Source organism: Indicator indicator, chromosome 37 (genome assembly GCF_027791375.1).
Source record: "Indicator indicator isolate 239-I01 chromosome 37, UM_Iind_1.1, whole genome shotgun sequence".
In the NCBI taxonomy this organism is placed as follows: domain Eukaryota; kingdom Metazoa; phylum Chordata; class Aves; order Piciformes; family Indicatoridae; genus Indicator; species Indicator indicator.
Window position 1 is genome coordinate 2,898,566 of NC_072046.1, and position 133,754 is coordinate 3,032,319.

General features: G+C 60.4%; 7 protein-coding genes across 7 annotated transcripts; 3 read left to right on the forward strand and 4 right to left on the reverse strand.

Moving 5' to 3' along the window:
• Nucleotides 1-10,144: 10,144 nt before the first annotated feature.
• SMARCD2 (SWI/SNF related, matrix associated, actin dependent regulator of chromatin, subfamily d, member 2) lies at nucleotides 10,145-24,312 on the forward strand. The gene is made up of 12 exons (XM_054396558.1): nucleotides 10,145-10,329; nucleotides 13,969-14,011; nucleotides 15,131-15,253; nucleotides 15,864-15,983; nucleotides 16,141-16,236; nucleotides 18,718-18,819; nucleotides 19,579-19,740; nucleotides 22,225-22,322; nucleotides 23,107-23,242; nucleotides 23,583-23,705; nucleotides 23,794-23,895; nucleotides 24,092-24,312. The coding sequence occupies exons 1-12, from the start codon at nucleotides 10,154-10,156 to the stop codon at nucleotides 24,143-24,145; spliced, it is 1,335 nt and encodes a 444-aa protein (XP_054252533.1). The 5' UTR covers nucleotides 10,145-10,153; the 3' UTR covers nucleotides 24,146-24,312.
• A 1,302-nt stretch (nucleotides 24,313-25,614) lies between these two features.
• Nucleotides 25,615-31,163, reverse strand: PSMC5 (proteasome 26S subunit, ATPase 5). The gene is made up of 12 exons (XM_054396568.1): nucleotides 31,090-31,163; nucleotides 30,528-30,599; nucleotides 29,448-29,517; nucleotides 29,160-29,257; nucleotides 28,309-28,365; nucleotides 27,975-28,205; nucleotides 27,774-27,900; nucleotides 27,408-27,598; nucleotides 26,964-27,062; nucleotides 26,733-26,843; nucleotides 26,573-26,659; nucleotides 25,615-25,718 (listed from the first exon to the last, which is right to left on the reverse strand). Exons 1-12 carry the CDS (start codon nucleotides 31,126-31,128, stop codon nucleotides 25,665-25,667), a joined length of 1,236 nt encoding a protein of 411 aa, XP_054252543.1. The 5' UTR covers nucleotides 31,129-31,163; the 3' UTR covers nucleotides 25,615-25,664.
• A 729-nt stretch (nucleotides 31,164-31,892) lies between these two features.
• Nucleotides 31,893-43,682, forward strand: FTSJ3 (FtsJ RNA 2'-O-methyltransferase 3). Its single transcript, XM_054396520.1, has 21 exons — nucleotides 31,893-31,959; nucleotides 32,076-32,181; nucleotides 32,384-32,430; nucleotides 32,714-32,793; nucleotides 33,634-33,733; nucleotides 34,478-34,672; nucleotides 35,171-35,286; nucleotides 37,228-37,332; nucleotides 37,445-37,545; nucleotides 37,627-37,707; nucleotides 37,802-37,963; nucleotides 38,283-38,418; nucleotides 38,509-38,717; nucleotides 38,819-38,939; nucleotides 39,574-39,667; nucleotides 40,376-40,523; nucleotides 40,616-40,692; nucleotides 40,814-40,916; nucleotides 41,996-42,179; nucleotides 42,274-42,368; nucleotides 43,490-43,682. The coding sequence occupies exons 1-21, from the start codon at nucleotides 31,893-31,895 to the stop codon at nucleotides 43,680-43,682; spliced, it is 2,520 nt and encodes an 839-aa protein (XP_054252495.1).
• Nucleotides 43,683-45,495: 1,813 nt separating this feature from the next.
• LOC128978480 (alpha-2-macroglobulin-like protein 1) lies at nucleotides 45,496-63,353 on the reverse strand. The gene is made up of 36 exons (XM_054396422.1): nucleotides 63,280-63,353; nucleotides 62,682-62,871; nucleotides 62,039-62,201; nucleotides 61,662-61,714; nucleotides 60,789-60,809; nucleotides 57,065-57,218; nucleotides 56,833-56,917; nucleotides 56,618-56,741; nucleotides 56,415-56,529; nucleotides 54,967-55,076; nucleotides 54,672-54,836; nucleotides 53,698-53,925; nucleotides 53,326-53,383; nucleotides 53,100-53,242; nucleotides 52,741-52,890; nucleotides 52,488-52,565; nucleotides 52,356-52,388; nucleotides 51,950-52,040; nucleotides 51,581-51,728; nucleotides 51,167-51,392; nucleotides 50,963-51,089; nucleotides 50,568-50,689; nucleotides 50,330-50,381; nucleotides 49,804-49,878; nucleotides 49,470-49,646; nucleotides 49,209-49,290; nucleotides 48,469-48,625; nucleotides 48,237-48,311; nucleotides 47,908-48,064; nucleotides 47,563-47,780; nucleotides 47,123-47,338; nucleotides 46,919-47,043; nucleotides 46,734-46,824; nucleotides 46,503-46,571; nucleotides 46,297-46,399; nucleotides 45,496-45,548 (listed from the first exon to the last, which is right to left on the reverse strand). Exons 1-36 carry the CDS (start codon nucleotides 63,351-63,353, stop codon nucleotides 45,496-45,498), a joined length of 4,308 nt encoding a protein of 1,435 aa, XP_054252397.1.
• Nucleotides 63,354-81,025: 17,672 nt separating this feature from the next.
• AGPAT1 (1-acylglycerol-3-phosphate O-acyltransferase 1) lies at nucleotides 81,026-86,948 on the reverse strand. Its single transcript, XM_054396423.1, has 6 exons — nucleotides 86,767-86,948; nucleotides 83,943-84,076; nucleotides 82,430-82,605; nucleotides 82,201-82,296; nucleotides 81,418-81,490; nucleotides 81,026-81,243 (listed from the first exon to the last, which is right to left on the reverse strand). Exons 1-6 carry the CDS (start codon nucleotides 86,946-86,948, stop codon nucleotides 81,026-81,028), a joined length of 879 nt encoding a protein of 292 aa, XP_054252398.1.
• Nucleotides 86,949-91,476: 4,528 nt separating this feature from the next.
• On the reverse strand, nucleotides 91,477-98,869 carry PRR29 (proline rich 29). Its single transcript, XM_054396424.1, has 6 exons — nucleotides 98,792-98,869; nucleotides 97,745-97,862; nucleotides 93,875-94,008; nucleotides 92,253-92,428; nucleotides 91,660-91,730; nucleotides 91,477-91,508 (listed from the first exon to the last, which is right to left on the reverse strand). The coding sequence occupies exons 1-6, from the start codon at nucleotides 98,867-98,869 to the stop codon at nucleotides 91,477-91,479; spliced, it is 609 nt and encodes a 202-aa protein (XP_054252399.1).
• An 8,310-nt stretch (nucleotides 98,870-107,179) lies between these two features.
• Nucleotides 107,180-123,190, forward strand: LOC128978583 (vasoactive intestinal polypeptide receptor 1-like). The gene is made up of 13 exons (XM_054396526.1): nucleotides 107,180-107,251; nucleotides 111,760-111,883; nucleotides 115,689-115,796; nucleotides 116,875-116,984; nucleotides 117,242-117,339; nucleotides 117,987-118,119; nucleotides 119,217-119,370; nucleotides 119,886-119,946; nucleotides 120,201-120,267; nucleotides 120,361-120,452; nucleotides 120,679-120,808; nucleotides 122,318-122,359; nucleotides 123,098-123,190. The coding sequence occupies exons 1-13, from the start codon at nucleotides 107,180-107,182 to the stop codon at nucleotides 123,188-123,190; spliced, it is 1,284 nt and encodes a 427-aa protein (XP_054252501.1).
• Nucleotides 123,191-133,754: the final 10,564 nt, after the last annotated feature.

Genomic DNA, 133,754 nt, shown 5'->3' on the forward strand with positions numbered 1-133,754 from the left:
CTCTCAGTCACACTCACACTCAGTCACACTCACACTCAATCACACTCACACTCTCAGTCACACAGTCACACACTCTCAGTCACACACTCAGTCACACTCACAGTCACGCTCACACTCAGTCACACACTCAGTCACACTCACACTCAGTCACACTCTCAGTCACACACTCAGTCACACTCTCAGTCACACTCACACTCAGTCACACTCTCAGTCACACTCACTCTCAGTCACACTCACACTCAATCACACTCACACTCAGTCACACTCACACTCAGTCACACAGTCACACTCTCAGTCACACTCACACTCAGTCACACTCACAGTCATGCTCACACTCAGTCACACACTCAGTCACACTCACACTCAATCACACTCACAGTCACACTCACAGTCACACTCACACTCAGTCACACTCTCAGTCACACTCACACTCAATCACACTCAGTCACACTCACACTCTCAGTCACACAGTCACACACAGTCACACTCACACTCAGTCACACTCTCAGTCACACTCACACTCAGTCACACTCTCAGTCACACTCACACTTAGTCACACTCACACTCAATCACACTCACACTCAGTCACACTCACACTCTCAGTCACACAGTCACACACTCTCAGTCACACACTCAGTCACACTCACACTCAATCACACTCACACTCAGTCACACTCACAGTCACACTCACACTCAGTCCCACTCTCAGTCACACTCACACTCAATCACACTCAGTCACACTCACACTCTCAGTCACACAGTCACACACAGTCACACTCACACTCAGTCACACTCACAGTCACGCTCACACTCAGTCACACACTCAGTCACACACACTCAATCACACTCACACTCAGTCACACTCTCAGTCACACTCACACTCAATCACACTCAGTCACACTCACACTCTCAGTTACACAGTCACACACAGTCACACTCACACTCAGTCACACTCACAGTCACGCTCACACTCAGTCACACACTCAGTCACACACACTCAATCACACTCACACTCAGTCACACTCTCAGTCACACTCACACTCAATCACACTCAGTCACACTCACACTCTCAGTTACACAGTCACACACAGTCACACTCACACTCAGTCACACTCACAGTCACGCTCACACTCAGTCACACACTCAGTCACACACACTCAATCACACTCACACTCAGTCACACTCTCAGTCACACTCACACTCAATCACACTCAGTCACACTCACACTCTCAGTCACAGAGTCACACACAGTCACACTCACACTCAGTCACACTCTCAGTCACACTCAGTCACACTCACACTCACACTCATCGATGCTCCCTCAGCCTCCAGCAGGCGGCGCCGTTCGGGGGGTGCGGAGCTGCCGCGCTGGGCGGGGCTCTGCGGTGGGCGGTATCACGGCGGCGGCGGGCGGAGCCTCGCCTGTGGGCGGGGCTGTCCCGGGGGCGTGCCCAGTCCCGCGCGCGCTGCCCCCGTCTCCGCCGCCGCCGCTTCCGCGTAAACAGCGCGGCCGGAGCCCCTCCGCCATGGCCGGCCGCGGAGCCTTCCCGCTCAGCCCGCTGCCCCCTTCCGCCGCCCCGCCGCCCCCGGGGCCCGGCCCCGCCATGATGCGGGGCCCCAGTCCGGCTCCGGCAGCCGCTGCCGCCCCGGGCTACCGCCCCATGAGCCCCGCCGTGGCGCAGTACCAGGTGAGGCGGCCGCGGGGTGTGGGGTGGGGATCGCTGCGAGGTGAGGAGGGGGTCGGTGAGGCCTCCTCAGAGCCCGGCCCGGAGTCGCCCCGCTGGGAGACGGGGGAGTGCCGGGCTGGCCGCTGGGGCCTCCGCTGCGCCTCGGGGCCGGGCCAGCCGCTGCCGGGCCTACCGGAACCGGCCCCTGGCCCCGGGAGCCCGGCCTCCGCCGACACCCCCGCTGCAGTCCCGGCTAATGCGATTTTACGGCCCTTTGGAGTTAGGATCCCTCCCCGCGCTCCCTTTTCCCGTGCTCTCCCTTCTCCCCACATCCTTCCCCCACCTCCCCCCCCCCCCAAAAAAAAAGAAAAAAAAAAAAAAAACCAAAACGGTAAAAGTTAGAGCAGCATCACCGAGCACGACTTGGCGACGGTCCCGGCAGGAGCCGGCGTCCCTGAGCGCCGTTATCCGCTGGGGACCGGGGTGCAGGCAGCGAGAGCGACCGCTGGCAGAGGCCGAGCGCTGGGAGCCTGCTCTGCAGCCATTTGCCGTAGCACGGAGCTGCCTTCTCTTGGAGGTGCCCCTTTGGGGTGCAGGGTTTGTGACTTCGTGAAGAAGCCGGGGAGGTGTTCGAGGGGTGGGCCAGGAGAGCAGAGTCTTGCTGATGTCGAGGGTGAAGTGGATCTGCCTTCCAAAAGCAGCAGCAAGCACTCCTTTTCCAGCCTTAACCTCTCTCTTAAGTGTGTTCCAACTTCCACCTAAGTTTCCATCTCCCCTTCACGCTTGCAGCTGGTGGGATTGCTCCTGGGTGCAAGGAGGTTGCTTTGGCTGTTAGATTTTGGGTGTAAGGCAGAGTTGTCCAGACAGGCTTGAAATGGAGGAGCCTGGTTGTGCAACATGTTCCCTGCTGCTCCTCTCCTCCGGAGCTGCTGCCTTGTTTGCATCAATTAAAACGGGGAAGGGACTTCTGACAAGGGCTTGTGGTGACAGGACATGGGGCAGTGGCTTTGAGCTGGAAGAGGGGAGATGGAGACTGGAGATTGGGAAGAAATTCTACAGAGTGAGGGTGGGGAGAGACTGGAACAGGTTGCCCAGGGAGGCTGTGGCTGTCCTCCTCCCTGGAGGTGTTCAAGACCAGGCTGGATGAGACCTTGAGCAAGCTGGGCTGGGGGGAGGTGTCCCTGCCCATGGCAGGGGGTTGGAACTGGATGAGCTTTAAGGCTTTCCAACCCCTTTCCAACCCAAACCATTCTGTCAGTCCACGAAATCTATGAAACCCATCAATCCGAGGGAATTCCCAGCTTGGAAGCTTTGTTGTGGTCAAGATGGGGGAAGAATTTCCCCCTTCTGCAGCCTTTCAGACAACCAAAAAGCTGGGTGCTGAAAGCTGAGATGGCCCAGAGGGGCTGCTCTGAGCTCCAGTCGGTGGCAGCTCGCCTTGCCTGGGGCTGAGCAGCCACCCCCACCCCCCACCCCTGATCGTTTGCCCCTGACCTTGCAGGTTGCAAAATCCAGCTGGGAAGCTGGAGCCTGCTGGGAGCAGTGGGAGCCCCTGGCTGCTGTGGGTAAACAGGCTGACATGTGCTTGGTGTGGTGTGTGTCCCCCTCTTTGGTGGCCCTGCTGGTGGCAGGTGTTGGGAGGGTGATGGTCACCTCCGTGCCTGGCCCTGGGAAGGCAGAGCAGGAGCTGGCTGGGTCAGAGGGGGGCCAGGGGAGCCCCTAGGGCTTGGTGTCTGGCTGGGAGCTGCATCTGGCTGGCATCTGCTGCCTGCACCTGGGAGGGGAGAGGGGTCTGCTCCAGAGGGGCTGCCCTTTGTTTGGCAATCCCCAGCCTGGGGGAGGCAGCCCCTCCCCTCCCACTTGCTCCCCTGGCTGTATCCCAAGGGATGCTCTGCTCTGCCCTGGCTTAATGAGCTTCACTGGGAGCTAGGAGACACAGCAGGCCCCTTCCACCCCAGAGAGTGCTTAGGGGCTCCTCGGTCACAGGATTATTAAACATATGCTGGCCTTTGGACACCCTGCTGGGGAGTCACTGCTGGCTCAGGCAGGGAGTCTGGAGTGCTGTGTCCAGTTCTGGGCTTCCCAGTTCAAGAAGGACTGGTGGAGAGGGTACAGAAAAAGGAGGCAAAGGTGCTAAGGGGCTTGGGACATCTCTGTGATGAGGAAAGACTGAGAGAATTTGGGCTTCTTAGCCTGAAGAGAAGCCTGAGGGGGGATCTCATCACCCACTCTCAAGGGTGGGTGTCAGGAGGATGGGGCCAGGCTTTGTTCAGTGCTGGCCAGGGGCAGGACAAAGGTTAAGGAGCACAAACTGGAACATAAGTTCCATCTAAACATGAGGAGGAACTTTCTCTAATTTAAGGGTGATGGAGTCCTGGAGCAGGCTGCCCAGAAGGGTGGTGGAGTCTTTATTTCTGGAGACATTCCAAACCCACCTGGATGTGTTCCTGAGTGACCTCCTCTAGGTGAACCTCCATGTTCAGAGGTGCCTCCCAACCCCTGTGGTTCTGTGAATCCAACAGGATGCCTCCCTTTGGGGGCTCCTTTTGGGAGCTGATGTTTCCAGAGCAGCCACAGGGGCTGGAGCAGGAAGGAGAAGGTTTATTTCCAGGACCTGCTGGGCTGCTTGGTGGTGGATCTGCAGGCACAGCTCCCATCCCAGTGCCTGTGCTGGTGGCAGCAGGGATGCCAAGGCTGAGCCCCAGCCCCCAGGCTGTGCTGGCAGATGTAAATTCAGCAAGAAGGAGGCTTTCTTCTTTTTATCCAGGTGCTAGTTTGGGACTTGAGAGGGTTTTTTTTCCCAGGTGCTGGGGTTGATGCTGTGGCAGGGATCAGGCCTGGCTCTGCCTGCTGGGGATGGGAGTGAGCAAAGTGGTGCTTCAGCCTCAAAGTAACCCCCTGGTGATGCCCCACTGGTGCATGGAGGTAGCAAAAAGCAGTATTTATTAGGTGCCCTATGAAAAGGGTTCCTCTGACACTGGCTGGTGAGAGGGAGCTTGGTTTCTGCAGGGTAGGATGGGCTCCTAACCCTGAGGATCAGCCACAGCTGGGGCAGGAAGCAGAGTTATGCTTCATGGAGAAAACCCTGGGAGGGAGGAGCTGGAGAAGGCTGTGTTGCTGAGCTGGGGCCAGGTGAAAGATGAGGTGGCCTGGATGTGTTGGAGAGGAGGGTGGAGTGTGGCACCCAGTCTCCTTGGGAGCAGAGCAGGGCAGTGCTCCTGCTTCTTAGGAGTGGCTTGGAGGGGGCCTGGGGCTGTCAGCCAGGGCTGGAGCAGTACCAGGAGGCTGCACAGAAAGCTGTAATGCTGCTTGGGCTGGGTCACTCCTCCCTTCCCAAGGGAGATGGTTTCCAAGGCAGGTTTCATCACAGCCTGAGCCTTGAGTTAATTTCAGTGGTGATACAAAGCAGATGAGCACTGGCCCCTTGGAGCAGCAGGCAGGGAGGCAGCAGCAGAGCCCACAGCACTCTTTGTTTCTCCTGGGGAAGTGTGGCAGTGAATTCTGGGTGGACACCACCTCCAGAACTTGCTGTTGAAGGTCCTCACTCCATCTTCCTCCACAGGAGCTCTTGGAGCCAATAGCTCTGTGGCAGCTCTGTGCCAGGCACCTACCTCCGAGTGCTTCTGCTTGGGGTTTCTCTTCCCAGTGGGAACCCAACACCTTTGTTCCTTGTTCCTGCTTGTGGTCATGCCTGTGGTGGTTTGAATGGCTGTGACCTTTCCTTTCTCTGCCCTGTAACATCTGCAGCAGGGAGGCCACAGATGGGCAGGTTTGCCTGGGCCCAGCCTGGTGCTTGGCATGTCCTGAGCCTGCTGGGTGCCTCTGCCTGCTGCTTTGTCCTTCTCCCTTTGATTTCCCACTTCCTCATCCACAGCCCCTAGCTGAGAAGCCATCTGACCCCTGGAGCTCCTCCTCTCTCTAAACATGGTGGAACTTCCAAGCCTGGCCAGCTGTGCTGAGGTGGTCTGGGGGCTCACAGGCAGCGAGGCACTGCCTGAGGAAGCTCGCAGCAGGCAGTGGCTGCTCACTAACAGCAACCTCTCCGATGGAGATCTCCACCAGCACAAGCCCAGGCTCTTCCTGGCACCCTCCCAAGAGGGATTTGCTCACAGATAAGAACAAAGAAAGAGGAGGGGGAAGCACGTTTTGGGGTGTGCTGGGGGGAGGCTCAGTTAGTCCTGCTCCAGGTGGAGCTGTGGGTTGAGCAGTGGCTTTGGCAGCCAAGCTCTCCTCGAGACCAGCCTGGCATGGAGCTCCAGTCCTGTTTGAACAGAGCTTGCTGCACTCAAGCTTGGAAGAGATCATCCTGCTGGGAAGCCCTGCTGTCGGGACACATGGGGAGGAACTGGCAGGAAGAGCTCTCCTTGCCTGGCCCCAGTCCAGGGCTCTGCTCCCAAGGCCCTGGGCGAGGACAGGAGTGAGCTCCTGCTGCCTGGCCCTTGGGGTGCACAGAGCTGGGCTGCGCCTTGCTGGACAGAGCAAAACAGGACATGGGCTGGGAAGAGCCTTTCCCCCACGTCAGGGAGGTGCAGGGAAGAGCTGCAGCCCGGGGAGGCAGATGAGGAGAGGCTCTGGAGCTGTCTTCTGAAGCACTGCTGTTCTTCAAGCTCGCTCTTCGGCCCCGCTGTGATTTATCACTCCCCTTCTTTCTGCTACCAGCCTCCCATTCCTGGCCTGCTCTTCCTCAAGGAGCCTTTGGCAGGCAGGCAGGCAGGCAGGGAGGTTCCTGTGATGGATTCAGCTGAAGCTGCCTCTCAGCAGAGCTCTCCCCAGATGCCAGTGGCCTGCTCACTGACCTGGGGTGAACCCCCAAACCGCAGCCCCCTCGCTCCTCCGGCCCTGGCAGCCAACAGGAACAAGCTGTTTGCTGTCCCCTGTCCAAACAGCTCTGCTCCCTTGCTGTGGGGAAGGCTGGACCAGCGCCAGCCTCTTCCTCAGAGCTGAGCTTGCAAGGCTTGCCCTTTGTCCACCCCATGGCAGGGGCGGTGGGGCAGGGAAAGGGGAGGCTGAGGCAGTACCCAAGCAGGGAGTGAGGCAGCAGCACTGCCCTGGGTGAATTGGGGTGGACAGACAAAGGGGTGTTGGAGAGGAAGGAGCGGAGGAAGGTCGCTGTGGTTGGAGCTGGTCTAATAAAATTTCCTGCGTTTAAGCCCTCTTGCATCCTGCTAATTTCCAGGGCTCCCAAAAGGGGCTGGAAGCAGGATTCACCCTGCCAGGGCTGCTCCCTGGCTGTGCCATGCTTGTGTGAGTTGAGTCTCGAGGGCTTTGGGGAGCTGGGGAGGTGCTGGCCCTCGGGACAGGGAGGCAGTTGCTGGTTGAACACGAGGCAGAGCCTGGCCCTCCTTTGCTGAGAGGCTTCTCCATTAGCAATCTGCAAATCTCAAGGGTGGACTGAAGAGGGGGGGAAAGGGGGGAACCAAAACATCCATGTGGAGGAATCTGCCTTCCCTTTTTGGCCTGTCCAAGTGATCAAACACGGGGCCCTGATGGGCTGGAACTCGCTCCCCCAGCAGCTTAGCTGTGGCTGATGGTTCTCAGATGTTTGTGGAGGAGCCTTTAAGCATGACAGATCTGTTCATGCTTGCACTGAACCTCTCCCTGCTGGCAGAGCTGTCTCCTCTCTTTTGCAACCAAGCCTTCTCTCGTGCTCTGAAGGGCAGAGGGACATGAGAGAGACCTTGCACAAGGTGCTGTGCCTGGTGGGGAGCTGTCAAAGGCTCTCAGCCACGTTCAGCCAGCCTCCAAATCTCTGATTTCAAGGAGAGATCAGAAATGTGACCCATAGAGAGGCAGAGGGAGGTCATGGTGGTGGTGAGAGCAGCCCTGGCTGAAGGACAGGAGCTGGTCATGGCCCTGTTGTCTCTCAGCCCAAGCAAGCTGTGGGGGGTTGGTCTCTTCTCCCCAGGATCAGGTGATGGGAGGGGAGGATATGGCCTGAAATGGTGCCAGGGGAGGGTTAGGTTGGAGATTAGGAAAAAATTCTTTGCTGCAAGAGTGGTCAGGGATTGGAAGAGACTGCCCAGGGAGGTGGTGGAGTCCCCATCCCTGGAGGTGCTCAAGGTGGCCATGGCACCTGAGCCATGGTGTGGTGGCCGTGGTGGGGTTGGGCTGCTGGTTGGACTGGATGAGCTCAGAGAGCTTTTCCAACCCAACTGATTCTATGATCAGCACATGCAGGGAAGGGTTTGTGTTGTCCCACACTGTCCTGTGTGGAACCTCCCTCACCTCCAGACCAGTCCCTGTCTCACCAACCTTTATTTCCTCTGTGGGCCTGAGAAGCACCCAGGGACAGGGACCTCCCCGAAAGCCACCTGCCTGCCTTCCCCCTGCCCCTTGGTGCCTCTAGGGATCTGCAGGTGACTGCTTGCAGCCTCAGAGCTATTTCTGGGGCTCCCAGGTTTCTGATGCAAGCTTTCACAGCTGCTTCTGGTTCTCCAGCAGCCCTTGCAGGGTCCCGAGCAGCCAGGTCTGGGGCCGCGCCGCGCTGGCAAACAGTTTGTAGGCGTGCAGGGAGGGTGTGGGTCTTGGTGCTGCCTCTCCTCCCAGCCTGCCATGGAGGAGTTCTTGATAAACCTGCAGGAACTGGGCTCCTGCCTTGTGCTTTTTGGCAGGAGCAGAGGTGCTGCTGGCCACGCCAGGCTCTTGGCGACGGCGGCGCAGTCCCTGCTCGGCACCAGGAGCTGCGCAGATGTTCAACCTGATCAAAAGGAGAGAAACATCTGGGGGTGGTTAGGAGGAAGAAAGAGGCTCCTGCTTTGTGGCAAGGGCCCGTTTAGTGAGGCCAGGCTCTGGATGTGCTGCTTCAAAGGGAGGCTGAGCAGAGGTGGGGCTGGGGCTGGGCTGTGTCAGGGCTCAGCTGGCTCTCGGCGTGCCTGGCTCTGGACTTCCAAGCCCCTGCGGTGCACCTGGCACAGCACTTGGGTTGCTTTGGGGTTCCCCCACACTCCTGTGGCCCTGGGCTCTGGAGTGAGAGGGCCTCAAGCTCTAGGGTTTGTGTTTAGCAGCTTTGCTCGGGGAGGGGGGGCGAGGGTGTTTTGGCTCCAGCTGCCACCAAACCAAGCTCCTGCTGTGGCTCTGAGCCTGCACACGAAAGCTGGAGGACGAGCAAGCTGCAGCTGTGGGCTTGTGCTCATAGCCTTCCTGCACCCAGGCTTTAGGACAGCAGGAACTGGCCTGAAATTGTGCCAGGGGAGGCTTAGGTTGGAGGTTAGGAACAATTCCTTTGCTGCAGGAGTGGTCAGGGATTGGCACAGGCTGCCCAGGGAGGTGGTGGAGTGCCCATCCCTGGAGGTGTGCAAGAAATGTGTGGGACTGGGTTTAGTGGCCGTGGTGGTGCTGGGTTGCTGGTTGGACTGGGTGATCTGAGAGGGCTTTTCCAGCCCAAACAACTCCATGGTCCTATCACTGTGCTGCACCTAATGCCCCTGTGCAGGTGAGCTCATGGTGTGGCCTGGCTGGTACCCCAAGCAGCCTTCCTTAGCTCTCCTCTGTTCCAAGCACAGCCTCATGCCCTGGCAGGGCAGTGGGAGGGGAGCTGTGGGGGATGTTCTGGCACGTTGGGGAGCCTGAGGCAGAGGAGAAATGTTGCTCTGCTGGCTTAGTGGCTCTCCCAGCCTCACAGCTTGGCAGCAAGGAGCTGTTTGGAAGGATCCTGGGAGGCTGCTGGCTCAGGACTCCAGTGAAGCAGGCTGGAGCAGGCAGGGGTGGGCTGGGGGTGTTGTGGGGTGCTGGGGGTTGGGGAGTGCTGGGGGTTGCTGGGGGTTGTGAGGTGCTGTGGGTTGTGGGGTGCTGGGGGGTGCTGGGGGTGGTTGCTGAGGGCCCCAGGAGGGTGTGGGGGGTGTAGCCAGGGTGGTCTCCCGTGACCAGCAGCGTGGGTGCTGTCTTGCCAAGCTGCTCTGCTGCAGGGGGTGTGGAGGGGCTGTGAGGGCTGCCCTGGGGCAAGACCCCTTGCCAGAGTGGTTGGCTCTCGGGTTGTGTGGCTCACAGATGGGTCCCTGGAGGGGGGAGGATGGCAGCTGGGGGCTGGCAGGGGTGAGCTGCTCCCACCCTGTGTGCCCAGGAGCTCAGCTCCCTTCCTGCTGCCAGAGCCTCGTGACAGCTCCGATCCCCTCCCGGGCATGGCCTGTGCCAGCTCTGCTCTGCCAGAGAGGAGCTCACAGCACAGCCCCTGGTGTCCTGCAGGCAGTGACCTTCCTGACAGCACCTCGTGATGCTCCAGCTCCCATGTCTGCTGCTGCATGCTGCTGGCTCAGGGCCATGTGTGGCTCAGCTCCCTGCTGCCTGGCAGGAGCGTGGTCGGTGCCTGCTGCTCGCCCCAGCCCTTGCTGCTCTCCCTGTCCTTCCCTGCTGCCTGCCCTGTGCCTTGCCCACACCTCAGAGCAGGGTCCAGCCTTGGAAATCTCCTCTGGGAAGAGGCAGGAGGTCGGATGGCATCTGCAGGGCAGTGCTGAACTCTCTCCTCTCCTCTTCCTCACCAGCGCCCTGGGATGTCGCCCGGCGGCCGGATGCCCATGGCTGGGATGCAGGTGGGACCACCAGGAGCACCTCCCTATGGAGCAGCCTCCCCCATGAGACCTGGGCTGCCACAGGCCATGATGGACCCCTTCAGGAAGCGCCTGCTGACCCCCCAGGCACAGCCACCCATGGCTGCCCAGAGGAGAGGGTAAGGAGCCAGCACCCTGCTGCTGCCAGCCGGGCTGGAGGCCACTGTTTGCCCCACTGGGTGCCATCTGCACTTCAGCACAGCTCCCCACTCCCTGCCCTGCTGCAGAGGGGCCAGCTGCCAGCAGCAGGGCTGGAGCCAGCGTGGTTTGTCTGCAGACTGGCACCGCTGGCAGTGGGAAACCTGCCAGAGCTTGTGATGATGAGGAGGGCAGGGATGGAGGCAGGCAGCACTGGGCTCAGCTTCTGTGCAGCCAGCAGCTGCTAAGCCTCACTGCAGGTGTTGGGGCTTGCCCCAGTGTGAGGCCCCAGTGTGGTGTGGGCTGGAAGGGACCTCTGGAGCCATCCAGTCCAACCCCCTGCTCAAGCAGGGCACCCACAGCAGCTTGCCCAGGAGCACAGTGGCCAGAGGGGGTTGGAAGCTCTCCACACAAGGAGACTCCACAACCTCTCTGGGCAGCCTGCTCCAGGCCTCCAGCACCCTCACACCAAAGAAGTTTCTCCTCCTGTTTAGATGGAACCTCCTGGGGTCCAGTTTGTGCCTCTTGCCCCTTGCCCTGTCCCTGGGCAGCACTGAGCAGAGTCTGGCCCCAGCCTCTTGCCCCCCAGCCTTTAGCTCTTGCTGAGCATTGCTCAGCTCCCCTCTGGGGCTGCTCTTCTGCAGGCTCTCAGCCCCAGGGCTCTCAGCCTTTGCTCCTCACAGAGCTGCTCCAGGCCCCTCAGCAGCTTTGTAGCCTCCCCTGGACTCTCTCCAGCAGTTCTTCCTCTTGAACTGGACCCAGGACTCCAGGTGTGGCCTCAGCTAGGGCAGAGGGGGAGGAGAATCTCCCTTGACCTGCTGGCCACATTCTGACTGCTCCCCAGGGTATCTTGGGGGTCTTTCCCCTTCTCCCAGGGCTCTGTGCTGGCTCTGGCAGGCACAGACATGGCTGGGACAGAGGTGGCAGATTGTGGAGTTGAGCCCCAGAGCTGTGGTCTTGCTCAGACTGTTTGTTGGGGCTGCTGTCATCAAGGGTCTGCCAGCAGCTCCCTGCTTGTTCACAGCACTGCTAATCCCTTCCCTGTTTGCTGTGAGGGCTCCTTGATTACTGGATGGGGCTGCCCAGGGCAGGGTCCCTTGATCCTGATGGACACTCAGGTCCCATTCCCTGCCCTGGCTGTGGCTTGGCTGGTGGCTGACAGGTGGGTTGGCTCCAGGGTAGCTCCAGAGGCCATCCCAGCCCCTGCAGAGTGCTTGCTCATCCCTTGGTGCTCCAGAGAGAGCTGGGGATTAAGGACCAGGGGCAGCTCACCCCAGCCAGGACGTCAGCAGCCAGCTCAGGCTGCAGCTCCAGCCCAGGCTCTGCTGGCAGAGCTGCCCTGCTGCTGCCTGCTGTGGCTCAAGGGATCAGCAAGGGCCCAGCAGGGCAGGAAGTGTTTAGTGTGGCAAGGGGACCCCAGAGATGTTCCCCTTAATGGCTTCATCCTGATGAGGGGGCTGAGAGCACCCTCAGTGTAAGGTCTTTGGGTTCAGGTTGGGGTCCCCCACTTCAAGGACATTGAGAGGCTGGAGGAGATCCAGAGAAGGGCAACAAAGCTGGGGAAGGGTCTGGAGAGCAGGGCTGGGGAGGAGCAGCTGAGGGAGCTGGGGAAGGGTCTGGAGAACAGGGCTGGGCAGGAGCAGCTGAGGGAGCTGGGGGTGTTGAGCCTGGAGAAGAGGAGGCTGAGGGAGACCTCATTGCTCTCTGCAGCTCCCTGAGAGGAGGCTGGAGCCAGGTGGGGGTTGGGCTCTGCTCCCAAGGAACAAGCAACTGGAAGAGAGGAAACAGCCTCAAGTTGCCCTAGGGGAGGTTTAGGTTGGATACATGAGGAACAATTTCTTCCCCTTGAGGGTTGTCCAGGCCTGGCCCAGGCTGCCCAGGGCAGTGGTGGAGCCTCCATCCCTGGAGGGGTTTCAGAGCCATGGAGCTGTGGTGCTGAGGGCCATGGGTTCAGTGGTGCCCTGGCAGTGCTGGGTCAAGAGTTGGACTCAGTGACCTTAAAGGTCTGTTCCAACCAAAACAACTCTGTGATTCTGAGTGTTCTGCCCCTCCTCTTAGCTAGGGCTGCCCTCCCACCCTGCCCTGCTGCTGGACCAGCCATGGGGCAGCCACTGTACCCTGGACAGCTGGTGCTGGCAGCACTCACAGCCACATTTGCCCTGCTGCTTCAGTGCTGCCAAGGCACAGGGACTGCCCTGTGCCTGCTGGACTCTGCCCCATTCCTCTCTGCACAGCAGGACAGGAGGAGCCTTTCCCCATGGATCCAGGCAGTCAGCATGAACTGAGCTGGCCATCAGGGTGGGTGATGGGGGCTGGAGGAGCATGCAGGAGAGGGAGGCAGCCCAGAGCCCTCTCACCTGCAGGCACTGAGAGAGCTGAAATGGCTCTGAGCAAGGCTGCAGCTGTGCCATGGCTCTAGAGGCCTCTCTGCAAGGTTTCAGCCCCAGTGGGACAAGGTTGGTTTGGTTTAAGCTGAAGTGAGCTCCTGGGGGTGGCCACTTCCAGAGAGGACACAGGAGCAATGTCCTGCAGAAGGAGCAGCCCTGCAGCCACAGCTTGGCCTGGTGCCACCTCCTCCTTGCTCCTGTCCTGCAGCACCTTTAGCAAGCAGCAGCAAACAGACCCTCCCAGCATTTCCTCCCCTGGTGACAGGCTCTGGATGGCCAACACCTTCCCCTCTGGAGTCATCTGGGCTTTTCCAGAGGGATACTCCTTGGTTTTTCCAGCACGGAGCCCAAAGCTCTTAAGGTGCTCTTGCAGCTTCCTTCTCCTCCTGCAAGTCCAAAGTCTCTGTCACACAGAGGAGACCCAAAGGGGACACCAGGCTTGCCCTAAGCCATCTCCATGGCACACAGCTGGCACTGCCACTGTCACTCTGTCCCCATTTGTGACCTGGATGAGGTCAAAAGAGCCACAAGGCTCTGGAACACAGAGCTCAGTGTTGTCCCCTGAGACCTGCTGCTGCCCAAGCATGGGACACAAAGCAGCTTCCCACTGAGCAGGCATCAGGGTGCCCTGTGAGAGCTGCAGGGTGCCCTGTGAGAGCTGCAGGGTGCCCTCTGCTCTGCTGAGACCCCCCTGCAGTGCTGGGGCAGCTCTGGAGTCCTCAGCACAGCACAGACAGGGACCTGGTGCAGCAGGGCCAGAGGAGGCCACAGCAATGCTGGCAGGGCTGGAAGCCCTCTGCTGGGAGGCCAGGCTGAGAGAGTTGGGCTTGGGCAGCCTGGAGAGGAGAAGGCTCCAGGGAGACCTTCTGGTGGCCTCTCAGTGCTTCAAGGGCCCAGCAGAGAGCTGGGGACAGAGTTCTGAGCAGGGCCTGATGTGACAGGACAAGGAGGGATGGTTGGGAAGTGCAAGAGGGAGATTGAGAATGGAGAGAAGGGAGAAATGTTTGACACTGAGGGTGGGGAGAGCCTGGCCCAGGCTGGGCAGAGAGCTGGGAGCTGCCCCATGGCTGGCACCACTGCAGGGGAGGTTGTTTGGGGCTGGGAGCAACCTGCTGTGGTTGGGGCTGTCCCTGCAGGGGGCTGGACTGGATGAGCTTTGGGGTTCCCTTCCAAGCCAGAGCATTCCATGATTCTGTTATCTTCACTTTGGGTTTGCCTCTCTGCTTTCTGCAGGGTGAAGAGGAGGAAGATGGCTGACAAGGTCCTGCCCCAGAGGGTGAGTTGCCAGCTCAGTGCATGGGGAAGGAGCTGAGCTGCTGGAGGAAGGGTGATGGATCTGTGCTGCCTTCCCAGGGCAGCCAGGGTGCTGAGGAGGATGGCAGTGAGCTGCATTCTGCCCCCTGGGTGTTTCTGCTCCATCCCAAACTGACCTAAAAACCTTTTCTGTCTCTTCCTCTGGGTGGTGGGAGAGGCTTGAGCTGGGCACAGTTTGCACTGGTGGGACCTGGGGCAAGCAAGGAGCAGCAGATGCTTGTGGTTGAGACCCTAGGAGGACCCCAAGCCTCTCCTGAGGGTCCCTTTTGAGAGCCCAGAGTGGAGTGATCAGTCCTGTGACCCCTGGCAGGCTGCAGGGGACAGTGAGAGCTCCAAACTGAGGATGTGGTTTGGAGACAGCTTTGCAGGGCTGTGGTCTGTGTTTAAAATGAGGAACTGGTACTGCTGTGCTGGTCCCAGCCCCTGGGGACTCCTTGGTGTGTCAGCCCTGCACCAGGAATGCTGCAGGGACTGGTGAGGGGGATTCAGTCCCATCCTAGCATGCAGGGTCCTGATGGGGAGGGGATTCTGTCCCTCTGCTCTGCTGAGACCCCACCTGCAGCACTGCATCCAGCTCTGGAGCCTCCAGCCCAAGAAGCACCTGGAGCAGCTGGAGAGGGTCCAGAGGAGACCCCAAAGAGGATCAGAGGGCTGGAGAACCTCCCCTGTGGGGACAGGCTGAGAGAGTTGGGGCTGTTCAGCCTGGAGAAGAGAAGGCTCCAGGGAGAGCTCAGAGCAACCTTCCAGTACCTGAAGGAGGCTCCAGGAGAGCTGGGGAGGGACTTTGGACAAGGGCTGGGAGTGCCAGGATGAGGGATGATGGCTTTGAGCTGGGAGAGGGGAGATTGAGACTGGAGACAAGGAAGAAATTCTTTAGAGTGAGGCTGGGGAGAGACTGGCACAGGTTGCCCAGGGAGGTTGTGGCTGTCCCCTCCCTGGAGGTGCTCAAGGCCAGGCTGGATGAGGCCTTGAGCAAGCTGGGCTGGGGGGAGGTGTCCCTGCCCATGGCAGGGGGTTGGCACTGGCTGAGCTCTGAGCCCTTCCAAGCCAAAGCATCCTGTGGGTCGTTCCTGGCTGGCAGATCCGGGAGCTGGTGCCCGAGTCCCAGGCCTACATGGACCTGCTGGCCTTCGAGCGCAAGCTGGACCAGACCATCGCCCGCAAGAGGATGGAGATCCAGGAGGCCATCAAGAAGCCGCTGACGGTGCGGGCAGGAGGGGCTGGCTGGGGAGGGGGCACAGGGTGGGTGCTGGCAGTCGCCCTCTGACCCCCAGGCAGTCACCTTCTGCTGGAGAGAGTCCAAGGGAGAGCCACAAGGATGATCTGGGGACTTGAGCATCTCCCCTGGGAAGAGAGACTGAGAGCCCTGGGGGTGTTTAGTCTGGAGAGGAGAAGGCTGAGAGGGATCTGATCAATGTCTGTCAATAGCTGAGGGGTGGGGGGCAAGGGGAGGGGGCCAGGCTCTGTTGGGTGGTTCTCAGTGATAAGCCAAGGAGCAATGAGTTCAAACTTGAACAGAGAAGATTTCAGCTCAACATGAGGAGAAACTTCTCTACAGTGAGGGTGACAGAGCCCTGGAGCAGGCTGCCCAGGGGGGTTGTGGAGTCTCCTTCTCTGGAGCCTTTCCAACCCCACCTGGATGCATTCCTGTGCAGACTCCCCTGGGTGATGCTGCTCTGGCAGGGGGGTTGGACCTGATGATCTCTGGAGGTCCCTTCCCACCTCTGATGTACTGTGAGGCTGTGAGAAACTCCTGGGCAGTGTCCTCCTGACTCCCAGCATCCCCCCCCTCTCCCTGTTCTCCTGTCCCACAGCAAAAGAGGAAGCTGAGGATCTACATCTCCAACACCTTCACCCCAGCCAAGGAAGAAGGGGAGGGTGGGGAGCGTGTGGCCTCCTGGGAGCTGCGTGTGGAGGGCAAGCTGCTGGAGGACGTAAGGCTGGGGGTGGGGAGGGGCTCCAGCACTGCTGCTGTCTGCTGGGAGCTTGGCCAGGCTGCATGCAGCCTTCTGCTGGCTGGAGCTGCTGTTTGGGCTGGGGGTCTCCATGGCTGGGGGCGTCAGGCCGAGCCTCTCCTGCTCTGTTCTGCAGCCCAGCAAGCAGAAGAGGAAGTTCTCCTCCTTCTTCAAGAGCCTTGTGATTGAGCTGGACAAAGAGCTGTATGGGCCAGACAACCATCTGGTGGAGGTGAGCTGGGGGGCTCCTGGCCATGCTGCTGGGTGGCTTCGTGCCCCAGGCAGGGTGGGCAGAGCTGCCAGCCCCGGGGGAGGATGGGGAGATGGTCCTGCTGTGTACCCTGGGGGTGCTCTGCTCCCCAGCCCAGTCCTGCTGCAAAAGGAGGCTGAGCAGGGGCTTTGGGTGCTGGGGAGATGGCTCCAACCCCATCTCAGGGGACCACAGTGCCCTGCTTGCCATGCTCATGTTCACAGCTGTGTTTTCTTCCCTGGCACTGGCTGGTGGCCCTTGTGACAGCTCTGGGCAGCAACTGGTACCCACTTGGCTCATAGCCACTCCCACCTGCAGGTGTGCAGTGAGTGCTGGTGAGGCCACACCTCACATTCTAGGCTCAGTTTTCAGCCACTCACTCCAAGGAGGACATTGAGAGGCTGGAGGAGGTCCAGAGAAGGGCAACAAAGCTATGGAAGGGTCTGGAGAACAGGGCTGGGGAGGAGCAGCTGAGGGAGCTGGGGGTGCTCAGCCTGGAGGAGAGGAGGCTGAGGGAGACCTCATTGCTCTCTACAGCTCCCTGAGAGGAGGCTGGAGCCAGGTGGGGGTTGGGCTCTGCTCCCAAGGAACAAGCAACAGGGCAAGAGGAAATGGCCTCAAGTTGCCCCAGGGGAGGTTTAGGTTGGCCATGAGGAACAATTTCTTCCCCTTGAGGGTTGTCAAGGCCTGGCCCAGGCTGCCCAGGGCAGTGCTGGAGTCCCCATGCTTTACATGTGGTGCTGAGGGCCATGGGTTAGTGGTGCCCTGGCAGTGCTGGGTTAAGGCTTGGACTGGATCATCTTGGAGCTCTTTTCCAACCAAAACAATTCCATGAATCTATGACTCCAGGAGCTGGCTGAGCCCTTGACATCAAGTGCTCAGGGCTGTAGCTCCCTCAGCTCATCCAGATCCCATCACCTCTGGGCAGGAGCATATCAAGGTCTACATTTTGGTCAACTGTTTGGTTGTTTCAGCCTTTGGAAATGTGTAGTGCAGCCTGGATACCTCTGATGCCTTTAAAAACCCAGGCAGGGAAGTGGGATTAAAAAAAAAAAAAAATCCTTATTTCTGCTTTGAGCCCCTTGTGATCCAAGCAGCCTAGAAAAGCAGGATCTCAGCCATGTGGAAATCTGGCAGAGGTTTAACTTCCCATCTCCTGCCAGTCCCACTCACTGTCTCACTGATCTGTGTCTGTCCTTGTGCCTTCCTGCTCTGTTACACCTGAGGGCTGGGGGTCAGGAGGGAAGGGACAGGCTCTGCTCACAGAATCACAGAATTAACCAGCTTGGAAAAGACCTTCAAGGGCATCAAGTCCAACCTATCACCCAGCACCATCTAATCAACTAAACCTTGGCACTGAGTGCCTCAGCCAGTCTCATTTTAAACACTTCCAGGATGGTGACTCCACCACCTCCCCAGGCAGCACATTCCAAAGGCCAATCTCTCTTTCTGGGAAGAATTTCTTCCTCACATCCAGCCCAAATCTCCCCTGGTGCAGCTTGAGACTGTGTCCTCTCCTTCTGTCACTGCTTGCCTGGGAGTTGCTCCCTGGGATAGGACAAGGGGGATGGAAACTACATCACAGGAGGTTCCACCTCATTGTGAAGAGAAACTTCTTCACTGTGAGGGTCACAGAGCACTGGAACAGGCTGCCCAGAGGGGTTCTGGAGTCTCCTGCTTTCAAGACCCATCTGGATGCATTCCTGTTGTGACCTGCACAGGATTCTATGGCCCTGCTCTGGCAGGGGGGGTTGGACTCATTTTAGGAAAGATGTTGAGATGCTGGAAGGTGTTCAGAGAAAGGGCAACAAGGCTGGGGAGGGGTCTGGAGCACAGCCCTGTGAGGAGAGGCTGAGGGAGCTGGGGGTGTTCAGCCTGGAGAAGAGGAGGCTCAGGGCAGACCTCATTGCTCTCTACAACTACCTGAAGGGAGGTTGTAGCCAGGTGGGGGTTGGGCTCTTCTCCCAGGCAAGCAGTGACAGAAGGAGAGGACACAGTCTCAAGCTGTGCAGGGGGAGGTTTGGGCTGGGTGTTAGGAAGAAATTCTTCCCAGAAAGAGAGATTGGCCTTTGGAATGTGCTGCCTGGGGAGGTGGTGGAGTCACCATCCCTGGAGATGTTTAAAATCAGCCTGGCTGAGGCACTCAGTGCCATGGGTTAGTTGTTTAGATGGTGCTGGGTGATAGGTTGGACTTGATGACCTTGAAGGTCTTTTCCAACCTGGTTAATTCTGTGACTCAATCTCCAGAGGTCCCTTCCAACCCCAACCATCCTGTGGTCCTGTGATCTGCTTGCTCTGGGTGGGCTCTCATCCGCAGCCTCCAGGGGTCCAGACTGCCAGGGGTGGGGATCCAAACTGTCTGCCTCTGCTGGAGCCCTGCACAGGGCCTGGCTTGCAGCCAGCCTGCTGGCATTGGCTCCCCAGGGTGCTGGGCCTGAGTGGTGCCCCCCTGCTGTCTCTCAGTGGCACCGGCTGCCCACGACCCAGGAGACTGATGGCTTCCAAGTGAAGCGTCCTGGCGACGTCAACGTGAAGTGCACCCTGCTGCTCATGCTGGACCACCAGGTGGGTGCTGCCCTGCCCTGCCCTGCCCTCCAGCACCGCCCCCAGGTGGGGCCCACGCGTCTGGAGCCAGGGCAGGGCCTGGGATGAGCTTGTTGGGGGCACAGGGAGCTGTGGGCACAGGGAGCTGCAGGCAGTGGAGCACAGGAAGCTGCAAGGAATAGAGCACAGGGAGCTGTGGGCAAAGGGAACTGCAGGCAGTGGAGCACAGGAAGCTGCAAGGAATAGAGCACAGGGAGCAGCGGGCAGTGGGGCACAGGGGCAGGGGGCACAGGGAACTGCGGGCAGTGGGGCACAGGGAGCTGTGGGCACTGGGGCACAGGGAGCTGCAAAGAATGGAGCATGGAGCTGCAGGCAGCGGGGCACAGGGGCAGTGGGCACAGGGAGCTGTGGACACAGAGCCCAGAGCCTGTGGTGACACCAGGGCCATATGGGGCACAGGGAACTTGGTGGTAGGGGGCACAGGGAGCAGCGGGCACTGGAGCACAGGGGCAGGGGGCACAGGGAGCAGCAGGCACAGGGAGCTGCAGGCAGTGGGGCACAGGGGCAGAGGGCACAGGGAGCTGCGGGCATGGAGCCCAGAGCCTGTGGTGACACCAGGGCCATGTGGGGCACAGGGAACTGCAGGTGGGAGGCACAGGGAGCTGTGAGCAGTGGGGCACAGGGGCAGGGGGCACAGGGAGCTGCAGGCACGGAGCCCAGAGCCTGTGGTGACACCAGGGCCGTGTGGGGCACTGTGCTCATGTCCTGTGTTCCCCCCAGCCCCCGCAGTACAAGCTGGACCCCCGCCTGGCTCGCCTGCTGGGGGTGCACACCCAGACCCGTGCCAGCATCATGCAGGCTCTCTGGCTCTACATCAAGCACAACAAGCTGCAGGACAGCCACGAGAAGGAGTACATCAACTGCAACCGCTACTTCCGGCAGGTCAGCCCTGCCACGGCTGCAGGGGCCCTGCTGGGCACCAGCCTGCACCCTGCCCACCCAGCCAGGCCAGGAGAGCCTGCCCAGCCTCACCTGATGCCCCTTGCCCAGGCTCTGGTTTGCCATGCACAAAATGGGGCTGGGGCATTCCCTGTCCTTCCATCTGGCCCTTTCTGAGCTGGGTGGGAGGAGGACCCTCCCTGGCCAGCTGAGGCTCTGCTCTGGTCCCTCCCTGGCCAGCTGAGGCCCTGCTCTGGTCCCTCCCTGGCCAGCTGAGGCTCTGCTCTGGTCCCTCCCTGGCCAGCTGAGGCTCTGCTCTGGTCCCTCCCTGGCCAGCTGAGGCTCTGCTCTGGTCCCTCCCTGGCCAGCTGAGGCTCTGCTCTGGTCCCTCCCTGGCCAGCTGAGGCTCTGCTCTGCCCTCCCTGGCCAGCTGAGGCTCTGCTCTGGTCCCTCCCTGGCCAGCTGAGGCTCTGCTCTGCCCCTCCCTGGCCAGCTGAGGCTCTGCTCTGGTCCCTCCCTGGCCAGCTGAGGCCCTGCTCTGGTCCCTCCCTGGCCAGCTGAGGCTCTGCTCTGCCCCTCCCTGGCCAGCTGAGGCTCTGCTCTGGTCCCTCCCTGGCCAGCTGAGGCTCTGCTCTGCCCCTCCCTGGCCAGCTGAGGCTCTGCTCTGCCCCTCCCTGGCCAGCTGAGGCCCTGCTCTGGTCCCTCCCTGGCCAGCTGAGGCTCTGCTCTGGTCCCTCCCTGGCCAGCTGAGGCTCTGCTCTGGTCCCTCCCTGGCCAGCTGAGGCCCTGCTCTGGTCCCTCCCTGGCCAGCTGAGGCTCTGCTCTGGTCCCTCCCTGGCCAGCTGAGGCCCTGCTCTGCCCCTCCCTGGCCAGCTGAGGCTCTGCTCTGCCCCTCCCTGGCCAGCTGAGGCCCTGCTCTGGTCCCTCCCTGGCCAGCTGAGGCTCTGCTCTGGTCCCTCCCTGGCCAGCTGAGGCCCTGCTCCGGTCCCTCCCTGGCCAGCTGAGGCTCTGCTCCGGTCCCTCCCTGGCCAGCTGAGGCCCTGCTCTGGTCCCTCCCTGGCCAGCTGAGGCTCTGCTCTGCCCCTCCCTGGCCAGCTGAGGCTCTGCTCTGGTCCCTCCCTGGCCAGCTGAGGCCCTGCTCTGGTCCCTCCCTGGCCAGCTGAGGCTCTGCTCTGGTCCCTCCCTGGCCAGCTGAGGCCCTGCTCTGGTCCCTCCCTGGCCAGCTGAGGCCCTGCTCTGGTCCCTCCCTGGCCAGCTGAGGCTCTGCTCTGGTCCCTCCCTGGCCAGCTGAGGCTCTGCTCTGGTCCCTCCCTGGCCAGCTGAGGCTCTGCTCTGCCCCTCCCTGGCCAGCTGAGGCTCTGCTCTGGTCCCTCCCTGGCCAGCTGAGGCCCTGCTCTGGTCCCTCCCTGGCCAGCTGAGGCTCTGCTCTGGTCACTCCCTGGCCAGCTGAGGCTCTGCTCTGGTCCCTCCCTGGCCAGCTGAGGCTCTGCTCTGGTCCCTCCCTGGCCAGCTGAGGCCCTGCTCTGGTCCCTCCCTGGCCAGCTGAGGCTCTGCTCTGGTCCCTCCCTGGCCAGCTGAGGCTCTGCTCTGGTCCCTCCCTGGCCAGCTGAGGCCCTGCTCTGGTCCCTCCCTGGCCAGCTGAGGCTCTGCTCTGGTCCCTCCCTGGCCAGCTGAGGCCCTGCTCTGGTCCCTCCCTGGCCAGCTGAGGCCCTGCTCTGGTCCCTCCCTGGCCAGCTGAGGCCCTGCTCTGGTCCCTCCCTGGCCAGCTGAGGCTCTGCTCTGGTCCCTCCCTGGCCAGCTGAGGCTCTGCTCTGGTCCCTCCCTGGCCAGCTGAGGCTCTGCTCTGCCCCTCCCTGGCCAGCTGAGGCTCTGCTCTGGTCCCTCCCTGGCCAGCTGAGGCTCTGCTCTGGTCCCTCCCTGGCCAGCTGAGGCCCTGCTCTGGTCCCTCCCTGGCCAGCTGAGGCCCTGCTCTGGTCCCTCCCTGGCCAGCTGAGGCCCTGCTCTGGTCCCTCCCTGGCCAGCTGAGGCTCTGCTCTGGTCCCTCCCTGGCCAGCTGAGGCTCTGCTCTGGTCCCTCCCTGGCCAGCTGAGGCTCTGCTCTGCCCCTCCCTGGCCAGCTGAGGCTCTGCTCCGGTCCCTCCCTGGCCAGCTGAGGCCCTGCTCTGGTCCCTCCCTGGCCAGCTGAGGCTCTGCTCTGCCCCTCCCTGGCCAGCTGAGGCCCTGCTCTGCCCCTCCCTGGCCAGCTGAGGCCCTGCTCTGGTCCCTCCCTGGCCAGCTGAGGCTCTGCTCTGCCCCTCCCTGGCCAGCTGAGGCTCTGCTCCGGTCCCTCCCTGGCCAGCTGAGGCCCTGCTCTGGTCCCTCCCTGGCCAGCTGAGGCTCTGCTCTGCCCCTCCCTGGCCAGCTGAGGCCCTGCTCTGCCCCTCCCTGGCCAGCTGAGGCCCTGCTCTGCCCCTCCCTGGCCAGCTGAGGCTCTGCTCTGCCCCTCCAGATCTTTAACTGTGTCCGGATGCGCTTCTCTGAGATCCCCATGAAGCTGGCAGGGCTCCTGCAGCACCCAGACCCCATCATCATCAACCACACCATCAGGTAGGGCTGCTGGGCACTACTGGGGATGCAGCTGGGGTGCAGGGGCTGGGTCCCCCCCCAAGGAGGGCAGGACCTGCAGGTGTCCAGCCCAAGGCAGCAGCAAGCAGAAGTCACCTGGGAGGGGAAGTGTGGCCAGCAGGGCGAGGGAGGTTCTCCTATCCCTCTGCTCTGCCCTGCTGAGGCCACAGCTGGAGTCCTGGGTCCAGTTCTGAGCTCCCCAGTTCAAGAGAAACAGAGAACTACAGAGAGAGTCCAGTGGAGGCTACAAAGCTGCTGAGGGGCCTGGAGCAGCTCTGTGAGGAGCAAAGGCTGAGAGCCCTGGGGCTGAGAGCCTGCAGAAGAGCAGCCCCAGAGGGCAGCTGAGCAATGCTCAAAGGCTGGGGGGCAAGAGGCTGGGGCCAGGCTCTGCTCAGTGGTGCCCAGGGACAGGCCAAGGGGCAGTGGGCACAAACTGGAACCCAGGAGATTCTCCCTGAACAAGAGGAGAAACTTCTTTGGTGTGAGGGTGCTGGAGGCCTGTAGCAGGCTGCCCAGAGAGGTTGTGGAATCTTCTGCTTTGGAGACTTTGAAATCTCTTCTGGATGCAGCATGCTCTAGGTGTCCCTGCTCTGGCAGGGGGTTGGTTGGACTCCATGATCTCTGGAGGTCCTTTCCAACTCCACCATGCTGTGATTCTGTGAAGAATTGGCCAAACTCCTCTGGGGGCTCCCTGGGGCAGTCAGCAGGGTGCTCATGTCACTCCTGGGGGGGAGCTGAGGCTACCTCAGACCTCGTTGCCTCACAGCGTGGACCCCAATGACCAGAAGAAGACAGCCTGCTACGACATCGACGTGGAGGTCGATGATCCTCTGAAAGCTCAGATGAGCAACTTCCTGGCTTCCACCACCAACCAGCAGGAGATCGCCTCCCTGGATGCCAAGGTGTGTGTGGGGGGGGGGGGGGGCCAGGAGGGTGGCACCTCAAGGCTGGGGGCACCTTGGTGCCATCCATGTTCCAGGTCAGGGGAACACAGCTGCCTGTCCCCCCTTGTCCTGTTCACAGTGAGGGTGGGGAGATGCTGGAACAGGTTGCTCAGGGGGGTGGTTGAGGCCCCATCCCTGGAGACATTCTAGATCAGACTTGGTGTGACCCTGGGCAGGCTGCTCTGGTTGGAGGTGTCCCTGCTGCCTGCAAGGGGGGGTGGACAAGATGCCCTTGGAGGGTCCCTTCCAGCCCCATGCCATCTGTGAACCTCCTCCTCGGCCTCTGTCACCTCCACAGATCCACGAGACCATCGAGTCCATCAACCAGCTGAAGACGCAGCGTGACTTCATGCTGAGCTTCAGCAACAACCCCCAGGACTTCATCCAGGAGTGGATCAAATCCCAGAGGAGGGACCTCAAGGTACCAGCCAGGGGGTAGCCAAAGAGAAGGGCTGGGCAGGGGGGGCAGGTCCCAGCCTCCTGCTCACCCCTGTGTGTGTCCTGCTCAGATCATTACAGATGTGATCGGGAACCCCGAGGAGGAGCGGCGAGCAGAGTTCTACCAGCAGCCCTGGGCACAGGAGGCTGTGGGCAGACACATCTTTGCCAAGGTGAGCTCTGTGCCAGCCTAGGGGGGGATGGCAGTAGGGGGTCCCTGGGGCAGCCCCTCTCCTTTCCTGTGTGCTCTCCTCTCACTTCCCTCCCCCAACGGCTCTCCTCTCCGTCCCCGCCTCGCCCTCCTCTCCGTCCCCGCCTCGCCCTCCTCTCTTCTCCTCTCCCCGCACTGAGCTCCCTCCTCTCCCGCAGGTCCAGCAGCGCCGGCAGGAACTGGAACAAGTGCTGGGGATCCGCCTCACCTAAGGGGCGGGCGGGGGCGCGGCAGCTTCCTCTCCTCTCCCCTCCCCTGTCCCCACGGCCCAAGCCCCGGGGCACCTCTGACTGGAATCAAACACAGCACTTGCACAAAGCCCTACGTGCCTGGAGGGATTCAGAGCCACTTGTAGCCCCCTGCCGCCCCCCACCCTGGGCTGCCCTCGGCCGGGAAAGCTCCAGCCACAGGCAGAGCAACAGCAGGGGGCCCCCCCAGGTTGCACCCCCAACCCCCTCTGCTGCATTAACCCCAACCCCCTGCTTCTGCAGCCTGCCCCTCACAGCACTGAACGCTCAGCACCTCCCCCCACTCCTGTTCGCTCCCCAAATCTGGCCAAAATCTACCCAGACCTCAACCTGCCCCCTCCAAACCCCACACCCCACAAACCCCCCTCCTCCTGGAGCTGCTGCAGGGGGAAAAGCTGCCCAGGAACTGCTGCCAGACCCTTCCCTGAGCCCCACCAAGGCAGGCCCAGCCCTGCCCCTGCCCCCTTTTTCTTTTTTTTCTCTCTCTCTTCTCAACCAAAGTTTTTTTGTCATTCCAAACGCCAGCCCCTCAGCCCCGTGCTGGTGCCCAGTGGTATTTTGCACTATTTTTTTGTGACCAAGTTTTTGTAGAAAAAGAGGAAAGGAAAAAAAAAAAAAAAAAACGCAACCAAAAAAACACACTTAAAAACAGCATAAAAAGGAAAAAAAAAAAAAAAAAAGCCTTTTGTACAGGAGGTTTGTACCTGATTAATATATTGAGTTGCCTCAATCTATGCAGTGGTTTCGTGGTGTCCTCCAAGGGCTGGCTTGGCCCAAACTGAGCTTTGGGTTTTGTTGCTTTGTTTTTTTCTTTTTGTCCCTAACCAAAGGGGTTTTTTTTTAGGGTTAATTTTTGACAATCAGTTAATTATTCCCTCCTCCCCCTCTTTCCTGCTCTTTGCTGTAATTAGTGACTTTATCTTGAGGTCTCAGGGGTAGGGGGGGAGATAAAAAGGGGGTAGCTCTAGCCCCCCCCCCCCAGAGCCTGTGGGCACAGCAGGGGCAGCAGGGCTCTGTCAGGCAGTGGGCCCCAGGAGAACTGGAGATAGCTGGGGGGTGGGGAGGAGGGGGGCCAGCCCCACTGAAGTGCCTTAACCCTGCTGCCCACCCTCTCTTGCCCTCAGGCTCCTCCCAGCTCGGGGGTGGGCACAGGCAGAGGGGACATGGGGATGGGTGGGGTGGGGGTGTTTACATATTCCCGGGGTGGGGGGTCTGGCTCAGGGGTGTCTGCTCTGCCTCTTGTGTAACCATTTCTTATTTTGGGTTTGATTTTTTTTTTTGGGGGGGTCTTATTTTGGATATTTTCTAATAAAACCAGTTAGCAGCAGCTGTGTCTGTGTGTGTGTGTGTGTGCTGGAGTCTTTCAGCCCACCCTTTCTACCCACCCACCACCCCTCTATACCCCCAAGTCAGCACCCAAGGGTGGCCAGAGCAGCACTTTATTGGACACACCACAGCCTGAGGAGCAGCCCCTGTCTCACCACTACTTCCACAGCTTCTTGATGGACATGTTCTTCTCACTGTCCTTCTGCATCACCTGGGCAGGCAGAAACAGACACTGGGGTCCCACAGCATGCAGCTCCCCCTAACCCCACCCCCTACTGCCAAGCTGCAGCCCTCCATGGGGAAAGGAACTGCAGCTTTCATCTCCAGACAGGCCCTGGCCATGTACCACCACCCCAGGAAACATCTCCACCCCCTTATCAGCCTCCTCCCTGGCACTCATGTGGGGACAATTCACTTCATGTGGCTCCTGCAATGACTTCAGCCTCCCTGGAGGTGCTCAAGGCCAGGCTGGATGAGGCCTTGGGCAACCTGGACTGGTAGGAGGTGTCCCTGCCCCTGGCAGGAGGTTGGAACTGGATGATCTTCAAGCTCCCTTCCAACCCAAACCATTCTCTGAGTCTGTGAAAAGGAAATCCCCACAAGGGAATCACAGAAACGTTCAGGTTGGAAGAGACCCTCAGGATCACCAAATCCAACCCAGAACCCTGCTCTGCAAGGGTCACCCCTAAACCAAATCCAACCCAGAACCCTGCTCTGCAAGGGTCACCCCTAAACCAAGTCCAACCCAGAACCCTACTCTACAAGGGTCACCCCTAAACCAAGTCCAACCCAGAACCCTACTCTACAAGGGTCACCCCTAAACCAAGTCCAACCCAGAACCCTGCTCTGCAAGGGTCACCCCTAAACCATATCCCCAAGCACCACATCCAAACCACCTTTAAACACCTGCAAGGTTGACAACTCAACCATTTAGGGAACGTTTCTTGTCCCCAGGGGCTGATCCCCACTTCAAGCTTTGAACCTGCCAGGTCCTGGCAGAAGCTGCCCAGCCCACTTTGTGCCCCCACAGCAAGGAGGTGTTGGGTGAAGCCCCCAGGCACTCACCTTGGCCACAGCCATCTCGAAGTCCTCCTGCGTGACGTGCACCCTCCTCTCCCTCAGCGCGTACATGCCAGCCTCTGTGCACACCCCCTGGCAGGGACAGGGATGTCACCTACTGCTTCCCCCTGCCAGCCCTGCTGCCACCACAGTGTCCCCAGCCTACCTTCACTTCAGCACCCGACGCCCCTGGCATCAGCTCTGCAATCTTCCTCAGGTTGATGCCCCTGGTCAGGTTCATCTTCCGGGAGTGGATCTTGAGGATGTCCAGGCGAGCCTGGAGGAGAGCAGCAGAGGGAGGCTTGGAACAGCTCCCAGAGAGGGCTGGGGACAAGGTCCTGGCACTGAGGAGAGGATCAGGACAGGAGGGGAGGGAGAGCTGGGGCCCTGCACTGACCTCCTCGTTGGGAGGGGGGAACTCAATCTTCCTGTCGATGCGGCCGGGGCGCAGCAGGGCCGAGTCCAGGATGTCGATGCGGTTGGTGGCCATGATCACCTGCAGAGGGACAAAGTGGCACCACTCTGGGCAACCTGGGCTGGCAGGACGCTGCCCTCTCCCCTCCCACACCCCCAGCCTTGAGCCCAAAGTGGCACCACCCAGGACAACCTGGGCTGGCAGGACGCTGCCCTCTCCCCTCCCACACCCCCAACCTTGAGCCCAAAGTGGCACCACTCAGGGTAACCTGGGCTGGCAGGACGCTGCCCTCTCCCCTCCCACACCCCCAACCTTGAGCCCAAAGTGGCACCACTCAGGGCAACCTGGGCTGGCAGGACACTGCCCTCTCCCCTCCCACACCCCGAACTCGAGCCCCACCCCCACCCAGAGCTGGCTCCCTCTCACCTTGATGTTCTTGGTGGCCTCGAAGCCATCGAGCTGGTTGAGGAGCTCCAGCATGGTGCGCTGCACCTCGCTGTCCCCCCCCGAGCCTCCCTCCAGGCGGGAGGAGCCGATGGAGTCGATCTCATCCATGAAGATGATGGAGGGGGCATGCTCCCGAGCCATCACGAACAGCTCCCGCACCATGCGGGCACCTGCCGGGGCACAGGCCTCAGCCCCGGCCCCCAGCACGGCCCCAGCGCCACCACCCGCCCTGGCAGCAGGGAGAGGCCAGGCCTGAGGCCACCCAGCACCTCCAGAGCTCTCTATGGGGCAGCAGCACCAGCAGCCACCTCCCCCCTCCTTCCTCCCTCCCCAGTGCCTTTTTACCTTCCCCGATGAACTTCTGCACCAGCTCGGAGCCCGAGACGCGGATGAAGGTGCAGTCAGTGTGGTGAGCCACGGCCCTGGCCAGCAAGGTCTTGCCTGTGCCAGGGGGTCCATAGAGCAGCACACCCTGCAATGGCATTGGGGACACCTCAGCACCCTGCAGTGACACAGAACCGACCCCCACCCACCAGCAGCACTTGCCTTGGGCTGGGCGATCCCCAGCGCCTCAAAGAGCTCAGGGTGCTTGACCGGCAGCTCGATCACTTCCTTGATCTCCTTGATCTGCTTGTCCAAGCCCCCAATCATCTCGTAGGTGGAATCTGGAACTTTCTCCACCATCATGAGGGACACCAGAGGGTCCACTTTGTTGGGCAGGATCTTGTGCAGGGTGTAGCTGTCGTTGCGCAGGGCCACGCGGCAGTTGGGGGTCACCTGCGGCACAGGCAGAGGGCACTCAGCACCCCCGGGACAGGGATGGGGACAGGCAGAGCCAGGCTGGCCAGAAGGAGCAGCAGACACCTCCCCTCCCACTCACATCGTTGATGTCGATGTTCTTGTCCACGTCCACCACGAACTTGCCCTCTGGGTGCACCTGGAAGGCAGCAGTTGCCACCATCAGAGTTATTCCTCCCCTCAGATACCCACAGCAGCTGGAAGGAGCCAGAGAGCTCAGCTCCCGACAAACACCCTGTGCCCCTCCCCCTCCCCCCCCCCCCAGAAAGCCCTCAGCCAGCTGCCTCCCACCAGCCTGGGGAAGGTTGGGCCCAGGAGAGACACCACAAGGTGGTCCTCTGGAGAAAGAGCTCAAATCTCACTTTTTTGAGTGGTTACAACCCTCCAGAGCTGGTGCTCACATCACAGAGTGGCTTGAGTTGGAAGGGAGCTTAAAGATCATCCAGTTCCAACCCCTGCCATCCACAACCTCCCTGGGAAACCTGTGCCAGTGTCTCCCCACCCTCACTCTAAACAATTTCTTCCTCCTCTCCAATCTCCATCTCCCCTCTCCCAGCTCAAAGCCATTGTCCTCATCCTGGCACTCCCAGCCCTTGGCAAAAGTCCCTCCCCAGCTCTCCTGGAGCCCTTTCAGGTACTGGAAGGCTGCTCTGAGGTCTGCCTGGAGCCTTCTCAACAGCCCTAACTCTCTCAGTCTGTCTGCACAAGAGAGGTTCTTCAGCCCCTGATCACTTTCATGGCCTCTTCTGGACCCTCTCCAGCAGCTCCAAGTCCTTCTTGTGCTGGGGCCCTCAAAACTGGATGCAGTGCAGCAGGTAAGGTCTCAGCAGAGCAAAGCAGAAGGGCAGAATCCCCTCCCTGTGCCGCTGCTCACACTGCTTTTGGACCCCATCCTGCTCACCCCAGCCCTGGTCACCCTGGGGAGCTTCTTACCTTGACCAGCACCTTCTTCTTGTCCATGGCTCTCACCACTTCCCCCACGTAGGAGCCCTGCTCCTGCAGCAGCTGCAGCTCCTCCCGCAGCAGACGCACTGCAGAGAGGGAGACGTCAGCAGCAGCCACAGGCTGACCCCCTGCCCACCACAGAGGGGCTGCACTCGCCCCTGTGACTGCCAGCTGGGCCAGGAGCCTGCAGCCCAGCAGGCAGGAGCAGCCCCAGAGCCCTGGGTGAGGAGGAGGAGGAGGAGGAGGAGGAGGAGGAGGAGGGCAGCCAGGCCGTACCCTTCGCGTTCAGCTCATTCCTCTGCGCTTGCAGGCGCCGCAGGTTCTGGCTCTTCTCGTTCACAATGAGCTGTTGGGAGGAAAGTTGTGCTGAGGCCTCACACAGCACCCACACAGCACCCACACCAACCCTGCCTGGGCACCAGCACAATGGCCTTTGTCTTGGGACAGGGACATCTTTCAGCTCCGTAACGACCTTGCAGTCCTAGGGGACAAGAAGTTATCCACGGGGCAGCAATGTGCTCTTGGTGTCCTGGGGGCAGCAAGTGTGGCCAGCAGGTCCAAGGAGGTTCTCCTCCCCCTCTGCTCCACCCTTGTGAGTATTGTGTCCAGTTTGGGGCTCCCCAGTCCAGGATCTGAGCCAAAAGAGGCTGCAAGGATGATGAAAAGATGGGAAAATCTCTTTTGTGAAGAAAGACTGAGAGACCTGGGGATGTTCAGTCTTGAGAGAGACCCTTATTAATGTCTATAAATATCTGAAGAGTGGGGGGCAAGAAGGGGATGAACTCTTGTCAGTGGTGGCCAACGACAGGACAAGGAGCTATGGGGCACAAACTGGAACCCAGGAGGTTCCACCTCAACATGAGAAGAAACTTCTTTGGTGTGAGGGTGCTGGAGGCCTGGAGCAGGCTGCCCAGAGAGGTTGTGGAGTCTCCTTCTCTGGAGACATTCAAAACCCTCCTGGATGTGTTCCTGTGTGGCCTGCCCTGGGTGCCTTGCTTTGGCAGGGGGGGTGGACTGGATCACCAGAGGGCCCTTTCACCCCTCACCATTCTACAACTCCATGATCCCCAGCAGGACACTGCCAGCCAGACCCCACTGCCAAGGGCTGGGCAACACCTCATACACAGCAGCATTATCAGCCCATAGGGTTGAGCCTCGTCTCATACACCCCTAAAGGTTGGGTGCTGCTGGTTCGCACCACCTTGGGCTCCAGAACAGGGCACCCACAGCACACAGAAGACTGTGAGGCAAGCTACAGGCACAGGAGCAGAGCCACACAGTTCCCCCTGGAACCACAGCCCTGCCGATCTGGGGCAGGCCAGCTGGGTGTCTCCTGCCCAGCCGGGCCTGGCTCACCTGCAGTTCCTCGATTTTGGACAGGTAATACTGCCGGAGCCCGGTGCCGCCCTTCCCATCGTCCATCTCCATCTGTGAGAGAGCAGAGCTCAGCACCTCGGCCTTAGCTCTACAGGCCGCCTCTTCCACCCAGGGCGTCAAAAATTACCTCTACCCCCATTTAGTCTCCGTCCTGACTCTCTGACTGCTGTTTCCCCTCTCCGATCTCCGCGGGTCAGGCCCCAGGTCCCCACTTTCCCTCCCACTCAGCGTCTGCCTCCTTGAACCAGTGCCCAAAAGAAGCCCCCAGGCTCCCGTTCTACCATCCCTATCCACACCCACACTTTCCCCACCCCTCCCTATCCCCTCCTGAAGCCTCGTCCCGCATCGCCTAAGGCTGTCTCCGGTCCTGGTCTATCCTCGACGTTCTGGGGAGGCTGAGTCGAGACGCGCCGAGTCACGGCGCCCGCCAGGCCCCAGGCAGATCCGGGCCCAGCAGAGCCCTGCTGCAACACTGTGAGACCTGAACACCCCCCGGGCCGGCGGCCCCACCCCGTTCCGACCCGCTCCAGCCCAGCCGCACCTGCTCGGGCCCGTCCACCGCCATCTTCTCGGCCGGCATCAGGACCCCGGCACCGCTGCTGCCGGCACTAAAGATGGCGGCCACCCTCCTTCCGCTGCCCGCCTCTCGCGCCCTGGGCGTGATGGCGTCACTTCCTCTTCCCGCCGTGCCACACGCACCCCACCCCCCCCTCCCCTCCCCTCCCCCCAGACGAGGAGAGCGCGTGCGCAATTGACCTCCTCTGGTCTGGTTTTGCCGCCATCTTGGTACGGTCGGAGTTGTTTTATCCTTATTGTCAAGAACCGAAGATACAAGACTTAGGCCTTCTTATAAGGGGAATTCGTTATCTTTCCCCCTTGTTCCCCCTCCAGCAACCAGCCTGGCCACGGCAATGGGGGTCGCCACTCCCAAGATGGCGGCCAGCACTAGCGGAAGCGGAAGTGGGGCGAGTCCCGTGGGGCACGCCGGGAAGGTGGTGTAGGCACGCGGCGGCGGGACCGGGACCGGCACCGGGATCGGGATCAGGATCGGGGAAGGGGAGACCGGAGTGCCCGGGCTGAGGGAGCACCGTGCCGGGGTAAGCCGGGAAGCTTCCAGAGATCAGCGGGACCGGGGTGCACCTTGGGGAAGTGGCGAGAGGCCTTGGGGTGACATGGGGCCGGGGTAGGCTGGGGCAGGGGGGATCACTGAGGAGACACTGGGGAGGTCTCGGGGAACACCGGGCCGTTCCGCCGTGCCCAGCTCACCCGGTCTGTTTCCCGCAGCTCCGTGCCGGCGGCTGACAGCAGGTCCCGACCCCGCGGAGGGTCTCGCCCGGCGCCACCATGGGCAAGAAAAGTAAATTGGGAAAGAGCCGCAGGGACAAGTTCTACCACCTGGCGAAGGAGACAGGTGAGGGGCTGTCCCCTGGCTGTGGGACGGGGCTGGCTGCAGCCCTGCTCGCCGGTACCCCCGGTAATCTACATGTACCCCCGGTCGTCTGTAACCAGTGGCTCTCCTTCCCGCAGGCTTTCGCTCCCGCTCCTCCTTCAAGCTTCTCCAGCTCAACAGGAAGTTCCAGTTCCTGCAGAAGGCTCGGGCACTGCTGGACCTCTGTGCAGCCCCTGGGGGCTGGTGAGTGGGGTCAGGGCCCCAAGTCACAACCCAGTGCCACTATCTGCTGTGGGGCATTGTAACAGGGTTGCTTGTGTGGTCTCTGTCGTTGTGTAGCTGTTTTCAATGCCAAAGATGACTCCAGACCCCCAGCAGCACAGTTCAAGGCTGAAGGGCTGCCCTGGGGTCCTGCTGTAGCCTTGTTCCTCTCTGTTCTTTCTAGGCTGCAAGTGGCTTCCAAATTCATGCCAGTTTCCAGCTTGATCGTTGGTGAGTGGTGGGACACAGCAGAAGCAGATAAGGGACAGGGACCTCTATTGCAGTCTGTGGAGCTGCCAAAGAAAGGGGATCCTGGACTGGGGATCCTGGTAGTTGGAGAGGGCGGTTGGGGGATGGGATGGGCTGGAGCCCAATTTTGAGAGGTTATAGAATCACAGAATGCATTGGGTTGGAAGGGAGCCTTGAAGGTCATCTTGTCCAGCCCCTGCCCAGCAAGCAGGGACACCTGCAGCTAGACTGGGGTTGTGGTGGTCATGTTCCTTTCTCACACCAGGGGTTGACCTGGTCCCCATCAAGCCCATTCCCAACGTGGTGACACTGCAGGAGGACATCACCACTGAGAAGTGTCGCCAGGTATGGCCCTGTCACCCTCTCCCCCTTCCTCTCCCCCTTCCTCTCCCCCTTCCTCTCCCCCTTCCTCTCCCCCTTCCTCTCCCCCTTCCTCTCCCCCTTCCTCTCCCCCTTCCTCTCCCCCTTCCTCTCCCCCTTCCTCTCCCCCTTCCTCTTCCCCTGGGCTGGCTCTGAGCAGGGCTGTTTGCCATGGGGGTGGGCATCACTCTGCCTGCTCAGCTGGGTCTCACTTGGGTGGCATGGAGGCAGGAGGCTGAGCTGAGCTGGGTGGACACAGGGGTGCTGCCTGGTGACTCCTGCAGAGGGATTGGTAGAACACATCATAGATCACAAATCACAGAATTAACCAGGTTGGAAAAGACCTTGAAGGTCATCAAGTCCAACCTATCACCCAACACCAACTAACCCATGGCACTGAGTGCCTCATCCAGTCTGGTTTTAAACAGTTCCAGGGATGGTGACTCCACCACCTCCTCAGGCAGCCACTCCAAAGGCCAATCTCTTTTTCTGGGAAGAGTTTATTCCTAACATCCAACCCAAACCTCCCTTGGTGCAGCTTGAGACTGTGTCCTCTTGTTCTGGTGCTGCTTGCCTGGGAGCAGAGCCCAACCCCCACCTGGCTACAACCTCCTCTACAGCAGTTGTAGACAGCAATGAGGTCTGCCCTGAGCCTCCTCTTCTCCAGGCTGAACACCCCCAGCTCCCTCAGCCTCTCCTCACAGGGCTGTGCTCCAGACCCCTCCCCAGCCTTGTGCTCCAGACCCCTCCCCAGCCTTGTTGCCCTTCTCTGGACACATTTGAGCAACTCAACCTCTTTCTTAAATCCCTGTCCCCACCCCTCAGGCCCTGCGCAAGGAGCTGCAGACCTGGAAGGTGGATGTGGTGCTGAATGATGGAGCACCCAACGTGGGAGCCAGCTGGGTGCATGATGCCTATTCCCAGGGTGAGGCCTGCCAGGGGTTGGTGGGGGTCCTGGTATGGTCTAGGGTGGGTACAAGGGCAGGAACTTTTACTCCCTGTCAGTGGTGTGCCCTGTAGGATAACCAGCTGGGTTATCACATCCTGCAGCAAGAGAAGTGTGGCCAGCAGGGCCAGGGAGGGGATTCTCCCCCTCTGCTCCACGCTGCTGAGACCCCACCTGGAGCTCTGTGTCCAGATCTGGAGCCTCTGTTGCAAGAAAGATCTGGAGGTGCTGGAAGATGTCCAGAGAAGGGCCATGAGGATGAGCAGAGGGCTGGAGCTGCTCTGGAGACAGCCTGAGAGAGTTGGGGTTGTGCAGTCTGGAGAGGAGAAGGCTCTGAGGAGACCTTCTTGTGGCCTTCCAGGATCTGAAGGGGGCTCCAAGAAAGCTGGGGAGGGACTTTTTAGGATGTGAGGGAGTGATAGGACTGGGAGGGATGGAGCAAAACTAGAAGTAGGTAGATTCAGATTGGATGTTAGGAAGAAGTTCTTCCCCATGAGGGTGGTGAGAGACTGGCACAGGTTGCCCAGGGAGGTGGTGGAAGCCTCATCCCTGGAGGTTTTTGCAGCCAGGCTGGATGTGGCTGTGAGCAACCTGCTGTGGTGTGAGGTGTCCCTACCCCTGGCAGGGGGGTTGGAACTGGCTGAGCCTTGAGGTCCCTTCCTGCCCTGACAATTCTCTGATTCTTTGGTGGCAGCTGCTGACTGCTTTTCTCCCTCTCTCCAGCCAACCTGACCCTGATGGCCCTGAAGCTGGCCTGTGAATTCCTGTGCAAAGGAGGCTGGTTCATCACCAAGGTGTTCCGTTCCCGGGACTATCAGCCACTCCTCTGGATCTTCCAGCAGCTCTTCCAGAAGGTCCAAGCCACCAAGCCCCAGGCCTCCCGCAATGAGTCTGCTGAGATCTTCGTGGTGTGCCAGGGTGAGCAGCCAGGGAGGGGAGACCTGCAGCTGCTGGAGTGGGGCTGGGAGAAATCCCCTCACAGCTCTGATTCCTTCATCCCAACTTACCAGGGAGAAATCCCCTCACAGCTCTGATTCCTTCATCCCAACTTACCAGGGAGAAATCCACTCACAGCTCTGATTCCTTCATCCCAACTTACCAGGGAAAAATCCACTCACAGCTCTGATTCCTTCATCCCAACTTACCAGGGAGAAATCCACTCACAGCTCTGATTCCTTCATCCCAACTTACCAGGGAAAAATCCACTCACAGCTCTGATTCCTTCATCCCAACTTACCAGGGAGAAATCCACTCACAGCTCTGATTCCTTCATCCCAACTTACCAGGGAGAAATCCCCTCACAGCTCTGATTCCTTCATCCCACATTATCAGGGAAAAATCCTCTCACAGCTCTGATTCCTTCATCCCACATTATCAGGGAAAAATCCTCTCACAGCTCTGATTCCTTCATCCCAGGTTACCAGGCTCCAGACAAAATTGACAGCAAATTCTTTGACCCAAAATATGCCTTCAAGGAGGTGGAGGTTCAGGCTAAGTCTGTCAGTGAGCTGATCAGCAAGAAGAAACCCAAGGTAGGAGCAAAGCCAAATACAGACCAGTGGGCCTGGGGCCTGGGGCCAAAGAGGTTGAAATGGGCAAAGATGCTCAAGAAAATGAAAGGCCTGGGGATGGGAAGGGGTGGAAGAGCCAGTTTGGGGGAGGCTTCCAGCCTTAGGAGGTGGCACTGTGATGGGGAAAGGCTGAGGGAGCTGGGGGCTCATTAGCTTGGAGCAGAGGAGCCTGAGGGCTGCCCTCATTGTGCAGGGCAGTGTGGGGAGGATGGAGCCAGGCTCTGCTCAGGGAGGGAAGAGCAGACAGTGAGGTGGGTTAGGAACTGGTTAGAAGACAGTTCAAACAGTGGTGGTCAATGGTGCCAGGTCCAGCTGGAGAGCTGTAACTAGTGGGGTCCCCCAGGGCTCAGTGCTGGGTCCAGTGCTGTTCAACAGCTTCATCAATGACATTGATGAGGGAACAGACAGACAGACAGAGTCTGCTCAGCAAGTTTGCTGAGGACACCAAGCTGGGAGGCTTGGCTGATACAGCTGAAGGCTGTGTGGCCATCCAGAGTGACCTGGACAGACTGAGAGCTGGGCACAGAGGAACCAAAGGAGGTTCAACAAGGACAAGTGCAGAGTCCTGCAGCTGGGGAGGAAGAATGAACTGCAGCAGGACAGGTTGGGAGGAGATCTGCTGGAGAGCAGCCCCAAGGAGAGGGACCTGGCAGTGCTGGTGGGCAGCAAGTTCTGCATGGGACAGCAATGTGCCCTGGGGGCCAAGAAGACCAATGGGGTCCTGGGGGTATACAGGAGTGTGGCCAGCAGAGCCAGGGAGGTTCTCCTCCCCCTCTGCTCTGTCCTGATGAGACCTCATCTTGAGTACTGTGTTCAGTTTTGGGCTCCCCAGTGTAGGATGGACAGGGACCTGCTGGAGAGGGTCCTGCAGAGGCTATGAGGATGATTAGGGACTGGAGCACTGCCTGGGGAGGAGAGGCTGAGGGACCTGGGGCTGTTCAGTCTGGAAAAGAGAAGACTCAGAGGGGATCTAATAAATGTTTATAAATATCTGAGGGCTGGGGGTCAGGAGGGAGGGGACAGGGACAGGCTCTGCTCACTTGCTCCCTGGGATAGGACAAGGAGCAATGGATGTAAGCTGCAGCACAGGAGGTTCCACCTCAACATGAGGAGGAACTTCTGCACTGTAAGGGTCACAGCACTGGAACAGCCTCTCCAGAGAGGTTGTGGAGTCTCCTTCTCTGGAAATGTTCAAGTCCCATCTGGATGTGTTCCTGTGTGACCTGAGATTATATGGCCCTGCCCTGGCAGGGGGGTTGGACTCAATGATCTCCTTGGGTCCCTTCCAACCCCTGACATCCTCTGATGTCCAAGGACAGCACAAGGGCCACTGGGGGCAAGCTGAAGCAGAGGAGGTGCCATAGGAACAGAAAGGAAAACTTCACTGTGAGGATGCTGGAGGGCTGGAGCAGACTTCCCAGAGAGGTTGTGGAGTCTCCATCTCTGGAGACATTCCAAACCCACCTGGATATGTTCCTGTGTGAGCTGCTCTGAGTGCTCTGGCTGGTCTCCAGAGGCCATTCTGTGTGAAATGGTGACACGAGTTGTGAGGCTGGGGGTGGGCTGGTGAAACCCTCCCTACAGTGGTTGGCTGCTGGGGGTGTGTCTCTGTGAGGTGTCTGTAGGGCAGAGGATGCTAAAGGCCACGTCAGGTGGCCTCAACTGGGCATGGAACTTGACAAACCTTGATCACTGTCACCTCTCTGAGCCTGAGGTGGGCCTGGCAGACATCATGGAGCTGACAGGTGGAGCTGGTAGCCTGCCCTGCTCCCTCAGCCCTGTGGGCACGTTTTAGGTGGCCGCTGCAGCAAGACAAGTCCCATGCCATCACTCATCCTTTCAGAGCTGGTTGAAGCTGCTTTTGTGCCCTGCAGTGCCTCACACAGCTCCTTCCTCCTGCAGGCAGAAGGCTATGCAGATGGTGACACAACCCTCTACCACCGCTTCACCCTGATGGACTTCCTCAAGGCTCCCAACCCTGTGGACTTCCTCTCCAAGGCCAACGAGGTGAGCGCCTGGAGCCAGGGGGGGACCTTGGTGTCCCAGGAGCACAGAGGGATGGGAAAGAGGGAGGCAGGGCAGGAGCTGGGGCTCAGCCCTCGCCCTCTGCTCTGTGCAGATCACGCTGGGGGACGGCGAGCTGGAGAACCACAGCTGCACCAGCGAGGAGCTGCGGCAGTGCTGCAAGGACATCCGCGTGCTGGGGCGCAAAGAGCTCAGGTACTGGGGGGGCACTGGGGCAGGAGGGGCTGTGGGCAGGGGGCTGGGGGCCTGTCTGACAGTCTGTGCCTCCCTGCACAGAGCCCTGCTGAACTGGAGGACCAAGCTGCGGCGTTTCTTGGCCAAGAAGCTGAAGGAGCAGGCGAAGGAGCTGGATATCAAGTAGGAATCCCTCAGGGCTGCCCCTGAGTGCCAGCCTGCTGGGGTGGGCCTGGGGAGACCAAGGAAAGCAGTCTGAGCTCTTTCCTTTTGGCAGCCTGAGCTCAGGTGAAGAGGAGGAAGGCAGAGAGGATGAGGAGAAGAAGGAGAAGAAGGCATCACCGAAAGCTGCAGCCGATGAGGAGGAGAAAGAGGAAGAGGAGGAGGTAGAGCTGGCCTTGGCAGAGATGAAGGCCAAGGAACTGGCAGAATTAAAGAGGTAAGAAGATCTCACAGGAGGAGAGGTGAGAGAGCAGAGGGCCAGCAGAGCCCAGGGGGGCTTCAGCCATGGGGACACAGGGGTGGTGGTGCCAGAACCTGTGCCTGCAGCGAGGGGAGTTTGTAGGGTTGGGGCCCTCGGAGTTGTCTGCTCCTCCAGGCAGGTGAAGCAGTTGTCCCAGGCCTGGGGACTCCTCACAGGGGCACAACAGTGCTGCTGAGGGAGATCTGGCACTGCTGTGACAATGGATGAGCCACTGGGAGTGTGTGTGTGTGGGGAGAGGGACAGGATAGCCTCATCCCTTTGCTGCCTCCTCCAGAAAGAAGAAGAAGATCCTGAAGGAGCAGCGGAAGCAGCGCGAGCGTGTGGAGCTGAAGATGGACCTCCCTGGTGTCTCCATTGCTGATGATGGTGACACCAGCATGTTCTCCCTCCGCACCATCCAGAGGACCCCGGTGTGTGGGGGGCAGGGGGAGGCTCCCAGAGCCACTGAGGCTGGGGCAGGGGCAGGCTGTAGCTCCTGACTCCTCTCTCTCGTGTTCCAGCTGCTGAACGAGGTGACCAGGGGGGACATGGCATCAGCTGATGCCCTGCTGGAGATGGGACCTGGAGAAGATGACATTTACATCTCAGATCATGAAAAAGAGGAGGATGATGTGTCCCTGGCCAGTGAGCTGGACCCAGAGGAGCTGGTGGAGATAGAGGCTCGACAGCGCCGGCTGGAGCGGGAGAGGCGAGAGCAGGGGGCAAAGAGGTGAGGGTCAAGAGAGGCCTCCCTGGAGCAGGCCCAGAAGCCAGCAGTGAGCACACCCCCTCCTGGCTGGGGAGCACTGATCCTGCTGCTCTTTGTCACAGAGGGAAGTTCAAGCAGAAGGAAGAGAAGGAGGAAGAAGAGAAAGAAGAGAATCCCCTGCTGGTGCCCCTGGAGGAGAAGTCAGTGCTGGAGGAGCGGCAGGCCAGCATGTGGTTTGGGAAGGTGAGAGCCCTGGGCCAGCAGTGACAGGGCACCCATGCAGCTCCCCAGCTCTGCCCTCTGTCCCCTGAACCACAGCTCAGCCCTGTGTCCTCTCATCCTTGGCTCAGGTCTGCTCCATGTCCCCTGCCCCATGGGCACAGCTCTGCCCTGTCTCCCCTGCCCCACAGCTCAGCTCTGCCCTGTGTCCCCTGTCCCACAGCTCAGCTCTGCCCTGTGTCCCCTGCCCCACAGCTCAGCTCTGCCCTGTGTCCCCTGTCCCACAGCTCAGCTCTGCCCTGTGTCCCCTGCCCCACAGCTCAGCTCTGCCCTGTGTCCCCTGTCCCACAGCTCAGCTCTGCCCTGTCTCCCCTGTCCCATGGGCACAGCTCTGCCCTGTCTCCCCTGTCCCATGGGCACAGCTCTGCCCTGTGTCCCCTGTCCCATGGGCACAGCTCTGCCCTGTGTCCCCTGCCCCATGGGCACAGCTCTGCCCTGTGTCCCCTGGCCCACAGCTCAGCTCTGCCCTGTGTCCCCTGCCCCATGGGCACAGCTCTGCCCTGTGTCCCCTGTCCCACAGCTCAGCTCTGCCCTGTGTCCCCTGCCCCACAGCTCAGCTCTGCCCTGTGTCCCCTGCCCTGCTGCTCTTCATCCCCAGGATGCCTTTGCTGGCATTGAGGACGATGCAGATGAGGACCTGGAGCTGGGGCAGTCCCAGCTGCTGGCTGAGAAACAGCGAGAGTCTCAGAGAGGTCAGTGGGGGCTGTACTGTTGGGCTTGGGGGGCACAGGGACAGCCCCAGGGCCCAGCACTGAGTCAGACTATGGTGGGATGCAGCTGTGAGATCTCCAGGGGTTGTCTCCAGCCTGTATCATTGCACAGTTACTGAACTGGCATTAGTGTAGCATTGGAAGGGACCTGAGAGCTCGTCCAGCTCCAACCCCCTGCCATGGGCAGGGACACCTCCCACCAGCCCAGGCTGCTCAAGGCCTCATCCAGCCTGGCCTGGAACACCTCCAGGGAAGGGACATCCACAACTTCTTTGGGCAGCCTGTTCCAGTGTCTCCCAAAACTCCTGGGGAGCAATTTCTTCCTTTAATCAAATCTCCCTCCTCTGAATCTGAAACCATCACCCCTCGTCCTATCACCATACTCCCTGATCATGAGTCCCTGTCCATCTTTCCTGTAGGCCCCTTTTAAGTACTGGAAGGCCGCTGGAAGGTCTCCACAGAGTCTTCTTCAGGCTGGACAACCCCAAGCCTATCCCCACAGGAGAGGTGCTGCTCTCCATCTTTCATCCCACAGCCTTCCTTGATAGCTGCAGTTGCCCAGGTGCAGGACCTTGCCCTGGGCCTCATTGAACCTCATGAGGTTCACCTCACAAAGCTGAGTCTCTGGAGGAATGACCTGCAGCAGAGTCTCCCTCAGCCCTTTCTCACCCAGGGGTTCCTGTTCCCTAGACAAAGCCAGAAGGAAAGTGCAGAAGAAGGTACCCCAGGAGGAAGGTCCAGCTGAGCCCCCACCCGCCGCAGACACCAAACCCAGCCCTGCTGATGCGCAGGAGGAGCAGAGCAGTGATGATGACAGCAGCAGCAGTGATGAGGAGAGGTGAGGGCTGAGGGGACAGTGGTCTGGGTGTTCTCCCTCAGCTCTTCAGTGCTGGAGAGCTGGAGCTGAACCCTGACCACTCCTCTCCACAGGCCACTGATCCCAGCGGGGACGAAGCGAGGCCGTGTGGAGCCCTGCGGCTTCGAGGTGGTGCCCATTGTGGACCCAGGTGAGTGGAGTCCCCTTCCTGGGGACAAGGGGCAGGCTCAGCCAATGCTCTCAGGGCTGGCAGAGCTGGCTGGGTGTCAGGCTGCTTGCAGATGGTCCCAGCTGTGTCCCTGTCCCTGCAGTGAAGAGGGCTCGTGTCCTGGATGCAGAGGGCCTGGCGCTTGGCTCCGTCATCGCCACCTCCAAAAAGGCCAGGAGGGACCTGATCGATGACTCCTTCAACAGGTACCTGCAGCAGCATTCTGCCTCCCAAAAGCAGACAGGATCACAGAGTGCCAGGTGGGAAGGGAGCTCAGGGATCAGCAAGTTTGGTGATGACACCAAGCTGTGTGGTGTGGACTCACTTGAGGGCAGGGCTGGCATCCAGATGGATCTCGACAGGCTTGAGAATTGGGCCAGTGCCAGCTGCAGGAGGTTCAACAAGTCACAGGGCAAGGTCCTGCATCTGGGTTAGACCAGTCCCAGGCACAAACCCAGCTTGGGTGCAGAGTGGGTTGAGAGCAGCCCTGAAGAGAGAGCCTTGGGGGTGTTGATTGCTGAGCAGCTCCCCAGGGGCCAGCAGTGCCCTCCTGCAGGCCAGCAGGCAGCTGTGTGCTGGGCTGCAGCCAGAGGAGTGTGGGCAGCAGGGCAGGAGAGTGGATTCTGCCCTTTGGCTCTGCTCTGCTGAGATCTCACCTCCAATCCTGCTTCCAGTTCTGGTGTTCCCAGCAGGAGAAGGACACAGAGCTGCTGGAGAGAGTCCAGAGGAGGCCACAAAGATGATCCAAGGGCTGGAGCAGCTCTGCTGTGAGGCCAGGCTGAGGGAGCTGGGGGTGTTCAGCCTGGAGAGGAGAAGATTCCAGGGGGACCTTAGAGCTGCCTGCCAGGACCTGAAGGGAACCTACAGGAAGGCTACAGAGGGACTTTTCCTGAGGCTATCTGGAAACAGGCCAAGGGGGAATGGTTTGAAGCTGAGGCAGAGCAGGGTTAGAGTGGAGCTGAGGAGGAAGTTCTGCAGTGCAAGGGTGCTGAGACTCTGGAACAGGCTGCAGAGGGAGGCTGTGGCTGCCTCCTCCTTGGAGGCGTTCAAGGCCAGATTGGATGAGGTCTTGGGCAACCAGGTCTGGTTGAGAGGCATCCCTGCCCATGGCATGGAGGGCGCAGCAGATGATCTCTCAGCTCCCTTCCAGCCAGAGCCATTCCATGGCTCCGCTCATCCTGTCCAACCTTCCTAGCACAGCTCGTGGTGGGGATGGGGGGGCAGATGTTTGGCTGTGAGGCTCTTCAGGTCCTCCCAGCTCAGCCAGAGTCATTCCCCACCCCAGGTACTCCTACAACGAGGAGGAGGGGGAGCTGCCAGAGTGGTTCAGGGAGGAGGAGAAGCGGCACCGGTGCAAGCAGGTGCCGGTGGACAAGCAGACGGTGGAGGCCTACCGGCAGCGCTGGCGCGAGATCAACGCCCGCCCCATCAAGAAGGTGGCAGAGGCCAAGGCCCGCAAGAAGAGGAGGGTGAGCAGCCTGTGGGCACAGACAGACCCTCTGTTCCCACCCCCAACCCCATCCCAGGTGCTCCATCCCTTCCCCACCCGCCTTGTCCCCACAGATGCTGAAGAAGATGGAGCAGATGAAGAAGAAGGCAGAGTCGGTGGTGAACACGGTGGACATCTCCGAGAGGGAGAAGGTGGCTCAGCTGCGGCGGTGAGTAGGGGCAGCTGAGGTGCTGCTGAGCCTGGGTCCTGTGCCTGAGCCTTGTGCTGGGCTGGGTCATGGCCTGGATCAGCAAGAGGGTGGCCAGCAGGAGCAGAGAAGTGGTTGTCCCACTGGAGAGGCTGCACCTCAAAGCCTGGGTTCAGTTTTGTCCAGGGAGGACATTGAGAGGCTGGAGGTGGTCCAGAGAAGGGCAATGAAGCTGGGGAAGGGTCTGGAGAACAGGGCTGGGGAGGAGCAGCTGAGGGAGCTGGGGGTGTGCAGCCTGGAGGAGAGGAGGCTGAGGGAGACCTCATTGCTCTCTACAGCTCCCTGAGAGGAGGCTGGAGCCAGGTGGGGGTTGGGCTCTTCTCCCTAGGAACAAGCAATAGGACAAGAGGAAATAGCCTCAAGTTGTGTAAGGGGAGGTTTAGGCTGGACATGAGGAATGACTTTAGCTTAAAAGGGTTGTCAAGGCCTGGCCCAGGCTGCCCAGGGCAATGGTGGAGTCCCCATGCCTGGAGGGGTTCCAAGCCATGGAGCTGTGGTGCTGAGGGCCATGGGTTAGTGGTGCCCTGGCAGTGCTGGGTTCATGGTTGGACTCAGTGACCTTAATGGTCTTTTCCAACCAAAACAACTCTGATTCTATGTTTCCTTATCCCTGCAACCACAGTATGGGGACAGCTGCATGTGTCCCAGCAGGGCTGGCAAAGGGTAGTCAGAGGGGTGGCCAAGCAAGCAAGGGAGCCCCACCTGGAGGCCCAGAGGAGTGCTGGGATCCACCATTGGCCTTTGGATACATCCCAGAGCCAATCTCCTGGAGGACTCTTAGTCTCCCAGGCTCACAGGATGTTAGGGGTTGGAAGGGAGCTTTGGAGATCTTCCAGTCCAATCCCCCTGCCAGAGCAGGACCATGGAATCCAGCACAGGTCACACAGGAACACATCCAGACAGGGCTGGAAAGGCTTCAGAGAAGGAGACTCCACAACCTCTCTGGGCAGCCTGCTCCTGGGCTCTGTCACCCTCACAGTGATGAATTTCCTCCTCGTGTTGAGGTGGAACCTCCTGTGCTGCAGCTTCCATCCATTGCCCCTATCCCAGGGTGCAGCTCACCTCTTCCCCTTCTCCCACAGCATCTACAAGAAGGCTGGGCTGGCCAAGGAGAAGCGGCAGGTGACCTACCTGGTGGCCAAGAAGGGGGTGGGACCCCGAGTGCGCCGCCCCCCCGGCGTCAAGGGGCAGTTCAAGGTGGTGGACAGCCGCCTGAAGAAGGACGTCAGGGCGCAGCAGCGCAAGGAGCAGCACAGGAGGAAACGCCACAAGTGATGCTCCTCCAGCTCCAGCCTGGGCCACAGGGCAGGGCTGCCTCCTGTCCTCTCACCGGCACCTCAGGAGCAGCCCTCAGGGGCAGGGCTGTGACTCGGCCTCACTCTGTGCCTTGATGTGACTTTGCCTCCTAGCAGGGAGGGTTTCAGTGCCCCCTCTGGGCCTGCTCTGTGGTTGCATCTCCAAGTTCCTCACCGGTGCTGAGAGGCTCTTGCCCTGCTGAGGTGGTACAAGCATCCACATTGCTGTCCCCAGAGAGGTGGTGGCTCAGGGGGACAGCTCCCTGGGCTGTGTTTGGCACCAGGATCTCAGGACAGTGAGGCCTGAGCCCAGGAGAGTGTCGAGGAAAAGACCAAGACCAAGAGGAGAAATGTGCTTGAGCAAGTGATTTATTTAGACCCATGGAGGAAGGAGGCTGCTCTCCATCAACAAGTGGTGGCTTTGTGGAGGTGTCCCCAGCTTCCTCTTGGTGACAGGGGCACTGGGTTGGTGCTGGAGAGGGGGCTGGGGTGACACCATGGCTGCCAGGGAGAGCAAGAGGGGTGAGCAGGGCTGGGGATCTGCTGGGGAAGGGACAGTGAGACTGACAGGAGCTCCTGGTCCTGTTCCAGTACTTTGGGGAGAGCAGAGTTCCCTCCTGGTGGAAAGGAGAAGATGCACTGAGGGGGTCCTTGTAAAGCCACCACTTGGCTGCTCAGCCCAAGTCCAATGTCCCTGGCAGGGACTGGCAGCACAGGAAGGCCTCTGTCCATGGATCTGCATCAGTCCTCTGGCTCTTCCTCTGGTGGCTGCGGGCTGATTCTGATCTTGATCATAAGAGGAGGGGGCCAGTTCCAGATCATGTGCTCCGTCTGTAGTTCTCCTTGCTCAAAGCTCTGCCTCGGTGGTTGTCCTGGCACCAAGCTCTGCCTCGGTGGTTGTCCTGGCACCAAGCTCTGCCCTTGTAGGAGAAGGGTGGGAGCTAGACTAGGCTGGGAGCTGGGGAGGTGGCCAGTGCCATATCCAGCTTTGCCCTCCTCCTATGCCCTGCCCAAAACCTACAGCCTGCCCAGCAGCTAAGCCCTGCCCTGATGATAGTCCCAACATCAAGCCCTGCCCTCCTGGTTGTCCTGGCACCAAGCCCTGCCCTCCTGGTTGTCCTGGCACCAAGCTCTGCCTTTCTGGTTGTCCTGGCACCGAGCTCTGCCCTTCTGGTTCTGTTGGGATCCAGCTCTGCCCTTCTGGTAGAATTGAGCGTATCTTCAGGACATCTTCTGCCCCTGTGGAGGGTCAGAGCTTGGGGCCAGGGTAGGAGCAGAGACCATTGGTCATGCCAGTCCTTGGCCCAGCTGCCAGGCTCAGGCTGTGCTGGAAGTTTCCCTGCTCCTGCCCATCAGCCTCTTCAGAATGAGATGTGAGAATGAGAGGAGCCCCTCTGCACCCTCAGCCACCCCTGACTGCCTCCTACCCCCCAAGGGAGCTCCATCCCTGGGAGCTCAATGTCTCATCCCCCAGGAGACCCCAAACCATGGAGGGGGAGCTCTAAGGTGCACAAGAGGCAGGTCAGGTCTCATGGGCATCTGGGGCCCTTCAAAAAGCCTCAGCACCTCTGCACCCCACAACCTGCATGCTGGAGTCCTCCCTGCTCTCTTCTGGCCAGCAAGTCCCCATCTAGGACCCCAGGGTCTTGGCTGAGCTCCTCCACCCCCACCTGCTGGCCTCCTTCTCCTGGGGCCAGGGGCTCAAAGCCCAGATTGGCCTTTCAGGGTCAATGAGTCCCTGTCAAGGTCCCAGTTGGGGTGGGGAGAGGGGTGGTCCCTGTGCCCTGCCAGGCTCAGCCCCTACCTGCGCTGCAAGGAGCACTGTAGGCAACATCCACACGGTCACCTGGGAGGGGAAGGATGGAGACCAAGGAGCTCAGGGATGGATGGTGACCAAGGGGCTCAGGGGAGGATGGTGGCCAAGGGGCTGAGGGGAGGATGATGGCCAAGGGGCTGAGGGAAGGGTGGTGACCAAGGGGCTGAGGGAAGGGTGGTGGCCAAGGGGCTGAGGGAAGGATGGTGACCAAGGGGCTGAGGGAAGGGTGGTGGCCAAGGGGCTGAGGGAAGGATGGTGGCCAAGGGGCTGAGGGAAGGGTGGTGGCCAAGGGGCTGAGGGAAGGATGGTGACCAAGGGGCTGAGGGAAGGGTGGTGGCCAAGGGGCTGAGGGAAGGATGGTGGCCAAGGGGCTGAGGGAAGGGTGGTGGCCAAGGGGCTGAGGGAAGGATGGTGACCAAGGGGCTGAGGGAAGGGTGGTGGCCAAGGGGCTGAGGGAAGGGTGGTGGCCAAGGGGCTGAGGGAAGGGTGGTGACCAAGGGGCTGAGGGAAGGATGGTGACCAAGGGGCTGAGGGAAGGATGGTGACCAAGGGGCTGAGGGAAGGGTGGTGGCCAAGGGGCTGAGGGAAGGGTGGTGGCCAAGGGGCTCAGGGTGAGCTGCTCCCATGGAGAACACAAACCTAATCAGTGCCAACTGTCAGCTCAGCCTGACACCCTCTGAGTGACCGGGGAGGCAGCAGGGCCAGGCACCCGAGGGCCACATTCCCAGTGGGTCTCACCTGTGCCCAGTGCATTTCACCTGTCCCCAGTGGGTCTCACCTGTCTCATAGTAGTCATACAGGGTCACGGTGGCTGGCTGCAGGTTCCTCACTGGGAAGTCCTGCTTGGCAATGAAGGTAAAGATCTCCTTCTCCTTAGTTAGCTGCAGAGGTCACCCAAGAGTGAGGTGCAAGCAGCAGTGCTGGGGAAGCATCCCTATGCCCCAGCAGGCAGGGTCCTGCTGCTGTCCTCATGCCCCATCTCACCTGGTCCAGGTAAATCGTCACCTGCTCAGGCTGCACCTCCACTTTCTTCACCAGCTTCTGCCTCCTCAGCTGGAGGGACACAGCTCAGGATGTCGCTGGGGGCCCCAAGCAGGGCCAGCACCCTGAACAGGTGCCCTTCCATGTCCTGCTGCCCCTGAGGGGCAGGGACTCGGGGCAGAGTGGGTGCCCTGGCAGGGCAGAGGGGTCTCAGGGGCAGTGGAGCCTCCTCACCTCCACCACCGACTTCTTGTCTGGGATGTAGCCAGATGGCAGCTTGGCCTCAATCACAGCCATGTTGGTGGTGGGACGCTCCCCGGTGTATCTGCAAGGGCAGAGCCCCGAAGTGGGTTTGGGCTCCACCTTCTCTGCTGGGCTGCTCCCAGCCCCGCAAGCCCAGGGGCAGCCCCAGCCCCTACCGTGCCCGCAGGAGCAGGCGGAAGCGGGCGTGGGCATCCCTCCTGCACATCCTGGGCTTTATCTCCACGCCGAGGTCGAACTTCCCCGTGCTGGGAGGGGGTGGCACATTGTACCTGAGGGTCACCTGGGGGGACACAGGAGGCTTAGAGCCGCCAAGCGGGCACCACACGGGGACAGGGATAGGCACCCTGGCCCCTACCCACCTGCAGCAGGGCACAGCCCTGCCCGCGGGCTCGCACCCCGTAGGTCCCTGGCAGCTGGTGCAGAGCCGCCTGCTGCAGCAGCAGTCTGGTGCTGTGGTGCAGCTCAAAGTGCTGCGCGGTGCCCGTCGGGGATGTCACTGTCACCACGAAGTCCCCGTTGTCACCGTAGGTCAGGGCAGCGTACTTGGCCAGGGCTTGCAGGGCCACCACTGTGTCCTGGGCGTGCAGAAGGGCCGGGCTGGATGCGACCCCCGGCAGCCTGCTCCGGTGGGAGCTGTCCCTGCCCACGGCAGGGGGCTGCAACTGGGTGAGCTTGAAGGACCCTTCCAACCCAAACCCTTCTGTGATTCTATGGAAGCACTGGGCTGGGGGCGCCCCAGATTAGAGGAGTTACAGAGGGAAGGTGTTGGGAGCAGCCCCCTGGAGCCCGGGGCTGGTACCTGTGTGGAGGCAAAGCCCCCATAGGGGTTCTGCTGCCTGCTGAGCCAGCGGACGATGTGGGAAGCGGTGCCCAGGTCAGCAGAGGACACCTGGGGCTGGGTGAGGTAGGCCAGGAGGACGTAAGCTGTCATCTCCACCTCTGCTGGGGCAGCAGCAGCCCAAGAGGGCTGCGAGGAGGGCACAGCCTTCCCCTTCCTCTGCCAGTGGAGCTGCCCCTCTGGGAGAGAAGCAGGCGAGAGCTGAGCCCCCTGCTCCGGGGCTCCCGAAGAGCTGATGGTGCCATGGGGTGACCCAGGCAGAGGGTGGCACTGCCCAGGGGTGGCACTGCCCGTGCTGGGTGGTACCTGCACTGATGCTGTGTTGGGCCAGGCTCCTCAGCTGGGCTTGCTGCTGCTCCCAGCGCCCTGCCAGCCCCAGGACGTAGGCGAGCAGCGCCTGTGTGTAGAGGTCATCAGTAGCCGAGGCCTCCAGGCACCGCAGGGCTGAGCTCACCGTCGGGTCCTGGCATGGCAGCAGAGTCAGGAGCCAGCCCACGGGCGTTGGCACGGCTCAGGGTGCCCAGTTTTCTGTTCAGTAAGACTAAGAGCTGGGCTAGGAGGTGGCCTGGATCAGCCAAACTCCCTGCCCCAGCAACCACCCCCGCCCCCGCAGCCCTTGCAGGGACGATCCTCACCGTTGGGGACAGCCCCAGCTCCAGCATGGCAGCAGTGACATAAGCTGACAGCGAGAGCTCGTCCGAGACACCGCCCTGCAAAGGGGACAGAGGCAGACGGGTCCGGCCGTGCCGTGCCGTGCCGTGCCAGCAGCGCAGGGACACGCTGGGGCCGCTGCAGCCCTGGCTGTGTGTCCTCATGTGCCAGCCCTGGCTGCGTGTCCTCATGTGCCAGCCCACGCTGCTGTCCCACCTGCAGAGCGTTGTTGAAGAGCTTCCCCACGCTGCGGAAGCAGCCCCCCGGCTGCTGCTTCTCCTGCAGCCAGCGCAGCGCCTCCCGGATGTGCTGCTCCTCGATGGCCACATAGCCTCGGGCTTGCCCGAAGGACTTGAGGACAAAAGCCGTCAGCCTGCGAGCCAGAGAGAGGGCTGAGGGCTGGGACACCAGGGCTGGGCTATGTCTGGTGGCAGGAGGAGGCCTGGCACTGCCAGTCCCTGGTGGGATTCACAGATTGTAGTGGGTGGGAAGGGACCTCCAAGGTCATCTTGTGCAATCCCCCTGCACTAAGCAGGGACAGCTCCAGCTAGAGCAGGCTGCCCAGGGTCGTGTCAAACCTTGAATGTCTCCGGGGATGGAGCCTCCACCACCTCCCTGGGCAACCTGTTCCAGTGCCTCCCCACCCTCACTGTGCAGAACTCCCTCCTGATGTCCAACCTAAACCTCCCCTGCTCCAGTTTCAAACCATTGCCTCTCGTCCCATCACCCCAAACCCTTCTAAACAGTTCCTCCCTTGTCTTCCCTTCAGATGCTGAGCTCTAAGGTCCCCCTGGAGCCTTCTTTTCTCCAGGCTGAACAGCCCCAGCTCTCCCAACCTGGGAGAGGTTCTCCAGCCCTCTGATCATTTGTGGCCTCCTCTGGACCCAGCACCACATCTCTCCTGTGCTGGGGGTCCCACAGGTGGATGCCACTGCCCCAGCCCTGTGTGGCCTCACCAGGTGTTGCCTTCCTCATCACTCTCCCCAAAGGCACTGTAGGAGCCATCACTGTGTTTGTAGAGCAGCTCTCGCTGGTACCCTGCAGGCAGGAGGTGGCCATGAGGCTGTGCCTGGTGCTCTTCACACCCCTGGAGTGAGCCCAGACCCACCCCGGGGGACAGGTAGAAACCGGGGAGGGGGGTCTGTGGGGTGTTGGTGTCCCTCAGCAGCAGTGCAGCGCTGGGGGGGTGGGCAGGGGAGGGCACCAGGGGCTGTCACCGCGCTGCAGGAAGCTCTGGGCCTTGGCACGGAGGTCGGGGTGCAGCTGCTCAGTCTTCTCCAGGTACTGCTGGATGTAGATGTTGGGGGCAAAGTGCACCATGTTCTGCTCCCCACAGCCATGGGGCATGGCCAGCAGGCGGTCCAGGTTCTGCACAGCGTTGCCCATGATGTCACCTGTCCCAGCAGGGCAAGAGGAGCACCATCAATACCTGTGCCCCCTCCCAATCCCCTGCCACCAGCGCCCTGTGTCCCCCCTGCCACCTCGGCTCTGGTGCTCCCACCTCCTGGTGGGGAGCTCTGCACCCTGCCTGGGCCCCAGCCTGTCCCTTACCCATCACCGTGACGTGGGCTCGCTGGGAGCCTTCCAAGGCATCTGCAGGAACCTCCAGGGAGATTTCTTCAGTGGCTGTGGGGGTGGAGGGCAGTGACTGTAGGGATGCCCAGCTCTTCCTGGCCTGGCACCATGGCACCCTTGCCCAGCCCCCTTCCTGCTCCATCCCTCAATGGGCTCAGGGCAGCATGTGGTGGGTTGGAAATTCCCCTCCTCCCCCCACCCTCCCAACATTAACTTCACCAGACTAGCTCAGTTTGGAAGCAAATGGAGCTATTGAGAACCAAATCTTATGGGAGCCATCCCCCCAGTGAAATTGTTTAGAATAATTGTTATTTTTCCCTTTTTACACCCAGCAGTGATTTGGTTACATTTTTCTCTTTTTCTGCTCGAAATCTGTAACAGATTTTAAAGGCAGAGCCTCAAACTGCCACACAGTATCTCAGCTTGGAGACCCCAGGGACCCTGGTCTCTGGCCTGATGGCCCTTGTGACCAGTGGCCAAGCATCCCTGCCCCATGTCCTACCTTCCTGGCAGAGCAGGGAGTTGTGTGCCTTCTCCACCAGGATCCCCCCGGGCTGTGGGGAAGCAGCATCACAGTTGGGCAGCAGAAGGGACCAGCCCTGTCCCCCTCTTCCCCAGGGTCACACCTGCAGCCCCAGCTCTGGGATGGGTCTGTCCCACTCCTGGCCCTCCCACTGCACCCCAAGGGCTGCTCAGGCCCTGACCCCAAGCCCATCCCTCTCTGCTCCTCCATGCCTGACCTGCACCAGCAAAGGCTTTATCACAGTGTCCACAGCACCCTGGGCTGGCACCACAGGCAGCTCATTGCCACAGAGCTCTGCAGAGCTGAGGGCCTCGGTGCTGACGGTGATGTTCACCTCCCCTGCAGATGGAATTGGGGTCCTCAGTCCTCACAAAGCCCTTCCCAGCTCACACCACAGCCCCACAGGCTTGCAGCAGCTCTGGGGCTTCGTGTGGGGCTGGCTGGCTTGGGATGGGGGTCAGCAGGTTCAGGAGCAGTGCTGGGAGGCATGAGGAAGGTGAAAACAGAGAGCAGGAGAGATTCTCAGGTGGCTCCGCGCTTGCTCCTGTCCTCCCTGCCCACCCCACCCTCTGAGGGGGTCCCCAGGCCCCCTCAGGACCCCCTGCTCCGTACCCAGGCTGGTGGCTTGCACATCCCAGTGGAAGGTCCTGGCCTCTTCTGCACACACACAGCTGCTGTGCTCCTTGGCTGCTGTCGCAGACAGCTTCAGCTCCAGCGACTCCTCCAGCCTCACCCGGACCTGCCAGGCCATGGCCACAGCTCCATCAGCCCCCACCAGCCCCCCAGCCCCAGGGCCCCCTCCCCAGCCCCACTCACCCGCAGGCACTGCTGCAGGTAGTTGAAGACGGTGGCTGCCAGGGTGAAGGCTTCGTGGCGCACCACGGAGTAGGGCAGTGCCAGCTCCACGAAGAAGGGCTTGAAGGTGGTCAGGGTGGTGGCAGGGGCCAGCCCCAAGCCCAGGGGAGATGTGCAGAACATCCCAGCTTCCCAGCTGGTGATGGTGTCAGGCACTGTCACTGCCATCTCCGCAGAGCCACTCTCCCTGCAGGATGGAGAACACCCTGAGGCCAGCCATCCCACCTCCTGCACCCACAAGCTGCTGCCAAGCCCAGCTGGGTTGGCTCTCTCTCTGGGGCAGAAGGAGCTGTTCTGAGGTCCTTAACCTCCCTCCATGCAGGAGAGGAGGTGTGGAGAGAGGAGCAGCCCCCCGGGTGCTCACTCCTCACTCACCCCACAGGGACCAGGTCCCACAGCCACGTCTCTGGGAAGTAGGTCCGGGCTGCTGGAGGCTCTTCAGGGACAGCATGGTCTGGGATAACATTTTTCCTTACTTCTGGGGCAGCACCTGCCAGCCAAATATTCCTTTGGATGAGGTCACCTGGAAAAGGCAGAGCAGAGATCAGAGCCCAGAGGTATCTGCAGCTCAGCTGGTCCTTGCCTGCTGGTACCCAAAAGCCTTTTCAATCCTCTTCGATCCCTTTGATGCTGAGTGGATTTTCAGGGTGGCTCCAAGTCCTCATGAGGACACAGCAGCCAGGACTGGCCACCAGCTCTTTGCTCTTTCTTCCTGAGAGCAAGCAAGCTGAGGGCCATGCTAACCTCTGGGACCTGGGAGCCCAGGCAAGCCAAAGTTCCTCTCCTTGCAGTCATCACCAGTCCTGGCATTGGTGAAGAGCTTCAGCACTGCATCCTGTGAAGAAGGGAAGAGCTTTGTCCACCTCTGACAGCCAGCAGGAGGAATGTCCCCATCCCAGCTTTACACAGTCAGAGGGTGCAGAGGGCACCAGGTGGAGAACAGAACAGATTCATGGAAAACCAGCTTGGAAGGGACCTCAAGGATCATCTAGAGAAGGATTGGAGCCTGGGGCTGGTGGGAAAGGGAAGGAACTTTGCTATGAGTGTGGCCTTCAGGAGATGGTGCTGTGCTTTCCCAGCACCCTGAGCAGGGCACAGCAGGCTCCTGGATGAAGGGGAACCAGCAGGCACAGGTGGGCAGAGCCTTTACCTGGAATAATTTGTAGGTCTCCATCTGGGATTTTGGCCAGGAAGGAGAGGTTAGGAGATGCCTCCTTGAGTGGGGAGAGGGTTCTTGCCCTCTCAGCACAGGGATGAGTGGAAAATCAAAGTCAGGATCATAGTCCCAGGAAAATGATGGGCAGCGTGGTGGCTCCTGGACCCTTTCAGGGTAGTTGAATTCAGGGAGTGCTTTGTAGATCTGGGGATAAAGATGTGTTGTAGGGACAAAGCCAGGCACCTACCCCCTGCCCAGCAGCAGGTCTGCCCAGGAGCCACTGTGGCACCCAGGCCCCGTAGGGGAGCTCCAAGCCAACGTCACCTCTGCCCTCCACCATCCCCAGCTGGTCCCTGGGGCAGTGAGTGCCAGCACTCACCAGCTCTTCACTGAGCTCAGCCTGGGGCCTCAAGAGCTGCACACTGCGGTCCAGGGCACGGAGGGCACACAGGGAGCCAGGGGCAGCCTCCAGCTGCAGCTGCAGCACCGAGCCAGGCAGAGCCCTGGCCTCTGAAAAAGTCATCTTCACCTGGGGGGGGACACACACAGGGGCACAGGCAGCATGGGGAGACACCTCCCATGGAGCAGCAGCCAGCCATGGCTGTGGAGCTCTCTTCTAGACAAGGATGAGGCTCTGGGGATCAGGAGGTGATAGATGTGGGGCAGGGTGGAGCACAGGGCGTGCAGCTATGGAGAAGCCATGGAGGGAAGCCTCCACCTCCAGCAGCCTCCTCTCACCTTGCTGGGGAGGCTGTTGGTGACCTGCAGCTCGATGCTGTCAGACACCATCTCGCCGTTGGGCAGCACAGCATAGGCCAGAACCTTGGCCTCGGGTGCCAGCTTGTGGCTGATGGGCACCTCCAGGGAGAAGCTTCTCAGCCCTGGACCACAGGACAGGAGAGGAGATGAGGAGCAGGGATGGAGAGCAGAGCCCTGCACAGCCCATCCACGCCTCCAGACCTACCAGGCTCTGCAGGCAGCTCTCTCCTGAGGACAGTGGCAATGGTCCCCTTGGCCAGGACCTGCAGAGGAGGAGATGGGGATGGCTAAACTGATGCTTTGTGTGGAACCTGATGGAGGAAGGACCCAAGGGCAAGAGTGCTGGGATGGTTGCTGACCTTGCCCAGTCTCCAACCCCCACAACATCACCCACTGGCATGCAGGTCCAGCAGTACCAGCAGACCTCTGCTAACAGGTGTAGGTCCTTCTGTCTAACCAGGAGACACCAACCATTGCCTTGTCCTCAGGGACAAGACTGTGACATGTGTGGAGGTGTGAACCTTCCTGCACAGCCCCCCTGATGCCTGCTGCCCTCCCTCTCCGAGCTGGGGCTCACCAGGAAGACCACATCCAGGCTGTCCTGCTCAGTCCCCAGGGCCTCCTTGCTGACAATGAGGTCCACCCAGAGCTGCTGGGGCTGGCAACAGGCTGACTCGCTCTGCCCATGGCGCAGCTGCAGGAAGCTCTTGCTGACTGAGAAGAAAGGGCTGACCCTCCAGTGGGCTCTGTGATAGAGGGGTGCCAAGACATCCTTCTCACTGTCAGATGGCTCCTTGACTTGGCCCTGAGCAATGGAGGTAGAAATCAAGGTGCTGAAGCCATCCAGAACCCCCAGGTTGCTGGGCCCATCACTGGACACCACTGATGCAGGTTCTTGGCTTGGAGATGTGCCCAGCCCCATGCAACTGGAGAGGGCAGCTCCAGGACCCCAAGGGGTGGCAGATTCAGAGGTTCATGGAATGATTTGGGTTGGAAGGGACCTTAATGATCAGCCAGTTCCAACCTCTCTGCCAGGGGCAGGGACACCTCCCCCCAGCCCAGCTTGCTCAAGGCCTCATCCAGCCTGGCCTTGAGCACCTCCAGGGAGGGAACAGCCACAGCCTCCCTGGGCAACCTGTGCCAGTCTCTCCCCAGCCTCACTCTCAACAATTTCTTCCTCATCTCCAGTCTCAGTCTCCCCTCTCCCAGCTCAAAGCCATTGCCCCTCATCCTGTCACTCCCAGCCCTTGTACAAAGTCCCTCCCCAGCTCTCCTGGAGCCCCTTCAGGCACTGGAAGGCTGCTCTGAGGTCTCCCTGGTTGCTTGACTTGAACTTCAGCAATGGAGCTAGAAATCAAGGTGATGATCCTGGATGGCTTCATCACCTTGATGAGAGAGTGGTTTCAGCTGGCAAAGCCCTCTGGGACCATGGAGTCCAACTGCCCAACCAGACACTGCTGATGCAGCTTCTTGCCTTGGAGCTGTGCCCAGCCCCATGCCGCTGCAGAGAGCAGCTCCAGGATCCCAAGGAGTGGCAGATGGGACACTTACTTCCAAGGAGACTGTGCCACTCCAATCAGAGGTGTCCAACTCGAAGGAGGCTCTCCCTGAGGAGTCTGTCAGGAGGGTCTGCCTCACCTCCTCTCCTTGCTGGCTCACGATGAGCAGGAGCTGCTTCTGCGGCAGCGCGGCGCCGGCAGCTCCCCTCAGCAGCATCTGCAGCGGGAGGGCAGGGGAGGTGCTCCAAGTTGGGCTGCTCCCCGCAGGGCTGGGGGGCAGCAGGAGCACGACTGGGTGCAGCAGGGTGCAGGGGAGCCCTGTGGGGTGCAGGGACCCCCCCCATTACCATGCCAGTGTAGGGGATGCCAGGCCTGTAGAAACCATCGGTGTCTTGGAAGGTGACGGTGAAGCTTTCGGGGACAATCTTGAAGCTCTTGGTGCCTTTCACCTCCAGCCCTGTGGAGAGGGAGTGGGGACACAAGGGTGTGGCAGGGACACAAGTCACAGGTCACCTGCTGCCACCTTCCCCATCAGGGTGCAGAAAATGTCCCCTGCCCAGAGGCTTTGCCTCTGCAGCCAGCAGCTCCAAGCACAGCTTGCACCTCCCACCAGCTGAGCAAAGCCTCTGTGGCCTGTTTTGGACCTCGAGCCAGGGTGCAGCTGGCTGCAGAGACTCCAGCAGAGGTCCTTCACCAGAGCACCACGATGCAGGACCACCTTGGTGCCAGGGGACAATGCATGGTCTTATTCTTTTCCAAAGCCAAGCCACTGGAGGGGATTTGTAGTGTGACCAAGGTGGTGAGTGAGGGATTAGCTCCAAGGGTGGAGCCACACAAGCAGCCTGGGTGAAGCCACAGCTTCACTTTGCAAGGACTCATCTCCCTGCTGGCCAGGTCTTTGGGAATGTTGTTGGACCTTGGAAAGGCTTTTTGCCTCCTGACCATTTCCCTGGTCAGAACTGGAAATGTTGCTCACATCCCAGGTGAGCCTGAAGCTCTAAATCACAACACTGTAGTTGGGCTTCTCTGGAGCAGACCAATACCCCCATGGCACACAGGGGTGAACATGAAACCAGGCACCAGGAGCAATGCCCATCCCCAAACAGAAGGGCAATGCCCAGCCCCAAGCAGAAGAAGAATCATAGAATCAGTCAGGATTGGAAGGGACCACAAGGATCATCCCTCTGCCATGGCCAGGGACACCTCACACTACAGCAGGCTGGCCAGAGCCTCATCCAGCCTGGCTGCAAACACCTCCAGGGATGGAGCCTCAACCACCTCCCTGCACAACCCATTCCAGGCTCTCACCACTCTCATGGGGAAGAACTTCTTCCTCACATCCAGTCTGAATCTCCCCACTTCCAGTTTTATTCCATTCCCCCCAGTCCTGTTACTCCCTGATAGCCTAAAAAGTCCCTCCCCAGCTTTCTTGGAGCCCCCTTCAGATCCTGGAAGGCCACAAGAAGGTCACCTTGGAGCCTTCTCCTCTCCAGACTGCACAACCCCAACTCTCTCAGTCTGTCCTCAGAGCAGAGCAGCTCCAGCCCTCTGCTCATCCTGGTGGCCCTTCTCTGGACACCTTCCAGCATGTCCACAGCCCTCTTGTAATAGGGGCTCCAGAACTGGAGCAAGAAGAGAAATGCCCATCCCCAGAGCAATGCCCATCCCCAAGCAGGAGAAGAGCAATGCCCATCCCCAGAGCAATGCCCATCCCCAGAGCAATGCCCATCCCCAGAGCAATGCCCATCCCCAAGCAGGAGAAGAGCAATGCCCATCCCCAGAGCAATGCCCCTACCTGTCTCATTCTCTACCAGCGACGCCTGGACTTGGATTGGATTCATATGGAAGGAGCTGGTGATGTTGAAGGCAGCCAAGGGGAGCTCTGTGGAAAAGCAGCCGTTCCTCTCAGTCTGCAGGGAGAGAGCCAAGCCCCTCAGCAGTGACCCTGGGAGGAGGCTGTCCCAGTAGCACCCTCCCCCCTCCCCCAGCTCTGCTCACCTGCCCCCTGACCTCGACGCAGTTCTTCTCTTTTGGAGCAGGTCTGGACATGAAACTGATGTGCCTGAAGGGTTTGCATAAGCTGGCCTGGACCTTCCCCTGGACAGGCTTCCCATAGGTGTACCTGTTGGGGGGAGGGTGGGCTTGGTGGACCTCATCCTGCTGGTTCCTGCCCATGCCCTCCCTCTCCCTGGCACAGCCTGTTGGAGGCTCACCGTCCACAGATCTCCATCTGGAACTTCTCATCCTTCTCCAGCACCACGGGGGGGAGGCCAATGCTCATCTCAAACTTGGGCAGCACTGGTGGAGGACATGAGGGAGGGAGGGGTGTTGCTCCCAGGACAAGGACAAGGGTGCCTGGGTGGCCCTGGGGACCAAGGGTGCTGCCCCCAGGGACATGCTGGGGTGGGACTCCCACCCCCTCTGCACCTCCCAGTCCCCACACACCATATTCCTCCACGCTGAAGGACTGAGTCTTCCCCTCCACCTCGATGGTGTAGGTGCCCAGGGCTGGCTCAGCAGCCAGGGGCAGGGACAGGTCCACGATGCCCTGCTGGGGGGTCACATCCTGCCACTGCGCGATGCGGTTCCCACTGGGGTCCTGCAGGCAGGGACAGGCAGTCAGCCCCCGGGGGCAGCAGCACCCAGGGACAGCAGCACCCAGTGACCCCAGCACCCAGTGACCCCAGCACCCGAGTGACCTCAGCACCCCAGTGACCCCAGCACCCACTGAACCTAGAACCCAGTGACCCCAGCACACATTGACCCTAGCACCTATTGACCCTAGCACCCCACTGACCCTAGCACCCCAGAGACCTCAGCACCCAGTGACCCCAGCACCCAGTGAACCTAGAACCCAGTGACCCCAGCACACATTGACCCTAGCACCTACTGACCCTAGCACCCCACTGACCCTAGCACCCAGTGACCTCAGCACCCAGTGACCCCAGCACCCAGTGACTCCAACACCCAGTGACCTCAGCACCCAGTGACCTCAGCACCCAGTGACCTCAGCACCCAGTGACCTCAGCACCCAGTGACCCCAGCACCCCAGTGACCTCTGCACCCAGTGACCCCAGCACCCAGGATTCTAGCACCCAGTGACCTTAGCACCCAGTGACCCCAGCACCCAGTGACTCCAGCACCCAGGGATTCTAGCACCCAGTGACCTTAGCACCCAGTGACCCCAGCACCCAGTGACTCCAGCACCCAGGGATTCTAGCACCCAGTGACCTCAACACCCAGGGACTCTAGCACCCAGTGACCCCAGCACCCAGTGACTCCAGCACCCAGTGACCCCAGCACCCAGTGACCCCAGCACCCCAGTGACCTCAGCACCCAGTGACCCCAACACCCAGTGACCTTAGCACCCAGTGACCTCAGCACCCAGTGACTCCAACACCCAGTGACCTCAGCACCCAGTGACTCCAGCACCCAGGGACCCCAGCACCCAGTGACCCCAGCACCCAGTGACCCCAGCACCCCAGTGACCTCAACACCCAGTGACCCCAACACCCAGTGACCTCAGCACCCAGTGACCTCAGCACCCAGTGACTCCAACACCCACTGAACCTCAGCACCCAGTGACTCCAGCACCCAGTGACTCCAACACCCAGTGACCCCAGCACCCAGTGACTCCAGCACCCAGTGACTCCAACACCCAGTGACCCCAGCACCCAGTGACTCCAGCACCCAGTGACCTCAGCACCCAGTGACTCCAGCACCCAGTGACTCCAACACCCAGTGACCCCAGCACCCACTGACTCCAGCACCCAGGGACTCCAGCACCCAGTGACTCCAACACCCAGTGACCCCAGCACCCAGTGACCCCAGCACCCAGTGACTCCAACACCCAGTGACCTCAGCACCCAGTGACTCCAGCACCCAGTGACTCCAACACCCAGTGACCTCAGCACCCAGTGACTCCAGCACCACAGTGACCTCAGCACCACAGTGACCTCAGCACCCAGTGACTCCAGCACCCAGTGACTCCAACACCCAGTGACCCCAGCACCCAGTGACCTCAGCACCCAGTGACTCCAGCACCACAGTGACCTCAGCACCACAGTGACCTCAGCACCCAGTGACTCCAGCACCCAGTGACCTCAGCACCCAGTGACCCCAGCACCCAGGGTCCCCAGCACCCAGGGACCCCAGCACCCAGTGACCCCAGCACCCAGGGACCCCAGCACCCAGTGACCTCAGCACCCAGTGACCCCAGCACCCAGTGACCCCAGCACCCAGTGACCTCAGCACCCAGGGACTCTAGCACCCAGTGACCTCAGCACCCAGTGACCCCAGCACCCAGGGATTCTAGCACCCAGTGACCTCAGCACCCAGTGACCTCAGCACCCAGTGACTCCAGCACCCAGGAATTCTAGCACCCAGTGACCTCAGCACCCAGTGACCTCAGCACCCAGTGACCTCAGCACCCAGTGACCCCAGCACCCAGGGACTCTAGCACCCAGTGACCTCAGCACCCAGTGAACTTAGCACCCAGGGACTCTAGCACCCAGTGACCCCAGCACCCAGTGACCTCAGCACCCAGTGACTCCAGCACCCAGTGACCTCAGCACCCAGTGACCTTAGCACCCAGTGACCTCAGCACCCAGTGACCTCAGCACCCAGTGACCCCAGCACCCAGTGACCTCAGCACCCAGGGACTCTAGCACCCAGTGACCTTAGCACCCAGGGACTCTAGCACCCAGTGACCCCAGCACCCAGTGACTCCAGCACCCAGGGATTCTAGCACCCAGTGACCTCAGCACCCAGTGACTCCAGCACCCAGGGACCCAGCACCCAGTGACCCCAACACCCCAGTGACCTCAGCACCCAGTGACCCCAACACCCAGTGACCTCAGCACCCAGTGACTCCAGCACCCAGGGACCCCAGCACCCAGTGACCCCAGCACCCAGTGACCCCAGCACCCCAGTGACCTCAGCACCCAGGAACTCTAGCACCCAGTGACCTCAGCACCCAGTGACTCCAACACCCACTGAACCTCAGCACCCAGTGACTCCAGCACCCAGTGACTCCAACACCCAGTGACCTCAGCACCCAGTGACTCCAGCACCACAGTGACCCCAGCACCCAGTGACGCCAACACCCAGTGACCCCAGCACCCAGTGACCTCAGCACCCAGTGACTCCAGCACCCAGTGACTCCAGCACCCAGTGACTCCACACCCAGTGACCTCAGCACCCAGTGACCTCAGCACCCAGTGACCCCAGCACCCAGGGACTCTAGCACCCAGTGACCTCAGCACCCAGTGACCCCAGCACCCAGGGACACCAGCACCCAGTGACCCCAGCACCCAGTGACCTCAGCACCCAGGAACTCTAGCACCCAGTGACCTCAGCACCCAGTGACCTCAGCACCCAGGGACTCTAGCACCCAGTGACCCCAGCACCCAGTGACCTCAGCACCCAGTGACCCCAGCACCCAGTGACTCCAGCACCCAGGGACTCTAGCACCCAGTGACCCCAGCACCCAGTGACCTCAGCACCCAGTGACCTCAGCACCCAGTGACCTTAGCACCCAGTGACCCCAGCACCCAGTGACCTCAGCACCCAGTGACCCAGCACCCAGTGACCTCAGCACCCAGTGACCCAGCACCCAGTGACCCCACCCAGTGACCTAGCACCCAGTGACCCAGCACCCAGTGACCTCAGCACCCAGCCCAGTGACCCCAGCACCCAGTGACTCAGCCCAGCTCACCCAGTGACTCAGCACCCAGTGACCCAGCACCCAGTGACCCCAGCACCCAGGGACTCTAGCACCCAGTGACCTCAGCACCCAGTGACCTAGCACCCAGTGACCCCAGCACCCAGTGACCTCAGCACCCAGTGACCTTAGCACCCAGTGTCCCCAGCACCCAGTGACCTCAGCACCAGTGACCTTAGCACCAGTGACCCCAGCACCCAGGGACTCTAGCACCCAGTGACCTCAGCACCCAGTGACCTCAGCACCCAGTGACCCCAGCACCCAGTGACCTCAGCACCCAGGGACTCTAGCACCCAGTCATTCTAGCACCCAGGGCCCCCTGCAACCCAGGGACCCCTGCACCCCAGGGACCCCTGCACCCCAGGCACCCCAGCACCCTGCCATAAACAACCCCCAACTTCATCCCAAACCCTCCCCCAGGAGCCTCCCTCCACCTCCCAGGCTGACCTTGAGGAGCACAAGGGGAAGCTGCAAGGCAAGCAGAAGATGGTTAGAGGAGGAACTGGAAGCCTTCCTTGGGGTCTCACCAGGGTGAGGACACCTGTGGGGCCCCAGATGGAGCAGAGTGAGGGTTGTGTGGGGGATGCTGTGAGCTTCCAACCCTTCAGTTCCCTTTGGGATTGACTTTGGGCCTGGGGAGCAGCTCTGGCTGGGATGAACTGAGGGCACTGCCAGCGTGGCATGGAGAGGTGGCACCTCCTGCTGCCTTTGCAGGCATCACACAATGGCTTGGGTTGGAAGGGACCTTCAAGACCACCCAGTTCCCACGCCCCTGCCATGGGCTGGGACACCTCCCACCAGCCCAGCTTGCTCCAAGCCTCTCCCAGCCTGGCCTTGAGCACCTCCAGGGAGGGGGCAGCCACAGCCTCCCTGGGCAACCTGTGCCAGTGTCTCCCAGCCTCACAGTGAAGAAGCCAAGAACCATCCCACGCAGGCAGCTCCTGCCCTTCCAGAGCCCCAGGTGACTGCTCAGGCAGCCAGAGGCTGAGCTCTGCTGTCCCCTCCGTGTCTGGTGGCCTGGTGGGTGTCAGTGCCACCTTCCCTGCTTCCCACTGGCCAGCCCCAGGTGCCTGCCCCAGCTTCCAGGGGGTGCATTCCCACCCCTTAGCCACCCCTGCAGCTCTGCTGTCCCTGCCTCAGCCTGCTGGAGCCACACAGGGCACCCCTGCCTGGGAGGGGGGTAGAGCCTTCCCCCAGCAGGGTGGGCTAAGGCAGGATTCCCATGGGACCAGCCCTTGGCTGCTCCCCCCCCAGCTCTCTCATGCCCCCCAGGCTGCAGGTACAGAGGAGCCCTGTGCCCTCCCCCAGGCCTGCTCTCACCTTCTCATTGCTGGCAACCAAGTCTTGATCAAAGGACACCACTCGGAACTTCACTGCAGAGAGCCAGCAGGGATGTGGGAATGAGGGGATGTGCAGGGAGAGGGATTCTCCACGGGGAAAGGGGTTGGAAATCCACCCCGAGCCCAGCAGTGGGGCACTGCCCCCAGGCAGCACAGCCTCCAGTGCTGCCAGCATGCCTTGGCATTGCCCTGGCCCAGTGCTGGGGTTCCCAGTGCATCCCAGGAGGATTCTGAGTGCATTCCAGGAGGATTCCCCCTGTTTCCATGCAGCACAGGAGCAAGGCTGAGCCTCCCTCACCCCCCTTGTCCCACCAGGTCCTTCAGCCAGGGCAGGGTGGCCCATCCTGCCCCCCTCACCTTGCTGCCCAGGCTTGTAGACAGCCTTGTCTGTCTGGATGAAGATGCCAGGCTGCAAAGCTTTCAGCATCACTTTCTTCTTCTCAGAGACCTGGAGGGACTCTCCCTGGATTGCCACCTGCAGCTCTGCCAACTCCTCCTCCCCTCTGGCAGGGGCTGGAGCCTGCCAGGGCCAACAGCAAGCAGCAGGTGAGGACAAGGGATGTGCCATGGCCACCATGCCCTGCTCCCTCCCTCCCTCCCTCTCTCCCAGGGACCCTTCACCCACAGCAGCATCTTCCCAGCCAGCAGGGGCTGGCAAGAAATGTGCCCCCCGAGCCCCCTGCCCCAGCCTGCAGGTCTGCTGCCAGAGGATTTCAGCCACCAAGGGCTGAGCTTGGAGTCATAGAATCATGGACTGGGTTGGCTTGGAAGGGACCTCAAGAGGTCACCTGGTCCAAGCCCCCTGCAGCAGGTTGCTCAGAATGGTTTTTGCCTTCACAGGGGATGAGATCCAACCAAAGGATGGGGAGGTCACCCTCGCTCCCAGCCCCCTTTTGGTGCACAGCTCCTTGCTCAGGGGAGCTGGTGGAAGCTGCTTGGACACTGGGGTGTCCAGGGCACCCCATTCCATGCTGACAGCTCCCTGTGGGATGACACTCACAGGGAAGGTGATGTTGAGGTGCAGCCGAGGCTCCTGCACCTCCCTGTCCAGCAGGGTGATGCTCTGGGGCTCATCTGCTCTCTGCAGCTGGATGGTCACCTGGACAGGCTCGTGCAGGCCACTGAGATGGACCCACAGGGTCGTGGTGTGGGGGTGGTAGAGGACAGCTGGGCAGGTGACCACATAGCTCCTGGCAAGGAGAAAAGCTGCCAGCAGAGGCGTGGGGATGAGGCCCACCCCAGTACAGACCCCACAGAGGCTGGGAGGAGCTCCTGGACCCAGAGAAACCAGGGCTGGGCTGCAGGGCCACCTCCTCCAGCCTCCCTGCTCTGCTTCTGGGCTCTCCTGGTCTTCTGAGCTCAGCAAAGCAAAGGCTCAGCTCACACAGGGGCTGCAGGCCAGGCAGCACCCCCAGCCCCCAGCCCCAGCAGCCCCCAGGGGCCAAGCCCTCCATGCTCATGGGCAGGGACAGCTCAGCAGCCTGGCCAGCAATCAGCCAGACAGGAAGGGTTAGATCCCACTGCATAGTGCCCAGGGGCCAAGACTCAGTGCCCTCCCACCAGGCATGGACAGACAGACAAACAGACAGAGCTCTTACGGTGCTGCAGACACCCAAGCTGTGAGCTGCAGGAGGAGGAGCAGCAGGATGGGAAGGGCACTTGGGGACCTCATGTCTCCAGCTGCATGCAGGATGGTCACAGCCTCCTTCTCCAGGTGTTGGGTGTCCCTAGAGCTGCATCTGCTCTGTTGCAGGCTCTGAGGTGAGCTCTTTGCTTTCCACCCAGGGAGCCACCAAGGCTTGGCAGAGGGCTCCAGCATGGAGCTGCAGATATAGCCAAGGCAATGTTTGCCATCTGCCCACAGCTGCCTGGGTTCAAGGCTTCCCACAGGTTTTTGCAATGTGAGCAAAGGTTCCCAGAGGCTCTCGAGGCTCCAGAGCAGGGGGAGGACCCCCCTCCAAACAGGGTTTCTGGGAAATGATGGCAGGGATGGGCAGGGACAAGTTCCCCCAGCAAAAGCAGACTGCAGCTCCCAAGCCAGCCCCTGGCATGGCAGCCATCTGCCACCAGGGCTCCTTCCCAGGCAGCTGAGGTGCAGCCCACCTGAGGTGTAGCTCCAGGGCTGACCAGAGGGCTTGGGCTGTCCTTGTGCCAAGTCTCCTCCAGTTTCATGGAATCACTGCTGGGCAGAGCAGCAGGAAGCCTTTGGGCTGTTCTGCCAGCTCCACCTGCTCTCTGTGCACTGCACCTGGGAGCCAGGCACCAGGCAGGGCATGGCTGAGCTGCCCCTTCCCATCCTGGGGGGAGCTGAGGGAGGTTGAGGCAGCTCCAGGTCAGGTTCAGTGTCCTGAGTGCATCCTCTGCTCCGGGGCTTTTTCAGTCTCCTTCCATCTGGAGGTGTGGGGAGAGGCAAAGACAGAGCTGGGAAAAGCCATGGATGATCCCTCAGCAAGCTGAGTGGTGTGGGGGGCACCTGAGGGGTGGGATCCATCCAGAGGGACCTGGACAAGCTGGAGCAGTGGATCCATGTGAACCTCATGAGGCTCAACAGGGCCAAGTGCAAAGTTCTGCACCGGGGTCAGGACAACTGCCACTGTTAAAACAGGCTGGGGGTGAAGGGCTGGAGAGCAGCCCTCTGGAGAAGGACCTGGGGGTGCTGGGGGGTGCACAGCTGGACAGGAGCCAGCTCCATGTGCTGCATCTGGGCAGGCTTCACCTCCTGTCTCCAAAGCTGTGCAAGCCATGGCCAAGCAAGGGAGTAGCTCCCTGCTTTGGCATCAGTCCTGCTCTTCAGAGAGAGTCTGTAAGCCCATGGCCGTTGTCCAGGCCAAAACATCAGCACCAGGAAAAAAGCTTCTCCTGAGCAGCAACTCAGTGGGGCAGGAACCCTCACGTGGAGATGGCCAAGGGCAGTGTGCACATGAGGTCCTTTCCCAGAACTCCTCTTCATTCCCTTCCTGCCTGAGCTGGCTCTGGGGCCTCACCACCTGCCCACCACCCTGGGTGTGGTTTGACTGCCCACAGCCTTGAACCCAGCCAGGGCTTGGGGCTGATGGTTAAACATTGTCCCAGCTGAGTGGCTGGGTGCCAGCCAGAGCCTTCTGCTTGCTGCCAGCAGGGAGGTGAAAGCTTGAGGAGAAGAAGCAGCAGCCCCAGCACAGAGGCTCTGGAACCCCCTTGCTTCCACCTGGTCCCCCAAGCATGGGCTCTGCAGCCACCCTGCCTTGTCTTCTGCTTTTCATCTCCTCCCTGACAGCTGGAACATCTGCAAAGCAGTAAGCCCTCTGTGTCTGCCCTCTCCATGCCTCCTGGCATGGGCTGGTCCCACTGGTGGCATGGGCTGGTCCCACTGGTGTGGCAGTCCTCACCGTGATCCCATTGCTGCTCGGGGTGGAGATGCTTGGGGTGCTGGGTGGTCCCCAGAGAGGCCTTTGCCCCTGGGGTTGGTGTCTCTGGGCTGCTTTAGTGTAGGTGCAAGCTCACAGAGGAGCCAGGGGGTCAGCAGAGCCTTTCCTCCCTCCTCAGATGGACTCCTGGGCTGTTCCCAAGGTGTTTAGGTCAAGGGGGCTCCGCTCCAGGCTCTGCCCTGGCCTCCCTGGGAGCTAGGGGAGAAAGGTGCAGCCCTGCAGAGACCACCCAGGGCTAGAACAAAAACCCAGGTGCCCCCCACCTGGAGAGCCTGGAGTGGGAAGGAGCCCTGAGGCTTGAAGGGGGGGTCCCTGCTATCCTTCACTATCGAGGTGCCCCCTCCCCAGGCACTACCTGGTGCTCTTCCCCTCTGTCTTCCACTACCCCTACACGGGCAAAGTGCACATCCACCTGATGGACCTGGAGGCTCCTGTGAGGGTCACCCTGCACCTGGAAACCAGCCATGATGTCCCTGACGTTGTCCTGGAGGAGCAGGGCAGTGGTGTCCTCCAGCTGGACTGGCCTCGCTTCTCCCACGTGAGTCACAGCCCCATGGTGGGGCTCAGGACCTCGGGAGGGGGGGATCCATCCCCTCCCCACTGCCAGAGCCAGGCTGGGGGAACTGGGAGGGGACATGAGGTCCATCCTGGATGGAGAGGGAGTGAGGTGAAGAGCAGAGGGACATGAGGAATGTAGAGACTTCATGGACTTTATCTGCATCATCTTCCCACGCACACCAGTGCCCTGGTGCCTTCCTGATGCCTTCCTGATGCCTTCCTGGTGCCTTCCTGGTGCCTTCCTGATGCCTTCCTGATGCCTTCCTGATGCCTTCCTGGTGCCTTCCTGGTGCCTTCCTGGTGCCTTCCTGATGCCTTCCTGATGCCTTCCTGGTGCCTTCCTGATGCCTTCCTGATGCCTTCCTGGTGCCTTCCTGATGCCTTCCTGATGCCTTCCTGGTGCCTTCCTGATGCCTTCCTGGTGCCTTCCTGATGCCTTCCTGATGCCTTCCTGATGCCTTCCTGGTGCCTTCCTGATGCCTTCCCGGTGCCTTCCTGGTACCTTCTTGATGCCTTCCCGGTGCCTTCCTGGTGCTTTCCTGGTGCCTTCCCGGTGCCTTCCTGGTGCCTTCCTGATGCCTTCCTGATGCCTTCCTGATGCCTTCCTGGTGCCTTCCTGATGCCTTCCTGGTGCCTTCCTGGTGCCTTCCTGGTGCCTTCCTGATGCCTTCCTGATGCCTTCCTGGTGCCTTCCTGATGCCTTCTTGGTGCCTTCCTGATGCCTTCCTGATGCCTTCTTGGTGCCTTCCTGGTGCCTTCCTGATGCCTTCTTGGTGCCTTCCTGATGCCTTCCTGGTGCCTTCTTGGTGCCTTCCTGATGCCTTCCTGGTGCCTTCCTGGTGCCTTCTTGGTGCCTTCCTGATGCCTTCCTGGTGCCTTCCTGGTGTCTTCCTGGTGCCACAGGGTGGTGAGGCTGGGGGCTGGGTGTGATGCCTCAGGGGAACCCAACAAAGGCTTTGCCACCACCTCTGCTCTTGCCCTGGGGACAGATTTCTGCTGATTCTGAAGGGACCTACGAGATAGCAGAGCTCCAGCTCTCCATCCAGGGAGGCTCCCTGCAGGTCTTTGAGAAGAAGCTGGTCCTGGTGGAAGCCTTGGAGCCTGGAGTCTTGTTCCAGACAGATAAGGATTCCTATGAGGCTGGACAAGCTGGTGAGGGGCAGGAGCTGCTGGGGGAGCTTGCAGGCTCTCGGGGTGAGGTGCCCAGGTCTGGGCCCTGGGCTGCAGCTGTCACTCCTGCTCCTGCCTTTGCCTTCTGCAGTGAAGCTTCGAATCGTCTGCTTGGACCAGAACCTGATGCCCAGCAACAAGAAGGTGAGCCAGGGTCAGGGTACAGGGTGGGCATGGAGGCAACAGGGTCCCCATGTGCCCAGGATGAGCAGTCTGGGCAGCAGTGGCACAGCCTTCAGTGCCACCACAGTGCCACAACCTTCAGTGCCACAGCCTTCAGTGCCACCACAGTGCCACAGCCTTCAGTGCCACAGCCTTCAGTGCCAGCACACAGACACAGCCTTCAGTGCCACCACAGTGCCACAGCCTTCAGTGCCAGCACACAGACACAACCTTCAGTGCCACCACAGTGCCACAGCCCTCAGTGCCAGCACACAGACACAACCTTCAGTGCCACCACAGTGCCACAGCCTTCAGTGCCAGCACACAGACACAACCTTCAGTGCCACCACAGTGCCACAGCCTTCAGTGCCAGCACACAGACACAGCCTTCAGTGCCACCACAGTGCCACAGCCCTCAGTGCCAGCACACAGACACAACCTTCAGTGCCACCACAGTGCCACAGCCTTCAGTGCCAGCAGACACAGCCTTCAGTGCCACCACAGTGCCACAGCCCTCAGTGCCAGCACACAGACACAACCTTCAGTGCCACCACAGTGCCACAGCCTTCAGTGCCAGCAGACACAGCCTTCAGTGCCAGCACACAGACACAGCCTTCAGTGCCACCACAGTGCCACAGCCTTCAGTGCCACCACAGACACAACCTTCAGTGCCAGCACAAGCATGGAGGAGATGTGTGTGGGAAGGGAATCCCTCAAACACCAAAGGGATGTGGCACAGCCTGAGTGCCCTGGGTACAGCCCCTTGCCTTTGGCGCTGGCAGTGGCACTGGCAGAGCTCTGCAGGGGCCAAGCCAGAGCCCCCAGACTCAAAGCCCAGCTCAGCACCAGGTGCTTTGGCCATGCTGAAGGTTTGCTCTCTCTTTCTTTGCAGCTTCCCTTGGTGACTGTGCAGGTGAGTTGCCACCAGGTGCCCCCCTGCCAGCTCCCTCGGGAGGAGCAAAGGGCCCCGGCAGTGTGTGGAGCTGGCGACAAGGAGCAGGGGAAGGGACATCCCTCCCGTGGGTGCTGAGAGAAGTTCTGAGGAGCAAGAAGAAGGATTTGGGATCCTCATCCTCATTTCCAGCCCATTCAGCTCAGCTTGGTGCCTGCCTGTAGGATAGGGATGTCCTCTGGGCAGACGGTGCTAGGGACGGGTGGCACGGATGGAGGTGGCAGTGCCTACGGCCACAGGGACTCTGCCCCAAGCTGGAGCAGCCCCTGAGCTCGCAGTCCAGGCTGGAGCAGCCCCCTGACCCCTCCAGCTGCTGTGGCCAGGCTGAGGCTTGGCTCAGGCAGCCCCTCGGGGGCACTTTTCCTCTGGCAGGGCTGATGCCCTCAGGGCTGCTCTGAGCATTGTGGTAGAGCAAAACCTCTGCTTCTTGTGGGGGTCCCAAGCACGACTTGAGCCCTTGAAGCTGTCACCACACCTCCAGCCCCACGGGCAAGGGCTGACACCTCCTGTCCCCGTGTGCAGGATCCCAGCTTGAAGCATGTGATGGAGTGGTGGGAGGTGAGGCCGCGGCAGGGCATCGTGGAGCTCTCCTTCCTGCTGCCCGCAGACTCTGTCCCGGGCACCTACACCATCCGGGCAGGGAGAAGCAGCCACAGCTTCGGCGTGGAGAAGCAGGGTGAGTGGGGACACGGGAGGCTGGGCTCTGCCTGGTGTCTTTGGGGACGACCAGGAGCCGCTGAAGGAAGCTATGGGCACAACCCCGGTCCCCACTTGTATCCCCCCCCCCACCTCCCCCAGGGCTGCCCCACTTCGCAGTGCTGCTCCAGCTGCCCCACGCCGTGACGCTGGAGGACAAGGAGATCCCACTGCGTGTCTGTGGGCGGTGAGTGGCAGGGCAGCCCCAGCAGCGAGCCCGGAGTAATGCTCCCCGCAGCAGCCAGCCTGGGGCGATGCTCCCCGCAGCAGCCAGCCCGGAGTGATGCTCCCCGCAGCAGCCAGCCCGGGGTGATGCTTCCCGCAGCAGCCAGCCTGGGGTGATGCTTCCCGCAGCAGCCAGCCCGGGGTGATGCTTCCCGATCAGCCAGCCCGGGGTGATGCTTCCCGCAGCAGCCAGCCTGGGGTGATGCTCCCCGATCAGCCAGCCCGGGGTGATGCTTCCCGCAGCAGCCAGTCCGGGGTGATGCTCCCCGCAGCAGCCAGCCTGGGGTGATGCTTCCCGATCAGCCAGCCCGGGGTGATGCTTCCCGCAGCAGCTAGTCCGGGGTGATGCTCCCCGCAGCAGCCAGCCCGGGGTGATGCTTCCCGCAGCAGCCAGCCCGGGGTGATGCTCCCCGATCAGCCAGCCTGGGGTGATGCTTCCCGCAGCAGCCAGCCTGGGGCGATGCTCCCCGATCAGCCAGCCCGGGATGATGCTTCCCCGCAGCAGCCAGCCCGGGATGATGCTTCCCGCAGCAGCCAGCCTGGGGTGATGCTTCCCGCAGCAGCCAGCCCGGGGTGATGCTTCCCGCAGCAGCCAGCCCGGGGTGATGCTCCCCGATCAGCCAGCCCGGGGTGATGCTCCCCGATCAGCCAGCCTGGGGTGATGCTCCCCGCAGCAGCCAGCCTGGGGTGATGCTCCCCGCAGCAGCCAGCCCGGGGTGATGCTTCCCGATCAGCCAGCCCGGGGTGATGCTCCCCGATCAGCCAGCCCGGGGTGATGCTCCCCGATCAGCCAGCCCGGGGTGATGCTTCCCGATCAGCCAGCCTGGGGTGATGCTCCCCGCAGCAGCCAGCCTGGGGTGATGCTCCCCGATCAGCCAGCCTGGGGTGATGCTCCCCGCAGCAGCCAGCCCGGGGTGATGCTCCCCGATCAGCCAGCCTGGGGTGATGCTCCCCGCAGCAGCCAGCCCGGGGTGATACTCCCCGATCAGCCAGCCTGGGGTGATGCTCCCCGCAGCAGCCAGCCCGGGGTGATGCTTCCCGATCAGCCAGCCCGGGGTGATGCTCCCCGATCAGCCAGCCCGGGGTGATGCTCCCCGCAGCAGCCAGCCCGGGGTGATGCTCCCCGATCAGCCAGCCTGGGGTGATGCTCCCCGATCAGCCAGCCTGGGGTGATGCTCCCCGCAGCAGCCAGCCCGGGATGATGCTCCCCGATCAGCCAGCCCGGGGTGATGCTCCCCGATCAGCCAGCCTGGGGTGATGCTTCCCGCAGCAGCCAGCCTGGGGTGATGCTCGCACCAGGAGCCACCCACCCAGCTCCTGCTCCCTGGCCAGGAACCCGTCCGGGAAAGCTTTCCGGGGAAGCGCTGATGCCAGGCTGTGCCAGTACAGCCACCTCCCGGATGGACCGACCCGGGTCTGCGCTGACTCAAGGGGCCAGGTGAGGGCATTAGCAGAGAGAGAAGGCACAGGGCTGGTGGTCCTGGAGGTGTCTCCCTACGCTGGGCTGCTGATGCCTGGCGGCATCACCACTCATCCTGCTCTCGTGTAGAGGTGCTGCAAACCCAGAGACCCCCCCAAGGAGAGCAGAGGAGCCGGGCAGGGACTTTTTGGGTGGTTCTTGGGCCAGGATGGGCAAGAATGGGGACAGCCAGTTGTGCATGGCACGGAGTGGCACCAGCCCAGCGTGGGGAAAGAGGTCTGCAGGATCCAAGGGTTGCAGGATAGGAGGGAGGGAGGCAGCAGCAGCTGGGAGTGTGAGGGTGGCAGCAGATGACACTCGGGGGCCCAGCCACGGGGCTGCTGCTGACGCTGGTGACTGCCTCAGACAGGGAGGGACGGCTGCTTCCTCACCGAGGTGCCGACGGCTTCCTTCAACCTGAGCAGCCCCCACGCCGAGTCTCAGCTCTATGCCTTCGCCTGGCTGCAGCAGGAGGGGACTGGTGAGCACAGCCCTGCCAACGGCCACCCAGTGGTGGCCTGGAGTGGTGGCACCTGGAGGGCATGGCCCTACTGCTCCCCTCAGGTGTCCCTGGGGTCTCTCTCCTTCCCATCCATGAGCACAGAATCATAGAATGGTGAAGGCTGGAAGGGACCTCTGGAGCTCATCCAGTCCAACCCCACCTGCCAGAGCAAGCAGGGCACCCACAGCAGCTTGCCCAGCAGCACAATGCCCAGGGGGGGTTGGAAGCTCTCCACACAAGGAGACTCCACAACCTCTCTGGGAAGCCTGCTCCAGGCCTCCAGCACCCTCACAACAAAGAAGTTTCTCCTCCTGTTCAGGTGGAACCTCCTGGGGTCCAGTTTGTGCCTCTTGCCCCTTGTCCTGTCCCTGGGCACCACTGAGCAGAGTCTGGCCCCAGCCTCTTGTCCCCCAGCCTTTAGCTCTTGCTGAGCATTGCTCAGCTCCCCTCTGGGGCTGCTCTTCTGCAGGCTCTCAGCCCCAGGGCTCTCAGCCTTTGCTCCTCACAGAGATGCTTCAGGCTCCTCAGAGCTTTGCAGCCTCCCCTGGACTCTCTCCAGCAGTTCTCTGTCTCTCTTGAACTGGAGAGCCCAGAACTGGACCCAGGACTTCAGCTGTGGCCTCCCTAAGGGTAGAGTAGAGGGGGAGAAGAACCTCCCTCAGCCTGTGGGCCACACTCTGCTTAATGCACCCCAGGATCCCATTGCTCTTCTTGGCCATGAGGGCACCTTGCTGGCTCATGGGCATCTTGTCCCCCAGCACTCTCAGGTCCTTCTCCTTGGAGCTGTTCCCAGCAGGTCTCCTCTCACCTGTCCTGCTGCATGAGGTTCTTCCTCCCCAGGGGCAGGACCCTACCCTTGCCCTTGCTGAACTTCATGAGGTTCCCTCTGCCCAGCTCTCCCCTGGGCAGGTCAATCACTGTGTGTTTGAGAGTCCCTGACCCATCTTTCCTCGAGGGCATCACCAGGACAGCTGCTGAGAGCCTCTCTCCTCTCTCCTCTCTCCTCTCTCCTCTCTCCTCTCTCCTCTCTCCTCTCTCCTCTCTCCTCTCTCCTCTCCTCCTCTCTCCTCTCTCCTCTCTCCTCTCTCCTCTCTCCTCTCTCCTCTCTCCTCTCTCCTCTCTCCTCTCTCCTCTCTCCTCTCCACAGGGCTGAGGCATACAGTGACCCAAACCTGTAAGGTTGTGCAGGAAACAGCCACAATCAGCCTCCAGAGCCCTGATTTCTTCTACAAGCCTGGGGTTCCCTACACAGCCACGGTAACAGGGGAGTCCCTGCACCCAACCCTGCTCTCTGTGCCCCAGCCCTGCTCTGCCACCCCTGCCCTCTGCCCCATGGCTGCAGCCCAGCCCAGGGCATCTCCCTTTCTTTCCTGGTGCAGATGATGCTGAGGGGACCCAAGGGCTCCGTGCTGAGGGAGCAGGAGTTCCTCCTTGTGATCAACAACGTGACAGGAGTGGTGGGGATACAAACCCTGCTCACAGATGAGCTGGGGAGAGCCTCTGTGGAGCTGGACACCTCTGGCTGGAGTGACAAGATCACTCTGCACGTGAGTGAGCCCTGTCCCACACCCCTCGGGTGACAGAGGCTTTCTTATATGGCATCTTCCAGCCTCCTCTTGACCCCATCTGGTCCTTTTGCCCCCTCAGCACCCCCATGCTGGAAGCTCCACCTGTTTCTTAGCCCTGTTCAATCCTTGGCTGCCCATCTGAAGGCTCTTCCTGCTGCTGCTGCTGCTGACCACTCTCAGTTGTGGTGCACTCTGCAAGTTCCTCCTCTCTGCCTTCCTGCTTTCCTACTTCACTGCCCAGTTTCAGGACCCCTTTCTGCCTCCACCATCTGGGGCACAAGAGCAGTTCCTCCTGGGTTGGGCTTTCAGTTCCTACCACCTGCTCACACCTGCTGCTTGGCCATGCCTCCTCCCCTTTGAGTCTCCCTTGTGCTGGCACTCAGCTCTCTGCTGGGCTGTGCTCCTTGGCACGTTCCTGCTGGGATGTCACAGCTGCAGAGTGGCTTTGAAGCCTTCCCTGGATCTGCTCTTTGCTGTTGCCCTCAGGGAGCGTTCAAGGATGGTCCTCCAGCTGCAGAGCCTGAAATCTGGAGCTGGGCCCACTACCAAAGTGTTGTTTACCACCTGTACCCCAGCTCCTGGCGGGGAAGAGCCTTCCTGAACATCCACAGGGTGGCAAAGGAGCTGCCCTGTGGCCAGCCCCTGCAGTTGGAGGTGGATTACTTCTTGGGGGAGAAGGCCAAGAGGATGGAGCTGCACAGCTTGGATGTGGACTTCCTGGTGAGCCTTCACCTGGGGAGGGGTGGGAGGCTTCAGAGGAGGCTGTCCAGGTGTGAGGTTCAGCCTTCTGGAGCAGAAACCATTCCCAGCCAGCCCTGGGAACTGGGTTCAGGCCTCAGGAGAGGTTCCTGGAGCTGGCAGGTCTCAGGGCACCATTTCCATCCCTCCTGCAGGATGTGGCTCTAATGGTCTCTCCCTGAGCCTCCTCCATGGTCCCCCCTCAGCTGCCTGTGCTCATTCCCTGCTCAGCACAGCTGAGTTGCTCCCATCTCCTCCTCTGCAGGTCCTGGCCAAGGGGGCCATTGTCACTGTCCTCAGGAAAGAGCTGACTGCAGAGCCTGGTAGGTCTCAAGGCATGGAAGGGCTGTGCAGGGCTCTGCTCTCCATGCCTGGTCCTCATAGGTTCACAGAAGGTTTGGGTTGGAAGGGACCTCAAAGCTCATCCAGTTCCACCCCCCTGCCATGGGCAGGGACCCCTCCCACCTGCCCAGCTTGCTCAGGGCCTCATCCAACCTGACCCTGAACACCTCCAGGGAGGAGGCAGCCACAGCCTCCCTGGGCAGCCTGTTCCAGTCTTTCCCCATCCATCTGCTCTCCTTTCCTGTGGTCCAGGGCTGAGAGGCTTCTTCTCCCTGGAGCTGCCCATCAGCTTCCAGCTGGCTCCCGCATTCAGGGTGCTGGGCTACACAGTGCTGCCTGATGGTGAGCTGGTGGCTGACCACACCGGGTTCAATGTGGCCAAGTGCTTCCCCACCAAGGTGAGCAGGGGCTGCCAGAGCTGCTGCTGGGGAGCTGTAGGCACTGAGCCTCACTCTTCAGCAGAGCTTTCCCTCATCCCCAGACTCTCCTTTCAGGGAGGGTTCTCCTTCCTCTCCCATTCCTGTTGCTGCTGCAAACCAGCTCCTGGCTTTGGTCGCAGTCCTCGCTCTCCATCCTCTGCTGGGGTCTGGGGTCAGGCTGTGGCACAGAGATGCTTCCTGGGACCAGCTCCCACTCTCCTAATGCAAAGGCTTCCTCCCTCTCCAGGTGAACCTCTCCTTCTCAGGGCAGAGTGCTCTGGTGGGCTCACAGCTCTCTCTGAAGGTGCAGGCTGCCCCAGGGTCACTCTGTGCCATCTACACCAGGGACCAACGCACACAGCCCTCAGGTTCCAAGGCCAAGCTCAACCCTGACTTGGTGAGGCTGAAGTAACCTCAGAGCTGGGCTGGTGCTGGGCTGGGCTGAGCTGGGGCATGTTTCTTTCCACTGCCACCTACCTTAGAGGACAGTAGGGACCTTGGGGAGTTCCTGGCTGTGCAGGAGCCTCCAGCGAGCCACAGCCACCACCCGTGGCCCTTGGGGCTTTGCTGGGGAGATGCTGCACTACTGCCTGCTGGTACCTCCCCCCAGCCCAGCTTGCTCAGGGCCTCATCCAACCTGGCCTTGAACACCTCCAGGGAGAGGACATCTACAACCTCCCTGGGCAGCCTGTTCCAGTGTCTCACCACCCATCTCCTCCCCTCTCCTGTGGTCCAGGGTTGAGAGGCTTCTTCTCCCTGGAGCTGCCCATCAGCCTCCAGCTGAAGAGCTCTCTGGTGCCTCCTGGGGTGGAAATCCCCAAAAGAGGGTGTGGGTGGTGGGAAGCATCCCCTGCTCTTGGAGAGAAGACAGATGGGGCAGTGATGAGCCCCAGGGGAGAGGCTGGCAGCAGGGCAGCATCACTGGCATGCCCTGGGAGGTGCAGAAGCTACAGGAGCAATGCCAGGGGCCAAAGAGGCTGGAACTGGGTCGGGAGCATTTTGTGTGTTTCTCAGCCAACCTGCCTGGGTTTGGTTTAGGTCTACAGCAGAATCCCCAGCTTCTATGAAAGCAACTACCCATTTGCAGTGGAAGAGGATGATCTACCTGAGTGTTCATTGCTGGGCTTTAGAGGCACCATGACAGCTTTGCCAGCCATCAACTGCTTCGAGGTGCCAGGCAACCACAGCTGGAAGCGTTGCTTCCACAGCCTGCGGCGCAGGGCTGCAGACACCCCAGGCCCCTTCACCCTGATCAAGGTAGGAGCCCTTCAGCCCTCCCTCACACTCCTCTCCCTGCCAGGGGGCTGGGGACGCCTGGTCCCTCAGCCAGCCCATGTCTGTGCTCATGAACAATGCTCTCAGAATCACAGAATCTTTCAGGTTGGATGACTCTGGGGTCATCCAGTCCCAGCAGCAGCCCAACCCCACCATGGCCACCAAACCATGGCCCCAGGTGCCATGGCCACAGGTTTCTGGAACACCTCCAGGGATGGGGACTCCACCACCTCCCTGTTCCAATCCCTCACCACTCCTGCAGCAAGGAAATTATTCCTCATATCCAACCTGAACCTCCCCTAGTGCAACCTGAGGCCATCTCCTCTTGTCCTATCACCTGAAACTAGGGAGAAGAGCCCAACCCCCACCTGGCTCCTGGCTTTCAGGGAGCTGCAGAGAGCCAGAAGCTCTCCCCTCAGCCTCCTCTTCTCCAGGTTGAACACCCCCAGCTCCCTCAGCTTCCCCAAACCTCTTCTCCAGACCCTTCCCCTTCATTGCCTTTCTCTGGACCTGCTCCAGCCTCTCTTGGAGTGAGGTCCCCAAAACTGAACTCAGGATTCAAGGTGTGGCCCAGTACAGAGGGACAATCATTTCCCTGCTCCTGCTGGCCACACCATTGCTGATCCAAGCCAGGATGGTGGTGACTTTCTTCTGGTGGCCTCATTTTCAGCCACTCTTGACCAAGTGCCCCCAGGTCCTTTTCCACCAGGCAGTTTCCAGGCACTCTGCCCAAGCCTGGAGCACTCCTGGGATGGTTGTGTTCCACAATTCTGTTCTGGGCCATGTTTCAGGATGTAAGTTTGAAGGTTATCACCAACACCCTCCTGGGTTGTGCCTCCAGGATCCGGTACCAGATGTTTGAAAGCCTTCTCTTCATCAGAGGCAAGTGGAGAGGGTCTGCAGCTGCCTCTGTGCTGGCTGCAGGACAGGCAGGGCCATCCTGCCTCTTCCCTTCCTTCCTGGCAGCACTCAAGTGGTGCCCCTGTTTGCAGGAGCAAGCCTGGAGGACATATTGCAGGCAGGTGTCCTGCAGGACACTGGGATGCAGAGGGATTTGGTGAGGACGTGGCTGTGGGAGCTGCTCCCTGTGGGGTGAGTTGAGAGCTCCAGCAGAGCTCAAGCCAAGGGACTGCCCTGATTTCATCAGCCTCACCTCTGGGTGCAGCACCCACAACTCCAGTTCAGTGTCCAAGTGTCCAGGAGTGACACTAAGACATGTCCAGCCCCTTCCCTTGGAACTCAGCACCAAACCCTAGAGAGATTCAGGCAATTTGTTCTGTAGGCAGTGGATGCCAAGAGAGATAGGAGCAGTGAGGGGACCTCAGCCCATCTCCAAGACTGTGCTGGCCAGCAGTGGTCCCCAGGACCTAGAGGGAGGGCATTGGCTGTGCCAATCAAACCCAGCCTGCAAGGTCTGGCCTCTCTTCCACTGCCCTGCAGGGAGAGTGGCTCTGCAGAGATGATGGTGACAGTGCCCAATGCCACCACCAGCTGGGAAGCTGGGATGTTCTGCACATCTCCCCTGGGCTTGGGGCTGGCCCCTGCCACCACCCTGACCACCTTCAAGCCCTTCTCTGTGGAGCTGGCACTGCCCTACTCCGTGGTCCACCACGAAGCCTTCACCCTGGCAGCCACCGTCTTCAACTACCTGCAGCAGTGCCTGCGGGTGAGTGGGGCTGGGGAGGGGGCCTGGGGCTGGGGGCTGGTGGGAGCTGATGGAGCTGTGGCCATGGCCTGGCAGGTCCAGGTGAGGCTGATGGCATCTGTGGAGCTGGAGATGCTGGCAGGCACGAGCAGAGCCTACAGAGACTGCGTCTGCCCGGAGGAACCGAGGACCTTCCGCTGGAGACTGCGAGCCAGCAGCCTGGGTACAGAGGGGACAGCAGAGGGCACAGCAGAGGGGACAGCAGAGGGGACAGCAGAGGGCTGGGGAGGAGGCAGGAGAGGCCAGCAGTGACCCCCCTCACAACCCCCCTCTTTGGCACTGCTTTCCCCATCCCTTCCTCCCTCTCCCAGCCACCTCTCTCCTCTTTCCCTTCTCCCTTCTCCACTCTCCAGCCTCTTCCCTCCAGTTCTGGTCCCATCACAACCCCTGCCCCCTCCCTCCCCCCTTCCTTCCCCAGCTCCCCAGGATGGCTCTGAGCTGAAGCCAGCCCCTGAGGCAGTGTCACAGTGACCTCTCCATCTGCCTCTGCAGGGAAGGTGATTGCCATGGCTGTGGCCAGGACCTTGCACTCTGGGAACCTCTGTGGCACCCAGGGGCCCACAGTGCTCAGCCAGGGGGAGCTGGACACTGACACCAAAGTGCTGATGGTGCAGGTGAGCAGAGCTTGGGGTGGGCTGGCACTGTGCTACCCCCAGGGCTGCACCCAAAGCAGCCACCCCTGCAGTGGGGCAGAGCAGCTCCCTGTGCCTTGGGCAGCCTGGCTGCTGTCTGTGGGTGCTGCAGGGTGCCCAGAGCCTGTGTGCACGGATGGAGCCTTCCCTTCCCTTCCCTTCCCTTCCCTTCCCTTCCCTTCCCTTCCCTTCCCTTCCCTTCCCTTCCCTTCCCTTCCCTTCTCCCTTCCCTTCCCTTCCCTTCCCTTCCCTTCCCTTCCCTTCCCTTCCCTTCCCTTCCCTTCCCTTCCCTTCCCTTCCCTTCCCTTCCCTTCCCTTCCCTTCCCTTCCCTTCCCTTCCCGGGTGAGGTTGTAGGTTTGAGACCCCTGGCTGTGGGATGTTCAGTTGGTTCCTCTCATTACACCATGCCCAAGGGTGCTCAGCTTGGCACTGGTGGCCTTGAGCTGCTGGTGGGGATGGGCTCCAGGAGGGGCTTTTGTCAGAGGCAGCAGAGGCATTTCTGGGACAGGGCAGGGTGCCTCTGATCCTGGTCTCATAACCACTTTGGGCTTGTTCAGAGCTGGAGAGGAGAAGGCTCCAGGGAGACCTTCTGGTGGCCTCTCAGTGCTTCAAGGGCCCAGCAGAAAGCTGGGGACAGAGTTCTGAGCAGGGCCTGATGTGACAGGACAAGGGGGGATGGTTGGGAAGTGAAAGAGGGAGATTCAGACTGCAGAGAAGGGAGAAGTGAAGGTGGGGAGAGCCTGGCCCAGGCTGCCCAGAGAGCTGGGAGCTGCCCCATGGCTGGCACCACTGCAGGGGAGGTTGTTTGGGGCTGTGAGCAACCTGCTGTGGTTGGGGCTGTCCCTGGGGGCTGCAGGAGGGTTGGACTGGCTGAGCTTTAACTGTCCCTTCCCTTCCATTCCATGATTCTATCCATGCTGTATTCCTGCTTTTAAAGCCTCCAGCATCGAAGTGAAGGAAGACTGCAGCTGCCTGGTGTCCCTCCACCCCCACCCCTGCCATACTCACCAGACACCCACGACCTCCAGGGCTGGCAGCCTCTGCCCATCCCTTGGTCCCCTTCACCTGACCCAGCAGGAGCTTGAGCAACATGGTTGAGAAGAAGACTCTGAGCCCACCGGGGAGTCCTGGTTGCCCTTGAGTTAATGCCACTGCAGCCCCTTGGAGAGGACACCAGGGCAGGTGAGCTGAGCCTGGGCTGGCAAAAAGCCTTGGGAGATGAGTGGAAGCCTGATGGGTGGCCATGGAGAGGGTGCTCAGGGATGCCCTGGGTGCAGCCCTGTCCCTGCCCCCGCTCAACCAGGCTGGCAAACAAAGAAATATCCAAGTGGGCTAAGGGAAGTGGAAGCAGCAAGCTGGTTTTTTTCTTGCAAGAAAGTTTCTTTCTTCAGGCTCTTTCTCACCAGTGCTGACCCAAACTCAGCTGGTCTTGGAGGCTCAGCTCTCCTGTGCCCCTCAGTGATGTGTCCAGAGGGGCTGCATCTTCCCTTCCCTCTGCTGAATAAAGAGCTGCACCCAAACCAGAGAGAACATTCATGGCATGGGCAACAAGGCAGGAGGAGAAACAGCACCACATGGGGTCAGTGCTGCCTGCTCTGGGACAAGGCACTTGGGCTCCTGCTCCCAAGCCACCAGCAGCTGACAAATCCTCTGGGCAGTATTTCCCCTGCAGGCACTGCTCTCAGAGGCAAAGCCCCTCCTGCTCCTGGATCAGCCTCATGCTCCTCATGGCCCCCAACATCCTGTCCTGTGTCCTGAAGGGCTTGGTGTGCTGGTGGCCCCCAGCTGCTCACAGTGAACCTCAGGGAACCCTTGGGGCACTGAGCCATGCCCACACCCTGGGGCAGCAGGAGAAGCTCAGGGCCATGCTCCCTTCAGTCCATGGGGCTGGTGGAGACCAGACTCTCCTGGCCACCAACACCATGTGGGACTCCTTCTGAGGGTTAGGGAGGTGAGCAGAGGATGGTGCCCAGCAGGCATGGGGACAGCAGCCATGGCCACTGAGAGCCCACAGGAAAGAGGACAGAGTCTCTGAATGACAGAACAAGTTGAGTTGGAAGAGACCTTTCAAGCTCATCCAATCCAACCCCCTGCAGCCAGCAGGGACAGCCCCAACCACAGCAGGTTGCTCCCAGCCCCACACAACCTCCCCTGCACTGGTGCCAGCCATGGGGCAGCTCCCAGCTCTCTGCCCAGCCTGGGCCAGGCTCTCCCCACGCTCAGTGTCAAACATTTCTCCCTTCTCTCCACTCTCAATCTCCCTCTTTCACTTCCCAACCATCCCCCCTTGTCCTGTCACCTCAGGCCCTGCTCAAAACTCTGTCCCCAGCTCTCTGCTGGGCCCTTGAAGCACTGAGAGGCCACCAGAAGGTCTCCCTGGAGCCTTCTCCTCTCCAGGCTGCCCAAGCCCAACTCTCTCAGCCTGGCCTCCCAGCAGAGGGCTTCCAGCCCTGCCAGCATTGCTGTGGCCTCCTCTGGCCCTGCTGCACCAGGTCCCTGTCTGTGCTGTGCTGAGGACTCCAGAGCTGCCCCAGCACTGCAGGGAGGTCTCAGCAGAGCACAGCAGAGGAGCAGAATCCCCTCCCTGCCCCTGCTGCCCACACTGCTGGGGCTCAGCCCAGGACAAGGGTAGGGCTGGGCTGGCAGCACTTGGTGCCAGCTCATCTCCAGCTTTTCCCTCACCAGCACCCCAAGCCCTTCTCCACAGGGCTCCTCTCAGACCTAGCCCAGCCCAGTGCAGCCCTCACCCTGCACCATGCTTCTCCCACCACCCAGTTCTGCACCCCCCAGAGAAGCTGTGGTGTCCCTAGGGATGCTCTGGGTGCAGTGATGCAGGACCCTCAGGCAAGGAGGTGGAGCTCCCTCAGCCCCCTCAGCACAGGCAGGACATTGGGCACACACCTCCTGTTTAATCTTGCTGGGCTGTTTAAGCTTGCACCCTTGGCTCACAGTTCACCACCAAGGATGCTCTGCCCACATGGCAACATCCCCTGGACCTCTTGCCCCCTCCCAAGCCACTCACTGCACTCTGGACCCCTCCCCAGGGCTGGCAGCATTGCCAGCTTGCAGAAGCCTCTGGAAGAAGCAACCCAGCAAGCCCATGGGGGAACCTCACCATGAGCCACACCATCAGGGGTGGGAAGTGTTGCCATGAGCCCCCAGCAGAGTCCTGCACTGCTCTGCTTCCCCTGGCACCAGGGCACTGTTACAGGACCACACAGGAGAGTGGAGGTTGGAAGGGACCTCTGGAGACCATCCAGTCCAACCCCCTGCTGAAGCAGGACACCCCCAGCAGGGTGCCCAGGGTCACCATGCCCAGCTGGGGCTGGAATCTGTGCACAGAAGGAGACTCCACAACCCCTCTGGGCAGCCTGCTCCAGGCCTCCAGCACCTTCACAGCAAAGAAGTTTCTCCTCCTGGTCAAGTGGAAGAGGGCAGTGGCAGGTCTGAAGAGCACATCCACAGGGGACAAGGGGAGAGCAGGGCCCAGCTCTGGCTGTGGCACCTCCCTCACATCCCTGAGAGCCTTGGTCCTAACTGCTGGTCCGGGTTGTGCCCTCCTGGCACCGTGGGCTGCCTGTGTCCCTGGCAGCTCCAGCAGCACCACAGTGCTGGTGCCCAGAGCGAGCTGCAGCCATCTCAGCAAGGACATCAGCCATGGCCTGCTGGACCCTCTCTGTCAGCTGGGGCACATCCTGCGGGGTCAGGCCCTGGGTTTCTACCCTGGGCAGGATCTGGATGCTGCACGTCCCTGTGGAGGGAAGGCAAAGGCCAAGGATGCTGTTAGACAAACCCACCAGGAGCGAGGTCTTCTTCCCACCAGCTGCCTCTCCAAGCCTCAGGCATCCCACAAAGAGACCTCCAAGCCCCACGTGCCCACCACCAGCCCTGCCTTCCAGCAAGGGGCTTCTCACCCATCTCTTACCAGAGGTGAATCTCTTCTCCTTCGAGCTGAAGAAGTCCCAGTATGGGGAGATGACCATGGGGAAAATGGGAACCTGCAGGAGATGGGGAGTCAGGAGTGTCCTCCATACAGACCCCCACACCCCACCACCACGGGTGGGACTCCAGCTCCTGCCTCCCCCCAGGCTTCAGCAGGTCCTCGTCCCCTCCCTGGAGCTTGCACAAGCAGGATGCCTGTCCCTGGGGACTGCAGACCCCAAGAGCCCCTCATGTTCCCCATCCCACTGCCCCAAGGTGCAAGCCCACCCCACTCCATCCAGGACACGTGGAGGGGGAGGAAGATGGAGAAGGATGGAGGAGGAAGGTGGAGGAGGACGATGGAGAAGGCGGATGGATGAGGAGGATGGAGAAGGAAGATGGAAGAGGAGGATGGAGGAGGAGGATTAGGGAGGAGGATGGGGGGAAGGATGGGGAAGAAGGGGGGGTAAGGATGGGGAAGAAGGATGGAGAAGGAGGATGGAGAAGGAGGATAAAAAGGATGGAAGAGGAGGGTGGAGGAGGAGGATGGAGAAGGAAGATGGAGGAGGATGGAGAAGGAAGATGGAGGAAGAGGATGGAGGGTGATGGAGGATGATGGAGGAGGAGGATGGAAGACAAGTATGGAGGAGGAGGATGGAAGACAAGGATGGAGGAGGAGGATGGAAGAGGAGGATGGGGGAGAAGGATAGAGGAGAAGGAGGATGGAGGAGGAGGACGGAGGAGGAGGACAGAGGAGGAGGAGGACAGTGGAGGAGGATGTTCTCACCTGAGCCTGCACGGCCAGGTGGAAAGCCCCACGCTTGAAGGGCAGCATGGACCCCTTCTGGTTCCTGGTGCCTTCAGGGAAAATCAAGACTCGGAGCTGCACGGGAGAGACGTGAGCATGGAGCCCGAGCTCCGCACCCCGGGGCCTGCCGTGCCCTTCCTCCCCTCACCCTCACCCTCAGCCCCGCCCCGGCGCTCCCCAGCCGCCCCCTGCCGCCGGTGCCCCTCACGTCGTCCCGCAGCATGGTCCTGGCCGTCCGGGAGATGACGTCGATGGCCTCCGCCCTCCTCTGGCGGTCGATGAAGATGATGCCGCTGAGCCAGCAGGCCCAGCCCACCGTGCCCAGGTACAGCAGCTCCTTCTTGGCGATGGGCACGCAGCGGTCGGGAATCACCTCCACCATGCCTGGAGGGTGGAGAGGAGGGGAAAGGATCTGTCCCCGCCCAAAGGCACCCAGGACCAACCAGGCTGTAGCGACCTGACAGCAGCTTCCACTGCCTCAGCCCTCCTGCTGCAGCCCCAGGCTCCTGTCCCAGCAGCTCTCCTGGCCCGTGCCCACCATGCTGCCCTCTACAAACCCTGGTGCTGGCCTTGCTGGGACCCCCGGGGTGAGCCTGGTCCACCCTTAGAAGCAGAATCTTTCAGGCTGGAAAAGACCTTCAAGGTCATCAAGTCATAGAATCATCACAGAGTCACAGGATGGCTTAGGCTGGAAGGGACCTCAGAGATCACCTGCTCTAACCTCCCTGTCATGGGCAGGGACACCTCTCAGCTAGGCTCAGCTGCTCTAGGTGGGGAACTACTCTGGCTGAGCTGGGAGGACCTGAGGAGCCTCACAGCCAAACATCTGCCCCCCCATCCCCACCACGAGCTGTGCTAGGAAGGTTGGACAGGATGAGCGGAGCCATGGAATGGCTCTGGCTGGAAGGGAGCTGAGAGATCATCTGCTGCACCCTCCATGCCATGGGCAGGGATGCCTCTCAACCAGACCTGGTTGCCCAAGACCTCATCCAATCTGGCCTTGAACGCCTCCAAGGAGGAGGCAGCCACAGCCTCCCTCTGCAGCCTGTTCCAGAGTCTCAGCACCCTTGCACTGCAGAACTTCCTCCTCAGCTCCACTCTAACCCTGCTCTGCCTCAGCTTCAAACCATTCCCCCCTGTCCTGTCTCCAGACACCCTCAGGAAGTCCCTCTGCAGCCTTCCTGTAGGATCCCTTCAGGTATTGGAAGGCAGCTCTAAGGTCCCCCCTGGAGTCTTCTCCTCTCCAGGCTGCACACCCCCAGCTCCCTCAGCCTGGCCTCACAGCAGAGCTGCTCCAGCCCTTGGATCATCTTTGTGGCCTCCTCTGGACTCTCCCCAGCAGCTCTGTGTCCTTCTTCTGCTGGGGACACCAGACCTGGAGGCAGGATTGGAGGTGAGGTCTGAGCAGAACAGAGCCAAGGGACAGAATCTCCTCTCCTGCCCTGCTGCCCACACTCCTCTGGCTGCAGCCCAGCACAGCTGCCTGCTGGCCTGCAGGAGGGCACTTCTCAGCAATCAAAACACCAAACCATTAACCTTCCTCTGCCAAGTCCACCACTAAGCCATATCCCCAGGCACCACATCTCCACAGCTTTTAAACACCTCCAGGGATGGATACTCCACCACCTCCCTGTGCAGCCTGGTCCAACACATGCCAAACTGCAGCACCCTAAAGGCTGCCCAGGCAGTGAGGAGCTCCAACTCCCATCCCTTGCACATACCCAGGAGGTCAAGGGAAGCTTGGTGGTTGCAAACCATCACATAGGGCTCCTTGATGTTCAGGTGCTCAGAGCCCTTCACCTGCATCTTGATGCCATAGATGTGCTTGAGGGGCAGGATTGCAGCACGCAGCAGCCTAGGGCAGGGGAACACATTGGGAGCAGATCAGCAAACACAGGGTTGTGCTCTTTGATGTTTTCCAGCCTTCCACAACCACTCAGGGAGCAAGGTGCAAGCTGGGCCAGGCTAGACCTGGTTCCCCAAGGTGGGTCTGTGTCCAGTTGCAGTGATGCTTGACTCTTCTAAGCACATCTGTGGCTTGCCTAGCTCAGAGCTAACCTTGCAGCCATCCCCAGGGTGAGGCCAACTGCTGGCTCAAGTAACAGAAAGTCTGCACTGGAGCTGCAGCTGAAGAGGAGCAACCAGCACAAGATGGCAGGAGGGAAAAAGGATCAGGGGTTTGATGTCCAGGGATAGTAGGAAAGGAAGATAAGGGATGGGATATCTGCCTGCAGCCATGGTGCAAACCATAGAATCCCAGAATTGTTTGGGGTGGAAGAGACCTTTAAGATGATGGAGTCCAATCCTTAACCCAGCACTGCCAGGGCACCACCAAACCATGGCCCTCAGCACCACATCTCCACAGCTTTGAAACCTCTCCAGGGACAGAGACTCCACCACTGCCCTGGGCAGCCTGGGCCAGGCTCTGACAACCCTTTAGGGGAAGAAATTTTTCCTCACGTCCAACCTAAGCCTCCCCTGGGTCAATTTGAGGATGTTTCCTCTCATCCCATCCCAATCAGGACAACTGCCTCTGGCCAGGTGGACCTCACCCCAGGGCTCCTAACTATGTCCAGAGCTGCATCTGTGTGTGGGGGCTGGAAACCCAGAGACCAGGCTCCAGCCTGCACTGCAGATACCTAAAGCCAGAGGAGCTGGAACACAGCTGAGAGGTGCTGAGGGATGAGCACTGAAGGTGGACATGCAGAGGAACAGTTTTGAGACAGAAAGTTCTTCAGGGATGTGGATTTGGGTACAGACCCAGGCTGCCCAGGATAGTGCTGGGGTCCCCATCCCTGGAGGAGTTAAAAAGATGTTTGGCTGAGGAACTTAGGGCCATGGTCTGACTGTTGTGTGCCAGGAGACTTTGGGTTGAGGTTGGACCTGATGATCTTAAGGTCTTCTCCATCCAGGCCATTCTATGATTCTATGATCTTTAAGGTCCTCCCCAAGCCATTTGATGATGTTTCCAAGGACTCTCCCTGCAGAGCACCCCAAGGGCAGCTTTGTGCTGCAGGGGGAGGGGGAAAAGAGCAGGGAAGAGAAAAGCAACTCAGCTCCATTGAGGAGAGGGAACACCTCCATGGACCTGCAGGGTGGGGAGAGGTGGAGGAGATGAAAAGGAGAACAAGGAAGAGAGGTGTCACCATGCAGGGAGGGTTGGGCAAGAAGGGTAACCCCAGGATGGCAGAGTGATGAAGGGTGATTGATCCTCGGCATGGGAATGTCGACATGGATGGAGGGAGGATGGAGCAATGGGGATTGCAGCAGCCAGAGTGGAGATAAGGCACCGGGAAGCTGTTGGTGATGAAATGGAGCACTGCAACCCACATCAGGAACAGCAACCGTGCCAGGGGCCACACACCTGGCAGCAACCCGTCAGGGGGAGCCCACAGGGGACAAGGCAGGGGACAGTGCCGGCAGCACCAGGTGGGGATGAGAGAAAAGTCTGGGAGGAGAGAGTAGAGGCAGGCACAGAGGGAGAAGGAGGAGTGCCGGGGGTAGGGTCTGCTGGAGCAGCAGCCCAGCCGCTGCCCCTCGGGGGATGCAGCCTTGCAGAGAAGCCAAGCAGCCGTGGCAGTGCCCCGGAGCCAAGCCTTACGACAGGAGGGTGCTGCAAGCCGCAGGCGGTAGGACAAGGCAGGGCAGAGTCAGCCCTGCGCCGCTCCCCTCCTGCCGCCCCGCCGGGAGCCTTCCTGCCGCTGCTCCGAGCGGCTCCCACCGTGTGCCTGTCAGCACAGCACGGCAAGAAGGAGGGGGAGGAGCTCCACAGGGAGCCGATGACCCCCAAACCTCTGCCCACCCTCCTGCCCAGGGCCTGAAATCCAGCAGGAGACTCACGATGGCTCCAGCTGAGCGGATGCCACCGGCTCAGGCATGACATAATTACATCTCCCCTGGAATGCCATCGTGCCCAGGAATCCAGTAACAGGATTGCAGCAGCCTTGGAAGCAGGCAGCCCTTCCTCTGGTGTTGCACAGCGATGCTATCTGGGCTGCTGCCACCCTGCCAGTGTGTGCCATGCCGGGAGGGCACCGTGCCATGAGGCAGCTGATGGCACCAGCACGTCCCAAAGTTCCCTCTGACAAAATGTGATCCTCGGGGCTCCCACTGGGCCCAGCCCTGGCTGCACTGCCAGCAGGCAGCCATGGGTGTGAGTTTGTGCCCTGCTCATGATGGTACCTCTGAGCTCTGCCACCCTCCCACCGTGGCCCTCCCAGGGGGTGACCTCAATGCCATGGTGGTCAGGGATGATCCCCTCTGTGCTACTTCATCCTCCAGTCCTCACCTAGCTGGCCACCCTCACCGTGGTGTAACCTTCCCTGGGCATGACCTCTACCTCACCACAAGATGTAGATGGAGCCTTCCTTGCCACATGGACATGACCACAGCCCTCAGCGTGGCTCCAGGGCTCAACCAGCAGCCAGGACATGGCAGGAGGTGCACCCAGAGCAGCAGAGAGCCACATGGCCACGAGACCACAGGGCATCCTAGCCCAGCCCCAGCCATCTCCACAGCAGAAGCACATCCCCAGGCCATACTCACTTCATGTTCTCCACAGAACGTCCCCGAAGAGCTGCCAAGGGGGACAGGAGGGTGGCCAAGGTGACAATCCAGCAGTTGAAGAAGGCCACCTTGCAGAAGTACTGGACAGTGGCACTGTAGCAGTAAAGCAGCAGGGCCAAGGGGAGGAGGAGCAGCAGCCCATGGAGCAGGACCACCTCCATCGTGCTGCTGTGGGCAGGAGGATGCTGAGGAGCTCAGCTCCTGCTCCTGGGAGCCAGGCAAGTGGCGCAGGGGCCGCTGAGGAGCAGGGCAGGTGACTCAAGTGATCAGCACAGCAGGCTGTGGGCGTGTGGGGCTGGCCCAGGGGCAGGTGCTGTGTGTATCTCACCCTGTACAGAGGTCAGGGCTGGACTGGTGCAAATGGGAGGCAGGCAACCCCACCAGGAGTAGAGAGTGGTGGTGACTCAACACCAGAGACCCTGAGTCACCCAAGGTGTCCCTGCTGCCAAGTGCCCTCCTGCGCTCTCAGAAGCTGTCGCTGTGCCTCTGACTTGATGCAATCAGATCCGTTGCCCACAAAGGTGGCTGTGCTCTGGGCACCTCTCCTGGCCAGAGGGACCCCAGGAAAGGAGGATTTCAGCTGGCAGGGACAGCAGGAGCTGGATCTGCTCCGTGCCCACCAGCCTGGCAAGACTCGTTGCAGATCCCTGTTGGCATGGCGGTGAATGCCCAAGCCTCACCCTGCAGGTGATCAGGTTATTGGAAATCATCCCCCTGCTGCTCCCTGCCAGGCTTGTGCTGCTCCCCAGATCCTTCTCCCCACACTTGGGGCTGCAGGAGTCCCTTTGGCCTTCCTCATCCAAAGCCCGACATCCATAAGGATAAGGGAGATCTTCTGGCTCTCCCTGGGAGGAAGTCATCATGAGGTGAGTGCTACAAGCTCTGCACCATGAGGGTGATAGAACACTACAGGGAGGTAGTTGAGGCCTCATCCCTGGAGATATTCGAGGTGAGGCTCAACAGGGCTCTGGGCAGCCTGATCTAGTGGAGGATGCTTGACTCCCTTGCTTGACTACAGGGAGGTTGGACTGGATGAGCTTCGGAGGTCCCTTCCAACCCAACCCATTCCAGGACTCTATGCTAGAACAAAAGAGCCTCAAGGTGCTCCAGGAGAGGTTTAGATTAGTTTTTTTTCACTGGAAGGGTGGTCAGGCACTGGACCAGGCTGCCCAGGGAGGTGGTGGAGCCACCACCCCTGGAGGTGTCCAAAAGCTGTGCAGATGTGGTGCCTGGGGACGTGGCTTCGTGGTGGACTTGGCAGAGCAGGGGCAGTGGTTGGACTCAGTCGTCTTGAAGGTATGCTCACCACCAAGGTCCAAGCCATGCCAGCAGGCTGTGGGCCCTGTGCCCCCCCTGGGCTGCAGGAGATGCCAGCCCTGGGCTGCAGGAGATGCCAGCCCTCGCCCCAGCTGGCAGGCAGGGCTGGTTGCGTTAGGTGTTTACCAGGCTGCAATTAGCAGAGGGCTGTAATTAGCCTCCCCTTCCGCTCCCAGCAGCCAGGGCTGCCCCAGGAGAGCTCTCCTCTGACTGCTCAAACCCAGTGCCTGGCACAGTGAAGCCATCCCTGGCCTGCTTTCAGCATCTGCCAGTTCAAGCTGTTCCACATCCCAGGCTCTGCCAGGGACAGCCAGAGCCATCAGCTTGGCTCTGACCCTTGGGGCAGCAGCCTGTGAGCAGAGAGTTCCCCTGGTGCCTTCCCATGCCAGCCCTGCCAGGGCTCTGGGGCAAACGGGGCCCACTCTGCCTGCCTGGGCTGAGGCAGATCCCAGCAGCTCCGTGCCTCATCTGGCAGCACCCAGCTGCAGCACAACCACCTTCAGCATCAGTCAGTAGGTCAGAGAGGTTCTCCTCCCTCTCTCCTCTGCCCTGCTGAGGCCACATCTGGAATATTGTGTCCAGTTTTGGGCCCCTCATTTCAAGAAGGACCTCAGGGAACTGCTTGAGAGAGTCCAGCACAGAGCCACAAAAATGCTGAAGGCAGTGGAACATCTTCCTTAGGAGGAGAACCTGAGGGAGCTGAGGGCTCTGGAGCTTGGAGGAGCCTGAGAGGTGACCTCATTGATGGTGATAAAGATGTGCAGGGGGAGTGCCCAGAGGCTGGAGCCAGGCTCTGCTGGGTAATGCCCAATGCCAGCACAAGGGGCAGTGGTGGAAGCTGAGGCATAGGAAGTTGCATGGAAACAGGAGGAAGAATTTTTTCCCTGTGAGGGTGACAGAGCCCTGAAGCAGGCTGTCCAGGGGGGTTGTGGAGTCTCCCTCTGGAAATATTCAGGACCTGCCTGGATGAGTTCCTGTGTGACCTGCTCGAGGTGCTCCTGCTCTGGCAGGGGGCTTGGACTGGCTGAGCTCTTGAGGTCCCTTCCAGCCCCTAACATTCTGTGGTTCTCTGTTCTCCCCTGGTGCCTTCCCCTACATGCCCAGAGCTGCTCCTTCCACCCACACCTTCTCCCTATCTGACGTGGGTGCAGGCAGATGCCTTTGGGCTCCTGGATGCATGATGCTGCTCATGACTGCAGCTAAAGGGTACCAGCAGGAGCCAAGGGTTGCTTCCACCAGGGGTGTTGCAATCCCCTCATTATTCTCATTATCCCCTCCCATTCCCCTCATTATTCTCATATTCAAACTCAGATTGGGTCATATCTCCAGCCCACCCTTCCTGTCCACCCCATCCTCAGGTGACTCCTCTACTCCTTCTTCCCTTTTCTGTCTCTGCAGATGAGGAAACCTTTGTGAACCAGGCTGGTTCCTCCTCCAACCCAGCCCAGCTTTGGGATGTTCTTCTTCCCTTCTCTGCCTGGCCACTCCCCCAGCCCCTGGTGGTGCCCCCAGCTTCTGGTGGTGCTCCCAGCCCCTGGTGGTGCCCCCAGCCTCTGGTGGTGCTCCCAGCCCCTGGTGGTGCCCCCAGCTTCTGGTGGTGCTCCCAGCCCCTGGTGGTGCCCCCAGCCTCTGGTGGTGCTCCCAGCCCCTGGTGGTGCCCCCAGCTTCTGGTGGTGCTCCCAGCCCCTGGTGGTGCCCCCAGCCTCTGGTGGTGCTCCCAGCCCCTGGTGGTGCCCCCAGCCCCTGGTGGTGCCCCCAGCCTCTGGTGGTGCTCCCAGCCCCTGGTGGTGCTCCCAGCCCCTGGTGGTGCCCCCAGCTTCTGGTGGTGCTCCCAGCCTCTGGTGGTGCTCCCAGCCCCTGCTGGTGCCCCCAGCCCCTGGTGGTGCCCCCAGCTTCTGGTGGTGCTCCCAGCTTCTGGTGGTGCTCCCAGCCCCTGCTGGTGCCCCAGCTGGAGATGTGCCTTCATACCACAACCCAGCAACTCTCTTCTTTTGCTCCACGTTGTGGAGCAGCTTCTCCAGCTTCAGCAGCAACCAGGCTGAGCAGAAGATCTGCCTGTGCCAAGGCAGCACAGCTCAGGGCAGGGCTTGGGGAGGAGCCTCCTTTCCACTGGGGCTCCAGGAGAGGCACAGGAGAGTCACAGAGTCAGAGAGTCACAGAATGGCTCAGGCTGGAAGGGACCTCAGAGCTCATCTCCTCCAACCTTCCCACCATGGGCAGGGACACCTCCCCCCAGCCCAGCTTGCTCAAGGCCTCATCCAGCCTGGCCTTGAACACCTCTAGGGAGGGGACAGCCACAAAGTCACCTTCAAGGTGTCTCTACAGCTTCCAGAACCTTCCAGACCCAATGCCAGTTTACAACTTCCTTGCCTTCCAGACCCAAATCCCAGGAGAAGCAACCCACGTGCCCTGCAGCTCTGGCAGTCCTCGTGCCCAGCTGGGGGCAGAAGGAAGGGGATTGAAGGTGCCACTGCCTGGGCACCAGCTTGCTGCATGCTTTGAGCTCCCCATGACCACCAGCCCTGAAGCTGGGCTGTAGCCCCACCTTGGGGGCAGAGCAGGGCCCCCCAAGAGGGACTGTGGGGGTAGCAGAGGCAAGGAGCAGCTTCCAGCACCCAAAACACTTCTGCCCCCACTTCCCCCTCCTTCCTGGTGAGCAGAGGGGACACTGAGGTGGCTCTTCCCAAGCTGCTGCCCCAACCTCATCCCCACCAGGGCCAGATCCAGCTCTCCCCCATGCTGTGCTCAGCCAGGAACACCTCAGCACCAACCGCCAGCACCTCCCTGTATTGCCCCAGCACTCCCCCTCCCCAGTTTGCAGAGAGCCCTGACCTCAGGCAGGAAGCCAGGAGCCCGGCTAATTAGAGCTGCTTAATTAGTGACAGCAGGGCCCTTAACAAAGCAAATTAATTACAAGCACCAGTGCTGCCTGGAGAGCTGCAAGGGGACTGAAAGAAGCTCAGGGCCACCTGGGCTGGCGTTTGCTCATCGTGTCCCTTCCACCCACCCAGCCAGCCTTGGCAGGGGGGAGGGGGCAAAGCACAGCTCGTGCTGCTCCTGTGTCCTCATGGCTTGGCACAGAGGTGGTGCCCACACTGCTGGAGAGCCATCTGCAGAGCGTGGAGGGGCCTTGGGGAGGGGTCATGTTGGCATCTGGGCCAAGCTTGGTGGCATCCAGAGGTGTGGGGGTGGCTGGTGGGGAGGAAGGCAAAGTGCCCAGCAAAATGCACTTTTGTGCATTTTGCTGGGCACTTTGCCTTCCTCCCCACCAGCCACCCCCCACAGCCATGAGGAGCATGGCCCAGCACCTGCAGGATCTTCTGGGTTGAGGGTTGGGATGGGCAGGAGAAGCCATCCTGGCAAGCATGGAGCTCACAGCCTCTCCTCCATCATGTCGTAGTACTCTGCGGAGAGGGGACAGAAGACCCCAAAGTAAAGAGGACCTGGGAGATATCCAAGCCCCGGGGGGGTGGAGGGAGTGGGAAAAGCTCAGCCTTAGACCTGGTTGAGGGCAAGAGGTCCTCCTTGAAGGGCATGAGGAGGGCATGGCCTTACCTGCTGCTGGTAAGACGCTGGGTCCCACGGTGCCCGTGGCGCTGGGGGGGGGAGGAGGGGGCACTGCATGGCTGGAGAGGGGCAAGGGCAGGAGTTAAGTGGCAGGCTGGCATTGCCCCTCGTGGCCCAGCTTGTCCTGTAGCACCAAGGCCCACAGGGACATGCAGGCAGTCATAGAGTCATAAAAGCATTCAGGTTGGCAAAGGCCTCGGAGATCAGCATCAACCCAACCCCACCATGGCCACCAAGTGCCATGGCCACAGCTTTCCTCAACACCTCCAAGGATGGGGACTCCACCACCTGCCTGGGCAGCCTGTGCCAATCCCTGAGCACTCTTGCAGTAAGGAAATTGTTCCTCATGTCCAACCTGATCCTCCCCTGGGGCAGCTTGAGGCCATTTCCTCTTGTCCTGTCTCTTTTTCCCTGGGGGAAAAGCCCAACCCCCACCTGGCTCCAACCTTTCAGGGAGCTGTAGAGAGCAAGGAGCTCTCCCCTCAGCTTCCTTTTCTGCAGACTGAGCACCTCCAGGTCCCTCAGCTGCTGCTCCCCAGCCCTGTTCTCCAGACCCCTTCAGGAGCTCTCTCCTTACTCACCTCTGCCCATCCTCAGCTGCTGCCCCTGTGCCCAGGTACCGCACAGCTGCTGCTCTCTCACCCTGTGCTGGGACCAGCCAGGGCAGGGCAGGAGCAGGCCCGGGGCAGGGGATGTAGTGATGGTGGAAAACCACAGCCTCCTCTTCCTCCTGGCTCTGCAAAGGCACTGCCATCACCTGCAGGGAGGAACAAAGGGCAGGGCTGTGCCAGGCCCCTTTTGGCAGCCACCTCCCTGGGGCACTGCTCCCCAAAGCACCAAGGAGACAGTTCCCGTGGAGCCACCCTTGGCTGTGATGCCACCAGCACTGCCTGGCCCTCCCAGGGTCCTGCTGGGTGGGCTCCTACCCACACAGAGCCCCCACCTTCAGCCAGGGTGGGAACCCAGCTGCTGGGGACATGGGGAGGTGGCAGTGCCACAGGTGGGACCTCAAAGTGCTGCTGGGAGGGAGTCCCTTTGAGCCAGCTGTAGAGATGCTCTGGGCAGGGTCCAGTCTTGGCCAGCCTGGTGGACTGGTGGGCACTGGGTGGGCAGCATAGGAGGGTGCATGCCTGGGGATCCCCAGCTGGCAGCTGCCCACAGCCCAGCTCCTGCCTCACCAAGAAAGCAGCAACGGTTCCTCCCAGGGGGGTGAAATGTGGGACGTGAGTGGTGTTGAGGATGGGGTTATAGGGGAGCCCTGGCAGTGCCACCCTAGCAGTGCCACCCTGCCCGAGGAGCAGAGCTCAGCCCAGTGCAGCAGCTGGCAGGGAGGGTCCTGCCTCTTCCCCTCTCCCAAGCAGCCTGGATGTGACCTGTACTGGTGGAACTGGGCAGTCAAACCAACACAAGGAGCCCCAAAACCCCAAGGGGCTGCAGAGCCTGGACTGAGGCCACCCAACTGCTGTGCCCAGAAGAGTCCCACTCTGTGCCAAGGAGGGGAACAGACATAGAACGGCCTGGCTGGAAAGGATCATCAGGTCCAACCAGAACCAACCTCTCCCTGGACACAGCTGTTGGACCATGGCCCTGAGCTCCTCATCCAGACAGCTCTGAAACCCCTCCAGAGATGGGGACTCCAGCAGTGCCCTGGGCAGCCTGGGCCAGTGCCTGCTGACCCTTTTGGGGAAGAAATTGTTCCTCATGTCCAATCTAAACCCTTCCTGGAGCAGCTTGAGGCCATTTCCTCTTGTCCTATAACTTGTTCTGTGGGAGAAGAGCCCAACCCCCACCTCACTGCAGCCTCCCTTCAGGGAGCTGCAGAGGGCAATGAGGGCTCCCCTCAGCCTCCTCTTCTCCAGGCTGAACACCCCCAGCTGTAGAATCATGGAATGGTCTGGGTTGGAAGGGACCTCCAAAGGTCATGCAGTCCAACCCCCCCTGCACTCAGCAGGGACATCCTCATCAACACCAGGCTGCACCTTGGATGTCTCCAGGGATGGGGCCACAACCACCTCCCTGGGCAACCTCTTCCAGTGTTCCCTCAGCTGCTCCTCACAGGACCCCTCAGCAGCCTCACTGCCCTTCTCTGGACACACTGCAGCCCCTCACTGTCCCCACTCCCCTGAGCAGCTCTGGAAAGGTCCCTCTGCCCACCTCCTTGGCCCTGTGGTGCCTGTGCCCATCCCTTGTCCCTGCCCCTCACCTGGGCAGCAGCTGGGGCTGGCCCGAGCCCACAGGAGGTCAGGGTGGCCACAGCCAGGCTGTTCATCACCACCTGGTGCATCTGGGAGTTCTGAATCATCATCAGCTCCAGCAGATCTGCCAGAGAGTGAGGGGCTCTGTGTCACAGAGGGGTCAGAGCAAGGCCAGGAGGGTCACAGAATGGGTTGGGGTGGGAGGGACCCTCAAGCTCATCCAGCCCCAACCCCCCCTGCCACGGGCAGGGACACCTCCCACCAGCCCAGGCTGCTCAAGGCCTCATCCAGCCTGGTCTTAAACACTTCCAGGGCTGAGCTCCTGGGATGGGGTGGCACCAAGGCTTGTCCCTGTGCCCAAGCAGTAGGAGCCAAGCCAGGCTGCCCCCTCCCCAGTGTGGGAGGCCCCATGTGGCATTTAAAAATTCTCTTGCTTGGCTAAAGCTTCCCAATGGCCACCCTGCAGCCTTTTCTCCTTCACAAATGTGATGAAACATCTGCTCTGGCTTGCTGAAGGCTGCTCACAAAAGGTGATTAGTGGGGCTGGAGGCATCAGACTTTCCACCCATGTGGAGGAGAATGGCTCTGCCCCTGGCAGCGCTCAGCAGCTTGGCAAAGCCTCTGCCTTGATGTCCTGGGGGGGGGGTCAGCACAGGGAGAGCACCCCAGGGTCAGCTCTGCTCTGCACCACCCCCCACACGAGGCAGCTCAGATCACAGAATGCATCAGGTTGGAAGGGACCCTCCAAGGGCATCTTCTCCAACCCCCCTGCAGGCAGCAGGGACAGCTCCAACTAGAGCAGGCTGCCCAGGGACACATCAGGGTTGATCCTGAATATGTCCAGGGATGGAGCCTCCACCACCTCCCTGGGCAGCCTGTTCCAGTGTCTCCCCAGCCTCACTGGGCAGAACTCCCTCCTGCTGGCCAACCCAAACCTGCCCTGCTCCAGTTCCAAACCACTGCCTCTTGCCCTATCACCCCAAGCCCTTCTGAGCAGTCCCTCCCCAGCCTGCCTGTGGGTCCCCTTCAATACTGAACCCCCTAAGGAGGCAGGAGCCTGGGCTGGACCATGGGGGCTGATCCTATCTCCATTCCCAGGAGCTGGGGCCAGGAGAGGGGCACAGAATCACAAACTGCTTTGGGCTGGAAGGGACCTCTCGAGGTCACCTGGTCCAACCCTCTGCACTCAGCAGGGACATCTTTAGATCAAGGCTGCTCAGTGGCCCTGCAGCCCCTGCCTGGTCCACATGAGGAGCTGGGACCCAAGTGGCTGTGCAGGTACCAGCTAGCTGCCCACTGCCCTTGGCTGGGTGCCCAGGCTGCAGGCTGGCTGCTGAGGGGAGGCCAGCTCCAGAGGCTCTGCCTCCCCATTAAAACATCTCCAATGCCTGCAAAATGCCTGCAAAACGCCTGCAAACCTGCTGGAGGTGGCATCTCAGACACCTCTGAGATCCCACTGGCTTTGGGCATGGGATCTGGGAGCCCCTGCTAGCTGCAGCCTGGGTGAGAAAGGGTTTGGGCACCCCTGTGCCACATCCCCAAACCCTTCCATGGCTGCAGGGACTCAGAGATTGCATCAGGTTGGAAGGGAGCCTCCCAGGTCACCTCTCCAAGCCCCCTGCACTCAGCAGGGACAGCTCCAGCTAGAGCAGGCTGCCCAGGGCAAGGCTGAGGGATGGGCTCCCAGGGCAGCTCCAGGGAGGAGCATCACAGCAGGAGCTGGGAGCTGGTCAGAGCTGGAGCTGTGAGGAGGGATGGAGCCAGCAGCCAGGCATTGAACCGGGAGGGGAAACCACACAAAGGGCTGGCAGCTCCTAATGGATCCCTCCCATCCTGCTGGAAAAGCAGCCAGCCCCCAGGGCAGGGCTGCCAGGGGCAGGGCTGGGGTCTCTGCTTTCCACAGCAGTCCTCAGAGGGACTTTGCCTCCTTCTGCTTTTAAGGGCAGCTCCACCTTCTCATGGAATGCATCAGGATGGAAGGCACCTCAAAGAGCATCCAGCTCCAACCCCCTGCCATGGGCAGGGACACCTCCCCCCAGCCCAGCTTGCTCAAGGCCTCATCCAGCCTGGCCTTGAACACCTCCAGGGAGGGGACAGCCACAGCCTCCCTGGGCAACCTGTGCCAGTGTCTCCCCACCCTCACCCTAAAGAATTTCTCCTCCATCTCTACTCTCAATCTCCCCTCTCCCAGCTCAAAGCCATTGTCCTCATCCTGTCACTCCCAGTCCTTGTCCAAAGTCCCTCCCCAGCTCTCCTGGAGCCCTTCAGGTACTGGAAGGCTGCTCTGAGGTCTCCCTGGAGTCTTCTCTTCCCCAGCCCCAACTCTTCCAACCTGTCCCCACAGGAGAGGTTCTCCAGCCCTCTGATCGTCTTCCTGGCCTCCTCTGGACCCTCTCCAGCAGCTCCATGTCCTTCCTTTTTCCTTTCCCCACTTTCCCAACTCTTCACATCTTTGCCCATGGCATCCCCAAGGACCACAAAACCCCTTCTCCTCTCCCCCCCCCCCCCCCCCCCAGTCTCTGCTGTCTGCTCCCCCAGCTCTGATTGCTGGGTCCCAGGTTGCACAAGGTTGGGTGAAGCCCTACAGCCAAGACTTCAATCTTGCTGCACTTCCCATGGGCTCTGGGGCTGGCATCTGTCCCTCTCTGGTCCGACCAAGGAGCCCTGGAGAGGCTCCCTGCACCCCCATGGGAGGAGACTTTGGAGAAGAGAGAGAGGTGGAAGGCAAAAACCAGCCCAAAATTGTTCCCTGGGAGCATCCTGGGGTGGCCAAGCCAGCCCAGACTTGAATGTTGGGAAAACCACCAAAACTGGGACCCTGTGGGACAGAGCAGCAGTGGAGGCACAGTGTGGCCAGTCCTGCCAGGCTGGGGAGGGTGGGCACAGCTTCCCCCAGCAGGTTTGCTGATGACACCAAGCTGTGTGGTGCAGCAGACAGCTGGAGGGAAGGGATCCATCCAGAGTGAGCTGGACAGGCTGCAGAGCTGGGCACAAGCCAACCTCAGGAGGTTCAACAAGACCAAGGGCAAGGTCCTGCAGCTGGGTGGAGGCAATCCCAAGCACAAATCCAGGCTGGGCAGGGACTGGCTGGAAAGCAGCCCTGAGGAGAGGGACTTGGGGGTGCTGGGGGATGAGAAGCTCACCAGGAGCCAGCAGTGAGCACTTGCAGCCCAGAGAGCCAAGCAGAGCCTGGGCTGCATCAGGAGAAGTGTGGCCAGCAGGGCCAGGGAGGGGATTCTCCCCCTCTGCTCCACTCTGCTGAGACCCCACCTGGAGTACTGCATCCAGTTCTGGAGCCTCTGTTCCAAGAGGGACATGGACATGCTGGAAGGTGTCCAGAGAAGGGCCACCAGGATGAGCAGAGGGCTGGAGCTGCTCTGCTGTGAGGACAGACTGAGAGAGTTGGGGCTGTTCAGTCTGGAGAAGAGAAGGCTTCAAGGTGACCTTCTTGTGGCCTTCCAGGATCTGAAGGGGGCTCCAAGAAAGCTGGGGAGGGACTTTTTAGGCTATCAGGGAGTGATAGGACTGGGGGCATGGAATAAAGCTGGAAGTGGGGAGATTCAGACTGGATGTGAGGAGAAAGTTCTTCCCCATGAGAGTGGTGAGAGCCTGGAATGGGTTGTGCAGGGAGGTGGTTGAGGCTCCATCCCTGGAGGTGTTTGCAGCCAGGCTGGATGAGGCTCTGGCCAGCCTGCTGTAGTGTGAGGTGTCCCTGCCCATGGCAGGGGGGTTGGGACTGGCTGAGCCTTGTGGTCCCTTCCAGCCTTGACTGATTCTATGATTCTATGATTCCCCCTGCCTCCCTCTCCCTGGAGAGGCTGGAAGAGGAGCAGAGGATGGAGCTGAGCGTTGGCCTCTCCCAGGGGTACCTCACTCACCTCCCCGGATGGGCGGGGGGCCGGCAGGGGGGGGCAGGGGCCCGGGAAGCTGCTGGAGGATGATCAGCGGCTGCTGGGACACCGGGACAGCTCCATGGGGACAGCACCGGGACCCGGGCTGAAAGGCAGGAGGGGAAGGAAAGCCCCTGGGGTCTCCCACTCGAGTGTCCTGTTCGTGGGGCAGGAGGACAGGGCACAGGAGATGGTGGCAGAGAGGAGAGGGGACAGGAGATGGTGGCAGGGAGGAGAGGGGACAGGAGCTGGTGGCAGAGAGGAGAGGGGACAGGAGCTGGTGGCAGGGAGGAGAGGGGACAGGAGATGATGGCAGGGAGGAGAGGGGACAGGAGCTGGTGGCAGGGAGGAGAGGGGACAGGAGATGATGGCAGGGAGGAGAGGGGACAGGAGATGATGGCAGGGAGGAGAGGGGACAGGAGATGGTGGCAGAGAGGAGAGGGGACAGGAGCTAATGGCAGAGAGGAGAGGGGACAGGAGATGATGGCAGAGAGGAGAGGGGACAGGAGATGGTGGCAGAGAGGAGAGGGGACAGGAGATGATGGCAGGGAGGAGAGGGGACAGGAGCTGGTGGCAGAGAGGAGAGGGGACAGGAGATGATGGCAGGGAGGAGAGGGGACAGGAGATGATGGCAGAGAGGAGAGGGGACAGGAGCTGGTGGCAGATTGAGAATGACCCCGGGGGGAGCAGGGCTGAGGGCCTCAGGGCAGGGTGGGCTTGCCCCAAGCCCTCTCTTTCCAGGGGTGCAGCCCTGAGGCAGGATGTGTTGCACACCTGGCAGGTCCCCACCCCTGGGCACATGGCCCTGTGCAGAAGTGCCCACCCCAGGGACCCAGGCTCTGCAGGGAGGCATCTGCAAAGAGCAGCACTGCTGCCCCCAGACCTTCCTTCCCCCCCCGACCCCCACCCCAGCTCCTCTTCCCCCCCCCGACCCCCACCCCAGCTCCTCTTCCCCACCCCTTCCTGTTTTCCCCATCCAGCCCCTGGGAGCCCTGCCCATCCCATAGAACTCCAGAGCTGCTCTCTAGGGCTTACCTCCTGTGGGCTGAAGCAGGGCCCTGCTGGGGTGTCCCTGCAGCCCCCAAGTGTGCCCCTCCCTGTGCCCAGCTCCATGGCAGGGGCAGGCAGCAGCGAAGGGCAGGCAGAGCCTGCAGCAGGGCTGGTTGCTATGGCTGCTGGGGCTCAACAAACCCTCCCTGAAGGTTTGCCCAGCAGAGAAACATTCCTGGACTGGTTTTCCCTGTGGAATATCCCCAGGATAAGCTCCCCACTGCAAAAGGCTGGGGGGCAGGGGTGGTTTGTGTGTGTGTGTGTCCATGCCCCCCACCCCCAATGGCACTCTGAGCCTGCAGATCAACCTGCCCTGCAGGGAGGGGAGCTGGGGGCAGGGGGCTGCAGGTTTATCCAAGCCCTGCTACTGGTCCCCTTTGCAGGGGAGGTCTGGTCCCAGCGCTGCTCAGCTCCAGTGGCTTAGCAGCAGTGGTGGTTTGGGGAGCTCCAGGGGAGTGCTTGGTGTTGATGATCTCAAAGGTCTCCTCCAAGCTCAGCAGTTCCATGGTTCTGTGATCCACCTGACAGCTGTGGGAGCTTTCCTAAAATCCCAGGCCCCCTGTGGGCTCCACAGGTCCAATCCATCGTGGCTGGTGGGATGTGGATCTGCTCCAGCCCCACAGCTTGAGCTCTTGGAGCCTCTCTTTCCCAGTTTCTGGAGCTGAGCTGGGAGATACTGAGCCCAGACACAGCAGAGCAGAGCAAGGGTGAGCTGAGGGCTCACAGAGTCATGGAATGGGTTGGGTTGGAAGGGACCTTCAAGATCCATTCCAAGCCCCTGCCATGGGCAGGGACACCTCCCCCCAGCCCAGCTTGCTCAGGGCCTCATCCAGCCTGGCCTTGAACCCCTCCAGGGAGGGGACAGCCACAGCCTCCCTGGGCAACCTGTGCCAGTCTCTCTCCACCCTCACTCTCAACAATTTCTCCCTCATCTCCAGCCTCAGTCTCCCCTCTCCCAGCTCAAAGCCATTGTCCCTCATCCTGGCACTCCCAGCCCTTGTCACAAGTCCCTCCCCAGCTCTCCTGGAGCCCTTCAGGTACTGGAAGGCTGCTCTGAGGTCTCCCTGGAGTCTTCTCTTCTCCAGCCCCAACTCTTCTAACCTGTCCCCACAGAAGAGCTTCTCCAGCCCTCTGATCATCTTCCTGGCCTCCTCTGGACCCTTTCTAGCAGCTCCATGTCCTTCCTTTGCTCCTTTCCCCACTGCCCCAACTCTTCACATCTTTGCCCATGGCATCCCCAGGGACCCTCACTCTCAAGAATTTCTTCCTCATCTCCAGTCTCAATCTCCCCTCTCCCAGCTCAAAGCCATTTGCCCCTTGCCCTGGCACTACAAGTCCCTCCCCAGTGAGATTTCCCTGCCACCTTCTCTCAGGATTTGGCAACCTGGGGCTCTGGAGCATCCCAAGCTGGAGGTGATCTCATCTTCAACACCTTTTTTATTTTTTTCCCCACTGAATGCAGCTTGCTGAGCCCTGGGGAACTTGCAGCAGCACCAAGAGCTGCAGTTCCAGGGCTGTTACCCTGAGCTGTCTTCAAGCTGCTGCCAGGTCACCTCCTCAGGAAGTGGGAACACACAAATGCAGGGAGTTGGACCTTTCCCATGGGAGGGGCTCACTCCTGCCACCACCTCTTTGATTGGGACTTACTGAAAGGTCCTTTCAAGGGCTGGCAGAAGGCAGCTGGATGGGTTGGGAGGCAGCTGCAGCCTGTGCCTGGGGGCTGAGCTGTGTCACCTGCACCTGGGCAGGGGGGAGGGGGGCTGGGGATGTCAGAGCAAACCTTCTGAGGTGCTTTTGGAAGGAGCATTGATCCCTTCTGACCCAAACCATTCTGTGATTCTGTGGGTCTGGGAGGAATAGATTTGGTTGTCAGACTGGGATGGGATCACAGAATGGGTTGGGTTGGAAGGGACCTCAAAGCTCATCCAGTTCCAATCCCCTGCCATGGGCAGGGACACCTCCCACCAGCCCAGCTTGCTCCAAGCCTCATCCAGCCTGGTCTTAAACACTCCCAGGGAGGAGGTGTCCACTACTGCCCTGGGCAGCCTGTGCCAGTGTCTCACCACACTCACAGCAAAGTGCTCCCCAGTGTGATGTGTGCTCAGTGCCTTGGTTGCCCCATCTGGAGTGGGAGACATCAGCACTCCCCTGATGCTACCTTTATGAGGAAGACTTCTGCTAAGTCCCATGGAAAGCAACTTCCAGTGGATAGATTCCTAGATTCATGGAATGGGTTGGGTTGGAAGGGACCTCCAAGATCATCCAGTTCCAACCCCCGTGCCATAGGCAGGGACACCTCCCACTCAAGGCCCCATCCAGCCTGGCTGTGAACACTTCCAGGCTTGGAGCCTCCATAACTTCTCTGGGCAACCTATTCCAGAGCCTCACTTCCCTCATGGGCAAGAGTTTCTTCCTCATGTCTCATCTAAATCCAGCTTCTCCCAGTCTGAAGCCATCCCCTATCATCCTGTCACTCCATGCCTTGGTTAAAAGTCCCTCTCCAGCTCTCCTGCAGCCCCCTTCAGACACTGGCAGGCTGCTCTGAGGTCTCCAGCTCCACAAGGCTGTAGATCACCCTGTGGAGGAATCCCTGTCTCTGCACCACAGGTTTGTGGTCTCCACTGGTGGAGGGAGAAGCTTCTTCCACCCCATGGGATGGCCTCTTGCAGGTCTTCAGAGACAAAAATCCCTCTGTGCACAGTGGCCAGGGACACCTCTGAGCCCTGCCAGTGCCACCTGAGGTCTGGTCCCCCCAGGATACCCTTTGCCAGCAGGTCCCCTGGGCCTGGCTCCCAGCCTCATGGACCCAGGGGATGCAGTGACCAAGCTGCACATCCCCCATGGCAGGGGTTAACCATGAGACACTTCCCACCAGCCCAGGCTTGCTCAAGGCCTCATCCAGCCTGTCCTGGGAATCATGGAATGGGTTTGGGTTGGAAGGGACCTCAAAGCTCATTGAGTTCCAACCTCCCTGCCATGGGCAGGGACATCTCCCACCAGGTTGCTCGAGGTCCCATCCAGCCTGGTCTTGAATACTTCCAGGGATGAGGCACCCACAGCCTCCCTGGCTGAGCCAGAGTGAGAGCAGCCCATGGTGGCTGGGTGCTGGCTGGTGGTCAAGGACACCCAGCACCAGCAGCAGCAGCAGGAGACCTCCTGGAAGGGGCCAGAGGCATTTTTGGCAGCCAGCTTTCCAAAGGAGATGTTTGCTCCCCACTCGTGACCCCAGCCACCCAGGTGTGTGCCTGAGGGGCTGTGTGTGTGACAGCAGAGGGCACAGCAGCTGCCAAGCTGCCACTCCGTGCCCAGGGTTCATTCCCAAACTGCTTTGGGACTGGATTTTTATACCCCTCAGGAGCCAGGGCTGCCTGCGGGGGCTGAGTCGCCTCAGTGCTGCTTACTTCATCTTCCGCCGCTCTTAGGCAAGGCTGCAGCCTCCTGCCGCTGTTTCCTCAGCTGGGGAATCTCCCTGGCTCCAGTTTGTCTCCCGGGAAGGAGGGTGGCACAAGGCACAGGCTGTGCCCTCGCTCCCGGCGGCAGGGAGCTCAGGGAGTCAGCGCTGCGGGGCCGTGGCACAGCGAGGCAGGGACCTGCCCCGGGGCGAGCTGCTGAGGGGGACCCAGAGGTCCCTTCCGACCCCCACCACGATGGCATTCTGGGATTCTGCTCCCTTCCCCCCCTTCCTCTCCCTTTCCGTCTCCCTCTCTCTCCCTCTAATTGTCCTTTTTTTCCTTTCTTCTCCTTCTCCCTCTCCCACTTTCTCCCACTCCTTCTCACTCTCTCTCCCTCTCCTTTTTCCTTCTCCTCCTTTTCCTTCTCCTTTTCCTTCTCCTTCTGTCTCCTTCTCCTTCTTCTCCCCTCTCCCCCTTTTTCCCTCTCCATCTCCCTCTCCTTCTCCTTTTCCTTCTCCTTTTCCTCCTTTTCCTTCTCCTTTTCCTTCTCCTTTTCCTTCTCCTTTTCTCTCTCCTTCTCCTTCTTCCTTCTCCTTCTCTGTCTCCTTCTCCTTCTTCTCCCCTCTCCCCTCTCCCTCTCCCCTTCTTCTCCTTCTCCTTCTCCCACTGCCCTCTCCCTCTCCCCTTCTCCTTCTCCCCTCTTCCCTTCCCCTTCCCCTTCTCCTCCTTCTCCTTCTCCTTCTCCTTCTCCCTTCTCCTTCTCCTTCTCCTTCTCCTTCTCCCTCCTCTCCCTTCCCCTTCTCCTTCTCCCTTCTCCTTCCTTCCCTTCTCCTTCTCCTTCTCCTTCTCCTTCTCCTTCTCCTTCCCCTTCCCTTTCTCCTTCTCCTTCTCCTTCTCCTTCTCCTTCTCCTTCTCCTTCTCCTTCTCCTTCTCCTTCTCCTTCTCCTTCTCCTTCTCCTTCTCCTTCTCCTTCTCCTTCTCCTTCTCCTTCCCCTTCCCTTTCTCCTTCCCTTTCTTCTCCTTCTCCTTCTCCTTCTCCTTCTCCTTCTCCTTCTCCTTCTCCTTCTCCTTCTCCTTCTCCTTCTCCTTCTCCTTCTCCTTCTCCTTCTCCTTCTCCTTCTCCTTCTCCTTCTCCTTCTCCTTCTCCTTCTCCTTCTCCTTCTCCTTCTCCTTCTCTTTCTCCTTCTCCCTCTGCCTCTCCTTCCCCTTCCCCTTCCCCTTCCCCTTCTCACCTCAAAGCTCCTCAGACCAGAGGACATTCAGAGCAGGTCCCCTACCAGCCCTTGTGGCCCCACCACTGCCTTTATGCTCATCCCTGTTCCCCAGCTCCTGAATCCTTCCCCCAGATGAGGACAATCTCAGCAGCAGGCTGTGCTCAGAGCCAGCCAGGCTCTGCCAGAAGCAGAGGGTAATCAGCACTGTAATTAAATGTGCAAATAATGGGAATTGGGGAGTTTGAACAAAAGGCAGAGAAACAATCCAGGGGGGGCTGGAGAAATGAAGAGCAGAGAGCAAAATCCAATCAAGCAGAAAATAGCCCAAGTGGAGCCAACTGCAGGGGGCTGGGGCAGTTGGCCTCAGAGCTCTCCTCCCCTGGCACCTGGGGGGGGGGCTCTGGGGTCCTTTGGGGGAAGAAGAAGAGGTTTTGGAGACCTTCACAAGGCCTGGGATAAACAGGGTGAGGACCAATGGCTTTCAACTGGGAGAGAGGTTTAGACTGGAGGTGAGGAAGAGATGCTTTAGAGTGAGGGTGGGGAGACACTGGCACAGGTTGCCCAGGGAGGTTGTGGCTGTCCCCTCCCTGGAGGTGTTCAAGGCCAGGCTGGATGAGGCCTTGAGCAAGCTGGGCTGGGGGGAGGTGTCCCTGCCCATGGCAGGGGGTTGGAACTGGATGAGCTTTGAGATCCCTTCCAAGCCAAACCATTCCATGATTCCCAGCTTATTTCCTTCCACACAGCCTCAAATTAGGCAGGAGGCTGTTGGGGAGGACAGGGAACAGCCTCCTGCTCTCTCTGGGGGGAGGTGGGATGGAGGTCACACCTCTGGCTGTCCCTGCCTGTGCTGCCCCACTGAAGAGATGTGCCCAAGGCCAGTCCCATCCCCTCCAGCTGGGCACCACTAGCCCCAGCCCCAGCCCCAGCCCCAGCCCCATCACACTCTGCAGCCAGGCACTGGTCCAGCTGGGGCTGGAGGGTCCCAGACTGGGCAGGGTTTGCCATGCAGAGAGTCTGACTTCTGAAAGTGAGAGCAGTGGCCCTGCCACCAGCTCGGCTGGGCAGGTCCCCAAGTGCCAGGCAAGTCCCCCAGTGCCAGGCAGGTCCCCCAGTGCCAGGCAGGTCACGCAGTGCCAGGCAAGTCCCCCAGTGCCAGGCAGATCCCCAGGTACCAGGCAGGTCCCCAAGTATGTGTCCCAGGTCATCCTCTCTCGAGGAAGGGAAGAGAAGGGAAGGGAAGGGAAGGGAAGGGAAGGGAAGGGAAGGGAAGGGAAGGGAAGGGAAGGGAAGGAAGGGAAGGGAAGGGAAGGGAAGGGAAGGGAAGGGAAGGGAAGGGAAGGGAAGGGAAGGGAAGGGAAGGGAAGGGAAGGGAAGGGAAGGGAAGGGAAGGGAAGGGAAGGGAAGGGAAGGGAAGGGAAGGGAAGGGAAGGGAAGGGAAGGGAAGGGAAGGGAAGGGAAGGGAAGGGAAGGGAAGGGAAGGGAAGGGAAGGGAAGGGAAGGGAAGGGGAGGGAAGGGAAGGGAAGGGAAGCATCCAAAGATGCTTTGAAACCTCATCTGGTGGGGATCAGCTGGTCACTGAGGGGACCAGGCTGCAGCTCAGCTGCTCCTTTCCAGCCACAAGCTGGAGATGGAACCCTCCAACCCACCTGCCACCAGATGGCACCAAGCAAGCTGGCCCTGAGGCCACCAGCACCCCCAGACCAGACCCTGATCCCCACCACCCCGCCTTTGAGAGTTCAGGTTGTGTGGATCAGAGCCACCAACACCAAATCAGATCTCATTCCCCATCACCATGGCCTTGAGGGGACACTTTGCATGGATCAGAGCCACCAGCACCCCAAACCAAACCAAACCATTCCTCATCACCCTGCCCTTGAGGGGACATTTTGCATGGATCAGAGCCACCAGCATCCCCAAAGCAGAGCCTGCTCCCCATAAGGTTGGAAAAGACCTCAAGGATCACCAAAGTTTGGACTTTGATGAGGTCTTTTCCAACCTTATTGATTCTGTGATGCTGTCCCCACCTGGAGCAGCAGCAGCTGGAGCTGGCTTTTGGGCAGGAGCTTGTTTGCCTCAGGGATGGTTTTGTTTGGTTTCATCCTGCTCTGCTACAGCCTCCTGCCTCTCTGTGTTTATCTGCTGCTGGGAAAGGAGCTGATGAGGGGAGAGATGTTTGCATCTGAGGGGAAACCATGGGATGGTAACGAGCCTGGGCTGGATCTCAGCTGCCTTGTGTGTCAACAGAGCCACGGGCTTGGGCTGTGCCAGCCTCTGCCACCAAGAGCAACCTGGGTCACTCCTCAGGGTGCCAAACAAGAGCTTCTAACTGCTGAGGACCTGCTGCTCTCCTTTGCCTTGGGGATGAGATGGGGATGGGGATGGGATGGGGATGGAACTGGGGATGGGGATGGAACTGGGGATGGGGATGGGATGGGGGTGGAACTGGGGATGGGGATGGAACTGGGGATGGGGATGTGATGGGGATGGGGATGAGATGGGGATGGGGATGGGATGGGGATGGAACTGGGGATGGGGATGGGATGGGGGATGGAACTGGGGATGGGGATGGGATGGGGATGGAACTGGGGATGGGGATGGGATGGGGGTGGAACTGGGGATGGGGATGGGATGGGGATGGAACTGGGGATGGGGATGGGATGGGGGTGGAACTGGGGATGGGGATGGGATGGGGATGGGGATGGGATGGGGGTGGAACTGGGGATGGGGATGAGATGGGGATGGAACTGGGGATGAGATGGGGATGAGATGGGGATGGGGATGTGATGGGGATGGGATGGGGATGGAACTGGGGATGGGGATGGGATGGGGATGGAACTGGGGATGGGACTGGGATGGGGATGGGATGGGGATGGAACTGGGGATGGGGATGAGATGGGGGTGGAACTGGGGATGGGGATGAGATGGGGGTGGGCAGTGGTGCTGGGGTCACCAGACCCTGCCACCCAAGCAGGGCTTGAAAGAGCCCAACTGCCCCCACCCCATGTGCCTGCTTGTGGCCAGGCACACACACAGGTGCCAGGGCAAGGGTCTGCACACCTGTGTGTGCACAATCACAGCACCACCACACGCCACAGCACCACCTTTGAGCTCTCTACCCTCCTATAGTCCCAGATCCTGCACAGAGCAAGCCAGGCGACCCTTCCCTGCACCCCATCCTGCACCCTCACTGCCCTCAGCCTTCAGCCAGCAGTTTCCAGCTCAGCAGCATCCAAGGAGCAGGCAAGAGGGCTCCGTGCTCCCCCCGGGCTCAGCTGGGTGGTCCCAGGCCCCTGCAGGGAGCAGGTGAGGAAGTACTGGGAGCCAAAGTGGGCAGTGCCAGGCTGAGGTGCCCCTCCTTGTGCTGCTCCTCGCATCCAGCCCTCTGTGTGGGGAGGGGGAGCGGAGGGAGGAGCTTGCAGTATTCCCAGCACCAGGAGCTCTGACATTCAGCCTGGCAGAGACAGAGCCCAGCGGCACTGGGCAGGGACAGCCGGAGCCGGGTGGGCACAGGGACAGCGTCAGGACCATCCCAGTGGAGCTGAGCACCCGCTGGGAAGAGACTCCTGGAGGGGCCTGGAGGGAGGCAGGAGCAGGGGAGAAGCAGGGAAGTGTGGGGAGGGGTGGAGGCTGAGGGGTCACCCCTGGGGGCTGGGGTCCCGGTGCGACCCCTCCCAACCCCCATGCAGGAGGAGCTGGGCTGGCCCCAGCCGCGCAGGGACTGAGCCTGGGCACCCCCGGACAGGACAGCACAGAGTTGGTTCCAGCCATGGGGGTCCCATGGAAGCCCCCCAGCACCTGCAAGCTGCTGGTCCTGCTGCTCACACTCCTGATGCTGCAGGTGAGTGTCCCTGGGAGAGGGGGAGCCATGGTGGGGAGCGGGTGGGCAGTGACCACAGTGAGCCCCTGCCTGTGACAGGACCCCGGGGTGCCCCCAGCCCTGGGGCACTGCCTGCAGCCCTGCCCATGGGTCAGGACTCCCCAGATATGTTCCCATCCCTGTCCCCAAACCTGTGCCCACCCCTCATGATGTCAGACCCGGGGGTGACACCAACCCTGTGCCCATCCCTTGTGCTGCCATACCCAGGGGTGACACCAGCCCTGTGCCCATCCCTTGTGCTGCCATACCCAGGGGTGACACCAATCCTGTGCCCATCCCTTGTGCTGCCATACCCAGGGGTGACACCAGCCCTGTGCCCATCCCTTGTGCTGCCATACCCAGGGGTGACACCAGCCCTGTGCCCATCCCTTGTGCTGCCATACCCAGGGGTGACACCAGCCCTGTGCCCATCCCTTGTGCTGCCATACCCAGGGGTGACACCAACCCTGTGCCCATCCCTTGTGCTGCCATACCCAGGGGTGACACCAACCCTGTGCCCATCCCCTGTGCTGCCATACCCAGGGGTGACACCAGCCCTGTGCCCATCCCTTGTGCTGCCATACCCAGGGGTGACACCAACCCTGTGCCCATCCCTTGTGCTGCCATACCCAGGGGTGACACCAACCCTGTGCCCATCCCTTGTGCTGCCATACCCAGGGGTGACACCAATCCTGTGCCCATCCCTTGTGCTGCCATACCCAGAGGTGACACCAACCCTGTGCCCATCCCTTGTGCTGCCATACCCAGGGGTGACACCAACCCTGTGCCCATCCCTTGTGCTGCCATACCCAGAGGTGACACCAACCCTGTGCCCATCCCTTGTGCTGCCATACCCAGGGGTGACACCAGCCCTGTGCCCATCCCTTGTGCTGCCATACCCAGGGGTGACACCAATCCTGTGCCCATCCCTTGTGCTGCCATACCCAGAGGTGACACCAACCCTGTGCCCATCCCTTGTGCTGCCATACCCAGGGGTGACACCAGCCCTGTGCCCATCCCTTGTGCTGCCATACCCAGGGGTGACACCAACCCTGTGCCCATCCCTTGTGCTGGTGACACCAAGGCACAGCCCTGGAGCTGCCAGCTCCTCTGCCCCCTCTGGATGCTTTCCTCCAGGTTCTGAGGAGGGTTTGGAGGCAGGGGGGGAGGGGCTGAGCCTGGCACAGGGCAGCCAGGAAAGCTCCAGAGGGCTCCAGCTCCAGGAGCTGCTCGTGGGCATCCCCAGGGAGGGTGACCCTGGTTTGCCCTGCCCTGGGGACTGTCCCCTCCTTCCTCACAGGGGTGCTGCTGGGGGCTTCACCCACACCCTCCTGTGAGCCTCAAAGGAGCCTCAGCCCCCAAGGGCCTGGAGGAGCAGGCTGGAGGCTGGGCTGGTGGAGGGAGCAGGGGGCAAGGACCATCCCTGGGGTGCCCCCATAGGTGGGCAGACCCTCAGGGACAGCTGGCACCAAGCCCCTGCTGCAACACAGAGGGCACAAGGAGCAGTGGAGCTGCTGGAGCAAGCAGCCAAAGCCAGGCTGGACTTGGCCAAGTTGCTCCATGGCATGTGCCAGGAAGTGGAGGGATCTGGTGGGAGAGGGATTGGGATCCACCTCCCTCTGCAATGTGGAGGATTCCTCCTGGGGCTGCCTCACTCTGCAAGGCCTTCAGCTCATGTGGAGAGGAAAAGGAAAGGGAAAGAAAGGGAAGGGGAGAAAGGAAAGGAAAAAGAAAGGGGGAGAAGGAGGAGAGGAGGGGAGGGAAAGGGAAGGGAAGGGAAGGGAAGGGAAGGGAAGGGAAGGGAAGGGAAGGGAAGGGAAGGGAAGGGAAGGGAAGGGAAGGGAAGGGAAAAGGGGAAGGGAAAAGGGGAAGGGAAAAGGGGAAGGGAAGGGAAGGGAAGGGAAGGGAAGGGAAGGGAAGGGAAGGGAAGGGAAGGGAAGGGAAGGGAAGGGAAGGGAAGGGAAGGGAAGGGAAGGGAAGGGAAGGGAAGGGAAGGGAAGGGAAGGGAAGGGAAAATGGGAAGGGAAAAGGGGAAGGGAAAAGGGGAAGGGAAAAGGGGAAGGGAAAAGGGGAAGGGAAAAGGGGAAGGGAAAAGGGGAAGGGAAAAAAGGATACAAAACAGGGACAAGGGAGTGCTGGAGGCTTTGAGGGTTTTATAAGGAAAGTGATGGAATCAAGCTCCTTCCCAGAAGGGGAAACTGAGGCACATCAGGTTTGTACCTATTGCCCCTTGTCCTGTCCCTGGGCACCACTGAGCAGAGTCTGGCCCCAGCCTCTTGCCCCCCAGCCTTTAGCTCTTGCTGAGCATTGCTCAGCTCCCCTCTGGGGCTGCTCTTCTGCAGGCCCTCAGCCCCAGGGCTCTCAGCCTTTGCTCTTCACAGAGCTGCTCTGATGTCTCCTATTAAAATCCAGCAGCTTGACCAGGAGCAAAACCACATCCAGCAGGGGAAGGATCAGACATGCCCCAAGAGGCTTTTAAACCTCTCATGAGGTGGTTCCATGCTCAGGGCTTGAACTTGCTCATCTCTGCCAGAGCTCTTGGGGTTGGCTGCTCCACCTCTGAGCTCAGCTCCTCTGCACCTTGGTGGAGCAGTGGCCTGGAGCACCAGACACCTCTGGAGGGAGCTGGAAGTGATCTTGCTGGTTCTCAGTGGTGTTTACAAGGCAAACAGCAGAGAGCTAAGGAAATGTCAAGGGCCAAAGCCCCTCTCTGCAGATAGGCTCTGCTGGAGCCCTGCCTGCTCTGGGCACTTACTGCCCAGCATCCTCATCTCTGCCCTTTCCTGCAGTCATGGAATGGGTTGGGTTGGAAGGGACCTCAAAGCTCACCCAGTGCCAACCTCCTGCCATGGGCAGGGACCCCTCCCCCCAGCCCAGGCTGCTCAAGGCCTCATCCAGCCTGGTCTTGAACACCTCCAGGCAGGGGACAGCCACAGCCTCCCTGGGCAACCTGTGCCAGTCTCTCCCCACCCTCACTGTCATGAATTTCTTCCTCCTCTCCAGTCTCCATCTCTCCTCTCCCAGCTCAAAGCCATCATCCCTCATCCTGGCACTCCCATCCCTTGTCCAAAGTCCCTCTCCAGCTCTCCTGGAGCCTCCTTCAGCTACTGCAATGACCTCAGGAGCCCAGCCTGCTGCACACCAGAGTGACACTGGGTGGAGGCTCATTGTTCCCTGCTGCTGTCCTACCCCCAAATCCAGCAAGTTCCCCCAAGTGAAGCTGCCTGAGCAGCTCCATCAGGCCCTTTTGCCCTGCATGCTGCTCCCCAGAGCCTGCTGCACACACCAGGAAATGCTGCTCCAATATCAGCACAGCCAGCCCAGGGCAGGGCTCTCTTCTTCAACCACTTCCCCGAAATCTGCCCTTTTGCCCCCAGTCCTTTGGGCCAGGGGAGCCTGGGCTTGGATGTTAGGAAAGATTTCATCCCAGCAAGGGTTCTCAGGCACTGCCCCAGGCTCCCCGGGGGGGTGGTGGAGTCACCATCCCTGGAGGTGTTTAAAAGCTGCATGGATGTGGTGCTGAGGGCTGTGGTTGAGTGGCAGAGGCTGAGCAGCAGAGGTGGAATTGTGAGCTCTGGGTGAGAGGTTGGACTTGATGATCTCAGAGGTCTCTTGCAGCCTCCACAGCTCTGTGAACATCAGATCTCTTCCCAGCAAGGACTAGGGGAGGCAGATCCAGTGCTCACTGCAGGATCTCCTCCTGTCTGACAGGACTGTCCCCAGGGGGTGAGGGAATTGTGGCCCCTAATGAATCTCTGGCAGTGCATTTTGCCCACCTGGTGGCCAGCCTGGTCCCTCACCCTGCAGAACAGGGCTGGGGAGCAGCACCTGAGGGACCTGGGGCTGGTTAGTCTGGAGAAGAGGAGGCTGAGGGGAGAGCTCATTGCTCTCTACAGCTGCCTGAAAGGAGGTTGGGGTCAGGTGGGGTTGGTCTCCCAGCTAGCAAAGGGTAAAACAAGAGGAAAGAGCCTCAAGGTGTCCCAGGGGAGGTTTAGGTTGGACATTAGGAGAAAGTTTGTCACAGAAAGGGTTCTCAAAGGCTGTCCCAGGCTGCCCAGGGGGGTGGTGGAGTCACCATCCCTGGAGGTGTTTAAAAGCTGCATGGATGTGGTGCTGAGGGCTGTGGTTGAGTGGTAGAGGCTGAGCAGCAGAGGTGGAATTGTGAGCTCTGGGTGAGAGGTTGGACTTGATGATCTCAGAGGTCTCTTGCAGCCTCCACAGCTCTGTGAACATCAGATCTCTTCCCAGCAAGGACTAGGGGAGGCAGATCCAGTGCTCACTGCAGGATCCCCTCTTGCCTCTGAGGTCTCCCTGGAGCCTTCTTTTCTCCAGGCTGAACAGCCACAACTCCTGCAGGCTGTCCCCATGGGGGAGGTTCTCCAGCCCTCTGACCATCTTTGAGGCCCCCTCTGGACCCTCTCCAGCAGCTCCAGGTCCTTCTCAAGCTGGGGGATGCTCAATGTCCTTCTTATGCTTCCCCTCCTCCCAAGGTGCAGGCGACACATCCTGACTGCTCCATCATCCTCCACTTCCAACAGCAAGAGGCTGACTGTCTGGAGATTATCAGGAGGGAAAGCCAAACACCAGCCTCCCCTGGGCCCCCCAGGCAGCAGGGTGAGTGCCAGCTGCCCACCAAGCCCAGGGCTCAGCTCCCAGGGGCAGTGGGAGGTTGGCTGAGGGGGGCTTTGGAGTGGGATCCATGGCTGGGAGGCCAGAGAGGCAATGGAGAGCAGCCCTGAGCCAAGGGTGAGGAACATCCCTGGAGAGCCCCCAGAAATGGTGCTGAAGGCAGAGAGGGGCTGGGTAGGGCACAGGTGGGCTGGGGGGGTGCCAACAGGGGGTGAATGCCCTCAGACTGGTGGCATATCATAGACTCATCATAGAATCATAGACTCATAGAATCAGTCAGGGTTGGAAGGGACCTCAAGGCTCAGCCAGTTCCAACCCCCCTGCCGTGCCCAGGGACACCTCACACTACAGCAGGCTGGCCAGAGCCTCATCCAGCCTGGCCTTAAACACCTCCAGGGATGGGGCCTCAACCACCTCCCTGCACAACCCATTCCAGGCTCTCACCACTCTCATGGGGAAGAACTTCTTCCTCACATCCAGTCTGAATCTCCCCACTTCCAGCTTTATTCCATTCCCCCCAGTCCTGTCACTCCCTGACAGCCTAAAAAGTCCCTCCCCAGCTTTCTTGGAGCCCCCTTCAGATCCTGGAAGGCCACAAGAAGGTCACCTCAGAGCCTTCTCTTCTCCAGACTGAACAGCCCCAACTCTCTCAGTCTGTCCTCAGAGCAGAGCAGCTCCAGCCCTCTGCTCATCCTGGTGGCCCTTCTCTGGACACCTTCCAGCATGTCCATGTCCCTCTTGGAACAGAGGCTCCAGAACTGGATGCAGTACTCCAGGTGGGGTCTCACCACAGTGGAGCAGAGGGGGAGAATCCCCTCCCTGGCCCTGCTGGCCACACTTCTCCTGATGCAGCCCAGGCTCTGCTTGGCTCTCTGGGCTGCAAGTGCTCACTGCTGGCTCCTGGTGAGCTTCTCATCCCCCAGCACCCCCAAGTCCCTCTCCTCAGGGCTGCTTTCCAGCCAGTCCCTGCCCAGCCTGGATTTGTGCCTGGGATTGCCTTGACCCAGCTGCAGGTGCTCAGTGACAGGACGAGGGGCAATGGACACAAACTGGGTTAGGTTGGAAGGGACCTTGAAGATCACCTAATTGCACACACACACAAACACACACACCCCCCCACACCCTGCCACGTGCACTGTGAAGAATTTCTTCCTAACATCCAATCTAAACATCAGAGAGGTCTCCTGAGATTTGTCTGAGTGCAGGCTCCCTGCCTGGGAGCAGCTGCAGGTTGCTGATGTTCAGCCAGCAGGTTAAAAATGTCCATGTCCAAGGAGAGCTGTCCTGGAAGCAGGATGCCCCTGGCTCATCCTGGCTGTGCTGCAGCTCTGCTTCTTCCTGACCCCAAACCTGCTCAGCTGTGCTCATTACCAAGGCAACTGGAGAGTCATTTAAAGCTGGACTTAGTGCTGCAGGGAGAAGCAAAGCAGCCTCAAGCCAGTCCCTCTCCAGCAAGTCCTGCAGTGCTCTCCCCTGTTCCTCTCCTTTTGTGCTGGAATCATGGAATCATTGCACGGGCTGGGCTGGAAGGGACCTCCAAAGCTCACCCAGTCCAACCCCCCTGCAGCCAGCAGGGACATCCTCCACTAGATCAGGTTGCTCAGAGCCTTGCTGAGCTTCACCTTGAATACCTCCAGGGCTGAGGGTCTCAGCTGCCTCCCTGGGCCACCCTATTGTAGTCTTACACCACCCTCATGGTGCAGAACTCGTTTATAGCATCCAAGCTGTTGTGAATATTTACTACAGAAGCTAAATCTGCTCCTCTGTCATTTCAAACCCTTGCCTCTCCTCCTGTCCCTGCAGGCCTCTGCAAACAGTTCCTCTGCAGCCTCCTTGTAGCCCTCCCCAGGCACTGGAAGGCTGCTCTAAGGTCTCCCTGGAGCCTCCCCTCCTCCAGGCTGCACACCCCCAGCTCCCTCAGCCTGTCCTTGTAGCAGAGCTGCTCCAACCCCCTGAGCATTTTCCTGGCCTCCTCTGGGTTCACTCCATCAGGTCCTTGTCCTTCCTGTCTTGAGGACTCCAGAGCTGGATGCAATGCTCCAGGGCAGGTCTCAGCAGAGCAGAGGGAAGTTCAGAAGTGCTCAGCTGGGCCACCTGGCTGATGGGTGCAGGAAGCCAGCACAAACCTGCATTATTTTAGATGCCACTGGGAGCTGGGGTGGTTCAACCTGGAGGAAAGGAGGCTGAGGGGAGACCTTTTGGCTTTCTACAACTCCCTGGAAGGAGGTTGGGGCCAGGTTGGGGATGGTCTCTTCAACCAAGGGCAAGAGAAAGGGTCCTCAGGTGTGCCCAGGGGAGGCTTGGGTTGGGTATTAGAAGAAACTTCTTGACTGGAAGGGTTCTCAAAGGCTGGCACAGGCTGCCCAGGGAGGTGGTTGAATCCCCATCCCTGGAGGTGTTGAAAAGCTGCAGGGATGTGGTGCTGAGGGCCATGGCTTAGCCCCAGCCTTGGCAGAGCTAGGGAATGGCTGGGCTGGAGGATCTGAAAGGTCTCCTCCAACCAGCACCATTCTGTGCCTCTCTGATGAAGTCTCAACCTTCCCCACAGCCCTCAGGGTCTCCTTGCAGGAGCTCTGGGTCTGATGCAATTCCAGTTCCCCTCTTCACTGTGGGCCTAAAAGGAGCAGTGGGAGCTGGGGGAGGCCATTCCAGAGGAGGGGGGCAGGATGCTGCTGATTCCTGTGTGGGGACAGCTCAGGTGGCTGCTGCTCTCTGCTCTCCCCTTACAGCCTGGGCTGTGCCTGGGCACAGGGGGCTCGGGGGGTGCCCCCAGCATGTCTCTTGCCTCCTGTCAGGATCAGTGATTCCCCCAGGGATCAGTGCTGGGCTCGATCCTGTTCAATATCTTTATTGCTGATCTGGACAAGGGAATTGAGTTCATCATCAGTAAGTGTGCAGATGACACCAAGTTGGGGGCAGGAACTGATCTGTTAGAGGGTAGGAGGCTCTGCAGAGGGACCTGGACAGACTGCAGAGATGGGCAGAGTCCAGGGGCATGAGATTGAACAAGACTGAGAGCCAGGTGCTACACATTGGCCACAACAACCCCAGGCAGTGCTCCAGGCTGGGGACAGAGTGGCTGAGAGCAGCCAGGCAGAGAGGGACCTGGGGGTGCTGGGTGACAGCAGCTGAACAGGAGCCAGCAGTGTGCCCAGGTGGCCAAGAAGGCCAATGGCATCCTGGCCTGCATCAGGAACAGTGTGGCCAGCAGGAGCAGGGAACTCATCCTGCCCTGTGCTCAGCTCTGGTTAGGTCACACCTTGAGTGCTGTGTCCAGTTCTGGGCTCCTCTGTTTAAGAAGGACATTGAGAGACTTGAACGTGTCCAGAGAAGGGCAACAAGGCTGGGGAGGGGTCTGGAGCACAGCCCTGTGAGGAGAGGCTGAGGGAGCTGGGGGTGTTCAGCCTGGAGAAGAGGAGGCTCAGGGCAGACCTCATTGCTGTCTACAACTACCTGCAGGGAGGTTGTAGCCAGGTGGGGGTTGGGCTCTGCTCCCAGGCAAGCAGCACCAGAACAAGAGGACACAGTCTCAAGCTGTGCAGGGGGAGGTTTAGGCTTGAGCCTAAAGAAGTTCTTCCCAGACTGAGAGATTGCCCTTGGGCTGTGCTGCCCAGGGAGGGGGTGGGGTTGATGTCCCTGGAGGTGTTTAAGAAGAGCCTGGATGAGGCACTTGGTGCCATGGTCTGGTTGATTGGTTAGGGTTGGGTGATTGGTTGGACTTGAGGATCTTGGAGGTCTCTTCCAGCCTGGCTGATTCTGTGACTGATTCTGGGATTCTGTCCCTCCCCAGGCTGCCTGACCCACTGGGATGGAGTCAGCTGCTGGGGGGCTGTGCCCCTCGGCCAGTCCCGAGCCGTCTCCTGCCCTGACATCCTCCATATCTTCAAGAAGTCCAAAGGTGCAGTGCTCTGAATGCAGCCCCTGGGACCCAGCCCTGCCTGCCTGCCTGGGACCCTGGGGCCACCTCAACCCTTCCCCCCTGGGGCCACCTCAACCCTTCCCCCCTGGTGCCACCTCAACCCTTTCCCCTTGGTGCCCCCTCAACACTTTCCCCCTGGTGCCACCTCAACCCTTTCCCCTTGGTGCCCCCTCAACACTTTCCCCCTGGTGCCACCTCAACCCTTTCCCCTTGGTGCCACCTCAACCCTTCCCCCCTGGTGCCAACTCAACACTTTCCCTTGGTGCCACCTCAATCTTTTCCCCTTGGTGCCACCTCAACCCTTCTCCCCTGGTGCCACAGCTCCTGCCTCATCCAAATGCTGGGCATCTCCTGCAATCCCACCAGGGGATGGGCAAAAGCAGGGCTGTGGGATGCTGCCTCACCAGGAAAGTCCCCAGACACCCTTTCAGCACCCAGTACCAAGTATCTCCTGTGGGCAGAGCACTTGGGGACCTCCTCCTCCAACTGGAAACACAAGGACAGTCCCCAGGCTTCTTGGTGCCCTCTTTTCCCCAGCCCAATGTTCTTCAGCACCCCAAGCCACAAAGATGCAGCATAAGATGATGACACTCTCAGGGCTGGCTGCTCCCCTGGGGCAGGAGCTGCTCCTCCAGCAGTGTGAAGGAGAGCAGCCAGCTGGGCCCCATGGCACCTGAGCCCCATGGCACCTGAGCACTTCCCTGGCACTGGAGGGCTGGCAAACCCTTGCTGTAGGGCAGAAACAGATCAGGACAAGCCTGATGAAGGATAAAAAGAAACCCCTTTTGAGCCTTAACTCCATCTCACTGCATGGCTTCATGCTGCCACCCCCAGCCCTGGGTTCTCCTGGCACCTTCAGGCATGGCAGCAGAGGGCAGAGGTGTGACCTGCATGGGTGAGGCAGCCAGGCCCTGTGGGTACCATGCTGCTGCCCCAGCTGGGGTGCTGGGCTTCAGGCTGCCTCCTGGAGAGCAGGGTGCTGGTGCTGGACATTTTGGGGGTGCTGATGCAGAGGTGATGCCTGTGGCTCTCCTGAGATCCCTTCCTGTTGCTGCAGCTCTGATCCAGAGGAACTGCACCGAGTCAGGATGGAGCTCCCCCAGCCCTGCCTACGACACTGCCTGCGAGCTGGAGGAGAGCAGCAGCAGCAATGACACCGAGGCCAAGGCCAGTGGGACCCCCAGGACCCTCCCTAGCACCCCCCTACCCCACCCTGCCCCATGCTCTTTGGGCACTGAAGGTGGTCTTGGGGATATGTCATTGGCCTTGGCCTTGTTGCTGGGCTGCCTGGAGGGATCTGAGCTTGGATGGGCACAAGCCCAGCCTGGGCAAGGGTTGGGGCATCACCTTCTGACCTCCCTGCCCAGCACAGACCAGCACTCCCAGTCCATGCTGCCTCACTCTGCTGGTGCCTTCCCTTCCAGGAAGGCTATTTTGTCACCATGAAGGTGCTTTACACCTGTGGCTACTCCACGTCCCTGGCTGCCCTGTTCCTGGCCATTGGCATCTTCTGCTGCTTCAGGTAGGGCTCCATGGGCTGCAGCTGGAGAGCAGGGGAAGGTGTGAGGAGGGTAAATCCCTCCCTGAGCAGGCTCCATCCCTGGCACAAGAAGGACGTTGAGGTGCTGGAGTGGGCAAGAAGGGCAAGGAAGCTGCTGAAGGGTCTGGAGAACAGGGCTGGGGAGGAGCAGCTGAGGGAAACAGAGAAAAGGAGGATGAGGAGAGACCTTCTGTACAGCTCCCTGGAAGGAGGTTGGAGCCAGGTGGGCCTTGGTCTCTTCTCCCAAGGAGCCAAGAGATAGGGCAAGAGCAAACATCCTCAAGCTGCTCCAGGGGAGGTTTAGGTTGGCCATGAGGAACAATTTCTTCCCCAGAAGGGTTGTCAAGACCTGGTCCAGGCTGCCCAGGGCAGTGGTGGAGTCCCCACCCCTGGAGGGGCTTCAAGGTGATGCTCAACAAGGCTCTGAGCACCCTGATCTAGTGGAGGATGTCCTGGCTCAGGTGGCATGGGGCCAGCAGCTGCCTGCAGGGGGCTTGGACAGGATGACCTTTGGAGCTCCCTTCCAGCCCAGACCATTCTGTGATTCCATGACCACGAAGGAGCAGCCTCTCTCCTCCTCTGCTCTCTCTGCTCCTCCCTGGGCACAGCAAAGCCTTTCCCTCCCCCAGGAAGCTGCACTGCACCAGGAACTCCATCCACATCCACTTCTTCAGCTCCTTCATCCTGCGTGGGGTCGCTGTGCTCGTCAAGGACTCCGTCCTCTTCTCGGACGCCTCCGCCGACCACTGCACCATGTCCACGGTGAGGAGCTGAGCCCTGGCACCCTGCAGGAGTGGGCACCGTGGGCAGGGCTGCCTGAAGCTGGCTGCAATTGCAGCAGGGTTAGCTCCTGCAAAGAGCAGGGAGAGAGAACGGCCATGGACCCCGGGGAGGAAAGGCTGGTGTGGGTGGACCTCGGGAGGTTCATGAGAGGGTCTCCTTCTGGAGATGCTGTTCTGGGCTTCCCAGTTCAAGAGAGACAGGGAACCACTGGACAGAGTCCAGGGGAGGCTACAAGGATGAGGAAGCTTCTGGAACATCTGTATGGTGAGGACAGGATGAAAGCCCTGGGGATGGTGAGCCTGGAGAAGACTGAGGAGGGATCTGATCAATGTTTACAAACAGATGATCTGAGGACAGGCTGAGAGTTGGAGCTGTGCAGCCTGGAGAAGAGAAGGCTCCAGGGAGATCTCAGAGCAGCCTTCCAGTACCTGAAGGGGGCTCCAGGAGAGCTGGGGAGGGACTTGTGACAAGGGCTGGGAGTGACAGGATGAGGGATGATGGCTTTGAGCTGGGAGAGGGGAGATTGAGAGTAGAGATGGAGGAGAAATTGTTTAGAGTAAGGGTGGGGAGACCCTGGCACAGGTTGCCCAGGGAGGCTGTGGCTGTCCCCTCCCTGGAGGTGTTCAAGGCCAGGCTGGATGAAGCTTGGAGGAACCTGGGCTGGGGGGAGGTGTCCCTGCCCATGGCAGGGGGTTGGCACTGGCTGAGCTTTGAGGTCCCTTCCAACCCAACCCATTCTGTGATTTTATCACAGAATTATTGAGGCTGCACCAGGTAGGAGCAAACAGATCTTGCCCCCCAGCAGATCCGGGGTTGTCCATGGCAACAGCAACCCCTGAGTGCAGCACTCTGGACACCACAGACCTTCTGAAGGTCCTCCCATGAGGGTCACAGGCAGAGCAAAGAAAAATGCTGCAGGTGATGGCCTTGGGGCTGCACTGAGAGACCATCACAGGTGGTCTCCTCCCCTGTGGGTGGACAGGGAGATGGACCATGGCTTGTGTCTCCAGGGCAGGGCCTGATGCCAGCCAGCACTGCTGAGCATTCCCCCATCATCATCATCCTCTTCCTCACAGGTGAGCTGCAAAGCAGCCATCACCTTCTTCCAGTACTCAGTGCTGGCCAACTTCTACTGGCTGCTGGTGGAGGGCCTGTACCTGCAGACCCTGCTGCTGCTCACCTTCACCTCTGACAGGAGCTACATCTGGTGGTACATCCTCATCGGCTGGGGTGAGTGTGGGGCTCCCCAGCACATCAGCCCCCCCTGCAGGGGGGTCCCAGGGCACAGGCAGGGGGCAAGCACCACTTTGGGGATCACTTCACAGAACCATAGAACCTTCTAGGTTGGGAAGGACCTTTAAGATCTACTCCTAGTTTTGTTCTGTTCCTCCTGGTAGGACTTGGGGGGGATGGAGCAAAACTGGAAGTGGGGAGATTCAGATTGGGTGTGAGGAAGAAATTCTTCCCCAGGAGGGTGGTGAGAGACTGGCACAGGTTGCCCAGGGAGGTGGTGGAAGCCTCATCCTTGGAGGGTTTTGCAGCCAGGCTGGAGGTGGCTGTGAGCAACCTGCTGTGGTGTGAGGTGTCCCTGGCCATGGCAGGGGGGTTGGGACTGTATGAGCCTTGAGGTCCCTTCCAACCCTGACAATTCTGTGATTCTGGGCTCCAGGGATGGAGGGGAGGTATGGGGACAACTGAGGGAGCCAGGGTGACTCCACATCCCTGCCTGGCTCCTGTCCTTGCAGGTGTCCCCATGCTCACAGTCTGCACGTGGGTGCTCACCAGGCTGCAGTATGACAACCATGGGTAAGAGCAGCCACTCCTCATCTTCCTCCAGGCCAGCCTGGCTGTGTGTGCCCCATGCAGGTCCCAGGGCACAAACCTCCTGCCTGGGAGACTCCTGGGGGAGCAGAAGTGGTGCAGCTCTTTGTTCAAAGGCTTCTCCTGTCTTCTGGGGAGGCCCAAAGCCCCCCTGTGCCAATGGGGCTGGGAGGTGGAGGGGCAAGGCCTGGGTTAAGAGGGTGCAGGTGGGTGGCAGAGCCACTTCTCCTCTCCCACAGGTGCTGGGATGACCACAGCAGTCTCTACTGGTGGCTGATCAAAGCTCCCATCCTCCTGGCCATATTTGTGAGTATCTGCCCTGAGCATGCTGGCCCCAGAGCTGGGGCTCCATCTTCATGGAGGTCTGTGCAGAGCCTGAGCTGCAGCTTCCCCTGGCAGGTGAACTTCCTCATCTTCCTCAACGTCACCAGGATGCTGGCACAGAAGATCTGGTCCCCAGACATCAGCAAAAGCTACAAGCAGCAGTACATGTAAGAGGCAGCTCAGGCAGGGGGGAGCTCCCCTCCCCCTGATTTCTGGGGGTTTGGGGGTAGCAGGGCTCCTTCCCAGGAGGAGCACAGAGGAGGATCCCCCAAGACCTGCCTTGTACGGAAAACCTCTCTGGCTTCAAACCAAGCTCTTGGGAAGGGCTTGTGGGGCAGGGAGCAGGACCAGCTCCTGCAGGCAGGCCCCTGCTGATGCCAGCACTGTCCACAGGAGGCTGACCAAGTCCACACTGCTCCTGATCCCTCTCTTCGGGGTGCACTACGTGGTCTTTGCTCTCTTCCCCGAGCACACCGGCGTGGCCCCCAGGCTCTACTTCGAGCTGGTCCTCGGCTCCTACCAGGTACAGCCCAGGGGAGGTGGGAGGCAAAGTCACAGCATCACAGTACCACAGGACATTAGAGGTTGGAAGGGACCTCCAGAGGCAATCACAGACTCACTGAGGCTGGAAAAGAGCTCTGAGCTCATCAAGTGCAGCCTCTGACCCAACACCACCACATCAGCCAGACCCTGCCACCAAGTGCCACAGCCAAGCTTGGCTTCAAGACCTCCAGGGATGGGGACTCCACCAGCTCCCTGGGCAGTCCATCCCAGTGCCCAATCAGCCTTTCTGGCAGGAAGTGCTTCCTAACATCCAACCTAACCCTCCCCTGGCACAGCTTCAGGCCATGCCCTCTTGTCCTGTCCCTGGTCACCTGGGAGCAGAGCCTGACCCCCACCAGACTACAACTTCCTTTTAGGTAGTTGTAGAGAGTGATGAGGTCCCCCCTGAGTCTCCTCTTCTCCAGGCTGAACACCCCCAGCTCCCCCAGCCTCTCCTCATCAGCCTTTCCCTCCAGCCCCCTCCCCAGCCTGGCCACTCTCCTCTGGACCTGCTCCAGCAGCTCGAGATCCTTGCTGCAGTGAGGGCCCAGAGCTGCTCCCCAGGTACCCAACCTGTCCCTTCCCAGCATCACCCCAGGAGCTCCCAGGATGTGCTCTCCTTGGGGAGAAGGCTGTGTCCCAGGTACCCCTCAGACAGTGAGGACAAAGCCCAAGGGTTGTGGTCTGGTGAGACAACCTGCCCTGATCCCATGGGATGGGGAAAGAGGAGTGGGAGGATGCTACACGAGGCAGCAGATCATGGAACAGAAGCACAGGATGGGGTTGGTTGGAAAAGGCCTTGAGATCATCCAGCCCAACCATTCTCTCACTCTGCCAAGGCTGGTGCCAAACCATGGCCCTCAGCACCACATCCCCATGGCTTGGAAAGCCCTCCAGGGATGGGCACTCAACCACCTCCCTGGGCAGCCTGTGCCAGAGTTTGAGAACCTTTTCAGTGAAGAATTTTCTTCTAATGCCCAACCTAAAGCTCCCCTGGGGGCACCTTGAGGCCTTTTCTCTTGTCCTGTCACTTGCTCCTTGGGAGAAGAAACCAGCTGGCAGGGCACCACCAAACCATGGCCCTCAGCACCACATCTCCACAGCTTTGAAACCCCACGAGGGTTGGGGACTCCACCACTGCCTTGGGCAGCCTGGACCCAGCCCTTGACAACCCTTTGGGGGAAGAAATTATTCCTCAAGTCCAACCCAGGTCTCCTCTGGTGCAATTTGAGGTCATTTCCTCTTGTCCTGTTATTCATTTCTTGGGAGAAGACACCAACCCCCACCTGGCTCCAACCTCCTGGCAGAGAGGGACCTGGGGGGGGGTCCCTCAGCTGCTGCTCACAAGACTTCTGCTCCAGACCCTTCCCCAGCACCTCAATGTCTTCCTTGGTCTGAGGGCTCCTTCTTGGTGTGAGGGCAGTAGATGAGCATGGAGGGGTCCATCCCCTTCCCTCAGCTGAAGTTTTGCTCTCTCTGTCCTTCCCAGGGCTTCCTGGTGGCTCTGCTGTACTGCTTCCTGAATGGGGAGGTGAGTGTCCCCCACCCCCAACCCCCTGGGCAACACAGCCACACCTCTGGGCACCCAAGGGTGTGGGCAGCCAAGGGAGTGGGCAGCCAAGGTGCCCCCCAATGGGCATTGCTTGAGCACAGCCATGCCTGTGGGCACCCAAGGGTTTGGGGACCCAAGGTGCCCTCCAATGAGCATTGCTTGAGCAGAGCCATGCCTGATGGGCACCCAAGGGTGTGGGTACCCAAGGGTTTGGGCACTCAAGGGTGTGGGCAGCCAAGGGTTTGGGCACACAAGGTGCCCCTCAATGGCCATTGTATGAGCACAGCCATGCCTGTGGGCATCCAAGGGTTTGGGCACACAAGGTGCCCCCCAAAGAGCATTGCTTGAGCAGAGCCATGCCTGTGGGCACCCAAGGGTTTGGGCACTCAAGGGTTTGGCCACTCAAGGTGCCCCCCAAAGAGCACTGCTTGAGCACAGCCATGCCTGTGGGCACCTTCTTGCACCCCAAATGCCTTGGTGAGGCCAGGATGCAGTTCCTGCCACTCTGCCTGGTCCTGGGGGCACCCAAGGGTTTGGGCACTCAAGGGTTTGGCCACTCAAGGTGCCCCCCAAAGAGCATTGCTTGAGCACAGCCATGCCTGTGGGCACCTTCTTGCACCCCAAATGCCTTGGTGAGGCCAGGATGCAGTTCCTGCCACTCTGCCTGGTCCTGGGGGCACCCCTGGGTGCCAGCAGTGGTCTGTGGTGTTGGTTCAGGTCCAGGCTGAGATCAAGAGGAACTGGGGTAAGTGGCAGTCGTCCATGGAGAGCAATGTCTTCAACCTGGTTACTCAAGACTTCACAGCATGACAAGGACAGCAGCTGGGGTTGGGGGGGGAAATGCTTCCTCAAGGATGGTGCTGGTGGTGGTGCAGCTCCTCAGCTATGCTCCCTGAAGCACAATAAAAAGGATTTTGTAGGTTCTGCCCAGGTCTGGCATCTTCAGGGCATGGTGTGAACAGCCACTGGGGAAGGCTCTGCCTGCTCAGGTGCTGGAAGCTCTTCATGGACCTGGCTCCAGCCCCTCAATGTCCTTCTTGTATCTGCTTGGTGAGGAACCAGGCACTGGGCAGGTCCATGGAGAGGAGCTGGAGGAGGAAGGGGAGGAAAAGCACAAGATGGAGCACCACAGGCTGTCCCAGAGGGGCTTTAGTGTCATGGCTCCTCTGGGTTGGAGCTGACACCACCGTGCTGCAGCCTGGCCCTGTTCAGCCCCAGGAGCATCCTTCACCCACCCTGGGCTGAGCCCCTGCCTTGGCAAAGGCCATGCCCAGGGGGGAGAGTGGCCTCAGATGCCCTTTCCCCAAACCTGGCCTCCCCCAGCCCCACCACATCCCTGCCACCAGAGCCACCTGATCCCAGCAGAGCCTCTCACACTTCCTGGGCTGCCAGCTCCCTGTGGAGCCACACGGCCTTCCCTAAATAACAGCCTGCCCTTGGCCCCTGGCCAGGCTGCAGGATCTCCAGAGATCCCAGCTGGCCTCACAGGGAGGTGCTGGGGGGCAAGCAGAGCCCCAGACTCGATTCCAGATGGGGTAGAAGGTGTCCTGAGAAACAACATCCCTGGGCCAGCATCATCCTGCAGCAGCAGCCAGGAAAGCCTCCAGAGGACCACAGCAGCTGCCAGACAAAGCCCTGCCTGCAGCCATGGGAGAGCACAGCTGGATGAAGATCTCTCTCCATCATCAGCAGGGAAGATGTTCTTCTGTCAGGGATGTGAGGCAGAGACAGCCTCAGATGGCAGCAGGGCTGGGGATGTTCAGAGGGAATCTGACAGATTCATGGAATGGTTTGGATAGGAAGGGAGTCCCAAAGCTCAGCCAGTCCAACCCCCCTGCAGCCAGCAGGGACAGCCCCAACCACAGCAGGTTGCTCACAGCCCCAAACAACCTCCCCTGCACTGGTGCCAGCCATGGGGCAGCTCCCAGCTCTCTGCCCAGCCTGGGCCAGGCTCTCAGCACCCTCAGTGTCAAACATTTCTCCCTTCTCTCTCAATCTCCCTTTTCCACTTTCCAATCATCCCCCCTTGTCCTGTCACACCAAAACTTTCTGCTGGGCCCTTGAAGCACTGAGAGGCCACCAGAAGGTCTCCATGGAGCCTTCTCCTCTCCAGGCTGCCCAAGCCCAACTCTCTCAGCCTGGCCTCCCAGCAGAGGGCTTCCAGCCCTGCCAGCATTGCTGTGGCCTCCTCTGGCCCTGCTGCACCAGGTCCCTGTCTGTGCTGTGCTGAGGGCTCCAGAGCTGCCCCAGCACTGCAGGGGAGGTCTCAGGGCAGAATCCCCTCCCTGCCCCTGCTGCCCACACTGCTGGGCATCAGCCCAGGACAGGGCTGGCTCTTGCCCAGGGGCTGTGACAAGCAGCAGGGCTTGCAGGTTCCTGCAGCTGCAAAGGAGCTTCTCTGGGTTCTGACCCTCAGCTCAACTCCCCTGCTGCTGTTTGCTGGCAATCCAGATGTGGCCCCCCCCTTCGTTGTGTCCAGCAGTCCCCCCATGACCTGGCATCCCCATGCCCACCCTGTCCCGGGGTGCCTTGTCCTGCCCTCAGGGCGTTCAGGCTGGGGCCGGTGGGTGGCACTGCGGCCCCGCACCACCGCGGGCACTGCCACCCCTCAGGGGGGACAGTCCTGGAGCTCAGGGTCCCGTCCAGAGCGCCCTGGCCACAGGCTCAGCGGCTTGGAGGGAGTGTGGCACATCCCGGGGCGCTGCCAGCTGCCAGCCCGGGGTGCCAGCCCCCAGTGACTCTGCCCTGAGAGCAGCCAGGGAGGGAGGTAAGGGGACCCTGCTGCTTGGGGGAGTGAGCACCCAGTCCCCAGCCTGTCCCAAGGCTCCAGCCGGGGCTGGCACCTCCCAGGCTCCCCCTTGGCATCCCTGGGCAGGTGAGGGATGGGCATAAGGCTCAGGGCTGAGGGAGCTTTGCCTTTGCCTGTTGCTTCTCCCCCTGCCCACATCCCTCTGGGGGCTTCCAGACGACCTTGCTGGGGTGCCAGGGGTGCCTGATGCCTGTGCTTGTGCCTGCTCCTTCATCCCTGCTCTGGGATGTTCCTGGACCTGCAGCTCAGGGAATTCATCTGCAAATGTCCCTTCCCCACTTTCCAGCTTGTTTGGGGCAGGTTGTTTGCAGCCTGCTCTGTGCCCACAGCTCTGGCTCTGCCCAGCTCCTGCCTGACAGGGAGCAGCCAGAGCCCAGCCCCACTGAGCCCCATGGGGGGCAAGGAGAGTCAGGATGTGCCCAGCATCAGCAGCTTTGGGGGATGCTGCCAGCCAAGGCACCTCAGACACCTCAGAGTCCCTCTGGCTGTGCCAGGCACTGCCCTTGTCCCCCCCTGACACCCCAGGAACACCATTTTTGCCCCCAGATGAGTGCTGTGAGTACCCCTGGGCACCCCAAGCTCCCATTCCAGCTGGCATTGAGCTGGTTTTGCTTGCAGAGCTGTGCCCCCGTGCCAACCCAGTTCCCAGCTGGATGCCTCCAGCTTCCTGAGGAGCAGGAGCCACATCTCAGGGTTTGCACCCTGACATCCCTCACCCCAGGTTTGCTCTGGGCTGTAGGCAGAGCAAGAAACCTTGCAGAGGCTTCCTGGTGGTGACAAGGCTGGGGCTGGGCAGCTGATGGGACCCACCAAGCATCCTCTGAATTTCCTGCTGTGACCAAAGGAGCAAGTGGAAAGTCCCCACAGCCCTAGTGAGAGAATCATTGATTCACAGCATGGTTTGGGCTGGAGACCTCAGAGATCAGCCAGCTCCAAACTCCTGCCATGGGCAGGGACACCTTCCCCTAGATCAGCTTGCTCAAGGCTCCATCCAACCTGGCTTTCAGCACTTCCAGGGTTGGAGTTTCCACAACCTCTTCCTCCTCCCCAGACAAAACCCAGAGGCCCCTGGACACCCAGAGAATGCCCTTTGGTCGTGGTTGTTGCTTTGCTGCTGAGCTCCCCACAGGCTCTCTCAGCACTCTCTGCCCTGGTTGCAGCAGTCCCCTAGGAGCTACCATGGGGCTCTTCCCTCCTCCTTCCCTTGGAGCCTGGCCTGGGCTCCAAGTCAGCAAGAAGAGCACTGGGGTTGTTTTTCAGTTGAGGAAATCTGAGTTCTGCTTCCAAAAGAAGAAATCCAAGTTCTGCTTTGGCATCTCCTGCACGGAGCTAATCCTCTGTCCAACGCTGCACGACCTGAGAGCTGACCCCAGCCTCCTGGGCTGCCTTATTTGAACAGAAAAGGAAAATAAGGGACTGAAAACCAGAACCAAGCCAAGGAACTCCACTTCACAGCTCCCTGGGTGCTCAGGTCCAGCCTTGGCCCCGGTTTGAAGGCATGCCAGAGAGTACAGGGAGTCCCAGGGGTGAGGGGGCTGGAGGCAGGGAAAGGTCAGTGGCCATGGGAAGGGAGCAGCAAGGGATGCCAGGCTGGGCAGGGCAGGGGCTTCAGCTCCAGCAAAGCCCACAGCAGAGTGGGGAAGGTGCTGCAGGGCATCTGGGGATCAGAGCAGCAGCAGAAGGTTTGCCCTGAGCCAGCAGGGTTGCAGAAATGACCACAGAATCACAGAATAATTTTGGTTGGAAGAGATCTTGAAGATCAGTGAGTCCAGCTCTTAACCCAGCACTGCCAGGGCACCACTGACCCATGGCCCTCAGCACCACAGCTCCATGGCTCTGAAACCCCTCCAGGGATGGGGACTCCAGCACTGCCCTGGGCAGCCTGGGCCAGGCCTGGACAACCCTTTTGGGGAAGAAATTGTTCCTCATGTCCAACCTACACCTCCTCTGGTGCAACTTGAGGCCATTTGAGTCCCCTCTGACCAGCTTGGGTGCTGGGGTGGTTGACCCACCCCCAATGCATCCCCATCCACCCCAGAAGGGGTAAGCCCTGCAAGCTGGGCACCCCTCCATGCTCTCCTCCCAGCCCTCTGAGCACCCTAGGCACCACCAGAACTGTTTGGGCATTCCAAGAGCACCCAGAGACCCATCAGGAAGGGCAAGAGGGGAGACAACCACAGGGCAACTCCCTCATTTCACCATCCCAGGACCATCATAGGACCCCTCAGGGGTCCCTCTGGGCAGGACATTGCAGGCTGCTCAGAGAGGTTGTGGAGTCTTCTCCTCTGGAGGCTTTCAAACCCCACCTGGATGTGTTGCTGTGTGCCCTGCCCTGGGTGATGCTGCTCTGGCAGGGGGGTTGGACTGGATGATTCCCAGAGGTCCCTTCCAAGCCTTGCCTTGCTCTGATACCACTCTGTGAAGGGACATGGGGTGAGATGTGTTGGTGCCAAAGCAGGGTGCCCCTGGCTGCTGCCCACCCTGCCCTTCAGCTGTGCAGACAGAGGAGGTGGAGGGGGTGCAAAATCAGCAGGGCTGAGGGGCACACAGCAGAGGTGACAGAGTCCCCTTTGCTGCTAGCAAGCAGGAGGAGCTGCAGGCAGTGCTGGGCGCTGCACAGTGGCAACAACACTCCCGGAGTGCCACCAGCTCCGAGACAGCATTGGCAGCAGGGTTGGCACCAACAACCCTCCCCCCTCCCGCCCCAATCCCACCCTCGCAGTTGTCTGCCTGCTTGTTCCAACCGCTTGTCACTTCTGGGAGAGATGGATGGGGAGGCGCTGGCCAGGGTCCCTTCCCCACCTCCCCGGGCCCCCTTCGCTGCCAAAGCCCAACCAGAAGCCACCTCCACATCTGGGACGCCCCTGCTCTGCCAGCATGAGCGCCCCGGGGGGACCACATCCGCAGCTGAGAGCATGGCCTGGGGGGCTGCAGGACACCGGGGACGGGGTGGGGGGGGGCGGCCGGGGGACCCCGGGAGCGCTGGGCGATGCGGGGGCTGCGGGAGCTGCCAGCCCCATGATTGGCGCGGCGGGGGACGAATGCCACAGCTGAGACGGGCCCAGGCTACCTGAAGGACCCTGCGTGTCCTCAGGTTTCACTCATGACCATCTGACAGCAGCTGCAGCTGCTCTGCCAACAGGCACTCGCCGAGCCAAAGCCTCCAGGAGTCGGAGGAGAGGGAAATTCTGGCCCTAAAAGGTCTCTCCTTGGGATTTTGCTCTCTCCACCCGACAGTAAGTACCGGGTTCAGCCCTGGGCTGATGCCAGGCCGCCAGGCAAGGTCTGTGGGGTGTCCCCAGGTTTGTCGTTCTGGCTGTGCTCGGAGCGCTGCAAGCCGTGGCAGGAGCTTTGCTGTCGGGAGCGCTGGAGGTGGACGGGAGCAGGACAGCGCCCGTGGTCCCTGGGGTGGTGTTCAGGGCTGTAGGCACCCGCTGGACCACCCCCCCACCCCCACCCCCCCCGTGTGGAAAACAGCCTGGGATAGGGGGAGAAAGTCCCTGTCAAGGTGCAGGCAGGGCGCGGGGACGCAGGTGGCAGCAGCCACCGGAGCCTTGGTGGCCACAGACCTGCTGCTGGCATGCGGGGGGGCGGCAGGGATGTGACAAGAGACCAGTTTGTGAGGCACCTTCCCACCCAGAGGAAGGGAGCCACAGGCAGGGCTTCAAAGTCACAAGTCCCCTTTCTCCTGGCTTCTCCTCCTGGGGATCTAAATATAAACCTCAGCTTGGCCAAGCCAAGGTTGCAGGAAAGGTCTGGGGGTGGGGGGAGCTCTGCAGTGTCTCCTTTCAGGAAGGTGCCTGTCCCCACGGAGCCTCTGACCCCCATGGGGGAGAGAGAGGGACCCTCATGGTGAGAAGGGGGAGGTGGGACCCCTCTGTGTGCTGCAGGGATGCTGATGGGGTGGCTGGGCGGCAGGAGGCCATCACTTCCTCCTTTGCATGCAGGAGCTGTGGGGTGCTGATGATTTTGGGGTGCCAAGGGGGCAGGGTGAGCCCAATGTGAGGCTCCATAGGCCACCCAGAAACAGGCAGTGCCAGGGTGGGATTGGGCTCAGTTTTGGGGTACTGAACCCCTCCATGTGGGTGCATGGGGCTGGGCTAAGCTCCCATCACTCTCTGTATGTGCAAGGGCTGCTGTGCACCCCCAGTGTTGTCCTGGGGCTGATCCAGAGGGAATCAGCCCCCTTGATCCCCCTCATCCCTTGCAGCATCAACCATCAACCAGCACTCATGGCCAGATCCTGCATCGCTCCCTGGAGCTGGCGCTGAGCAGCAGAGTGAAGGTTGGGGACGAGCAGAAGAGTTTCCTCCCCTGCCCACACTGATGCTGACTGAAGTCACAGAATTGTTTAGGTGGGAAAAGCCCTTTCAGACCCTCCAGTCCAGCCACTCTAACTCTGCCAAGCCTGGTGCCACACCACAGCCCTCAGCACCACATCTCTGCCTCTGTAAAACACCTCCAGGGATGGGCACTCAACCACCTCCCTGGGCAGCCTGGGACAGCCTTTGAGAACCCTTTCTGTGACAAACTTTCTCCTAATGTCCAACCTAAACCTCCCCTGGGACACCTTGAGGCTCTTTCCTCTTGTTTTACCCTTTGCTAGCTGGGAGACCAACCCCACCTGACCCCAACCTCCTTTCAGGCAGCTGTAGAGAGCAATGAGCTCTCCCCTCAGCCTCCTCTTCTCCAGACTAACCAGCCCCAGGTCCCTCAGGTGCTGCTCCCCAGCCCTGTTCTGCAGGGTGAGGGACCAGGCTGGCCACCAGGTGGGCAAAATGCACTGCCAGAGATTCATTAGGGGCCACAATTCCCTCACCCCCTGGGGACAGTCCTGTCAGACAGGAGGAGATCCTGCAGTGAGCACTGGATCTGCCTCCCCTAGTCCTTGCTGGGAAGAGATCTGATGTTCACAGAGCTGTGGAGGCTGCAAGAGACCTCTGAGATCATCAAGTCCAACCTCTCACCCAGAGCTCACAATTCCACCTCTGCTGCTCAGCCTCTGCCACTCAACCACAGCCCTCAGCACCACATCCATGCAGCTTTTAAACACCTCCAGGGATGGTGACTCCACCACCCCCCTGGGAGCCTGGGACAGTGCCTGAGAACCCTTGCTGGGATGAAATCTTTCCTAACATCCAAGCCCAGGCTCCCCTGGCCCAAAGGACTGGGGGCAAAAGGGCAGATTTCGGGGAAGTGGTTGAAGAAGAGAGCCCTGCCCTGGGCTGGCTGTGCTGATATTGGAGCAGCATTTCCTGGTGTGTGCAGCAGGCTCTGGGGAGCAGCATGCAGGGCAAAAGGGCCTGATGGAGCTGCTCAGGCAGCTTCACTTGGGGGAACTTGCTGGATTTGGGGGTAGGACAGCAGCAGGGAACAATGAGCCTCCACCCAGTGTCACTCTGGTGTGCAGCAGGTTGGGCTCCTGAGGTCATTGCAGTAGCTGAAGGGGCTCCAGGAGAGCTGGAGAGGGACTTTGGACAAGGGCTGGGAGTGCCAGGATGAGGGATGATGGCTTTGAGCTGGGAGAGGGGAGACTGAGACTGGAGATGAGGAAGAAATTCATGACAGTGAGAGTGGGGAGACACTGGCACAGGTTGCCCAAGGAGGCTGTGGCTGTCCCCTGCCTGGAGGTGTTCAAGACCAGGCTGGATGAGGCCTTGAGCAAGCTGGGCTGGGGGGAGGGGTCCCTGCCCATGGCAGGGGCTTGGCACTGGGTGAGCTTTGAGGTCCTTTCCAGCCCAACCCATTCTGTGATTTTATGAATCTGTGTGCATGGAGGGGAGGATGATGAAGGAGTCTGTGGTGCTGCAGGGAGTTATGAGGGCACAGATCCCAGCTATAGCTCTGGAGGTTTTGGGAAGAGTCCTCATCCTCCCTGCCTGTCCAGCTGCCTCCTCCCTTGGTCATTCTTACAGCCCTAGGGAACAGTTCTCTTTGAATTCCCCTTCTGCAGATCCCTGTGGATTTGAATGAGATCCCTTAGGAGCTGAAGGGCAAGGGTGGAGGTGTGGGGCTGAGCACCCAGAGCTGGGCACAGGGAGGAATGTGGTGGCTGCAGGTGCTCCATGTTGGTCCTGGTCTGTATGGGACACTGGGATAGAGAGGCTGTGAGAGGAAAATGGACATCCCCAGGCCCAGGGTGCTGCAGGAGCCCTCATATTGCAAATCCCACAGGAGCATCAGGTCTGGGACCTGCTCCCAGGGCTGCTCCTTGGTGGTCCAAATGGAAACTGGTGGGGCCATGTCTCTCCTGGGATTGCCATTTTTAGGGTGCCAGGGAGTGAAATTGAACAAAACTAGAAGTGGAGAGGTTCAGATTGGATGTCAGGAAGAAATTCTTCCCCAGGAGGGTGGTGAGAGACTGGCACAGGTTGCCCAGGGAGGTGGTGGAAGCCTCATCCCTGGAGGTTTTTGCAGCCAGGCTGGAGGTGGCTGTGAGCAACCTGCTGTGGTGTGAGGTGTCCCTGGGCATGGCAGGGAGGTGGAACTGGATGATCCTTCAGATCCCTTCCAACCCTGACAATTCTGTGATTATTTAGCCTGAAGAAGAGGAGGCTGAAAGGAGACCTCATTACTCCCTGTGAGGAGGTTGGAGGGAGGCCATTGTTGGCCTCTTCTCCCGAGTAACTAACAACAGGACAAGAGGAAATGGCCTCAGGCTGCACCAGGGGAGGGTTAGGTTGGAGATTAGGAAGAATCTCTTCCCTGCAAGAGTGGTCAGGGATGGGAACAGGCTGCCCAGGGAGGTGGTGGAGTCCCCATCCCCAGGGGTGCTCAAGGAATGAGCGGATGTGGCACTCCGGGACGTGGTCTGGTGGTCGTGGAGGTGTTGGGGGGAAGGTTGGACTTTATCTGAGAGGACTTTTCCACCTGTACTGCTTCTGTGGTCGCTCAGAGGTGGCTGCATCACTGCACAACATGACTGGAGCCTGGGGGACCCTGTGGCTCATCCCAGCCCCACACCATCCTCCCTTCCCCCACACTGTCCCCTGCTGCCTTCCCAGCCCCGGCTCAGATCTTTTCCAAGCTTGACATGAGAGCTGCTGGCAGGGAGGAGCAGGAGCTTCGGATGACATCCGAGTGCAGGCAGTGGGCAGTGGGCAAGGGCAGGGTCCTCCCTTTAACCCCTCCCTGCCTGCTTCAGCCTCCAACCCTGCCAAACCCACCCCCACCCCCCCCAAATCAACCCCTGCAGCCATCTGCCCCGGGGTCCCCTTTCCATCGATCCCCTCCCGGGGGTCAGCAGGGCCGGAGGGGGGAGGGGAGGAGGGGCCGGGGTCGCACTCCCCCCGGCGGCGCTGCGTGCCCCGGCTGCAGGCAGGAGGGGGTTAGTGCGTGGCTGCAGGATGGTGCAACCTCCTATTTCCATCTGTGGCCGAGGAGAGTATCTGAGGACTTCACAGCTTCCAAGCTCTGAGTGCCACCCCCCCGGCTCCCAGCACATCGAGGTACCCTTGGCAGGGCTGAGGCTGAGCAGGCACCCAGGGGTCACAGTCCCGGAGAACTCAGGGCAAGAGCAAGCCCTGGATCTGAAGGGGGCTCCAAGAAAGCTGGGGAGGGACTTTTTAGGCTCTCAGGGAGTGACAGGACTGGGGGGAATGGAATAAAGCTGGAAGTGGGGAGATTCAGACTGGATGTGAGGAAGAAGTTCTTCCCCGTGAGAGTAGTGAGAGCCTGGAATGGGTTGTACAGGGAGGTGGTTGAGGCTCCATCCCTGGAGGTGTTTGCAGCCAGGCTGGATGAGGCTCTGGCCAGCCTGCTGTAGTGTGAGGTGTCCCTGGCCATGGCAGGGGGGTTGGGACTGGCTGAGCCTTGTGGTCCCTTCCAGCCCTGACTGATTCTAGGATTCTTTAATTCTATGAGGCTTCCACCACCTCCCTGGGCAACCTGTGCTGGTGTCTCTCCACCCTCATGGGGAAGAATTTCTTCCTAACATCCAATCTGAATCTCCCCACTTCTATTTTTGCTCTGTCCCCCCCAGTCCTGTCACTCCCTGACACCCTAAAAAGTCCCTCCCCAGCTTTCCTGGAGCCCCCTTCAGATCCTGGAAGGCCACAAGAAGGTCTCCTCGGAGCCTTCTCTTCTCCAGACTGCACAACCCCAACTCCCTCAGGCTGTCTCCAGAGCAGCTCCAGCCCTCTGCTCATCCTCATGGCCCTTCTCTGGACCACCTTCCAGCACTTCCAGATCTTTCTTGCAACAGAGGCTCCAGATCTGGACACAGAGCTCCAGGTGGGGTCTCAGCAAAGTGGAGCAGAGGGGCAGAATCCCCTCCCTGGCCCTGCTGCCTATGTTTCTCTTGCTGCAGTCAGTCCATCAGGTCTGGCTGGGGAGAGGCCCCCACCAGTGCTGGGCTGCAGCCCTGGGGTTGTTCTCCAGGGGCTTTCCCCAGTCCATCCCTTTTGGTGGGAATTGCAGGCAGCAGAGCTTCCCCCAGCTCCTCAGGGTGATGGATGCGGCTTGGAAGCATCCCACATTCCTGCTGGGGCAGTTGGCTTGGGCCACATTGCAGCCAAAGGGACAAAACACACCCAGAGGAGGGTCAGAAGCTGTGGTGGTGACAGG

Bases quoted from the DNA above. Each gene is read 5' to 3' on its own strand.
- PRR29 (XM_054396424.1), bottom strand. From the start codon at position 98,869: ATGGAGCTGGGCACAGGGAGGGGCACACTTGGGGGCTGCAGGGACACC. The intron at 94,009-97,744 runs GTGAGTGAGGTA...TGTGACACAGAG, and splicing joins CCCCCCGCCCATCCGGGGAG to CCCCTCACTCTCTGGCAGAT. The intron at 91,731-92,252 runs GTGAGTAAGGAG...GCCCCTCTCCAG, and splicing joins GCAGCTGAGGATGGGCAGAG to CCATGCAGTGCCCCCTCCTC.
- LOC128978583 (XM_054396526.1), top strand. From the start codon at position 107,180: ATGGGGGTCCCATGGAAGCCCCCCAGCACCTGCAAGCTGCTGGTCCTG. The intron at 117,340-117,986 runs GTAGGGCTCCAT...TCCCTCCCCCAG, and splicing joins GGCATCTTCTGCTGCTTCAG to GAAGCTGCACTGCACCAGGA. The intron at 119,947-120,200 runs GTAAGAGCAGCC...CCTCTCCCACAG, and splicing joins CTGCAGTATGACAACCATGG to GTGCTGGGATGACCACAGCA.
- SMARCD2 (XM_054396558.1), top strand. From the start codon at position 10,154: ATGTCGCCCGGCGGCCGGATGCCCATGGCTGGGATGCAGGTGGGACCA. The intron at 10,330-13,968 runs GTAAGGAGCCAG...TGCTTTCTGCAG, and splicing joins ATGGCTGCCCAGAGGAGAGG to GGTGAAGAGGAGGAAGATGG. The intron at 23,706-23,793 runs GTACCAGCCAGG...TGTCCTGCTCAG, and splicing joins CCCAGAGGAGGGACCTCAAG to ATCATTACAGATGTGATCGG.
- LOC128978480 (XM_054396422.1), bottom strand. From the start codon at position 63,353: ATGAGGTCCCCAAGTGCCCTTCCCATCCTGCTGCTCCTCCTCCTGCAG. The intron at 56,742-56,832 runs GTGAGCCTCCAA...TCCCCCCAACAG, and splicing joins CAGATGGAGATCTGTGGACG to GTACACCTATGGGAAGCCTG. The intron at 46,400-46,502 runs GTGAGATGGGGC...TGACCTCTGCAG, and splicing joins TGACGATTTACCTGGACCAG to CTAACTAAGGAGAAGGAGAT.
- FTSJ3 (XM_054396520.1), top strand. From the start codon at position 31,893: ATGGGCAAGAAAAGTAAATTGGGAAAGAGCCGCAGGGACAAGTTCTAC. The intron at 38,940-39,573 runs GTGAGAGCCCTG...CTTCATCCCCAG, and splicing joins CCAGCATGTGGTTTGGGAAG to GATGCCTTTGCTGGCATTGA. The intron at 40,693-40,813 runs GTGAGTGGAGTC...CTGTCCCTGCAG, and splicing joins GGTGCCCATTGTGGACCCAG to TGAAGAGGGCTCGTGTCCTG.
- AGPAT1 (XM_054396423.1), bottom strand. From the start codon at position 86,948: ATGGAGGTGGTCCTGCTCCATGGGCTGCTGCTCCTCCTCCCCTTGGCC. The intron at 84,077-86,766 runs GTGAGTATGGCC...CCCCTGCCCTAG, and splicing joins CGTTCTGTGGAGAACATGAA to GCTGCTGCGTGCTGCAATCC. The intron at 82,606-83,942 runs GTATGTGCAAGG...TCCACCCTCCAG, and splicing joins AGCTTCCCTTGACCTCCTGG to GCATGGTGGAGGTGATTCCC.
- PSMC5 (XM_054396568.1), bottom strand. From the start codon at position 31,128: ATGCCGGCCGAGAAGATGGCGGTGGACGGGCCCGAGCAG. The intron at 28,366-29,159 runs GTAAGAAGCTCC...GCTGCCTTCCAG, and splicing joins AGAAGAAGGTGCTGGTCAAG to GTGCACCCAGAGGGCAAGTT. The intron at 25,719-26,572 runs GTGAGTGCCTGG...CTGCCTGCCCAG, and splicing joins TCGAGATGGCTGTGGCCAAG to GTGATGCAGAAGGACAGTGA.